This window comes from Diabrotica undecimpunctata, chromosome 7, assembly GCF_040954645.1.
Source record: "Diabrotica undecimpunctata isolate CICGRU chromosome 7, icDiaUnde3, whole genome shotgun sequence".
Taxonomy (NCBI): domain Eukaryota; kingdom Metazoa; phylum Arthropoda; class Insecta; order Coleoptera; family Chrysomelidae; genus Diabrotica; species Diabrotica undecimpunctata.
The window spans coordinates 104,491,069-104,635,247 of record NC_092809.1 but is presented as its reverse complement, the minus strand read 5'-3'; the positions used below and the strand labels follow the sequence as shown (position 1 = coordinate 104,635,247).

At 33.2% G+C, this 144,179-nt stretch overlaps 2 protein-coding genes and 1 pseudogene across 3 annotated transcripts; 2 read left to right on the top strand and 1 right to left on the bottom strand.

The window, feature by feature from the left end:
• The first annotated feature begins 8,601 nt into the window (after nt 1–8,601).
• Nucleotides 8,602–11,170, top strand: LOC140446912 (uncharacterized; annotated as a pseudogene).
• Nucleotides 11,171–12,345: 1,175 nt separating this feature from the next.
• LOC140446910 (uncharacterized) lies at nt 12,346–13,812 on the top strand. 2 transcript variants are annotated; one of them, XM_072539500.1, is made up of 4 exons: nt 12,346–12,509; nt 12,561–12,632; nt 12,690–12,936; nt 13,005–13,812. In XM_072539500.1, the coding sequence occupies exons 1-4, from the start codon at nt 12,497–12,499 to the stop codon at nt 13,009–13,011; spliced, it is 339 nt and encodes a 112-aa protein (XP_072395601.1). In that variant the 5' UTR covers nt 12,346–12,496; the 3' UTR covers nt 13,012–13,812. The 2 variants fall into 2 exon arrangements, with proteins under 2 accessions (XP_072395601.1, XP_072395600.1); XM_072539499.1 differs by having other exon boundaries at nt 12,346–12,632.
• A 39,156-nt stretch (nt 13,813–52,968) lies between these two features.
• On the bottom strand, nt 52,969–106,996 carry LOC140446909 (beta-1,4-mannosyltransferase egh-like). The gene is made up of 4 exons (XM_072539498.1): nt 106,342–106,996; nt 69,908–70,184; nt 66,368–66,567; nt 52,969–53,623 (listed from the first exon to the last, which is right to left on the bottom strand). The coding sequence occupies exons 1-4, from the start codon at nt 106,654–106,656 to the stop codon at nt 53,042–53,044; spliced, it is 1,374 nt and encodes a 457-aa protein (XP_072395599.1). The 5' UTR covers nt 106,657–106,996; the 3' UTR covers nt 52,969–53,041.
• Nucleotides 106,997–144,179: the final 37,183 nt, after the last annotated feature.

The window sequence follows — 144,179 nt, the reverse complement described above, 5'->3', positions numbered from 1 at the left end:
TACAAAATACTCACAAACATCATTAATCGAAGACTACAACCTCTCACGGAAAAAATCATCGGGGAATATCAAGCAGGGTTTAGGCAAAATAGATCTACCATTGACCAACTATTTACAGTTAAACAAATACTAGCCAAAGCATGGGAATATGACATGGACGTTTACAATCTCTTTGTAGATTTTAAACAAGCCTATGATTCAATAGATAGAACAATTCTACCTAATATACTGAAAGAATTTGGCATACCATCAAAATTAATACGACTAGTGCAAATGACAATGACAGAAACAGAAGCACAGGTATGTATTCAGGGACAGATCACTGATGCGTTTACGATAACGCAAGGACTGAAACAAGGCGACGGACTAGCTCCAACGCTCTTTAATCTTGTTCTGGAATATGTAATTAGACGGTTGACGGTGAGCGGAAATAACATACTTACAAACAAGTCTACCCAATTAGCAGCATACGCAGATGACATAAACATAATGAGCAGAACAATGAATGCAGCGGAAGAAACCTACGTTGAGTTGAAACAGAGTGCAGAAGCAGTAGGGCTAGCAATAAATAAAAATAAAACAAAACTACTCATACAAACCAGATCAAATAGACCGGTGCAACAACACTTTATTGACGATATAGAACATGTAAATAGATTCACATACCTAGGAATGGATCTGGTCGCAAGCAATGAAGAAGAACCGGAAATAAATAGAAGGCTTGTGCTGGCAAATAAAGCCTATTTCGCGATGGGCCACATATTCAAATCGCGAGACGTACACCGGAAAACAAAACTCCGGGTCTATAAAACAATAATCAGGCCCATAGTAAGTTATGGTTGCGAAACATGGGTGGTGACACAGAAATCTGCCAATGCATTAGATGTGTTTGAAAGAAAAATATTACGTAGGATCCTGGGCCCAATAAGTGAAAACAACAACTGGCGAATTAGGTACAATAGAGAAATATACGAGCAATATAGCGAACCACCTCTAGCACAACATACTAAACTGCAGAGATTACGATGGGCAGGGCACGTGGTCCGCATGCATGAGAATAGAATCCCCAGAAAATTATTAAATGCAAGAATGCAGGGAAAAAGACCTGTTGGAAGACCTAAAAAGAGATGGGAAGATGAAGTCGATGAGGATGCCAGGAACTGCCTGGGAACGCGTTCATGGAAAAGAACAGCGGTAAATAGAGATGGTTGGAGAAGCCTGTTGAAGGAGGCCAAGGCCCGATTTGGGCTGTAGCGCCATTGGATGGATGGATGGATCTTTTGTTTAAATTATTATCACTTTTGCTAATACAAACCATTTCCAAAAAAGTCCTTTTGAATTTATTACTTTCACTACACAAAATTTTAATGTTATCAAAATCCATAATATGGTCTTTATCGATTATATGCTCTGCCAAAGCACAAGATGGTTTTTTAATTCTGCAATCACTTTTGTGAGAAATAATGCGATTTTAAAGATTTCTTCCGGTCTCACCAACATACTCAGCTTCACACTGAGTACAACTAATGCTGTATTTGTTTTATCTAATTTGTCTATAGGATACTTAGTTTTGGAATATAAAGATGAAATAGTTTTGATTTTCTTTGTTGCTATTTTTATATTGTCAATATCCTTTAGTGTTTGTATTAATTTAGGTGTTAATGATGGTATAAAAGGTAGTGAATGATAATAGATGTTCTGATTGTTGGATACAATGTTCTGAGATTTAGCATGGTGTTGTTATTTATATTAACAATATTAGAAATAAGCATCCTATGTAGCATATCTGGAGGATAAGAGTTTTCAATTAAAATATTTTTTGACAATTGAAGATCTTCTTGTAGATAATCTGGATGAGAAAGCTTTAAAACACGTCCTTTTAATCCTGTTACAAGGTTTATTTTCATCTTATTTGGATGATGAGAGTAATAGCTTATAAATCGTATGGGTTTTCTGAACCATCTGGTTTTCAACATATTGTCTGTATTTCTTACAATTCTCATGTCAAGAAATGGTAGAGAATTATCTACCTCTTCCTCAACTGTAAATTGTATATGTTGATTATGATTGTTGAAAATATTAACTGTTTCATGAATTTTGTGTTTAGGAAGTGCCAAAACTAAATCATCTACATATCTTTTAATAAAAGGAATGAAAAAAGTGCAATTGTTGATACAATCACTGATAACATCATCCATGATATAGCTACTTAGAATGGGTGAAAGACTAGATCTCATAGGAATACCAAAAATTTGTTTATAAAAGACATCTTTTAATAAAAGGAATGAAAAAAGTGCAATTGTTGATACAATCACTGATAACATCATCCATGATATATCTACTTAGAATAGGTGAAAGACTAGATCCCATAGGAATACCAAAAATTTGTTTATAAAAGACACCATTAAATATAAAAATATTAGAATCAAAAACAAAGTGTTTTGAAATGTAATAAGTCAATATTAGCATTATGCGAAATCTCATTCCAATGTTTTTCAACACTACTTATGATTAAATTTAAAGGTACATTGGTAAAAAGAGATGTTACATCAAAACTAACTAAAACATAATTTTGTGTTAATTGGAAATTACTAATGAAAGAACTAAAATCAAATGAATCTTTAATGTAAAAATTGTTGTTTAAATTATAAGCATTAGTTAAGATGTCAGTGAGGAGTTGTGCTATTGAACTCTATTTATTATATTATTATTATTAATTTTATATACAGGATGATATTAAGACAAAAAATTTACACGGACAAAAAACATTAATCAAGCACACTAGTTACAATTATTATTATATAAAATTTGTTTCCCAAAGTATCTCCTATAACAATTTTTTGAGTTTTGATCGTAGAATTTTTCTTCAAAAATATCTCTATATAGAGATTTTAGTAAAATGTCAAATTTTTATCGTTAAAAAATAACGTAGCAATTTATGATAAAAAAATCGGTGTCAAAACTATGTTTACACATTTGCTAAAAGTAATTTTAAAATCGGTGCATTAAAATAAATAAGTTTTTCATATTGAATGACAGTCCTCTCCTAAAACTTACATTTTAACGTAAAATTATGTTTAGCTTATATTTTTTAAAAATATTTAATAATTAAAACAATAATTAAATTAAACATAACACTTACCAGTTTGTTACAAACCGTGCAAAATATACGGTTGTCATCAATGAATTTGAACTCTGTTTTACGATTAATCCACTTTTTCAGAAGATTCGATTAACTTGCACTTTGTTTTGGCATTTTCAAACACTTTTGATAAACACGTAAACTTAACTTTACTGAACCAAAGAATACACCAAACTGAACTAACTGTAACTACCGACAGACCGAAAATTGCATTTTGTCTTTTGCTAATACAAATTTTGGTAGTATGTTATTTGTTAAAGTTTGCGGGAAAAACCATATTGATTTATGATTTATAATTTTATTTAATGCCTTCAACCGGCTTATCGCGTTTTAATTTTCATATTGTCATATTGTCATATTATCCTAATACCATTAAGGGGTATTTTCGAGGGATATTTTTACCTACCTCGCTTAATTGCACTACTTTAGTTCTCAGATATTTCTCTATATTGTGCTATACCTGAAAATATGCCCTTTTAATAAATGCATATGCGCTTATACAATTTATCCAAAATATGCACTTAATATGCATTTTGCAGATTTCATGAGCTTTACTTATTTTATATACTAAAGGATAAGTTGGCTAACGTACATTTAATTTATTAATAATAGGCTTAATAGAAAATATGGAAATGTGAAATATATAGTGAATGATTTCTGGTAGTATAAATAAAAAATACATCAATAGTTGTTTCTACATCTTGTAAACACATTTATTAATCAAAACAATATTTTTACAGCCAAATACAGAATTGTCGAACCATTTTCTTAGTGTCATCTAATAAAGACTTGAAAGAATTCCTTTCCTGACAGTAACAGTTCCTAAATAAAAAACTCCGAAAATAATTCTCCAACAAACCCTCAGTAATCCTAGTTAGTAACTGTTTGAAAAAGTCCGTAAAGGAAACAGTGGATAAAAGAGTTTGGGTGTTATCAGCTATCTAAAATCGTAATGAAGTAGCGACATTGATTAAAAGCCTATTTAAAACTCAATCTTTAATTCAATCGCATTAACAAGACGGCTTCGCATCGAAGACAACTTTTTTAATCAGTTTATTCCGGAGATTACTTCCTTTGATAAGAATTGATGTTAATGGAATCACTATCGATGTTTTAATTTTGGAAGTTTTCGTCGCTTTTTCTATTCCTTTTAATTAAAAAGTTTTTACCGAAGTATTTAGTAGAAAATTACAAAAATGATATATAACTTACCGAATACCTCCACATAAATTTGTAGAGGATACAATATTTGATACATCGTTGGTATAATATTTATTTTCTTATTTATTGAGACAAACAGAAATATATTTCAAATATAAGGGAAATTCAAGAAATATGTTTCAAAGTTCTTTGTAACAATAATAATATTTTAGCGATTTTCAGTTACTAGAATAGTGCAAAATAATAAATATGCAATGATAGCAGCCAACTAATTTTGACTAGATAACTTTGATCGGACCCTGGTCCACAATTTCGAGTAAGGGTCAATACATTCACTTTTAGTTAGATCTAAAATTGTCGACTTTATGTACCTTAAATTTTAACTTTTCACTCCTAAAGGCACCGTCCACTAGCAAGTTAACTTGCGATATTTCTTGCGAAAGAGACTCTCAGACTTGTGTGGACACGTCTTGAGAGTTCATCCGCAAGCGCAAGTTACTTACATAACAAGTATCTGGCCAGTTATGTGTAAACACATGTACGATAGTATCTGGATAATTATTTTAACTTTCGGTATGCATCCGAAATAATTTGCGAGAATTTTATAAAATTAAGATGGCGGATAAAAAGTGTTGGTTAAAACAAGAAACCGTAGACTTAAACGCAATGGGAATTATTTCCGGAGCTCTGGGACATAAAAAGTAAAGATTACCGCAATAGAATAAAAAAAAATAAAATGCTTTAAAAAGTTTATCACTGACATTCAAAACCAGTAATAGTGAAATTTCTCGTAAAGTACACAATTTACGAACACAATTTCATCAAAAACTGTGAAAATCTGAACTAAAACTTAGTGGTTCTGGAACTGATGATATATATAGCAGTAATTGGGAATTTTCCCGTGCATTGATGTTTATTCGATGTAGTCACACCGAATCAAAGACTATTAATAACCTGGTAAGTAAAAATCAAGTACATATGTTGAGAATACTTTTTATTTATTTGTTTAATTATTATTGTTGCTATATTGTCAAGATATTTCTTCTTGTGGGAAAACAAAATATTCTTTAAATTCATCACGTACGTATTTGGCAGATTCAGTATAATGATGAGCTTGTCCTCTTGGTAAGTCCAATAGGTTAAAATATGTCATTCCGATATGTCTACATTCTTCAGACGTTCTTCAGTATCAAAAGAACCTTGTGGTGCATAAGATCCAGTGTGACGTGTCATAAAAAAATTGTGTAATACACATATTGCGGATACTATGATTGTTGCTTTTTCTGGAGATATTTCCACTGGTTTTATTAAAACGCAAAATTTATTGGCTATAATACCGAATGTATTTTCAATAATGCTCCTAGCTCGTGACAAACGATAATTAAATAGGCGATTGGGTGCTGGTTGTCCATGAAACGGATAAAGCTTCAATAAATACGTTTTTAATGCAAAGGAGACATCAGATACAACAACATAATGTATATTTTTAGCACGTCCTGGTAAATGTTTGAGCGGGTGGTAGATTGATTGAGTTGGTTGATAGAGCATGCAATAGTGAGAAATTATTAAATACGCCTCCATCTGAAATTCTTCGATTACAGCCAATATCAACGTATATGAACTTAAATGTTGCATCAACCAATGCTATTATCACTATGCTATTAAATCCTTTATAATTGTAATACCCGCTGTCGCTATTTGCATGTGCTTTCATAGCCATGTGTTTTCCATAGCTTTTGCATATGGATAGCATCCAATACTTTTCAAATAACTTTGAGTGCCTGTGTTATTCTTCATGTTTATGGAACCTTATAATGAATGATAATTACAAATAACATATTATTATTATATTTTTTTTATGTATTTCAGCAAGCAGAAACAGAAAAGTCAGATTCTGAAAATAGTGGTGAATGTAGTTAGTTTGCAAGAGAAACCGATGAAAAAATTTCAATGTTTGCTCACCACAAGAAGGTAATTTATTATATGTTTGTATGTCATACTTACTTTAAGGTATTCATTTTTCAGAACTTCATACAGAACCTTACAACACTCTGGAATTAGGCGGCCAATTGTACACACAGAAATTCGTACACAGGAACAAGTACATCAGAGAATGGTACGAGTCTCCTGAAATTATTAATAACAATAATTATGCACCTTTCTATAAGTATACGTTGGACTGATATTTTGTTATTATTTTCACCTACTTGTTGCCATAAATCTCAGGGTTACACATAAACGTTGTCTTGCAAAAATAGATGAACGCATTTTTGTGTCAGTTTTTGATATAATTGGGCTAACAAGTTTCAAGATATAATTGAAATCATTAATACTCATACGCAGAAAATTATTATATATTATATCCTAAGTTTTGTACGATTCTCGTCTCTTAATTCAGTTAATAAAGTTTCAAAAACCATGTGTGGATCTTCGCAAAATCCAATATTTTACCCAAACATTACTTTTCTTCTTCTCATTTCAACCTGTGATCTTGAACTACTTGCGAAAATTTTCCAAGATTCAGTGTATACACCTCCGACATTTATTCAGCAAAAACTTTACAAACCTCTCTCGATAATAATTGCAGAGAGTAACTTACCTCAATATTTGCGTTATGTCTACACACTTGCAGAAGTTACTTGCTAGTGGACCGGTGCCTTAATTGAACAGCGAACGAGTTAGTTTATCGTTTGTTTGGATAGATATTTCTGTTATCAAGGTGTTTCAGTGAAACTTCTTCATAACGGACAACAACGGGGGAAATAATTGTCCGTTGTATAGGGTTGTCCGTTGTGTAGAGTTATCGCTTAATCAATTGAAATAAAAAAAGAGATTTCGATTTGCTTAATCTTTAATTAAACATTTTCGTACATATTTGCATAAGTAAAACAAAATATTTATAGTAGGTATTACTTCTTAAAAAAATCATCAATTTTGGTTTGTTTTTTGTTTTAAACATTATTTTTCACAATTTTTGCCTCAACATTTAGAGTTACATCAAATACTTTTGGACTTACTCTTGCATCACCTTTATATATAAAAAATAATTCCAAGTCTCCTAATTTTACGTAAGCAGCATTTAAATTACTTACAGTTGTAATAAGTTCTAGTTCATCGTCACTGTCATTGTCGGAAACATTGGACACCTGTTTTTCCATTTTCTTTAAAATCCCTAACACAACTAGCTAAGTTTACTTCAGGATTTTCCGTCAATATCAATCAATCAATCTCTAGGTAGTTCAAAAAATTTTCAACATCACAACTTTCGCAAATGGTTGACAATAGCAAATCATCTTCCAGGTCTTGTAGCTCCAGAGTTTCCACAATTTCTTCTCCAACAAATTTTTCTTCACAATTACTATCCTGTATAAAAAAAACCGCACCTAATGAAACACTTTTCAATTATTTTGGTCAAAACGTCTCTCCATGCTGCCAAAATCCAAATTAAGGCGTTAGCAATCATTATGGACTTTTCCAGTTCAGCCGTTGATAAAGAATATTCTATAGATGATAACATTCTTGTTATCAAAAGCTTTCTTTACGGGGATTTAATGGTTTTAATTATTCCTTGGTCTAACAGCCACTGACAACTAAAAAATTTTGATTGGACAAGTTACAGATCCCAAACAAATATGAATAATAATATATCATTATTCACAGATTCCATACTTCCAGCTGCCAATTTGCACATTGACAAAAGTATCATGTCACATAAACAAAAAAGAGTTCCTTGGTGGAACACCTCACGCCAAATTTCTGTAGAATAACAGTCATTTGTATCGTCTGTAGTTCATTTTCAGATAATGCTTACTCTATCTATGCGCAAATCAAGGTTTTGTGTCAATTTAAATGATATATTTATAATACGTAAAACAAACGTAAATTCATTTATGTGAAACCAATCTAATAGTAAAAAAATTGGATTATACAAATTAAAATTTTATTTAAGGTGAACAAACCTTTTCTTAAAATTTTCTTTTTTTTTGCTACAGGTGCATCGTCGGATTCACTCGCCGACTTTGCATCTATGTTGTATGTAGGATCCAAATCTGAATCGGAATAATCAGAAAAATCATCACCCATGTTCATTTTTCTAAACTCCTCTAACTCACCGGCAGCCTTTTCTGCTTCTAATTCTAAGGCATTCTGCACACGAAGCGTATTATCATAGACGCGTATAAGTTTCGTCATGCAGCGACGATTCCTTTACGCCTTAAAATCCGCAAACGAATCCATTTGCAAGCGGCATGTGATCGTCTTGTTTTAAGATTTTCCATGCTTTTACAGTAGTTGCAAAGATGTCAAGTGATAAAGAGGACTTACTTTTGTTAAATTATCTTCGCCACCGCAAAAAACAGAAACAGAAGAATTTTGGGTGCATCCTTATATCTACAAAAACTACAACAGAAGGTTATTTATTGCCACCAAAGAGTGGTCAGAAGATGACTCTAAATTCCACACATTTTACAGAATGTCTAAAGATACATTTAAAGAATTGGTGTTAATTGTAGGTCTTGCCAATCAAAAGCACAATACTAACATGCGTGAGTGTGTTAGTTCAGAAAAAAGACTTATGATAACACTTAGGTAAGTAAAAGACGTACTATATCTAGGTATATTTCTTAATAAAATATTACATTAATATTTGTAAGAAACTATGTTATTGCATATTTGTCGAAGGAGGAGAAATGTGATCAGTAGTAACTGTGCAGCAATTACTTCTATGAAATGAAGTTGTGGCAACATTATTGGGCGAAGAATCGGGTGTGCCGACTGTATTCATTGAAAATTCACTTTAGATGTGTGATGCTGATTCGTGGTGGTGATAGTCTATTCTTAAAGTATCGTGTATCGGAAAGTGTTGAGTTAGATTATTTTGTTATTATTGTCTGATTAACTGTTCGATTAACGTTAAGGCGGGTACACATATGCGAGCAGAACTGTTTGCGAACCGTTTGTGAACTCTATATTCGTTAATTTGTACGACGGGACGAAACGCTTGCGAGCTGTTCGTTCGTTGCTCGTCAGGAACCACAGCCTGTCGGTTTTTGGGACGAACACAAAGAATGTTCGCAGAACTATAAATTGTGTCTATAAAATGTTTCTGCTAAGTGTGCGATGAGATCATTCGGTTAAACAAAATTGCTGAACGAGAGCGGCTTATTCAAAAGTAACGAGAGAAATTAATAACAGATAATCTAAACAAAATACCGAAATGTTTAGAATAACGAAGTAAATTAATTCTCGGTTTGTTATTAGATACTTAGGGTATTGGATAGCCTGAACATAAACATATTTTCAACGAACTCTTCGCGAACAGCTCACGAGCAGTTCGCAAACAGTTCGGCTCGCATATGTGTACCCACCTTTAGAGTTTGTATTTTGAATGTTCGTAAATTTTTGTCAGATAGGCTTTTTACATTAGGTAGTAAACTTAAAAGAAACATCGTTCGATCAATATCTGGTGATTCCAGGGTATTCCTATCTTTTTTTTTATTTACATATTGTAAAAATGCTTAATCAATAGCGTCACCTTGTCTAATACATTTCTTCTTTTTTCTCTGACTAGAGATAGTTTCCTGAACATGTTTTGATGATTCGATTACTTAACTGTTATTATTTTCTTCAGTATTATTTTCAGCTATGTTTTTGTTTGGCGGTGCTTGAGATGATTCGTCTTTATCTGGCTGCGTCATTACCTCAGTGTCTGATAGCCAAATATTTCCAGTATTTTCTAAATGTTGGACCGGTTTCATATATGGCAATACAAACTGCATAACGTCGTGCAAGTAGTAAGGTTTTTTTGCTTTTGCCGAAGAGCCAGATGGGGATGGTTTTAGGCTCCAGACAAACCCATTGCGAATATTCTTTCATCTTTCTTTAGAATCAACCTTTGCAAAGAGTAAATATTGTTAGAATATGTATACAAGCTAAAATTCAGTTGTTATACATTTTCAGTTTTACGGCTACACATTTGCTGCCCTAGCTTTATATTTTCAAAGAGGTGAACGTACCATTGGATTAATTATAGAAGAAACTACAAATGCCATATGGAATTCGTTAAAAGAACTATATATGGTATTACCAAATAAAGAAAAATAAAAAGATATACAAAGAGATCTTTTAAATTATGGCAATTACCAAACTGTCTGGGAGCGGTCGATGAAAACACATTAGAATTACAAAATAACCAAATTCAGGATCTTCAAATTTTAATTATAAAAATTATTATTCTGTTATTTTACTGGGTTCCTGTGATGCTGATGGTATCTTTACTTCAATAGAATGTGGGTATACTGGACGAAATAGTGACGGTGGCATCTTTTGGGTGTCGACATTAAATTTGGTCGTTGGTGGGAAGACAACAATACTTTCCACCGTCAACTGAACTTCCTTATGAAGAAAGTGACAATAAGTTCCCATACTATTTTGCAGGAGACACCGCATTTCCTCTAAGAAAAAATGTAATGAGACCATACCCTGAAAGAAATATTGATAATGAAAAGCGAATTTTCAATTACAGACTTAGTCGAGGTAGAAAAACTATAGAGTGCACATTTGGAATGATGGCCCAAAAATTTCAGGTTTTTTGACACCTATCAGATGTCGATAATACGAAACTATTATCTCAATAATCCAGTGTGCTTGCTTATTACACAATTTTATTCGAAAAAAGGACGGTGCATTATATACAGTACTTTCAGCGCTTACTACAACACAAAATATCCCACAAAATGTAAGAAATGTGGCAGACATGAATAACTTAAATATCTATATTTTTTACCTCAACATTTACGAAATTACTTAGCAAATTATTTTTTACTAAAAAATGCTGCTTTACCATGGCAATAGAATTATTGTTTATAAAATATGAAAATTAATTTAATCAATATATGTACCTAAATAACAATTAAGTTTTATTTTACCCTACCTAACCACTGTATTTGCTTGGCTACTGCTGACCACGCTTTTTTAGTCACATCTTTTCTGGAGTACTCTTGTCGTGCTCTAACACTAAGCCCCGTATTTATAGTCGGTACTCAAGCCCGTGCTTGAGCATGTGCTCCGCCAAGTCGAACTTACGTCAAAGTCATGCTCAAGTATTTGTTGTGTTCTATAAACGATACTTCGGGTATTCTCGTACAAGGTTGATCTCAAGCACGAAAAATTAGTACAGTAAAAGTAAGTTTCGAATAAATATCGAATAAAAAGAAGATTCTGTCAATTTTATCATAATTGTGACTAAACTTTTAGCGCCAAATTTAGTTTATGCTTTAGCCCGCGCAAAGTTGGTTTATAGTATAGTATACTTACTGAAATTTTGTGTTTGGTATTAATATTTTGTGTTTGAAATTAATATTGGATTAACTATTTTAAGGTATGTAATATATTATAAAAAATATTTATTCTAGAGAATTAATTTCCATTTTGTTACTGTGTCTGAGGCATAATTTTAGATGTTCAATATATGCTTACATGTATATTTGTTTTTGGATATATTTATATGTGTGTAATGCGTTACAATCATTATAATTATATTGTCTGTATAAGCCGTACGCTAAATAAATTGGTTATCTAAATTTTAGATGAGTGGAAATGGCATGAAATATGCACCTTACTCAACAAAGGAAAAAGTTCTCCTAATCCAGCTGGTAACTGAAAACGGTGTGGTAGAGAATAAAAGGACAGACGGTGCTTCGACAATGGAGAAAAAGATGGCTTGGGAGTTAATAACAAGAAATTATAACTGCCAGCCTGAGGTCAACAACATCAGGACCAGCGACCAGCTTCGAAAATTGTGGAACAACCTAAAACAAAGGTAGAATACTTTTATTAGTTTAAGCAAATGCTTAAGTATTGACCAATAATTTTTTTATCATAGGAAACGCAAAGAAACAACAGCACTGCGTCACAGCATGTTAGCTACAGGTGGTGGTCCCCCGATGAAGCCAGAGTGTGATGCAGTGCTGGAGTTAGTTGAAGAGGCTGGTCCCAATATAGACGTCAGCATCGACTGTTCTTTTGATAGCACAGCCGTCTTTGAAAAAGGTAAATGTACTAAATTTGTAACTGTGCTTTACTCATAGTATAATTGTAGGCCAAAAACAGTTCAACCAGCTAGGAAGCTCAATAGCAGGACCATCAGTAGCCTCTGACCCCCCTCACTTCTTTCCCACTACAGAGTTCAAAGAAATGGACTTGTTATGTAAGTATGATGTAATAATTTTGAGCAGTCTTCCTGTACACTTAATAATAGTTTCAGGTAATACTTGTAGTGTGACACCTGCTGTTCATACAGAAGAGGATGATGATGATATGCTTCAAAGTGGTAAGTGTTTTAAATGTAGTTAAAGCCATATGTACTTAACAATAATATCAATTTTAGCAAACACTCCTACTTCTAGTAGGGCACTGGGTGCTATACCACAAATATTGTCTGAAAATAAACAACGGTCCAAGAAAATGAGGGATACCATCAGACAGCAAGACGAGATTCACAGGATGAAAATGAAGATTTTGGAAGAAGATATGCTGAGGGCAAAAGCTTTAAGAGAAGCAGCTGAGAAGGAGAGGCAGAGAGCTACTGATGAAGCTGAATTAGCTTCATTGAAGTTATTAGACTATAAAAAAGGGTAATTATAGATTTTATCATGTTTGACTTGTTACTAGAATTTGGCTATAATTAATTGTATATTTTCAGGCGCTAGAAGATCTTTTTCCTTTGTTGGGTACTCTGCATTTTTAGAGAGAATGTTAGGAATAAGCCACAATATATTTATTTACATATTTTATTTACTGATTTTTTTCAATCTATATGACCAGAGGGCTGTTATCATAGATACAAAATTGTGATTTATTTTCAGAAAATAAATCACAATTTTGTATTTTTGGTAACAATATCTGGTCATAGACATCAAAACATCAGTAACTATAACATATAAATAAACATTGTGGCTTATTCCCAACTGAAGATAGTGTTAACTCAGTCTTACAGTGGCCTTTTCACTTTCGGAGCACTGAATGTCAGAGGAGGGTCTGTTTTAGCAGGTAGGCATTTGACGTAGAATCAGCGACGAGAGGGCGTTTTAAAGTACCTCGGGAACTATCGCCGGGACTACGAAGAATGAATCCTGCACTAAGGTCAGTCAGGCGGCGTACTGGACTGAGATGTCTTTTGAAGATTTCAGACCCCCCCTCTATAAAGACGAAAAAAAATTAAAAAAAAAAATATACTTTGTGTTGTAAAATCATGGTTATTTTCTTTCTATTCTCCTTCCTGTTTATTTTATTTCTAGATAGTATTTAATGTAGATTTAAGGTTCTTAATATTTTAATTTCAGCTGGTAAGATATGGTTTTACCTTTTTATTTGTTGTATAGTCTTTTGTTTTTAGATTATGTATGTTTCTCTTTCAGTTTTTTTAAGTATTGATTGCTACATAGATCATATTTTTATGTTGTTTACTGAAAATTATTAAAATACTGAGTTTGCATAATTTTTAGTAAATTGCTGCCACTGCAATATATACATGTATATATACATATGTATATATATATATATATATATATATATATATATATATATATATATATATATATAATTACATCATTTTTTTGTAATGTTCTAATTGTTTACAGTTTACTCCTGATGAAGCTATAAAATAAAATAATCTATTTTATATTGTATTTAATTATAACTGTATAATTTTTTAAATAAAGAATATTAATATTCTAAATTTGTATAATTTTTATTTGGTAAGGAAAGGTTTTATGAAAGGAATAAACACTTAATTAAAAGGAGGGAAACTCCTTGTACTCAGTAAAGACATACTTGCTTAAGTTGTCTGAGCATAGTGAGTGAAAAACCCTCATTTATTTTAAATTAAAACATAAAAAAATACATTTTTATAAATAAGACAAAAACATACTATATTTAACATAATATAAGTATTCAATAATGTATTCTCAAAATAAACAACTTTGAATTGAACTGAACAAAGATTAGATATAAGAAAGAAATAAAATAAAATATTGAAATTTTATAAATAAAAAATTGGAAAAATAAATCATGAACAAAACGTGTAATCAAGCTAATGATAATCATTCTGACATTTTCAGAAATAAGATAAAACATACTACATCTAACATAATACAAATATTCAATAATGTATTATCAAACTAAACAAATGCCAATTGAAAAAAGCTTGTGTATAAGGAAGCAATGAAATAAACTATTGAAATTTTAAAAATAAAAAATTGGAAGAACAAATCATGAACAAAAAGTGTAATCAAGCTAATTATAATGATGCTAATATTTTGAGAAATAAGATAAAACATACTACAGCTAACATAATGCAAGTATTCAATAATGTATTCTCAAACTAAACAAACAAATGCCAATTGAACAAAGGTTAGATATAAGGAATACAATTAAATATTGAAATTTTAAAAATTAAAAGAACAAATCATGAATAAAAAGTTTTATCAAGCTAATGATGATGCTAACATATATCTACCTATAATAAGATAAGTATTCAATAATGTATTTTAACTCTTATGCAAAATATTGGTGAATAAAATGTCTCCTAAAATTTAAACCTCGTTCCACATCATTAACATTTCTATTTACTGGCACATCAATATTTTCTACAAAATCATCATCATCATTATTATTTTCTTGTAAACCTATATTATAAAGTACTGCTGTAGCACATATTATTGCAAGAGATGTATTTAATTTAGTTTGTAGACCTCGTTGAAGACAAGGAAACCGTCTTTTCCAGGTTCCAAATAGCCTTTCAACAACATTTCTTGTTCTTATATGTGCACTATTATACCTATTTTCTTGATCATTACCTAAAAAGAGATATCCATCAAATAACCTATTTTTTAGCCAATTATCAATAAATACCTGGCTGTAATACTGGAGTAAGTAGATAGTGTCTGCATGCATATCCACTGTCACCTATTAATAATCCTGGAATTTCACCTCTTTCCATTCTAACTCGTAATGCACTTCGATCAAATATCAAGCTGTCATGACTTGATCCGGGATGTCGAACAACAATATCCATAATCTCTCTTCTAGGACCTGAAACAACCTGCAATTTATTTATATAATGAGGGCCTGGATAAGAAAGATCAATCTATACCTGCACATTTAATGAAAAAAAAGCCTTTTCTATTACGAAATACTTCCCCATTATTACCACCTGGATTAGATATCTTGATGTGGGTGCAATCAATACACCCAGAAACATTTGGAAAATAGGCAACCTCATAAAAACTTGTTATATTCCTCCTAAATCCTTGTCCAGTATGGGGAAACCCTACAAAATCATTTAAACGTTGAGCTATTAATATTGATACCTTTTTAATGGTGTTGCTTATTGTCGATTGACTAATACCCCGCAAATCACCAGATACAACCTGAAAATTAGATGTAGCATAAAATCTTAAACAAATTAACAATTGTAATATTGGAGGTATTGGTAAACCACGATTGTCTGCTTTTCGTAGACCTTCAAATACCAGAGGCAGAATGGTATCTGCAACGGTATCTTTGTTGAAACGATACCGTTGACGAAATTCAACATCGCGGTAAAACTCCATGGGATTTTCCATATCACGAATATATCGTTTTGGTATACGTTCCGGCTGATTTCCTTCTTCAATATGATCAATAAACTCTAAAAATTCTTCAACTTCGTCATACATTTTTTATTGTAATGAGAAAAACAAAAAAAATATATTGGAAGCGAATCGGAAAACAAATTTAACAAATATAAACAACAAAAGTTAGGTTAGGATCCCGTGCTCAAGGCAGGTCGATCCGATGCTTGATTACGAGCTGTCATTTCTGCGTACTCAAGCTCGATTTCGTACTTGAGAACGGTTTATAGAACACAAATTTCATTCAAGGTCGACCTCAAGCATCGACCGATACTTGAGCATCGACTATAAATATGGGCCTAAAGCGTACTGCAAGCTACTGACATCGTACGCCTGGCGGCTTGAAGCTTGTCTGCGTTGACGATTCCGCGCCGCTTATACTTTGTGTACAATATTCCATAAAGACACAAGAGAGCAGCGCGAAAGCGTATGCTTTTCGTACGTCGCATCTAATACGCGTCTATGACGAAACGCTTCTGAAGTAAATACCAAACTGAAACAGCTTACACGTGTCACTCTCTTACTGGAAATATAACAGATAGTTGACCTTCAGTGTCCACCTGTGGTACACATGGCCTGAAACTAGACATTATTAACAATTTCACAATCGCAGACAAGGGCACAGCAATTTTTACAAAAATAACCAAAAAACAAATCTGATTTTATGATTTTTGTTAAAAACAAACACAAATAGAGTAATTAAGAAGAAAAAAATATTTTGGCCCAGAAGACCCGGTACAAAATTTACTCTGAATTTACCTGGCAGTTAAATTGTTAAAGTAGCTATTTGCTAATGCTCCAGTTTTTATCTTTGACGGTCTGATAAGACCTAAAACGTTCTGATTTTATAAATATACCATTTAAACCAGGAGTGTTTACTTCCTGTAAGTTTTGTTTAACTAGGTATAGGATACAGCAAACCACTAAGAACTTTCCCTTTATTAAGCAATTCTAAAGAAATTTATAAATATAATCTAATGTAAACATCAAATTAAGTTAGTATTACTAAACTATTTTTATGGATGGTGTTAGAGAGGAGAAGGATCGATTAAATCCGTGTTGCCAACATAAAGACAACCATTACTGATATGTAAGTTAAAACAAAGTTGCAACGTTAATAAAAAGCTTTTTCTGTTCTGCACATACAGCACTTCTAACCCCAGTTACACTGATAAAACCAGATCGAGGATTTAGAAAATCCCCTTGAAATTGGTTAGCAAAATCAGAGGCGCAGTTCAATAGCAATATATTTTAATTGGTCATATTACTATTTTTCAAAGCTGTAGGTGTTTTAATATTCTAGTATTTGTATTCCAAATGTTAACTACAAATATAATAATTATATTACACTTGCGATTTTCAACAGAATCAACAAAATTTTCAAAATAATTCAAAATTAAATTTTTTAAGCCATACTAAAAGCAGGAAAATAGGTCCTAGCGAAGAAGAGAAAACCACTAAAAAAGACTGGATGACACCGGAAATAGTTGAGCTAATTACTTAAAAAAGAAAATACAAAAATAAAGATGAAAATAAATAATAAATGAAAATAATAATAAAAATGAATAATAAATAAAAAACCATCAAGAATAAAATTAAATATGAAATCAGAAAGGCTAAGGAGGAATGGATGAACAAAGAATGCCAGGAACTGGAAGAACTCAGCAATAAACATGACACCTCAAACTTACATAAGAAAATGAAAAAACTTACAGGCAACACCAGACAAAGAAGAACACTCATAACCAGAGATAATAATGGAGGAATACCTACTGAAGAGAGCAAAATAAAGGAAGTATGGGAACAATATATAATCCATCTGTTCCATGACGAGAGGGAAAATGAACAAGATATAGGTGAAGAAGAACAATACCTACAAAGTTTACCCTTAGAAGTAAAGAATGCCCTACAGAATGCAAAACAAGGAAAAGCACCGGGTCCTAATCGAATTCCAGTTGAACTGTTAAAAGTCTTAGATGACGGTAATCTAAAGAGACTCACCCGAATTCTCAACCACATATATATAGAGGGCAACATCCCGGAGGAATGGCTTAAATCGATATTTTTACCTCTACCAAAAAACAACAATCCCAAGTCATGTAATGACTATAGATTGATGAGGATCTAGGATTGATCTAGGACATGAAATACCGTTGGGCAGAGATAACTAGACATGTGAGCTTCCATGTCGCTTAGGTTTGGCCTGGGCACTGTGTGGTAAATTAAACTATGTATTTAAATCTGATCTACCTATATGCCTCAAGAGGAAAATCTTTAACCAATGACCTGTACTCACTTATGGAGCGGAAACATTAACACTCACAAAAAGGTAGTCGATTCGCGTGACTCAGATGGCTATGGAGTGCTAGATGTTAGATGTCTCTCTGAGAGACCGAATCCCAAACGAAGAAATACGTCGTAGAACAAAAACAACAGACGTCATCGAAAAAATCGCGTCGGTAAAATGGAATTGGGCAGGATACGTCGCTCGATTAAAATACAACCGATAGACAAAACGTATTTTAGAGTGGAGATCAAGGCAAGAACCAATACGGAGCAGAAGACGCCCACCCACTAGATGGACTGACGACCTGAAGCGTGTTAGCAATAACTGGAGCAAGCCGCACAAGACAGAGACAGATGGAAAGAGCTGAGGGAGACCTATGTTCAGCAGTGGACGTATACAGGTTGATGATGATGATGATGTGAGGTCTGCATAAAAAATTTATTGTAAAAATGACACGCGCCGTCCGAAAAAGGTTGCTGAGCCCTGCTTTCAAATATATAGTCTAGTCGCCAAATGTGGCTTAGAATATCAATTTGTAAACCCCAAAATAGTTGCAGAAAAGTTTACCAATCCTACCCCCCATTTTTCCCGACAACACTTTTATGAGAAAGAGGTAGAAAAGTTGATTTACCATGAATTTGTACACCGTAGAAAAAATGTTTCAAATAAAAAGTGTAGCTGAGATACTTTTAAACGCAAATGTTTATTAGTACTTTTTATGAAAAATGAACTGTTCTCTCACACACAACGCTTGAAGCGACCAGTGATTTTGATCAATGTTAAATAAAATTTGTATCTACTCGACGGCAAAAATTCTATATCTTTTTTTCAAATAATATCGACAACTATATAAATACCCAATTAATTAATATTTTGGCATACAAAATATTAATTTTCACATCATGGCATTTTCATCTACGTCAACTCAACCTAGTTCTGTACCAGACCAACAACCTCTACAACCTACAAGTTACTCTTCCGTATCCAGACAACCAACTACTAGTGTTTTTCCGTCAAGAAATCAAGCAATCGTATTTGAAGCAATAGACAACATTAAAATTGAAGATTACCTTCACAGTTTAAGCCTAATAATTGGACCAATCAATATCATTTTCTGTCCAAGGCTATCCAACAACAAAATATGCATTTACTTAGCAAATGAAAAATTGGTCGATGATTTTATTGCCAACCACGGAAAAATCAACATTAATCAACAAATCTTATAAGCACGTCAACTAATCTCCTCCAGTTAACGACTAGTACGTTCTAACGTATGTCCGTCCATTCCACACTTAAGCTTGGAATCTGAACTGCAAGCACTTGGTGTCAAACTTTTGTCACCACTATCATTTCTACGGATATGGACTTCAAGTCCTGAATTCCAGCATATATTAAGCTTCTGGCGGCAAACCTACATATATCCTATAACAAACCATACCTTACCTGATTCTTTTGTTATTACTTATGAGAAAACATCATATAGAATATACTTATCTTTAGATAACAAGACTTGCCAAATATGCAAAAACACCAAGCACTTAGCAAAAGACTGTCCAGTAAAGGTATCTATATCAGGCGACACAACTTCTATTCTTTACAATATAGATGTCGGTCAGAACCCTATTGAAAATAATAACAATTAGGTGACTAAAGAAGTGACTAGTACCATCCAACAAAAGCAAACCCAACTACTGAACGAACAAACTGTGCAACATGAAACACCAAGTACAAAACTCCTAACTAATAAAATCGAAACAGATACAGTACCACAAAAACGCACAGTTTCTGAGCGTTCTACACCGTCCCCAACTCCTTCATCAGAACACATCTTTGAATTACCAAAAAAACAAAGAAAAAAGACTAAATTAAACTAAGAAAAGAAACCAAAAAAGACTCTAGAGGAAATGCTGAAACCAACAGAAGAATTATTTAACGACCAAAATCCCAATTATCCCTTAAACTATGAACAACTAATAGATTTCTTCGAAAACTGCACAGGATCTTCGGGCCCACTAAGTATCTCAAAATATTATACCAATGAAATTTCTGAAGTCACAGATCTACTGACAAAAATTTACTCTGAACTAAATCACAGAAAAATTAAAAATAGATGCATCCGAATAAGAAATAAAATTGTTCGACAAATTGATCCAAACTTTCATATCGAGGTAGACAGCGATACCTCTATAGACACATACTAACATAATAATAACATTCAGCAGTTTAATTCAATGGAATCTAAATGGATATTATACCCATTTAGAAATGTTGCAAGTACTAATCTCAAAATACAGACCAATGATTTTATGTCTACAAGAAACTAATTTTAAAAGCAACACTGTACATCAACTTAAAAACTTTAATTGTTTCTTTAAAAATCGACAACATGCTAAAATAGCCAGCGGGGAAGTAGCGATATACATAAAGAACGACATTGATAGTACAGAAATACCATTAGAAACAAACCTCGAGGCAATTGCAGTCAGAATCAAAGACGTAACTATCTTTTCCGTATGCAACATATACATTATCCCCAACCAAGAACTTAACCATAACGAAATATCGGACCTATTGGATCAAATACCCACTCCACGATTAATTGTAGGAGACTTCAACCCCTTTATGGGGTTTAAAAAATTAATTCTTCTCGCTAGAAAAATAAAATCCCTTCTGGAAAAATTTAACCTAAATCTACTTAATGATGGACAAGACACCCGTTTCGACATAAGATCGGGTGAAGGTTCTGCTATTGACTTATCTGTATGCGAACCATCAATAACTCATATACTTTCATGGGATGTATTACATACAGAAGTAAAATGGAACTTAAAAAATGTGGATTGGAAGAAATTTCAAAACCATATCCAACACAACTTGCATGTTATAAAACAAAACAGTAATGTGAATGAAGAAGTAGATTTTATTACAAAACTAATAATAGATTCAGTAGATAAAAATATTGGGAAAATTAACTTCGCCAGTAAATTCCATCCAGTTCCTTGGTGGAACCATGGAAGATCAAAATAACAGCGAAATAAACTTTCCAATATCGATGGATGAATTAGAAACGGTAATGAAAAACTGTAAGAACTCGTGCCCTGGGCCAGATAATATACCCACTATTTTTCTAAAAAACCTCACCTACCCATCTAAAGAATACTTACTTAGCATGTACAAGCATACAAATATAAATCGACTACATGATTCTTAGTTGACTTTATCGATGTACGCCGCTGAGTACAATATGGGAACAAGCGGAGCGACCCGCTATATTTTCCGCCTGGCTAAAAGTTAATTTTCTTGCGTTGTCGCAACTGTTTCGACCTTTCGTCCATCATCATTCGCATGGAAGATGTAGGGATTTAAGCCGCACGCACTTTAAAATTGGATCCTACACGGTATTCGACTACGGAACATAATTTTGAAATATACAAAAATTGTTCGTTTACGACAGACACAAAAAATATAGACGACTATTATTTTCATAAATTTATGTGGTAAAAAAATTAATTTTTAAGTAACTTGTGAATCGATAAGCAAATTTAACTTTTGTTTACTTGTAAAAGATGAACATGTACACAAAACATTAATGATAAGTTTTTATTTATAGATTATTATGAATATTTTTTATAGTGTCAATAAGAATTATACTATCCTTCAGGTATATTATAAATTTTATTGTAATATTTGATATTTTTAATATAAAAAATGAAATTAAAACTGTTTGGGTCGCTAACATGCCACATCATTTACAAAAATTATTTTTTAGGAAGAAACCTATTACTACGACAAAATTATTGTATGAAATTGAGCGATTGGATGAATATGATATTTTACCATTCAAATATTACATCTCACCACCCGATAATGATAGTGTCGATACTGATGACGACTCTGGGGATGAAGATTGTAATGATCCAGATAGGTTAAGTCGATCTCAGTTGCAGGCAACAGCCGAAGTAGATATTGCAGAGACTTCAAAGTGAATCTGAAGGGGAAGAGATTATAGAAGAAGCGAAAGCTGATGATAAAGGAAAAAAAAGAAAAAGGGGGTCAAAAAAGTAAAGAAAGTAAAGAGAAACTGGAGCAAAACCATCAGTGACTTCGAAGTAAAAAATAAAACTGAAAAATTGGATTTGGTTACAACTTATTTATCGCCCATATCATTATCGTCAAATAGTGATCCAGTTGATTTTTTAAACTCTTTTTATCGCCATCCATTGTTGAACATATCGTTAAACATACAGTGATGTATGCACATCAAAATATTGCTAGGCCTAAACTGGGGACAACTAAAATATACATATTTCTAGGCATTCTTTACTTAAGTGAATATGTACGAAGAAGAATGTTTTGGGAAACGATGGAAGATAAGCATAATAATCTAGTTGCAAACTCTATGCGTCATAATCGTTTTGAAGAAATTTTCAGGTACATTCATGTAGCTGACAATAACAATCTACCTAAAAACGACAAAATGTGGAAACTAAGACCTTTGATGGATATGCAAATAATAACAATTTTGTCAGATATGCTCCTATACCACCCAATTTCTCCATTAACGAATCTATGATTCCCTACTTTGGCAAGCATGGTTGTAAGCAATATATAAAGGGAAATCCAATTCGCTTTGGTTAGAAAGCCTGGGTTTTGTGTAGCTATAACTAGCGGATATTGCGTGAATTTGGATATTTATCAAGGAAAAAAAGAAAGAACGAAAGAAACTGATGACAATAACAAATATGGCTATAGGAGATAAATAGGAGAGTCTATTGTACTTACATTTGCACATTTTTTGTCAGAAAATTTTAAAGATCTACGATTTTCTTTATTTTTTGACAACTATTTTAACAGCTTAAAATTAATGGAAAAGTTTCAAGAGATGAATTTTGGAGCCACAGATACTGTTAGATGGAACAGAATGGAAAACTGCCCGCTCACAGCAAAAAATGAAATGAAAAAAATTAAGAGAAAAGCATATGAGAGCCTCCTATATATATATATATATATATATATATATATATATATATATATATATATATATATATATATATATATATATATATATATATATATATATATATATATATATATATATATATATATATATATATATATATATATATATATATATTCACTGCCTTCCCTCGCTTAACCGTTTCCATTTCTCTTTTTTGCCCTATTCTCCATCGTTTAGGCTTCTCTTATTCATAGCGTCGCGTCGTCTACTTCATTCTTCCAGGATTTTCGGGGTCGTCCTCTTTTTCTCCTTCCTATGGGGCTCCATTCGGTTATTCTCTTTGTCCATCTGCTGTCGCTAGTTCTTCTTACACGTTCATACCACACGTCTTTTTTGTTCTATATATGTTAGTATCTCTATTTCTATTGATGTTCTTTGCTTTATTTCGTCATTACTTCTATCCATTCTTGTTACTCTGCAGCATCTTCGCAGGTATTACATCTCTGTTGCTACTATCTTACTGCTGTTTTTCTTGTTTATAATCCAATTTTTAGCCTCATATACTTCGCACTAATGTTTTATAAATCTGTGTTTTTGTCTTCATATTTAGGTGTCTATCCCACCATACTGAGTTAAGTTGTCGGATTGTTGTTCTTGTTTATCCTAATCTTTGTGTAATTTCTTCCTCTGTTGTTGGGTTTTTCGTGATTATAAACCCCAAGTATTTGAATTTATCCTTTTCTTTGATTGTTACGTTGTCATCAATTTGTAGATCTTCTATGCTTTCTTCACTTGTAGATAGGTACTTTGCTTTCGCGAGGTTAATATCTAGGCCTCAGTATATTAATAATATATTCAGCCTCGGTATATTCTTCTTGTAGTTTCTACATCATCTAGCTGAGGTCGTCTTGGTCTTGTGCAATCACATGAGAGCCTCCTAACACAAGATAAAAAAATAATAGCCCTACAGTGGAACGATAATAATATTGTAAATTTATTGTCAAATGAATTTGGAATAGCACCGATTCAAAAAGCACGAAGGTATTCAGCTGCAGCTAAAAAAAAGTTGAAATCACTCAACCCAACGTTATTAAAACATACAATACATTCATGGGAGGTGTCGATTTATTAGACGGACATATCGCTGCATATCGTATTGGACTTAGAGGAAAGAAATGGTGTGTATCCGTTTTGTTCTACATGTTTCATGTTTGTATGAGTAATGCGTGGGTTCTTGCTCGACAATATGGTTACAAACATGATGACTTATATTTTCTTATATTTCTGATAACTTATATTGAAGAATGGTGGTACTGTCATTGTTACAAAAATATGGCCAGCTACCACGTTTTCCTGGACCATCACGTTCTTTTATTACACCATCAAGTCTAAAATTCAGTGGACAGCACCTTACAATATGTAGACAACCTAGACATCGTTGTCAACTGTGTAAAAATAAGACAGATAAAGTATGTCAACGCTGCAATATCCCTCTGCATGACAAATGTTTCAATGAATAAGTATCACAATTAATTTATTTGTTATTTTGTTTACTTTTTAATTCATTATATATAAATGTGTATGTTATGTTTACTTATAATATTTTTTGAAATACTTTGTTATTACAATATTTATTAAAAAATGTATATCTTCTTTTTCCTAAATATTCCTTCTTCTATAAAAATGAGCAAAAACATATGTTTACATGCCGCATTTTCCCAAGGGGTCGATAACTACCCAATTATATATATCTACAATTAATGACGTCATAGTTTTTTAAATATTTTTTTCACATAATTTGAATCATTCAAACGCAACATATATCAAAACTAAACTATATGTAAAAGAAAAAATAGTTCTGGGCATAAATAGGTTAAGATAATCTAAAGCATTTTCTTTTTAATATGCTCTCTAATATGCGCATAAATTTAGTTTAGCATACCTATAATGTCAATACGAAATATTTTGTTACAAATAAATGTCTGGTTGCAGCAGGAAGGAAACCCCATTATGCTTTATTTGTAAGAACTTCCTCCTTTTCTTCTTCTTAGCCTTACAGCATACATGTTTTCTTCTTTTAGGAATTCCATAAATTTATCTCCTCTTGCGTTTCGTGTGCCGAATCCGAAATTTCCAATCTTGTTTTCGGAGACTTCAATCTTTCTTCCAATTTTGGCATTTAAATCTCGTATTATTAATATTTTGAATTCTTTGTTGTTATCTATAGCTTTTTTAAAAAAAGTAAGAAGTATTTAGAAAAAAAAAGTCCAACGAAATCTTCCCCAATAAATGGACTAGACAAAAAGCTACTATTCAGCGGCCAGCTAGATCACCAGACCTTACGCTCTTGGAATTTTTCTGTAGGGTTACAGCATTGCAGACGTCAAAGAGATTGGGACGAGTGTTATAACAGACTGTGTTACCGCCAACAACAACATTTTAGGCATTCATTTTAGTGCGATGAAGAAAATTATAAATAATTTAAAAATTTCACCTTGTATTCTTCTATTATTCACAATAGACACTACATGAAATAGTTTGTTGAAATTAGGCTGTTAAGGAGCTTTTAAAAACATAAAAATATACAGGATGTTTCATTAGAACTAAAGGTTATGGACTATCCTAGACTTACATGAATCACCCAGGAAATTTTATAACTTAATATCGATGCCTAGCTCTGAATATATATTCGAAAATATTTAATTAAATTTTCTGTATCAATATTACCTTTAATATTACTTTTAATATTTTATATTTATAAAACAAATGTCCGATTTTTGTCTTAATTTTAATCTCCACGTTTAAATTTGTTTCTATTCCTCATTTTTCAGATACCTATGGGACGTCCAATTGTCGAATTTTCTTTTGCTTCTTCTTCACGTGCCATCTCCGCGACGGAGGTTGGCAATCATCATGGCTATTCTGATCTTAGATGCTGCTGCTCTGAATAGTTCAATTGATGTGCATCCGTACCATTCCCTCAAGTTACGCAACCATGAGATTCTTCTTCTTCCTACACTTCTCTTGCCCTGGATTTTCCCTTGTATAATCAATTGAAGTAGGTTGTATCTCTCATTACGCATAACATGCCCCAGGTATTGCAGCTTTCGTGTCTTGATGGTTTCCAGTTTCTTTTGCTAAGTATATCTAAATGTGTCCCTATTTACACGTTATTGGAAGTTCTTTACTTGATTATCTATTTAATAACTGAATTATTTACATTCATTAGATTTGGAGGACAAAAGAATGTCTTTTAGACGAGTGCTACTTCGGTTATAAAACTAATCTGTAATGACTGTAAATCCCTTATTCCACTATTTTTTTCTTTTTAATATTAATTTGTTACTTAAACTGTGTATTAGAAATTAATTTTATAACACTTTGGTTTAAATATTAGTGTGATAATGATAACCAATTGTGTTTTTCTAATTTTTACTCAAAATTTAGTTAATTTCCAAATTTAAGTACTCTATTTCTGTTTATCTGATTTTATTTTTCTTTTTTGTTTTCGAATTTCGTCTTGTGACGCAAGTCTCAAAAAAATCTTCAGTTTTTGTATTTCTTATTTTTTGTTATCTTTTTTGTATTTTCTTTTTTCTTTTCTAATCTTCTTTCTGTATTTATTGAATATTCTAATAATTATCTAATTTATACATTTCTTTTTTTTTTTTAATTATATTGCTTTTCATTTATCGGGTTGCGCCATCTGATAGTATACTTCTTTACTATTCTGTGAGACCTCTAGTGTTAGCTAGCACATTTACAACTCTCTGCCTTAGCTAGTCATGCATACCTGCATTTGCATCTACAGACGCATTACATTTACGCATAAATTTTATTATAGTCATTGTACTGCTAATACTAAATATCAGGTTATACCATTGTTTGTTATACTAAAAATGTAAACCAGAACCATTACGTACGGTTTGATAAGGTTTTCTTTTTTAAATTATAACAGAAAGAGGATACTGCTGAGTGTTTGGTCAAATGAATTTAACGTTCACCTGATAGATGGCGCTATAGTTAGGTTAGATCAGACGGTTCTTTATAATTACAGGAGTTGAAATAAAAAAAATAATTTAATAAAAACAGCTTTAAGTAAAAATGTTTTTTATATTACAAAACTATATTTTATTAATAATCAATATTTATTATATTAATTTGTATCTTTATTAACATATAAAAAAATAGTCCTTCTAATTTTGATCGTTGTTGTACATCAGCAAGTAGATGGCGCCACAAGAAAATTTTGCGGCGCCCATTTTAAGTTTTGAATTGCCGTATTCAACTATGTACAAGTGGACATCGAAATTATCATATGCACAAGATTTTACACAAGACAATACATTCTGCTTGAAACAACTTACAGAAAAAATTAAAGCTCAAATCAAGAAAGCGAACTTACGTTTCTTGACTTACAGGAGGCTTATGATACAATTCCTATAAACCAGCTCTGGAAAGTATTACTAGAAATCCACAAGGAAACTAAGTTCCTGTGTTTGGCTGTATACCATATATTAAAAATTTTGAATAAAATCCTTTGTATAAAAAGGTATATAAAAAACCCAGTTGGGCTATGTTAAATTGGCAAAACGTTTTCGGAATAAGTATTCCATCATCAGTACCCTAAAAGTATTTAACCACTTAATTAAAAAGAATTGAAATAATTTAAGTTTTGACTAAGGTTAGTGTAAAATGTGGTTAATACTTACAAGTTAATACATGGATGTAGCCACTAAATATGGGGTTACAAACCCTTTAAAAATTGCTAATTGAAATTTAGTTTACATAATGTCTGTTTTACAATTTAGATGGTAAAGTTACCGTTGGATTGGTAACATGGCGACATATGACTCTGCAATAAGTTGCAAGTCCTGAGACGGTATGTCTACGAGGACTTCAATAAAGCAACTGATTAAAATGACAATCTTGGCAGGTTATGACGGAAGTTGTGACAGAGCAGTCAGTGTAACTATATGTGTCTATTTAAGACAAAAGCCAACGTTATTTAAAAATTGTGAAAATTGAAATAAAATAAAATTATAACAGTATCAACCATCAATGTTATTGTTGTAAATTATGTATGTAAGATAAAGTTATGGTGAGAAAATTATGTGATTAAAGTTAGGCAACCAACTATACAGTGTCAAGTGGTGTGATGAAAAGATTCTAATATAAGGCCCTTTATGTTTTAATAACATCTGGTACCTGGAAAATGGAAACTAGACACAGGTGGACAGTTGGGTTCTTGAAAAGTATAGGAATTAATATGTTTGATATGTGAGAATATTATTCAATGAATGGAATAAAACTATTGTAGTATAAGACAGATGTAAAAATTGACTTATAACTCAATTATATTAGGCCCTGTATGTCAAAAAACAACATTTGGTACCTGGAAAATGTAGAATTTCTTGAGTTGCAAGTTCATAAATGTAATATCTGATTGGGTGTTAACAAACTGAGTGATGTAGTTATATTTTGGGTGTTGACAGGTATCTGAAATGGACAAAAATTGATGGTTGGAAGTGGTTTTATAATGTGCTGGTCATAAAGTACTCAACTTATAACTTGAGAAAAGGCCCTATCTGTTATAAAACAACACTAGGTACATAAGGAAAATAAAAGATTAAGTTATAAGTTGGTAGGTTGAATGAACTATTGGTCTATATTGAATATATTAGTAAACTGAAATTGTTGTTGGTGGCTCTGTTCAGTTTGAGTAAAGAGGATAAAAAAATTAAGGTGTTATTTGAGAGAATTGTGATAAACGGATAGACTACGGAAGGCTGAGGTCCCCAGAGAACCGAAGCCAAACCCTGAGGGAATTGTGTGGAGAAGTAAAATAAGAATTTAATAGTCGGGAAGGGGTGGGGGATGACGGGTGATCTGATCTGAATTTGGAAATGACGAAATAGAGGAATGTAAAGTATTGGTTATAGTGGTTAAGAAATGAAATTTGGTTTGAAAAGTAAAGAGTGTGATAAATGGAGAGTAAAGTGTATTGGAAGAAAAGTTATTAGAATTAACTAAGGAGGATGGTAGACTAATAATGAATATGGATTTTTAATTATAGAAGTAAATTGGGAATGTGGGTTAGGAGAATAGTTGGCGATGGAGAGGGAGAAAATCTCGATTGAATGAAACATGGCGATTAACGCAATTTGGGCTTTTTTGTTTTTCTTTAAGAATTTCAAGATCTTCATATAAATCTAATTTGAGGAAATTTTTTTGGGAGATATTGTGGATAAGTGAAACGTCTTCTGGGATATTGAGGGTGTGGTTGTGTTCTTTGAGATGTTGGGAGAAAGTGGAAGTGTTTTCTCTTTTTATGTGCTCTAGAGAGCGTGAAGAAAGAGATCTGCATGTTCTACCTATGTAGGTGGCATTGCAATCTGAACATTTAAGTCTATATACTCCACTCCGGTTCATATAATCAGTTAAGTCTATATACTCCACTCATACTGTCAACGTATTCAACGTATGTCAGACAACATATTTCTAATTCCAAAGATCCTATCAATTATATGAACCGGAGTGGAGTATATAGACTTAAATGTTCAGATTGCAATGCCACCTACATAGGTAGAACATGCAGATCTCTTTCTTCACGCTCTCTAGAGCACATAAAAAGAGAAAACACTTCCACTTTCTCCCAACATCTCAAAGAACACAACCACACCCTCAATATCCCAGAAGACGTTTCACTTATCCACAATATCTCCCAAAAAAATTTCCTCAAATTAGATTTATATGAAGATCTTGAAATTCTTAAAGAAAAACAAAAAAGCCCAAATTGCGTTAATCGCCATGTTTCATTCAATCGAGATTTTCTCCCTCTCCATCGCCAACTATTCTCCTAACCCACATTCCCAATTTACTTCTATAATTAAAAATCCATATTCATTATTAGTCTACCATCCTCCTTAGTTAATTCTAATAACTTTTCTTCCAATACACTTTACTCTCCATTTATCACACTCTTTACTTTTCAAACCAAATTTCATTTCTTAACCACTATAACCAATACTTTACATTCCTCTATTTCGTCATTTCCAAATTCAGATCAGATCACCCGTCATCCCCCACCCCTTCCCGACTATTAAATTCTTATTTTACTTCTCCACACAATTCCCTCAGGGTTTGGCTTCGGTTCTCTGGGGACCTCAGCCTTCCGTAGTCTATCCGTTTATCACAATTCTCTCAAATAACACCTTAATTTTTTTATCCTCTTTACTCAAACTGAACAGAGCCACCAACAACAATTTCAGTTTACTAATATATTCAATATAGACCAATAGTTCATTCAACCTACCAACTTATAACTTAATCTTTTATTTTCCTTATGTACCTAGTGTTGCTTTATAACAGATAGGGCCTTTTCTCAAGTTATAAGTTGAGTACTTTATGACCAGCACATTATAAAACCACTTCCAACCATCAATTTTTGTCCATTTCAGATACCTGTCAACACCCAAAATATAACTACATCACTCAGTTTGTTAACACCCAATCAGATATTACATTTATGAACTTGCAACTCAAGAAATTCTACATTTTCCAGGTACCAAATGTTGTTTTTTGACATACAGGGCCTAATATAATTGAGTTATAAGTCAATTTTTACATCTGTCTTATACTACAATAGTTTTATTCCATTCATTGAATAATATTCTCACATATCAAACATATTAATTCCTATACTTTTCAAGAACCCAACTGTCCACCTGTGTCTAGTTTCCATTTTCCAGGTACCAGATGTTATTAAAACATAAAGGGCCTTATATTAGAATCTTTTCATCACACCACTTGACACTGTATAGTTGGTTGCCTAACTTTAATCACATAATTTTCTCACCATAACTTTATCTTACATACATAATTTACAACAATAACATTGATGGTTGATACTGTTATAATTTTATTTTATTTCAATTTTCACAATTTTTAAATAACGTTGGCTTTTGTCTTAAATAGACACATATAGTTACACTGACTGCTCTGTCACAACTTCCGTCATAACCTGCCAAGATTGTCATTTTAATCAGTTGCTTTATTGAAGTCCTCGTAGACATACCGTCTCAGGACTTGCAACTTATTGCAGAGTCATATGTCGCCATGTTACCAATCCAACGGTAACTTTACCATCTAAATTGTAAAACAGACATTATGTAAACTAAATTTCAATTAGCAATTTTTAAAGGGTTTGTAACCCCATATTTAGTGGCTACATCCATGTATTAACTTGTAAGTATTAACCACATTTTACACTAACCTTAGTCAAAACTTAAATTATTTCAATTCTTTTTAATTAAGTGGTTAAATACTTTTAGGGTACTGATGATGGAATACTTATTCCGAAAACGTTTTGCCAATTTAACATAGCCCAACTGGGTTTTTTATATACCTTTTTATACAAAGGATTTTATTCAAAATTATTACTAGAAACTAACATTAGCTACAGTCTAATCAATTGATGCATAGCAAATGGTAAAGATGGAATATACGACAAAGAGGAATATAGAAAGTAGAGGTTGGAAATCTAATACAGCAAACACTGTATCTGCCAATAGGATCCGAGATAACGATGCCCTCTCGCCAATACACGTACCTTGGAGTGATTTCGACAGGAAAAGATGATAAAAAAAAAGAAGAGCAAGCTACAAAACTGATAGACTTTGATAGAAGAATAACAGAGATAGAAAGCTGGATGTAGTCGAAATGGACGTAGGAGGTCAGTTGGAGATTCCCGCAGAAAAAGAATTCGCAACGATGAGGTAAGACGACGAATGGGAGCTGAAGGCTCAATAATGACAGATGTGGAAAGGAACCAACTGATTTGGTACGGACACGTCTATAGGATAAAACATACTTCCGAAAAAAATTATGGAATGGGTTCCACCAAACCTCAGAAAATGAGGACGATCCCCTGAAGGGACGAAATAGTTAAGTCAATGAGCATAAGAGACCTTAGAGAGGAGCGGTGGAATGATCGAATGATATGAAAGTTAGGTATCGGACAACGTCACAATACATTTTGAAATAGATTAATAGATTATATAATTATAATATATACATCTCTTGTAAAGCTGGACTACTGTATCTCTATTTCTGAACAATTTTTATAGTATTCCAAACTTTAATGAATTTATAATTTGTTTTCTTTTTATATACCTAATAATCAGTCAATTGGTACAATTATTTTAAGGCTTATATCTTGCAATATACTGTTTTGCAAAATTAGAAACGGAAGACTGATTTATGACAATGACGACAAACATTTAACATTTTTAAAGAAAACAGTTAAGATTTGTTAGATATTATTTTTTGTCATTCTTTCTTTTATAGATTACCTGTTGCATTTGTTATGCTATAACTTTTAATGTTCAATACCGTTCTCCTGAAAGCTATGAATATGTTTACGTGAAAATATTTTTTTTATAAGTATATTAAATTAGTCCGTTTTCAGCTTTATTTTACAATTTCTGCTTTTTCCATTTTCTTTTAACTATTTCTTTCTTTCTTATATTTTGAAAATTGGCGTCAATACAAGAGAGAATGAAGTAAATATCAGATTAAATAGAGCGGCAATCTTAATAAACTTGGGCACGAAGAGAACTATCTCTTAAAATGAATTAGAAAAGCAGCAGGTAAAGACGGGATACCAAATGAATTACTGAAATATTGTGGAGCAGCAATAACAGAATAATTAACAACATTAATTAGTAAAATTATAAAACATAATAAAATACCGGAAGAATGGAGAATGAGCGAACTAATTATACTATTCAAAAAAGAGGATAAAAAACAGCCAGAAAACTACAGAGGTATAACCTTGTTAAAAACTACGCTAAAACTTACAACTAAAATTTTACAAGTGCTAATAAATCAGAGTGTTTGAGGTTTGGATGAGTTTATTAGATGAACAACAGGGTTTTCGTAGTGGAAGATCGTGTACAGATGCACTATTTGTTATAAAGCAAATTACTCAGAAATCACTAGAGTATAATAGACATATTGGTGTCTGATTGACCTAAAGACAGCGCAGCGTTTTACAGAGTAAGACTAAAAGATGAATTCCATCTTATGTATAATAGTGAATTGATATTTATTTAACTGTTGTCTTTTGTCTTTATTCAATTTATAATGTCTTTATTAAAAGGTTCTTATTTTAATTTATTAAAAAGCACGATAAATTATATTAATTTATTTAACTACTCAATAATACATAATTTATTTAAAGGCGAACGTGACAATTAAATCGCGGGCGCGAGTCTTCAGATTTTAACTGACCCTCCATATAAAATTTCTCTTTTATATAAACCTCCGTTAGTTCCGGAATTCCTTATAGCAGACTTGAATTTACTCGAACACTGTTGGTGGTGATGACAAGAATAACGGGAATGCCATCGAGTAAACTAGAAGGCGGTCAACGGCTAAAACTAGTTTTTCAACTGCTTGAAACCCTCGAGATGGATGACTCATCATAATTCGGGTCTAGAGGCTTCTGGTAAACAAACGCCGAAATTTCTACTAGAAAACAGAATTAGTCATATTCAATATTTACAGTTTAGGGTCAGAATTTATCGTAACATTGCCCCCCTCTTAAAAGATGGTTCCTCCTGGAACCTTGTCGGGACTGGAACCGGAACGGTATGCTGGTATCGGCAACTGGACCCTCTTTTACAACTTCCAGTTGTATAAAAATGACAAGGGACAGTTTTCTCTCCGCACCAGTAACTATGCGGATTGCAACAGACTAACACCTGGACTTCGGTGTCTTTAAAGATCTCCTCCACCATATTTCGGATAACCCTCCAATCTAATTGGCGGCACTCCAACTTTGGCATGGCCAACTTTTGCACGTTGGACTCTAGTACGTGCTCTCTCAATTGAAGTAAGGCTTCCCATACATCTCGGTAGGTAGATTGGTCACGGGCAGTGTCTTTTGTTACCAGGTAGAAAAGGTAACGTGATGCATCTTGGAGTTTCAAGGTTTTACCGGGAGCTGGCACCTGGCATTGAAGTTCTGCAACTCGACCAAACTTCCTTCGAAAGACGGATGCCAACCCTGGTGCGTCTTTGATACTGGCCGGGATGGTAAGGGCCAGCGAGTAGTCATCGGGGAGAGCGAGTAGATCTTGCTTTTCTTCAGTGGTAACACCATGTCTCGCTTTACCGGTACCTCCATAGGCACCCATGAATTCCTCAAACGTGAGGTCAGACACATCTTGACTTGGTTTACTTCCACTTCTTCATCTACGTCGTGGTCACCTTCGAAAGACGCCAACCGGTTATGGTGTACTATCATCGGCTTTCCCCTCGGAATCTTGCTTATTCGGTAGATGACATCGTTGATCTTCTCCATAATTAAGTATGGGCCTTCCCAAAACTGCTGCAATTTGGGAGAACAACCTTTTCGCTTCTTGGGATTATACAGCCAGACTTTGTCGTTCTTCTTAAAGCAACCCTTTTCGGCTTGTGTATCGTACCGTTTCTTCATTCTGTCGCTAGCGATCTGAAGGTGGGAACAGACCAACTCATGTACATCGTCCATTCTTCTTCGTTATTCGATCACATAATCTTCACCTGCTACATCTTCTCCAGGTCGACACCCAAACTCTAGATCACAAGGTAGTCGCATTTCGCGTCCGAATAGGACTCTGGCTGGTGTCTGGCCTGTTGATTCGTTAACAGCAGATCTGTAGGCCATTGTGAAGAACGGAAGGTATTGGTCCCAGTCTCGCTGATGATCGGACACCATCTTTGTTAAATACTTGCCAACTGTCCTATTCATTCGTTCTACCATACCATCCAATTGCGGATGATACGCGGTAGTTCTTGTTTTCTTCATGCCTAGTCTATCACATATTCCTTGGAATAGATCGCTTTCGAAGTTCCTGCCTTGGTCACTATGGATCTCTAAAGGCACTCCAAATCGGCTGATATATTCTTGGATCAACTTATATGCAACGGTGGCGGCCTTCTGGTCTGGAAGTGCGTAAATCTCGACCCACTTAGTGAAGTAATCCATTAGTACCAGCATATACTTGCCTCCATTTTCACTTTCTGGAAATGGCCCAGCGATGTCCAAAGCTATTCTTTCAAACGGGCTTCCAACATTATATTGTCTCATAGGAGCTCTCCTTTTTCGGTAAGGCCCGTTACTCGTGGCACAAATAGTACATTTCTTACACCAGTCTTTTACATCGTCGGAACTGTTCATCCAATAAAACCGTTCCCGAATTCGCTGAAGGGTTTTCCTTACACCAAAATGCCCTCCCGATGGACTGTCGTGTAACTGACGAAGTACTTCGACTATTCTGCTCTTTGGGATCACCAACTGTCTTCTCTTCTCTGAACCGTCATCATTTTCCAGGACTCGTTTGAGCAAGCCATCTTCCATGATAAATGAGTCCCACTGGGCCCAATACGTCTTAACTACTGAGCATAGGTTTGATATTTCCTGCCAAGGTGGTCGACGGTTTTCCTCTTTCCATTTTCGCATTTTCTGTATAACTGGATCTCTCTCTTGTTCTTCCCTTGTCTTAGTAGGAGTCCAGTCGTCGTTGACAATCGTCGTTCTTAGCACTGCTGCTTCCTTGGATTCCGTTTTGTTGCAGTGGGAACACTCTGCTGGGCATGGCCTTCTGGAAAGAGAATCAGCGTTTCTGTGGCTAACTCTGGCTCGGTGCTCAATCTTAAAATCGTATTCTTGGAGTCGTTCGATCCATCTGGCTATCTGACCCTCTGGATTCTTAAACTGCATCAACCATTTAAGGGCGGCATGGTCGGTTCGGATTAAAAACTTCCTTCCATAGAGGTATTGATAGAAGTGCTCTACTGATTTCACTACTGCCAGAAGTTCTCTTCTCGTGACGCAATAATTCCGCTCAGGTTTTGAAAGAACTTTACTAAAATATCCGAGGACTCGTTCTTGTCCTTCTTGAATCTGAGACAGCACTCCTCCAATTCCCACATTACTTGCATCCGTATCTAAGATGAACTCTCCTTCTGGCAGTGGATACCCTAAAATTGGTGCTGTTATTAGATGCTTTTTTAAGGTCTCAAAGGCATTTTGGCAGTCTGTATCCCAGCGGTATTCTCTTGCTTCCTCTGTAAGTCGCGTTAATGGCTTAGCGATATCTGCAAACTTCTTAATAAACCTCCGGTAGTAAGTACATAGTCCAAGAAAACTTCTTACTTGATGTTTGTCAGTTGGTTTTGGCCATTCCTTAATGGAATCGATTTTTCCCTTATCCACGGCCACTCCTTCTTTACTGACTATATGACCCAGATAATTGACTTTACCCTGAAATAGCTGGCACTTCTTGGGGTTTAGCATCAATTGGGCAGCTTTAAGTCGATTAAAAACGTTTTCTAAATTCCTCAAATGATCTTCAAATGTCTCCCCCAAGACGATTATGTCATCTAAATAAACCAGGCATGTTTTTTAAGATAACCCTCTCAACACATTTTCCATAAGCCTCTCAAATGTCGCAGGAGCATTACAGAGTCCAAATGGCATAACGTTGAATTGCCACAATCCAGATCCTGTGGTGAAGGCTGTCTTTTCTTTATCTACTGGGTCCATTTCTACCTGCCAGTATCCAGACTTCAAATCCAAAGTAGAAAACAATTTACTTCCAGCCAATGTGTCCAATGTGTCATCGATCCGAGGCAGAGGATAACTATCTTTCTTGGTAACGTTGTTCAGCAAACGGTAATCCACACAGAACCTCGTCGTTCCGTCTTTCTTCTTAACCAGGACCAACGGAGAGACCCATGGGCTCGTAGAAGGTTCTATCACCCCGTCTTTCTTCATTTCCTGAACAATCGTTTCAGCTTCCTCTCTTTTCGCCTGTGGTAATCGTCGAGCTGTTTGACGAATTGGCTTAGCATTACCAGTATCAATTTTATGCTTAACAACCGTAGTTCTTCCCGTCTTTCCTCCTTTCGGTACGAAAATATCACGATACTGAAGAAGAAATTCCCTTAATTTCCTTTTCTCAATCTGATTCAGAGACTGTCCTGCAACTGCAACCATTTGGTCGAATTTGTCGTTGGAATTATCAGATGTTGTCGCCTAACGGATTATGGATGTCACAGATACACAAGTTCCTACTTTTGTCTCTTTCTTTATGGTCACTGGGTAGTCGTTGACATTGATAAGTCTCACAGGAATTTCTTTAGCCGAAGTCACCAATTCCTTTCCAATTATGATTCCACGGCCAACCTCATCGTCGTGATTCCAAGGCTCCATCATAACAGGCCTCCCTTCGTCCACAATTCCCTGTAGCCGCGCTACTATGATCGTTTCGCTTCTCGCAGGCACGACTGTATCTTCTGTAATGGCTGCTTGCACAGTATTGTCATTATGTGGATGGAGAAATACCTCCTCGTTGCCAACTTTGATTATCTTATTCTTAAAATCCAATTGGAATCCATGCATATTCATTACGTCCATTCCTAATATAACATCCTCTTCGATGTCAGCAACTATAACAGTATGGACAAACTTTTCTGCCCCAATTCCCAATTGTACCTGGATTTCTCCATGAATGTTGGCATTTTCACCTGTAGCGGTCTGAAGTCGCAACCTCGTTGGTAACAGTTTCTTACGGCTGTTTATAACTGTCGGGCGTATAATGGTTCTGGTCGCTCCGGTATCCGGTATTTCTCCATCTACATATACGCTATCCTCACGACATTTCAAAGAAGCTATTAGTATGAGAGGGTCTTTGGAAAAGTTCTGGGTCGAAGCTGCCCCCCTAAGGCTGACCCGTTCTAGTTGTCCTGATGGTGAGTTTCTTGATTTTCGTCGTACCTAGGGTGTTTACAGGAGCTTCGTACGTGTCCTGTTTCGCCACAATTCCAGCATCTGATGGTCTTAGTTTTCTTATATGTCATGCTTTTCATCATATTAACGAGCTGGTCAAGTTTGTCTTCATCTCCTTCCTCTTTTACAGTCCTAACTTTACTGTACCCGCCAGAGGCCTGCGTAGCTGACTCGTATTCGAGGGCGGCGGATAAGACATCAACCAGCGTCTTGTGACGAGCTAATCGCAGTGTTCTCTGCATTTCATAATCACGAAGACCATCAATAAACGTTTGAACGGCCAATTTTTCCATCATGTCTTCGGGAGCTGTTGGATAAGCGTATCGTACTAATCTGGCAATATCTACCTCGTATTCTTGAAGAGCCTCATTTTTCTTCTGTCTACGATTTTTAAGCTGTGACTGATATACATGCTCCAAATGTTCGTGGCCATATCGCATATTTAGCCTCTTCTTGAGTTGTTCAAAATCATCGGTCTCCTCTACGGCTATGGTCTGCAGCACATCTAAGGCATCTCCTCGAAGAGCGATAGTCAGGTTTACAGCCTTTTCTTTTTCAGACCATCCATTTGCTCTTGCAGCTGATTCAAACTGTTTCATGTAGTTGTTCCATGATGATTTTTCATCGAAAGTTGGACTTTAACATGAATAGAACCTCCACTTCCTTCAAATTTCGTCCGTATCTCCAACTTACATTTTGTTTCGTCTTCTTTTGTCTCTGCTGTAATTGGATTGTTTCCTCTCTCTGCTGTCCCTGTTTCCTCCAGCTTCTTTTCCATCTCTTTCATCTTTTCTTCGAAGGCCGACATATCGGCAGCAACTTGGATTTTTAACGAAGATATTCTATCGTCGAGGGCAGACATCTCAGAAGTTACTTTAGAGATGTTAGCAGAAACTTTACTTTCCAGAGAGGAAATCTCGTTAGAAACTTTGTTTTCTAATGAGGCGATGTCGCCGGAAACTTTCGAAATATCGCCAGATACTTTGTTCTCCAATGATGCGATGTCACCAGAAACTTTTGAAATATCGCCAGAAACTTTGTTTTCTAATGATGCGATGTCGCCGGAAACTTTGTTCTCTAATGATGCGATGTCACCAGAAACTTTCGAAATCGACGAGAGGACAGCATCTTCAAATATATAAGTCTCTGGATCTAGTCCTTCTTCTAGCAAAGCGTTCTTTAGTCGTTGGACTAACTCAGCCTTTTTTCCGGTAGAAGCTAATTCTCTGTCTTCAAGATGTCTTCTTAAATTAGTCACTGTCAACTCATAAATCGTAGCCATTTTCACAATTTATTTTATATCCCACTTCTGACACCAATGAAATGATATTTATTTAACTGTTGTCTTTTGTCTTCATTCAATTTATAATGTCTTTATTAAAAGGTTCTTATTTTAATTTAATAAAAAGCACGATAACTTATATTAATTTATTTAACTACTCAATAATACATAATTTTCTTAAAGGCGAACGTGACAATTAAATCGCTGGCGCGAGTCTTCAGATTTTAATTGACCCTCCATAAAAAATTTCTCTTTTATATAAACCTCCGTTAGTTCCGGAATTCCTTATAGCAGACTCGAATTTACTAGAACACTATTGGTGGTGGTGACAAGAATAACGGGAATGCCATCGAGTAAACTAGAAGGCGGTCAACGGCTAAAACTAGTTTTTCAACTGCTTGAAACCCTCGAGATGGATGACTCATCATAATTCGGGTCTAGAGGCTTCTGGTAAACAAACGCCGAAATTTCTACAACAAAACAGAATTAGTCATATTCAATATTAACAGTTTAGGGTTAGAATTTATCGTAACAATAGAAAGTTCCCTTAAATATTATAAAAACTGTCAAGAACATCTACCAAAACAACAAAATGGAAGTCAGAAGAGAGGGGCAACTTACAGAATTTATACAAATAGGCAGCGGAATAAGACAAGGGACTGATTGAGTCCCTTGCTCTTCAATTTAATCATGATGAAATCATCAAAATTGTTAACAAAGGAAGAGAATACATAATGGGAAACAAAGAAATAAAAGTAATTAGTTACGCAGACGACGCAATATTGATAACTCAAGATAAAGATAGTCTGCAAAGTCTGATCCACAGATTTAACATAAGAGCAAAAGAAATTAATATGACAATCACATCTCAGAAAACTAAAACAATAGTAGTCAGCAAAGAACCAACCAGATGTAAAATAGAAATTGATGACATTAATATTAAACAAGTAATGGAAATAAAATACCTGGGAATTACACTGTCCAGCTATCTAGACCTGGACAAAGAAGTGAGAGATCAAGTACAAAAAGCAAATAGATTGGTAGGGTGCCTTAGTAACACTATATGGCGAAACAGACAAATTAATACTAAGATAAAGTCAAGAATTCATAAAGCCAGTGTAAGACCAATAATGACATAATGCCCCACAAACAAGACCCGACACAGCCACAACGCAAAGGCTACTGGAAATGGCAGAGATAAGAGCACTGAGAAGAATTACAGGAAATACGCTGAGAGATCGAAAGAGAAGTGAAGACATTAGAAGACAATATAAATCACAGTGTATAAATAAATGGACACAAAATAGAAAAAAAGAATGGAATAACCAAATAAACAGAATGGACGAGACACGTGTCGTCAAAATAGCAAGAGATAAGTCACCAATCGGCAAAAGAAGTATCGGACGAAGGCGCATAAGATAGTGACAACCTGCCGTAGAAGTATTAAATGAACAAGCAGAATTGCTTATAAAGATAAAGAAGAAGAAGGACAGGAATAGAAGACACGACATATTAATACAGCCTAAATGTCTCCTTAGTTCATATTTAATATCTTTATTTACTCGTTTCTTCTCCTCTTTGTTTAATTTAAGTACCTAAGAATGTTTTTAGAAGATACATGAAGACATAAATACACGCATCTGTACAAGCTAAGATATTTGGTGAAATATCTAACAGTAGCACATGTCTATAGTTTTGTTTTACTTTTCGTAGGAATTTCTGCAATGTAGGTATATTAGTTACAAAATTTTCAAGAAGTTATAAAACTCTACTGTATAAATACTCTTTCGTTTGCCAGATTACACAATTTTCTGATAACTAACTTTTACCTGTAATTAATTTTTTAACACTTAATTTATGTTTAGCTAAAAATTTTGATAAAAATATTGTAAATTGTGCAAGACCACAGCACACATTTTAGCATAAATATCTGTTTCCAAATTTTCAAAATGTGTTTTAAACGTGCTATTTAGTTACTATATTAATTAAATTTAATATCTTGAAATATTATTGTGTGAAATCCCAGTTATAACAAATTAAAAATAATAATATAATATATTTTATAATTTTTAAAATATTTTCTTGAAATCTTTCGCCATCTACGTGGTAACTCCTAAACGAACCGAACCGATCCTGAAGGAAACTGTAACGAGGTCTTCAAAGTTATAAACTGTAATGTGCCACGACAACTTACTTGCCCAACATAGCAACAGACGGAAGATCCAACAATCTGCTAGTATTTCTGATATCCTGATACTAAACGTTGCAGGGAGGAGTCATACTTTTAAAAGCGTAGGCGAAAAATTTTATAATTTTAAATGCTAATTTTTTTCGAATCCTGAGAAAACTAATTAATATTTTTAAAAAATTTAAGGGTAGGATGAAATATTACATTATTACCGATGGCCGAACGTCCCTTAGAAGAAACAAAAAGTTTCTTTTGAATGAGATATTTGAAATTAAAAATCACACTTAATTTTTTCTCTTCTTTTTCACCCCTGTAAAATACACATCGTAGAAGTTTTCAGAGACTTTCGGCCCTCGATAATAACTTTCATTCTGCGTTTAAATTTTTCAAAAATATTAATTACTTACTTTTTTCAGGATTCGAAAAAATGAATGCGCTGAAAAAGCATTGGATCGAAATTTTGCGTATACGCTCTTAAAGAAGATGCGGAAAGAAAATTACTTAATGATTAATGATTATTAATTAATTTTTTACTAAAATGACTGTACTTATTTTATTATTAGATTGTATTTTATATAAATTACTCAGTTAAACATTATTTTACGAGTTTTTCAAATATTTTACGCAAAAAATAATCGATAATCCAAATTTGCAGTGAATTGCGAAATAAAAACTCTCGTTATTGGAGCGATATCAATCCATATTGGTTTGGTCAATCCATATCCATGGTCAACACCCTCAAAAACTGACTGTATGGGCAAGTATTTTGGGAAACCGTATTTTTCCACTACTTTTCAATAATGAAGGTAATGTTTCTGCAAGATGGTGGACCGCCTTACTATGCTGCTAAAGGTCGAGAGTTTTTTTTTATTAGAAAAAAAAAGTCGCATCCACCAAAAGGTTATTAGCGACACGGAACAAAATATTAATAACAAAGTTAAACACCTACAGATTGTACAAAATGTTTATGGATCTGAGATAATTCACTATATTGTCACAGGAACAGTTTTAACCTAGAGCCTGTGGTAGAGCGTTTGGGATCTTGTAGCGCTGTCTTTCTTGGTCATATTTACTACAAATTTTTTTTTTTTGTGAAAAGGTAGGAGTGCGTTAATCTGTAACCGTTTCAAAAGATTTAAAACAAACTCATTATATATTTCGATTATATTTTTTTTTAATAAAACTAATAGCCCCATCTATCTGTCAAGTACCTACCTGTAGCCGACTCAAGGATTCTTCTGTAATTCCCAAATATATCCGGTAGATGAGCATATTTTTCAACTTGTCACTCACGCCCAATTTCCAGATTCAGGCGCCATGATAGCGCTTCGCTCTTTTCTGTTAAGACCGTCCAACCGTTAAGACGTGTTTCCAAAGTGGGTCTCAATTCAGAGGTGAGCTAATAAATCCTTTTCTTGTCCATATTTCAGATAGATATTTATTTTTTAGACCCTTATTGGAGAGGCTATAATGCTGATATTATATTTCTAATACTCGTCGCAAGATAGTATTGCTATGGAGATATTCCAGATCATGGCCCAGTAGCAGTATCTTTTTATGGAATCCCTAACCCCTCTTATCTAGGATGGTGGTGATTTGATATAGTACGTAGCTGAATCAATGGTTTATTTGGTGACTGATTAAATAAGAAGAGAAACAGAGCAGATTAAGGTTGTACCAATTTTTATTATACCTACTTTCAAGGCAACAGAAATGATTATGAACTCAAAAAAAATGAAAATATAGTGAAGTGTTCTAATTTAATTTAAAGGTTTATTTTCTTCATTGTTCCTAGTTGATAAATAACTATATTATTTTCAATGTAAACAAATTTCGAAATTTGGGGTTAATATATATATACATTCATTTTCTTTATAACCAATTCTTAATTTAATACGATACAAAGACTTTTTGTTTATGATAATGTTAACATAAAATAATATTTTGGAATCCCTTTGGGATAACGTAACTTTTAATGTTTTCTTTTTGTTCAATACTAAGAAATAATAAAGAATAGTTTTCTTGTAAACTTTCAATAAATCTTAATTTTTTTTTGCTCTTCCCCTTCGAGGATAAACCAGGGGTGGCGTCCAATAATAAATTTAAATTTAATATTATCTAATTGTGCTTGAATTTAAGATACGATATAGTTTCTATATGTTTAAGAAAACCCCGCCCAATTCTCTTCGACAGTGAGCGATTCAGGCCTTGTAATATTAATGTAGCACGGTAGCGTTACAAATCTGGTATGTCCTAGACGTAAACGCGCAACCGCAATTTGTTCACGTCTATTACGCGATGATGGAAACCACTGAGACACCTTATTTTTGAATTTATTTAGATTGGAATTAGTTTGAGACCACTCATTTCGCCACAAACACAACACTTTATTTTTAAAATAAACTTGTAAGTAACTGAAAACGCACTTGTCTATCGGCTCCGACAAATCACTTAAAATTGCCTCTCGGGCAGTCCTGTCAGCTTCTTCATTTCCTGTTATTCCGACGTATGAGCCATAAAAATTGGACGCTTCTTCCATGTTCATGAGCTTGGGAAAGCTGGTATTTTAGCAACTTTTCAAAAGGATGTTTCGGAAAAATGTGTTTTAATGAGTTTAGAGAGCTAAGGGAATCTGTTATGATCAGGGCTTTTGTGAGTGTAAGCTCGTTAAGAAGTTCTGTACGGTCTTTGCGAAAACAAGTGAAATTTTTTGAATTGTACAACTGATTGGTCTTTAAGTTTTTCTCCTGTAGACAAATAATATCTGGAGAATATTCAGATAAAAGAAGCTGTAGCATAGGGAGACGATGGAAAACTCCATCAATGTTCCATTGAAGTATCGAGTTGAATGTTGTTATTAGAGTCAGAGTTAGATGATACTGAACAATTGTTTACAGAAGAGTCACTATCTAAGTCAGAAATCTCTTTCTCTAAATGGTTGAGTAGTTTTTTTTTGAAGTTTTGTAAACTTGCTTTGTGTAGATCTATCATTTGCATATTGATAGCTGCTTTGTTAAAGATGGAGTAAACCAGCCATATCACTTGTAAATACTTTAACGACACCAATAGTGTCGGGAGAGCCTTGGACATTATCAATCAGTAAGGACAATTGGTGGTAATTTAAAACGAATGGTGGGGTATGATTATCAATGAAATTTTCAAGAGTTTCCCGTGTAGATGGGATTTTAGATGAGCGCGTTTTTTTTGGTTTAGAGGGTTTGGGTTTTGCAAAAAAATTTTCTGATGAAATTGCTGAGTCTGAAGGAGGCGTGTCGATCTCACCAATACTGCATTTTATGGAAGAACTTACAAGACAATTTGGAACCGATACAAAAAGTACAAAAGTATTGATATATTAACAGAGTACAAAAAACGTAGAGCTGAAATCAGAAGAATCATAAAAAAAGCAAACAAGAATCATGGCAGAAATACATATCTAGCATAAAGAGTAGTACAGATATATCATCCGTTTGGAAAAAAGTTAAAAAATAACAGGACACCTATCAACAAATTGTAAGTCTGGAGAAAGAAAGAACGTTACTAACTGAGCCACAGGAGATAGTAAATGAACTAGCTGATACCTATCAAAAATTCTCATCCAGACATTTACAGTAACGAATTCCTAACCTACAAACAAGTGGAGGAGGCAGTACCTATTACAATCTCTGACGATTTCAACCCAAACAATACACCCCTTAGTTATGGGGAGTTTCAAGAAGCACTTAATAGCATGAAAGACTTATCAAAGCTCAACCAAAAATCGAAACGAAGGAAAGATAGAACATTCATATGTGCAACACGGAATATACAAGAATGGAATAAAAAGGAGACGCAAGTGATCAAAGAGTTTAAAGAAAGCAACATCGACATACTAGTAACAACAGAAACCAAAAAGAAAGGAAATGGAACGGAAACAATAGAAGACCATATCCACTGCTGGAGCGGAGTTAATAAAGAATGTAGAGCAACGGCAGGAGTGGGAATACTAATCAAAAATAAGTAGAAGAACATTAATAGAATTTAGATACGGCAACATCGAAGAAATATACGAGCATATAAAGGCGAGTATAAAGCAAGCAGCATTCGAAGCCCTTGGGGAAAAAGAACATATAACAAATAAACAGCACTATTATGAAATAAATGAACCAACAAAAGGAATAATTGAAGAAAAAAAGCAACTATACAGAAAATGGCTGACTACAAACAACGATGAAGTTTATAAAGAATGTAGAGAAAAAGATAGAGAAGTGAAAAAACAAATAACACAGCAAAAGAATAAAGAATGGGAAAGAATCTGCTTAAATATGAAAACATATATAGGAGGTACAAGAACTTCGGAGCCATGGAAAGTACTGAGAGGATTGAAACAAAACTTAAAAGAAAAAATTAAATTGGGAAATATACATGACAAAGAATGGAAGGACTATTACAAGGAAATATTAACAGAACAAAGACCACAATTCATTGGAAAAGAAAACAGGCGAAGACGAAGCAGATTCCCACAACAAGAAATAGAAATAACCGATAGGGAAATGAGAACGGCCATAAAAGCAATCAAAAATAAGAAAGCACCGGGACCTGGAGGCATCTCACCTAAGCTTATAAAATACGGATCAAAAAAATTACACTGGATGACACAATGGATATTTCAGAAAGCCATAAATGGAGAACAGCTCCCAAAGGAATGGACGGCGGCATATATGACATCTATATTTAAGAAAGGAGATAGAAAACGATGCGAAAACTACAGAGGAATAAGCGTAATATCATCAATAGGAAGATTATATGGGAAGATACTACGAGAAAAGATAGAGCAAGCGATAAAAGGCAAAATCGGGGAGGATCAGGCAGGCTTCACGGCATGAAGATCATGCATAGACCACATATACACAAAACAGAGTACCTATCCACAAGTGAAGAAGACATAGAAGATCTACAGATTGATGACAACGTAACAATCAAAGGAAAGGATAAATTCAAATACCTGGGGTTTATAATCACGAAAAACACAACAACAGAGGAAGAAATTACACAAAGATTAGGACAAACAAAAACAGCAATCCGACAACTTAACTCAGTATGGTGGGATAGACACCTAAATATGAAGACAAAAACGCAGATTTATAAACATTAGTGCGAAGTATTATGACATACGGGGCTGAAAATTAAATCATAAACAAGAAAAACAGCAGTAAGATAGTAGCAACAGAGATCGAATGCCTGTTAAGATGCTGCAGAGTAGCAAGAATGGATAGGAGAAGTAATGACGAAATAAAGCAAAGAACATCAATAGAAACAGACATACTAACATATATAGAACAAAAAAGACTAAAGTGGTATGAACATATAAGAAGAACTAGCGACAGCAGATGGATAAAGAGAATAACCGAATAGAGCCCCATAGGAAGGAGGAAAAGAGGACGACCCCGAAAATACTGGAGGAACGAAGTAGACGACGCCATGAGAAAGAGAGGACTAAACGATGGAGAATGGAACAACAGAGAGAGATGAAAACGGTTGAGCGAGGGAAGGCAGAGAATACTGTAGAATCCCTAAATATATATATATATATATATATATATATATATATATATATATATATATATATATATAACAAAACACCTCCCTAAGGATTATAATTGGGGCATACAGAACAACTCCGATAAATAGCATACAAGCCGAAATAGGTGAACCCACGCTAAAGCTTCGTAGACAGCTGTTAACTCTAAACTACGCTTCTAACATACATGTAAATAAAAGGATTCCAATAAATAACATTTTAAACATATCTATGATGAATGACTCGTCAAATTTCAATCTTCCATATTTCTGCAGAATCCATCATGCAATGAAACTACTTAACTGGAAGTAATTTCCACACTTCGATACAAAAATATATCTTCATGTCCACCTTGGATTGTAAAAATTTAAATACTTATTTGTAGTCTATTACAATTCCAAAAAAATAGCACTAACCCCAATCTTATCATACAACACTTCAGAGATCTAATTAACTCTCATTCCGATTACACAGTATACTACACAGACGCGTCTAAAACTAAAAATGGAGTCGAGGTGGTAATAATTAACAACACAGAGATTCTCAAACATAGAATTCCAGATACTATAACCCTATTCACAGGAAAACTTTATGCAATCTACCAAGTATTACCACATGCAAATGCGAATAAGGTGAAAAAATATTAACCGTGACAGATTCTATGTCATCACCACAGCTAATCAAGAAAATATACACCCAGCATTCATTAGCTTTACTAATAAAGGAAGAAATAAATAAATTACATACTAAAGATATAAGTATCAAGTTTCTCTGGGTGCCATCAAACGTCGGAATAGCAGCTAATGAAGCAGCCGACCGAAATGCGAAAGAAGCCATAAATGATAACAGTACCCAAATGTCTCTCCAATCTGTTAGTATTAATCTAAAAAGCTACTTTATGAAACATATTTTAGAGATCTGGGACAATAAATGGAAATCCAGACCATCAAAGCTTCAGGAAATAAAAAATAAAATTGGACAATGGCAACCGCCCGATGTATCTAGCCTTTTCACTGCGGCTAGTTATAAAAGTAGTATGGTTTCTGGTACGGCTGTTTCATGCCCGTGCTGATCAAAACGGTTGCCGCAGTCAGTCGATGAAGTACTATGGCGTATAAATACGGTTCGCGCAGTGTATCAATACAGTCTATTCAGGACTGTATTTACAATTTAGTAGAAGTAACAAGTAACTATAAATTTGTTGCTGTTAGATTTTTGAAAAATAAAAAAAATTAAATATACTGAAAAATTATCATGAGGTATTTAATCTATCATTAGTAATTGTAGCAACAAGGTAAAAAACTACAAACAAATGGTACACAGAACATTCAAATGCAAAATATAAATAAAAGTTTTGACTACATTAAAAGGAAAATCTAAAATTTGTTATACAATTGTATTTTTTAAAACATGGCGTAATGCATAGAGGCACATTACAGGCTATGCCTTTTTTTTAGGTCTGTATCAAAGATTTTAATGTCAGTATTAGACCCAGTATAAATGATAAAGTCCAAATTGTAGCCTGTCTCGCAGTTACATAAAACGTGGAATTTAATTCCAAATATGTGCCTTTTAGAGGGTATATACTGTTTAAATGCTAGCCTTTAAAAGACAAAGCTACAAAACAATACTCTTCATCAACATCAGTGTCTTTCCAATTTGTTGCGACACGAGAATTTTGTTCAATATCACTATGTTCCACAACGAATTTGTAAAATTGTTAATTTCAACAACCATTGCTTTCATAAAAGTCAAAGAAAAAAATATTTTGAAACTACTTAAAACACTTGGACTACTTTTAAAATTTTCATTCAAACACTATGATGTATTGTCGTTAAAATTATGAACTGTTGGTTGTAGATCTCCATTTTCCCATTTATATAACGGAATCTTTTCACGTTTACGACGTTTAGCTTGGTTGAAGAGAAGTAGATTCCAAAGTTAAAGCACTATTTTCACTAACCTGTGTTGATGATGGTAGACTTCATTATCATTTTCTTCTCCAGATTCATCACTTTCTTCATCAAATTCTTCAAGAATACACTCATTCTCACTGTCACTTTCCATTAAAATTTCATATAGTTCACTTTCGCTAAGATATTGCGTATACGAGCCGTTTCACTCAGCAATTGTTTTTATTAGTCAATAATGTATAAGAAATTTAAATTTAAGAATCACCCACTTATTTTTGTAAAAAAATACACTACTATTATAGTTTATTTTTATGAACGAGAGAGTAATTAGCATAATTTTAACTGGTAGCTCCGACCACTCCATGGGCGTGCTCAAGATTAATTGAAAAATTACTTTGAATAATTGTAAAAAATAAATGAATTATTTCAGTGTTATAAAGTGTTATGTGTATGTAAACAAAAGTGACCTCTTTTATCACACACTATATTAGAACTGACTGGCCTACATTAAAAAGGGTATTAAAAAATTCACATTTTTTTTAATTTTTAAAAATTACAAAAGAGAAAAAGAGTTTTTAAATCCGTCTAAGGTATGTTAAATAGATCAATAAAAATATTAATATAAAACTTACAGCTACTTGTTACAAATCCAAATCAGATTCAGAAGATGAACTTTCAGAACCAAGATTTATAATAACTGGCTCGATCATTTTATCAGTAATATTGTCCAGCTTCCACATTTTTTCCTCTTCTTTAATAGTGTGATTTACTGCCTTTTCCCAGTTTTCAGGTTTTACATTATTTACGGCCTCCAAAAACAACTGTTTAACATCATGAATTTTAAAAGTGGTATTTTTTCTTGAAACTTCACTCTTTATCTGTGCCCATACCAGTTCAATCGGGTTTAATTCACAATGATATGGTGGGGATCTAAGTACTGTCATTCCACGATTTTTGGCAATTTCATCAATTTCGTATTTTTTAAATTTTTCTTTATGAAGGGCACACAACGAATAAAGTTCCTTTCTTATAGATCCGGGATGGTACGTAATATTTTTTGAACTCAGCCAATTCTGCAAGTCTTTTTTAACCACTTGGTTGTGGGCAGTCCTTCTATAAGTCTGGAGTGATAACTTGCATTATCCATTACTATTACTCAGTTCTTAGTAAGAAGATCTATCATTTGTTCGAACCATTCTTGAAAGACATCAGCGTTCATGTCTTCATGGTTGTCACCGGTACGAGTTGATTCAAAAGTTAATAAACCACCTTCAACAAAACCGTCTGAACTGCCAATGTGTACTATTATCAGCCTGCGTCCCTTTCCTGATAGTGGGTTTAAACCAGTAGATAAGTTATTTATAAAAGCGTGCCTTTGACTTGTAACAGTTTCATCCTGCCAAAATTTATTTGGTGTATGACCCTCGTTGATCCATGTTTCATCAAGATAAAATATTTTTCTTTTTTGGTTTCTCATTTCCTTTATGGTTCTTAGAAAATGTCTTCTCCATATGACAATATCGCTTCTTTCTAATAAAATAGACTTTCTGGGATTCTTTTTCCAGCGGAAGCCTATTTCTTTTAAAAGTTTCCATAACGTACTTCGACTCATTTCTGGGTAATCCTTATCATCTCGAACTGAGACAAGAACTTTATCCAATGTTGGAAATTCTTGTCTAAAGAAGAATTCATGCACTTTCTGTCGAAGTCCTTCTTTAAAATGATATTCTATTTGAAATTTTGGTTTCCCTGGAGCATTACGTGGCATTTGAAAACTACCACATTTCTCTTCTTTAATAACTCTGTAAATCGTAGATTTCCCAACACCAAGTGTACTGCTAACTAACTCAACGGTCTCATCAACACTTTCACATAAACGTTTGTCTGTAAATGATTTAAAACAATTAAATATTAATGTTTTTTCATTAACTGTTAGAGGACCAATTTTTCGGCGTTTACATGGCACTTCCAAATTTCCATAACACTAGTATACACAATAAACTGCACCTTGCAACTGAAGTACCTACTTTTAGTGAACTGTTAAGAATTTTGAATACGCCACTTGGACCTTCCTATATACAAAATGGAAAAACCCACTATCACATTTTCTGTGGAATAAGTTTAGAAGGTAATTATCTAGTCAATTACTGTCGTAGATTCCTGGAATTAAAGAATTAAATGTTTGATTGTTGAAACCCTTACTTCGTGGAATGCACTCATTTCAGATAAAATAAAACGTTTTATTTTATCTAAATAATTAAACTTTATTTTGCAAATAGGCAAAGAATTAAATTTTATTTTGCAAAAAGATAAAATAAAACGTTTTATTTTATCTAAAGAATTAAACTTTATTTTGCAAATAGGTAGGTACTTATTAAACTTTTATTGGTTATATATAACCAATAAAATAAACATCTTACATTTCTTGCAAATTCATTAGTACCTGTTAACCTCCATCACTCCGACACTGGCAACCCTATTTAGGGATTAGTAACTCTCACAACTATTGTATTCTATTCTGCTCCAACCTTTATACCTGGTGGTCATACTCAATTTAAAATTGTTTTCCTATATACTTCTGTAAACTTGTTGACAAATATCTGTTTTTCATTGAGTCACCCGTATCAACAGTTTAGGGATTTGCATACATAATTTATTGTTTTATTACTCTCTCATACATAAAAATACACTATAGTACAGAATGGTGTACAACACTATGATCATAATAAAAATAGACGCTGCACGCAACCCGGAGGAGAGATGCAGAATTCATTTATGGCTTAAAAGAAATAATCTTAACATTATCAAGTCTGTAGTTTACGTCTTCTTTGAATATTCATAAAATATTATTATCCTAAAAGGTTTTTCAAATAATGGTCAAGTAAATTATAAATTCTTTACATTATAGAAACAATCCAAAAAATATGTTTTGACAACAATAAGTCTTTCATTTCGGTCCAACTTATATAATATTAAAATATTTATATCATAAATTTCAGGTAGTAAATAAAAATCTTTTAACAATACCCTACAATAGGTATGACAAGCTGTCTCGAACCGTCTTTGCTATTAGCTAATTAATGCAATAGGTAATAAAATTATTTCAATTTGAATATTTCTTACCTGTTAACCATTCTGGGAAATTTGATAACAATTCTATTGTATTTACTAAAACTCATAATTCGACAGTTTTTTTCCCTATTTTTCAAATAGGTATATCAGCAGCTGTAATTCACACAATTAAATTCTTAAAGAAAATAAATTCAAATACGCTGTTAAAAACTATCGTACCTAAATACGGCGAAAGAGAAAGATTTTACAAGTAAATCCCTGTGGTGCGTGCCTGTGTAAAAAGGTGCGGATTTGTACGGCTCCCGCAGTGAAGCATAAAATTTTTAAATATATTGTAAATTTTGATATAACATGCTTAACTCTTTTCTATAGGCAACATACAATACGTAAGCAGTATCTGATTCATACGGTTTCCGCAGCGAATGCCGAAAAAGGGTACGCGTATTTAGCCGGTTCCCGTTATACGGGCACGAAATTATTTTACGTGTATATCTGGTTCCCGCAGTGAAAAGGCTAGACGAAAGCAAATGATCATTTCCCGTTTACGACTTGGACATACCCAGTTTTCCCATGAATATGTGTTTAAAAAAGAAGAACATCCGATTTGTGATCAGTGCGGTTCACCCCTTACAGTAAAACATGTGTTAGTGGAAAAGTGCGAATTCTGTTTTTAAAAGAATGTAATTTAATAAGTAAAGTGTAATTAATTGTTACCGTTCCGCTAATAACCTTATTAGGTTAAAGCGAGTTTTTTGTAAATAAAAAAAAAAAAAATGAAATAACACTAAATATAAAGTAATAACTTTTCAGTAAAGAAAATATTCATATAAGGATGAAATATATGAGATAAAGGGGCTTTTGTATTTCGAATAATAATATTTTTAATAGATGTTCAACCTCATAAACTAACTCTAACCTAAAAACACTAAACAGTTTTGATACATATTTTTTTATTTTATAAGAAATTACACTGTTTGCAACGTTACTGTCTCTTTAATATTCTTATCGACTATATAAAATTTATTTTTCTTTCCAAATAAACTTTGGTATGACACGCAACTTTGAAGTACCCCTAAAACCGGTAACAAAAGGTAAGATATAGTTGCGATTAAAATGACTTTAAATATACCAAATCTTTCTATGCTAAATGATTTAATAACACCAAATACATTATTATAAGAGCAAACAGAAAGTATGAACGCATTCAAAAGATTTAATATGGTGCATAATGGTATGGGATAAAATAGTGATAATATATAATAAACCATTGATAAAGGAGATGCTAAAACAGCACAAAATGAAAAGAATATAAAAAATTTATTTTTTAGGGGGATTTTCGAAGAACTCAAAATTAAAAATACTCCTTGATTCCAACGTGTTCTTTGTTTTATGCAGTCACTAAAGGTAAACGGTGATTTTTCCCACATCACGCCTTGAATGAAGTTGAATTTGTAGCCTTTCGTGACAGCGATATTTGCGAAGAAGTTATCTTCCACAATAGAACCTTCAATGCCATGATCAAATGTTACATCTTTTTCAACTACATACTAAAATAAAAAGGAATTATTAATTACATTTGTTAATAATCTATAACTTTCTATTCCACAGAGACTCAATTCTAAACATAAATTTTGAATATTCGATACAAAATTTCTATTGACATGCCGGAATCTATAGTCTGTCACTTTTAAAACTTACAATGGGCATACCTCACGAACAAAAGCTGATATCTGAGTCCGGCCCCGATATCTAGCAGATCATATAGCTTTATATCGGTTCTGACAAATTGTTAATTACTAGTAGTTAAAATTAAAAATATATAATAAATATAAAATATAGACTGTTTGCAACTTAAAGGTTAATGTGACAGTGCACTGAAAATCGTAGAATTCTGTGAGTACAAAACTGCATTTAATAACCTTAAAATCAGAAGTTTAAAAGGCAAAATATTTTGTCGATTTCAATTCAACTTGTCGATTATCAACAACAACTTTTTGCTGGTTCTTGCTTCTATAAAGTAATTAGGCTGCAGCACAATTTTATTAAGTGACCAGGTCCGGCTTCAGATCCTCTGTGCCAATGTACGTAAACAGCTACTACTTTACGAAATATACCCACTACGTCACATATATCTTACTCCAATGCATTTAACAGTTTCAAACATATACTTTCATCCATACAAGGAATAAAAGTTTTCGAATATGTAAAAGCTGTTGGATCAGTAGTACAGTCCAAAAATGTTGTTTGGGCATCCAAAATAGCAAACAACCGCATCTGCATCTACCTCTCCTTTAAATATGTAGTTAATCAATTTCTTAGCTCCCACAAATATATAAATATGCTTAAACGCTAATGAGAAATCATTTTTTCCAATTCACCAGACATGGAAAATAAAGTCAGACGACTGGCATTTATATCAAACACTGCTAGAAGAACAAACAAACAAATCTAATTTAACCAATAACGCAAACCAAAATCTTGAAATATTTAATAACATTATTATTTCTGCAGCAACAATCGCAGTGGGAAAAACTAAATCGAGTCAAAGGCTGCCAGTTCCTTGGTGGAATAACGAAATTGCATAATCACTCACTTTGTCTAAACACGCTTTTAACGTTTACAAGAAACATAAAACTATCGAAAACCTTTTAAGGTTTAAAAATCTCAGAGCTCAAAACAGACAATTAATTAAAAAATCAAAACGAGAAAGTTGGAAAAAGTACGTTTCTTCAATAAATCCTTCCACTCCGTTAGACAACATATGGAACAAAGTCCGCAGAATAAAAGGGACAAAATACTTCCGAAGTATAGACACTCTATCATACAATTACCAAACTCATTCAAACAAAGAAGATATTCCAGAATATATATATATATATATATATATATATATATATATATATATATATATATATAACTTAATTCTAGTGATTAAAATTACAGCCTATCCTTTCTAGAGCACAAGAAACTAACGGAGTCTTCAAATATACAAATCATAGAGAGAGGCCATTCAATAAACAAACCAGTAAGTCTTCAGGAATTAGAATTTTGTTTAAGTGCTAAAAATTCGAGTCCAGGACCTGATGATATCCACCCTCTTTTCTAACGAAATCTTCCTCTGAATGCCAAACTAATATTACTTAGTTAATATTTTTGACAATATTTTTATTCACCATGACTTTCCTGATCTATGGTCGCAAGCAATTATAATTCCAATCCTTAAATATAATAAACCAAAAGACGATCTAAATTCCTATCGTCTAATATCACTTACGTGTTGTTCCTGCAAACTTTTAGAAAAAATCCTTAATTATCGTCTTAAATGGCACCTCGAAAACAATAACCTAATAAGTATCAGACAAAATGGATTTCCTACGGGTATATCCACAACAGATAATCTAATAGCACTTGAACTAAGTATACATGAATCCTTTCTGCACAACCAAAAACTTATTATTGCCGTATTTTTTGACATAAGAAAGCGTTTGACACAACATGGAGACATCTTATACTAAAAACACTTCAAGAAGAGGATGTTCAAGGGCATATGTTGTCTTTTAATAAAAATTTTCTAGAAACACGAACTTTTCGAGTTAGAACCAATGGATTTACATCTTCCAGACGAGTACTTCAAAACGGCAGTCCACAAGGATCTATTCTAAGTCTTACTCTCTTTCTAATTGCAATTAATAGTATTATACATAAAATAAAACTACCTGCATTTGCTAGCATATGCAGATGACTTAGTCATTTATCTAAAACCAAACAATGTAACTCTGGGAACACATATACTGCAAACTACCTTACACACAATTGACAGCTGGTCACAAAATACGGGTTTTATATTCTCTAGTGAAAAGACAAGTTATTTAATTTTTAGCAAAAAAAAATTATCCTAATGTTCAATTAACACTAAATGGAGTTGTCCTGAAACTGGGAAAGCCACATAACCAATGTGCAACGTTCTTGCCAATCCAGAATTAATCTATTAAAATGCTGACAAATACCTCTTGGGGGCAGATACAACAACCTTACTTACTCTATACTGATCACTAATACGAAGTAAACTAGACTACGGCTGTTTATGCTACGATACTGCTAACAAAAATTCTTTAAAAAAACTTGACTACATTCAAAATATGTGCTTAAGATTAGTTTTAGGTGCCACAAGAACTAGTCCAGTAAGTAAGCTTACAAGCTCTGGCTAATGAACTGCCCTTATGCCAACGAAGGCAACTCCTATCACTAAATTACGTTGCCAGATTTTCAGCAAACAACAGCAACGTAACCTACTCAACAATACTTTGTAGAACAAATATATCGTCCAATCTTTATAGAAACAATGCAATAAAAAAACTACCATTTCCTGAGCGAATAAAACGTATTGGTCTTAATTTAGAACAGTTCAGTCTTACTATGCCTATTCATGTAAATTTTCCTCCTTGGATGATTAAATCTCCAAAAATAGACACGTCTCTAAAATAACTCCCGAAACATTCCACACATCCTTTCATTAACATCAAACTTATAAAAATGTAATATCGAAATACCCAACAACCCATCAATTCTTCACTGATGCTTCCAAATGTAATGAAGGACATGCTGCAGCCTACAGCTACGAAAACGTCAAGTCTACAATACGAATCACAACAAATTGTTGTATATACCGTAGAACTTACGGCAATTCACCAGGCCATAAAAAAATGTGGTTCTATCAATGAAAGCAAATTTGTCATCATTACCGATTCAATAAGCGCATTACTTGGAATAAAACAGCTATATACAACTCATGCCATACTTCTCAAGATCAAAGAAGAGTTATCTTATCTACAGACTCAACAAAAACATATTTCCTTCATCTGGGTACCTTCCCATATGGGAATAAGTGGTAATGAGGAAGTGGACTCTCTGACAAGCAATGCAATAACCGACCAAAGTATTGCTATCATAAATCAAATGCCTTGGACTGATCACAAAGTAAATATCAAAGCCCACGTGGGATGTACAGAGCGTGGCAAACCACTTGGGATCACACTATCAACAAACTCAAGGAATGTCTAAGTCAAGTAGGAACCAAACCCATCTTACCGAGTAATAGAAAAGACCAAGTCATCATCAACCGACTCCAAATAGGACATACTTTCCTTATATATATATATATATATATATATATATATATATATATATATATATATATATATATATATATATATATATATATATATATATATATATATATATATAAGGTTCTTGAACTCCTAAGTGGAGCATAGAGCTTCAGTGAAAACGCGCCATCGGGTTCTATTTTGCGCTAAGGCCTTTACCTCATTCCAAGACTTTCTTTGGCCTCTTATCTCGTCCATGATGGATCTTCTCCAAGTTTGTACTGGGCGACCTCTTTTTCTTTTCCCTTGGGGATTCCACTCTAGGGCAGTCTTTGCGATACTGCAACTATTTTTTCGGAGTGTGTGACCGATCCAACCCCACTTTCTGGACTTAATTTCATTTTGTACCCTCTTTTGTTCGGTCAGGTGTAGCAGATCGTCGTTTCTGATGGTGTTAGGCCAGAATATATGAACAATTCTTCGTAGACATTTGTTAACAAAGACCTGCAGTTTGTCTGTGGGGTGTTTGTCACTTTCCAGGTTTCACATCCGTAGAGTAGAACAGACATGACATTTGATCGGAATATTCGGATCTTTGTCCTTGTAGTATACTCGCAAGATCTCCAAACAGGGTTGAGCGTGCTGAAAGCTTGTTGAGCTTTTCGTATCCTCATACGAATATCGTCTTCTGTACCTCCGTTTTCTGTTATGACACTTCCAAGATACGTAAAGTTTTCCACATTTTCAATCTGCATATTGTCGATAGTAAATAGCGTGTTGTTCCTTGCATTTATTCTCATGGACTTGGTTTTACTAATATTGATTTTCAAACCTATTTTATTGGCTTCAGTGGAAAGTGTTTCCGATTGGTAAGCCAGATCTTGGAACCTTTGACCTAATAGACAGATATCGTCCGCGTATTCTAGATCGCTTAGGCGTGTGGTTAACGTCCATTGTATCCCTCTTGTGTCGGAGTCTAGTTTGGAGAGAACATAGTCTATAGCTATGTTAAAAAGAAACGGAGAAAGCACGCATCCCTGTCTAACTCCAGTAAGTACGTTGAATTCGTCACTGTTGATCCCATTGTGTGTCACGCTGCATTTCGCATCAGTATATAGTGACTTTTTAAGTCACTATATACTGAAAATATAAAGAAAAAATTAAAAATTCCACATAAACTCTTTATTAATAGAAAATTAATAGAAATGACAATGAGAACTACAAAAATAAGCATAAAGACACAAAGAGGAGAGACAGAGGAATTCATTATAAATAAAGGGATGAAACAAGGAGATGCCTTATCAACAACGCTATTTAATCTAGTATTAGAATATGTACTACGAAATATAAATAAAGGAAATCTCAGAACAAGAGGTGGTCAAATAATTGCATATGCAGACGATATTGCTATTATTGCAAAGAACAGAAAAATAATGAAAGAAATGCTAGAAGAAATAAGAGAGAAAGGGGAGGTAATGGGGCTAAGATTAAATCAAGAAAAGACAAAAATATTAAGATTAGGGAAAAAACCAATAAAAGAAAAAATCAAAATAGGAAGTTCTGAGTTTGAAGAAGTAGAATACTTCAAATACCTAGGAGATACAATAAGTAAATCCGGAGAAAGGAAATCCGAAATAAAAGAAAAAATATTAGCAGCGAATAAAGCTTATTTTGCAAACAAAACATTACTTAAAAGCAAAACACTGACTAAAAAAAGTAAGATGAACATTTATAACACCATAATTAGGCCAATATTATTATATGCAGGAGAAACAATGACGATGGTTAAAAAAGATGAAGAAGACTTAAGAATAGCAGAGAGAAAGATTATGAGAACCATACTAGGACCAATCAGAACAGAGCAAAATGAATATAGAAGCAGAACAAATGCAGAAATTAAGGAAGAACTTAAGGAAGACATCGTAACTAAAATAAAGCAATGCAGAGTTAGATGGTTAGGTCACATTTGGCGAGCAGGCGATGAGGCAGTGACATACGCAATGATAGAATGGAATCCAGGAGGAAAAAAGAGAAGAGGAAGACCGAGATCAAAGTGGCTGCAAGAAGTTGAAGAAGACCTCCAAAGGGCAGGAGTCAGAGAATGGAGAGGAAGAACTAGAGACAGGAAAAAATGGAGATATATTGTCAAGAAGATAAGATAAACAAAAAAGACTGATCCACTTAAGAAATCGGATCTAGAAAGCATTTGCGGTTTAACCCCACACTGGGGTGTATAGCCATTATATATATATATATATATATATATATATATATATATATATATATATATATATATATATATATATATATATATATATATATATATAGTGACTTTATAATAGAAATTATTTTTTGCGGGATGTTTCTTAGCTCTAAAATTTTCCATAGAGCAGCGTGAGACAAGCTTTCCTTTCCCACAAGTATATCTTCAACCAGGAGGCTGCTCCGATGTGTACCAAGTGCAACACTCAGTTGTCAGTGAAACATATAATTGTCGAGTGTCCACTGTACAAAAACGAAAGAATCGCGTGTGCCCTTAGTGACAATTTAAAAAGTGTACTAACGTCAAACTTACAGTCTTTATTAAGTTATCTTAAAATGACTAAACTATATACCAGATTGTAAAAAAAAATATTTTTCTTTTGTCTAACAATATGTATCTTACTGTTTGTGTATGTCTCCCCGCTAATAACCCTTATATAGTTGGTTATGGTTGATGCGGGTATATGTTTGTTTAAATAAAAAAAAGCTGATATCGAAGAATGCTTGAAACCGTTTCTAGGATAGTAAGGGGGAACTAAAATGACATGAAAGAGAACTCACCCCCATCAACCCCCTAGGTCCCACCCACTACAACCAAAAATTGCAATTCTCTACTTGTGATACATCATTAAAAAGACTATAAAAAGAGCTATCCAATGGTATCAATAATAATTATACAGGGTGAAGCAATAATTGTGAAACTTTGCCTTAAATGGAAAATTTAATGAAGTTTTTGTTGATTTTGTTGATGATTCTCTATAATGAATGTTTAATAATTATACAGGGTGTTAGTATCAGCCGGCTTACTCTGACTTTTGTATTGGTAATGCTATCTCCCGGACTATTATTTTTAATGATAAGTGCCCGTCGGAATTTTTTTTTGTTAAATAAAAACTTAATTTGCCGTTTTTGCAAAACAAGTTGAAAACATCTGTTCTTTGGGTTCCGTCAGATCCAATAATTTTTGGTTTATTTGAGAATTTTAAATGTCATTAGTTTTCGTCATGTGTACGATCTATACTGTCATTCAGCTGTAGTTGTCACGATGGTTTAACGTATACCTGAACGCGTGGAGATCATTTTCATACTTGCCTCCCAGAACCAGTGTTATTTACGAACACCTCAAATATTTCATGAAAGGCATCCGGACAAAAATGTAAGTCACTTGTACGTCCGCGATTTAGTTAAAAACTTTAGAGAAACGGGATCAGTGCAAAATAAAAAAATTATTAGATTACTAAATGAAGCATCCCAAATTGAGGTCCTTGGAAATTTTGCAATAGAACCTACTGCATCAACACGTCATGTATCTGCAATGGTAGGACTTCCATATGAGTCGGTTAGAAAGGTGTTGAAATTACATAAGTTTCACTTGTACAAAACACAAATTCTTCAAGAAGTAGGTGATGATGATCCAGACCGACGAATTGAGTTTTGTCAACTCATGACTGAAAGAATTTGCGTTGAACCGAGATTGTTCAAAAATATTCACTGATAAATGTACTTTTATACTAAATGGTAATCTAAATAAACTAAACTGTCGATACTGGGGTGATGCGAACCCGCATCGATTCAGAGAAGGTCACACTCAATATCATGAAAAACTGAACGTTTGGGCAGGAATATTAGGTGATGCCATATTTGACCCCTGGTTCATACCAGGCAAATTAAGTGGCGACATTTATCTCGATATGCTGGAAAACACCATCGAACCTTTAATTGTGCATGAATTAGAGAACCAAAGGGACGATTTGCAGCGCTTCCAACAAGATGGAGCACCTCTTTACTATGCAGCTACGATTAGGCACTGGTTGAATACTAATTATCCGAACAAATGGATTAGAAGGAGAGGTCCTATTGAGTGTCCACCGAGGTCACCAGAGTTACTGCCACCTGACTTTTTTCTATGGAGTTACCTCAAGTCAGTTGTTTATAAAACTTAACTAACGACACTTGGGGAATTGCGAGAAAGAATTAAGCAAGCATGTCGCGCTATTACTAGAACAACATTTGCGAAAGTTTGTGCAGAATTTGAAAATAGGCTGTATTATTGTTTACAAAACAACGAAACCCACTTTAAACATTTACTTAATAGACATTTTTAACAAATTTGTAGTTCAACAAAAACCTCATTCAATTTGCCATTTAAGCCAAAATTTCACAATGCTTTACCCTGTATAATTATTATTTAAACCGAATAACATTTTTATAGTCTTTTGAATGATGTATTACAAGTAGGGGTTTGCAACTTAAACTTTTTTGGTTGTGGTGGTTGGGGCCTAGGGGATTGATGGGGGTGAGTTCTCTTTCATGTCATTTTAGTTCCCCCTTACTATCCTAATAACAGTTTCAAGCATTTTGTGATACCAGCATTTGTTCGTGAGATATAGCCCATTGTAAGTTTTAAAATTGACACACTGTATGTTGTTCGTTTGTGAAAACCTCTATTAGACAGGGTTGGTGACTCAAAAGAGTCTGATATTCGGCAATATTCATCAGATTTTGTGAAAATGCTGAAACAAGTCTATTTCTATTCCAAAGGGGTTATCTTTTAACGACACGTAAAGACATCTGTCATTTATAAACGCTCTTCCTTCCAGTACCAGATACGCTTAATTTTAAATAGGCAATAGACCATGTGTAGATGTGTAGATAGGTATTTCGCTGAAAATTCTGGCATCCATGATTTTTATTTTTATGTGAACTTTGTTCTTTTGAACAAATATCAATTTATTCAAAGTGTTGCCTATGCTTTGCTACCGTCAATTTCAAATTTTTTCCGTCACGTCAAAAACGAACAATGAAAGAAATTTGTAAACAGTTTAGTTATTTGAACTGTTGTTCGTTTAACAGATATAATAAATAAGTATTTTAATGATATTCAGAAAGTAGCTACTTTAAAGAAATCCATTAAATATTATTTTAAAACAATTTTAAATTTTTCGTTTGTCAATTAAATTGTAAAGTTGGTTCCTAAAAACACTGATACGACTATTAGTAAGATTTGACCATTTTGAGCAGTATATTTGATTGGTCCGACATTATATTATATTTACTACGACAGACAAATAATAAAATAACCAAACAAACAACAAACAATTGATTACATATGTTAATTCATAAATTATAATAATTATTAAGGTCTAAATGTTAATATTATTTTGAATTCCTGCATTTTATAAAGAGTATATAAATGATATTTTTTACATAAAATAGGGTTGTTGTTATTATTTTTATTATTATAAGGGAATTAAACAAACGACTTAACTCAACAATACATTAAAGCAAGAATTGTAACCAAATTAAAAGATAACTGGGCACTATCAGCGGCAGCAAAACATTTTAACATAAGCAGAACCACAGTTTTTTTATTAATAAAAAATGGAGGGAACAAGAAACTGTCGAAAGAAAGTGAGGGGCTGGAAGATCAAAACTGTACTAAATTTGGGTATGTTAAAATAAAACTAATATTTTGTAATGTTTTCATCAGCATTGATAATAGCTGGTAGTCTTCGGTTCATCTGCGTGAAAGGAACTATTAAGTTGTCTTCTTCAGAGAGCTCTTCCTAAACCTGTTGTATACCGTGCCACAGCTCTTCAGCATTTTGAGGTATAAAATTATGCCGATACAACCGTTTTATAATAACCCCCCTTTTCTTCTTCTTCTCGTGCCACTCCTAGCGGAGATTGGAAATCGTCATGGCTACTGCGACTTTGTTAGCAGCGCGCCTAAAAAGTTCAATCGAACTACACCCGAACCATTCACGTAGACTACGAAGCCACGATATTTTTCTTCTTCCCACACTTCTTTTGCCCTTAATTTTGCCCTGCATGATATTTCTTAAAAGTTCGTACTTTTCACCTCTCACAATGTGCCCCAAGTATTCCATCTTTCTAGTTTTTATCTCATTTAGAATTTGGCATCTTTTGTCTAAAGTTTGGAGTACTTGCGTGTTAGTGACGCGGTTTATCCATGATATTCTGAGAATGCGCCTATAGCACCACATCTCAAAAGCTTCGATGTTTTTTGTGGTCAACTGTTTTAGTGTCCAAGCCTCTACTCCATACAACAGGGTAGAAAAGACATAACACCGCAGCATTCGTATTCGTAACTTTATGTTGATATCACGATTGCAAAAGAGTTTGCGCATTCTATTAAAGACTGATCTAGCGATTTCTATTCTACATCTAATCTCTTTTGTTTGATCAGTATCGTCTGTGATCCAAGCACCTAGATATTTATAACAGGACACACGCTCAATCGTTGTATTGTCTATTACAAGATTAGCTCTGATGTTCTTTGATTTCGTGATTACCATAAATTTAGTTTTTTTCAAATTAATTTTCAAGCCGTAACTGTTACAGTATATATTGAGACTTTGAACGAGATGTTGTAGTTCTACTAGCGTTTCCGTTAGGAGAACCGTATCGTCAGCATACCTTATATTGTTGATCGTCTCACCATTTATTATCAGACCAAGATCTTCTTCCTCGAGTGCTTGTTCACAAATAGCTTCACTATACAGATTAAATAAAAGTGGCGACAAGATGCATCCCTGCCGGACTCCTCGACGGATTTGAATTTCTTCTGTTAGCCTACCCTCAACCTTCACATTTGCTGTTCAGGTTGCATATAATTCGAATATCTCGGCTGTCTATATTTTTCTTTATTAGAATTTGTCTTAGTGGTTCATGTTGTACTTTGTCAAAGGCCTTTTCGAAATGAATAAAGCAGGTGTATATTTCTTGGTTCATGTCTAAGCATCTCTGTGAGAGAACGTTCATTGCAAACAGAGCCTCCCTTGTACCCAGCCCTTTTCTGAATCCCATCTGAGTGTTACTGATGTCTGCGTCTAATTTCCTATAGATCCTATTATGGATTATTTTCAGGAACAGTTTTAGAGCATGACTCATCAAAGCTATCGTACGATATTCGCTGCATTCCTTTGTATTTGCCTTTTTTGGCAGTAGTATAAAGGTCGAACGGAGCCATTCCCTAGGTATTATTCCAGTTCTATATATTGTGTTAAATAGATCTAGGAGTATTTTAATAGATTCATCGTCCATAAGTTTGAACAGTTCTACGGGAATTTCATCAGGACCGGGGGCCTTACCACTTTTCGCTTGTTTGATTGCATAATCTATTTCTTCTCTGATTATATCAGGCCCTGTATCATCTGTATATTCGTTTGAGATTTCTTGTCTATCTTTGTCATCAAAAAGTTATGATATGTATTCTGTCCATCGATTCATTTTTTGTTATAAATCTGTTATAAGTATACCATCTGTATCTTTGATCTGTCCTGTCTGTGTTGTTCTTCTCCTTCCTGTCATTTCTTTAATCTTTTTGTGTACATTAAAAAAGTCATATTTTCGCTCCAGTTGTTCCAACTCCTGGCATTGCTCACTTAGCCATCTTTCTCTAGCTTCTCTTATTTTCTTTTTATCAGTTTATCTGTTTCTTTGTATCTTATCGGGTTATTTGTTTTGTGTACCCTTCCTTCACACATCAACTGTAGTATTTCCTCATTCATCCATTCTTTATGTTTTCTTTCTTTCGGTGTTAAATTTTCTCTCCCTGCCAGCATTACGGCATGTTTAATATTCTCCCATTTTTGGTCTATGTTATCAGTATTTCTATTCAGTTTCTCTATATTTTGTAAATTTTCTTTGATGTTCACTATTGTTTTCTCTTTTATATGTTGTTCACTCAGTCTTCTCACGTCAATTTGTTTCTGCATGTGTTTTTGAATGATCTTTAGTTTTATTCTTAATGTGACTACTACAGGATTGTGATCCGAGCCTATATCTGCTCCTGGGTAGGTTTTAGCTGAGAGTATAGAGTTGCGGAATCTTTGTCTAACAAGGACAAAGTCAATTTGATTTCTGACTACTCTACCTTTGGTGTCACTCGGAGATTTCCATGTGTACAGTCGTCTGTTAGGTAACTTGAAAAGAGTGTTAGCAACTACTAACTCCTCCGCTTGACAAAATTGTACCATACGGTCTCCTCGTTCGTTTCGTTCTCCTAATCCATAGTCACCCACATAACCCCCCACATATTCTCAATTGGGTTTAAAGCTGAATTATAGTTGGGCAAGGCAAAGGTTTCGATGTTGTTATTCTGGAGCCAGTGGTTTATTATATTTGTAGTGTAAACAGGACAATTATCTTGTTGGAGGATCTCATTACCCTGCCCCAAAAATCTTGATTTTGTAACTGATGGTTTAAAGCAAATAGAAGTCTTGGTTACTTCTGTTCTGGCGTAAGAGCTTGTTTTTTTTTGCTGCAGTTCGGTACCTAAGACGCGATGTTTTAATGCTGCGCCAAGTTTTTGTCTTTCGTACCTGAAACTGTGACATAATTCTTGCAGATTTCGCATCTTTAAAAGGATTCTCTTCTAATCTCTCCAAAGGCGTACGATCTTCATGAGCGGTAGATATTTTTGGTCTTCCAGAACCTTGCTTTCTTTCGAGAGTTTCTTGTTCTCTTTTAATATCTTTTATTAATATTAAAAACTGTTATTCTGCTTACGTTAAAATGGTTCGTTACGGCATATAGTGACCAGCCATCTTCTAATTTTGTTACAATTCTTGCTTTTAGTTCTTTGCTAGCATGTGGAGCCATTTTTTGAAGTTGAACACAATAAGTTATGTGACAAATTTTAGGATTTGGCAGTGACAGTGACAGTATGTAAAAAATAAGTATTTATCCTTCAAAATACACTGCTCAATTTTCTACATAATACGCTTTAAGAGTCGTATTAGTTTTTTTAGGAATCAGCTGTACATTGCTATTGAAAACTTGGAATTATAGTTTTATCGCACAAGAGAGTAAAAAATTATCTTATTGATCAAAGACTAGCAACATAAAGATTTTAGAATCATTTTAGAATCGAACTATGTATATCATCTGGATACACACCTGTATTACAAGAAATGATCCTTTAATAGTAAAAATGGGTCTATGCAGTATTGCTAGTTGAAACTGCAAATTCCCAAAATCATCAGATACCCGAGAAGTATCGATGAGGGTTGTAAGCCAGTTTACGATTTCTTCATCAGCGTAGGTAATTGCTCCTTGTCCAAGTTGGTATTTTCCATTTATGACAAAATTAACAATTCCTGTAAGGGATGAATGCAATTAATGTGAAAATAAAAAAAATGTTATGTATCATGAAAATAATTAAAATTAACATCACCAGGAATCCTAAGATTTCCTACTTGTCGAAACTAAATTCAAATTTTTACCACTGTGCTTTCTACAATTTGCAAAGCAGATATATTGATGAATTAGTCGACAAGGGAATCTATATTACGCATTACATATGCTGTTCATCACGGTAAAAATTTTTAGTGACTTTAGTTTCTGATACTCGAAACCGAGTAAAGAACTAAAACAGAAAGACGGTATTAGATTAATTATTAATTAATAAAAGGTTTAGAAATTCTATCACCTCAAAAAAACATATCCAGGGGCAGATGTCTTCTCAGATCATAGTCTATTGGTTGCAAATATCAACATTCGACTCAAAATAATTCATGAGGCCCCAGATAGATATAAGACTACTAAAAGAAAATGAAATATACTAGCTAAAAGATATAAATACTCAAATAGGCAAAGAAGAACTTTTCTTAGGAACCATTGGTAAACATTCACTCCATCAAAATACCAATGAAAATGAAGAATTACTTATCAACTTTGCCAGTAGAAAAAACATGATCATAAGTTCGACTTTTTTCCCACACCTCGACATATACAAAGCGACATGGATTATGCCTGGAGGAACAACCGCCAACCAAATTGATCATGACTTGATAGACAAACGGGCCGCAACAAGCATACAAGATGTGAAGAGCCGAAGAGGAGCATGCTGCGGATCTGACCATATCCTAGTACAGATAAAATACAGATGCAGAATTCAGAAAAACAGGAAGGAAAGACAGGAACAAAGAACAGAACAGCTAGATATACAAAAATTGAAACAAAATGTCAAACAGAACTATGAGAGAGAAATAACACAAACACTGATAGACACAGGCAGTCTAGGCAATGAAGAACATTGGGAAGAAATCCAAACAAAAGTTGTTGACGCAGCAAGAAGAATCATAGACAAGAAAAAGAAAAATACAAAAAGGGAATGGTTCAATGACGAGTGTAATAAGACCATACAGAAAAGAAATGAAGAACACAAGAAATATATGGAAAGAAGAACCAGAGAAAGAAGGGTAAGTTACCAAGATGCAAGACGGAAGGCCGATAAAATATGCCGAACAGAGAAAAGAAAATACGAAAACGGCAATATACAGAAAATGGAAGAAAATCTTAAAAGCAACAATATAAGACAGGCGTACAGATATCTACGCAATCTAAGAGAAGGATACAAACCCCTAACAAATCTATGCAGAAATCAAGAAGGGCAAATAATCGGTGATCCAAAAGAAATAAAATTAGTCTGGAAAACCTATTTTCTAACTGTTTTGGTCACACAAGAAAGTGAAGAGCATATGGACATGCATCACAATGAGGGAGACGCCGAAAATATAGAACCCAACGATGGAAAAGGTAAAACAGGCAATACAAGCACAAAAGAACAATAAGGCTCCAGGTATTGACAACGTCTCCCTGAGCTTTATAAATTAGGTGGCGATCACCTAGTAGGACAAATGCATATGCTCATGAACAAGATTTGGAATGATGAAAAGATCCCTAATTATTGGAAAACCGGGATTATATGCCCAATCTATAAAAGAGGGAATAAACTGAAATGCGAAAATTATCGCGGCATAACCCTCTTGTGCACGGCGTACAAAATTTTTACTTATCTACTAAACAAACGATTCCAACAACTAACTGAAAATATTGTCAAGGAATATCAAACCGGTTTCCGACAAGAAAGATCTACAACTGACCAACTATTCACAGTAAAACAAATTTTAAACAAATCCTGGAAATACGACATTGACGTCCACAACATATTCATAGATATTCAAACAAGCCTACAACTCAATTAATAGGAACAAGTTATATCAAATATTGCAGAGCTTTAATATCCGCCAAAATACATCCGACTGGTAAAAACAACAATAGATTCATCAATAGCAACTGTCAGAGTCTAAAATAAGCTCCTGGCACCGATAAGGCTGGCACCGACACTATTCAACCTGATTCTTGAATATGTCATAAGACAGCTGAATATAGGAAGAGGTAATCTCCTAACAAATAAATCAATACAGATTGCCATCTATGCCGATGATATCAGCATCATGTCTCGCAGAACAGAAGAGGCGGCAGAAATATATTAACAATTAAAATTAAAAGGCAAAAGAGACCGGACTAGAAATAGATATTCAAAAGACAAAAAAGTTGACACAGGCAAGAGCTAGGGGAAACAGACACACAGTTGAATTAGAGGACGAAATTGAAACGGTAGAAAGTTTCACATATTTAGGAGTTGCATTAAATACGGATGGAACAGAAGAACCAAAAATCCAATGAAGAATAGTAAAGGGAAACAAAGCTTATTTTTCACTCATGTGTTCCGCTCCAAAAACACACACTAGAGATCGAACATCAGGAACTACAAAACTATTATCAGACTAATACTATGTTATGCATGCGAGACATGGGTGATGACAGAAGAGACAAAAGTAAAACTGGAAGTCTTTGAAAGAAAAGTCCTAAGAAAGATATTTGGAAATATCAACGAAAACGGAATATGGAGATCCAGGTACAACCATGAACTCTACCAACAGTTCAAAGAGACAGAATTCATTAAACTTCGGAGACTTCGCTGGGCTGGTAATGTAGTAAGAATGGAGACAAAAAGATTGCCGAAAAGAGCCCTAGATAGTAAAATACAGGGCGCAAGACCAAAAGGAAGGTCACGGAAAAGATGGGAGGATGAAGTGGTAGCGGACGCGCAAAATTTGCTAGACGTGAGAAACTGGAGAAGATCGGCGCGGGACCGACAAGATTGGAGGCATAGTTTGGAGAAGGCCAAGGCCCGATTTGGGCTGTAGCGTCATTGGAGAGAGAGAGAAAAGATATGACACCCATAAAAAAAGTAAAAACAGAGATTAATAAGAATATTGCGAAAATAGTTGAAGACACTACTAGAGACATAGAAGAACAGTGGAACGAAATTAAGACATCTATTACCATAAAATTGGCTTACTTCGGCCACATCATGCGTAATGATAAATACCGACTTCTACAGTTGATTCTACAAGGTAAGATTGAGGGTAAGAGAAGCCCTGAACGTAGACGTATATCCTGGCTGGCCAATCTTAAGAAGTGGACTGGTCTAACGTCAACTGATCTATTTCGAGCGGCTGTGAATAGAAAAAGATGGGTCAATGTGGTCGCCAACATCTCTAGAAGATAGGCACATTTAGAAAAAGTTGATTGATTATTATGGAAATAGCTTATATCCATGACTAATATTTTTTATTAAACACATACCTATAATTGAACTTTCAGTGAGAACTGTTTCTTCGTCTAAATGAACAACCCAGTTTTCATTCTTCAAGATATTAACCTTATCTTCTAAAGCATATTGCAAAGCTCTGGCTTTATATAGAGCACCGGACGAAGTATTATAATCCTTTGGCACAACAATCTCCCTTATTTTGTTTTCTTGAATAATACCTGTAGCACTATCGGTTACTACTTCAAAACAAAAGTTTTCTAATCCAAGTGATTGACATTTTTTTAAATTGCGTTTTACATTTTTCTTTACCTAAAAATTAACACAATATAAACACTATTTTTATCTAAAAATTAAACAGAATGAAATAAAAACTTCCTTTTTTAATTTCCGAAGTGGAAATTGAAACGTCAATAAACGTTTAATTGTGGCTTATTTCCATTTAAATAGTAATTACTTTAAAATGCCACAGGAAAATAGCTTCAGAACAATATTAAAAACTTCGTTTTGTAAAATGGTATAAAAATTTTATTAAAATTTTAAAATTGTTCTGAAGCTATTTTCTTGTGGCATTTTAAATTAATTTATATTTAAATGGGAATAAGCCACAATTAAAGGTTAAAATACGTTTATTGACGTTTATTGTATTTTGAGAACGATTTCCGAAGTGGAAATTGAAACGTCAATAAACGTATTTTAACCTTTAATTGTGGCTTATTCCCATTTAAATATAAATTAAAATTTTAAAATATCCAAAATGGATTTATAAAATTTTCAGAACGTTTTCGATCCTATCATATCATCATGACTGAAAAACACCAAAAAAATACAACCACTTAAAAATGAAAATAAAATAGTACTACCTAAATGAATAAACTTTTGAGATGTTTGTTAAATATCAAGGTTCCAAGTTGTTAAGTTATTTCATACTTACGTTAAATGCACATGTTCCAATGCAAACAAGAAAGAAAATTCACAAAAAGGCAATAAAAGGCTATTTGATTGGTTATGATGAAGAGGAAAGATACATAATTTGGGTTAAGGAAGAAAATAAGGTAATCTTGTTAAGGGATGTTAAGACTTTGTAAAGAACTGAGTGTCAGAAATGAGTTCAATAGCCTCTGCAAGATAATACCTCCCTATATATCCTAGAAAATTCTAAAAATGACAATGATGATATAGCTAATTCTTAATTACAATTAATGTAAAATCGATAATGAAAGAATCTCACAGAATGGCGAAGAAGGTGATGATGAAGAATGTGTAGATGAAGATGAAGTCACAGAAGAAGTAGGAAGATATAACCTAAGACATAGTGATCAAATTAAAAAGCCTTCATACCTCAGCAACGATTATATACTAGTAGCTGAAGATGTAGAGGGGTGTAGAGTTGTGTAATAGAGGCAGCACCTTTTATCGGAACGACTGGTCGGAACTGGTCCTCATAAGACAGCTAACTCTCACTTATGGCTCCACGTGCCACACCATGGGCAACTGCATTGGTCTGCAGGCTAAACTAAGTTAGGGTAGCCAGATATGGCGAAAATTCCACCGAGCGATTGCCGGTATAAGCAATCCCACACTTACTGACCAAAGTTGGAAGCATTTGAAATGTAGGTGTATAGAAGAATCCTGAAGATATCATGGATCGAGCATGTAACAAACAACGAAGTCATGAGAAAAATTAACAAAAGAATGGAAGTATTGGAAACCATCAAGACACGAAAGCTGCAATGCCTGGGGCATGTTATACGTAATGAGAGATACAGCCTACTTCAATTGATTATACAAGGGAAAATCCAGGGCAAGAGAAGTGTAGGAAAAAGAAGAATCTGATGGTTGCGTAACTTGAGGGAATGGTACGGATTCACATCAATTGAACTATTCAGAGCAGCAGCATCTATGATCAGAATAGCCATGATGATTGCCAACCTCCGTCGCGGAGATGGCACGTGAAGAAGAAGCTGAAGATATTCTTTGTTCCATTAAAATACCTGATACTTACGAAGAAGCTTTAAACAGAAAAGAAAGACCAGACTGGATACAAGCTATGGATTTATAAATAAACTATCTTAAAGAGAACAATGAATAAAATTAAATAGGATGTCTTAGGTATCAGCGAAGTTAGAACGAGAGGTAAAACTTTAAAAAGACTGAAATCATTCTGACTGGCATATATTCTATCAGACTGGCCCTGAAATTACACCAGTTGGAGGCATCGGTTTTTTTGTCCATAAAAACCATGCGAACAAGATAATAAACATCCAAAGTATATCATCTAGAGTGACATATCTTATTCTGAAGTTAGAGAGTAGATATCAACTCAAAATTATCCAAGTATACGCTCCAAAAACGGACCATAGAGACGAAGAAATCGAAATATTTTATGACGATATATCTACTGCGCTTAATGACTCTCGTACTTAATTCACAATTTTATGTGGCGATTTCAACGCAAAAATAGGTGTAAAAGAAGCAGAGCTAGAAACATCCTTGGGAAAATTCGGTACCCAGGAAAAAATGACAAGGGAGAAACGCTACTAGGATTCCTACTCCAGAATAATTTATTCAACAAGAACAGCTTCTTTTACAAAAAAAAATGCACGGAAGATGGACCTGGGAAAGTCCAAACGGTAGAACAAGGAACGAAATCGACTACATCATAAGTGACACAAAACAAATAATTAAAGATGTAACAGTACTCAACAAGTTCACCACAAGCAGTGACCACAGAATGATACGTGCGAAAGTCAGTAAGTTATTTTTGGGCTTAGAAATTAAAAGATCTGATAGGGGAGAAATTAATGTTAACCAAAATGCTAGAAAAATCCTGGATCGTTTTAATTTTTCAAAATGTAAACCATTTGTAACACCAATGAAGAAGACTTTCAATAGTGATGTTAAATCAGGGAAAGATACCAAATATGATATTCCTTATAGAGAAGTATTGGGTGCCCTTACGCATTTACTGGTTTGTACCAGACCCGACCTTGCGTTCAGTGTTAGATTTCTCTCAATAACCTTAGAAAAGTTTTCTGATGAAGATGTAGTCTTTAGATACCTTACAGGTACAATTGACCTAGGTGTCACTTCACACCAGGCAAATCTACTCAGTTAAGATATTCTAACGATAGTGATTTTGGTGGTTGTACTGCTACAAGGAGATAAACCATTGGAGTTGAAATAATATATGCTGTTGGAATAATTTCCTGAATAAGTCAGATACAAAGTATGATTGCCACATCCACTATTGAAATTTTGTGGATTACAAGACTTCTTAAATCTGTAATAAATTTTAAGGAAGTGTCAGATTTGGAAATTGATAACCAAACAGTAATTAAGTTAGGAGAACATTTTCAATGTTATCGTAGAATGGAACACATTGAAATTAAAAATTTTTTCATAAGAGAAAAAGTTGTAGAAGGCAAGTTAAACTTAGGACAAATTTCCACTGAAGAATGAGTTGTAGATGTGATGACCAAACCTCTAATGAAAATAAGATTCGATAATCCTTCTTTTAAAGATGGGACTGATATAGATGCAAAAATCGTTTTTCGCAGTGGTAAAGTGCAAGTGAAAATGTTAAAATTTAGTATCAATGGGGTTTTTACATTGTATTTGTATTATTATAATGTCACTGTCAAGTTAGTATAATATATGACAGTTTGTAAGTCAAATAATTTTAATAAAAATATCACTATTGTAGCATTTCGCTTCACCCCGTATATAATAAAATACAGAAAAATATTTTTAATATTTTTGCGAGTCTCTTTATAATAATTATATTGCTCTTTCGATTGATCTTTGTTCCACCTATATATTTGCGCACGAAATAAACAGGAATCTTTTCGCTTATGTTTATGATTGTTGAGGATGAAGTCGCTCCTCGGTGGACCGACTGTCAGAGCAGTAGATTTCGTTGTTTAGTCCCGGATTCTGTCATCGGAAATTCGTTAGTGTAGCAGTAAGAGAGAACAGCTTAGGGTCTGAACGAGAAAACCATGTTCTTGGAGAATTTTTAAAAACCGGCAAGTTTTTATTTAATTCCATGAAATAAAGAAAAAGGTGATTTAATCTCAACATTCTATGTGGTAGTCTTTGTAAAGTGAGATAACCACCGGTTTGTTGCTGTATTCCATGTCAAGTGTTTTTGATCACAGCGTTTCTGAGGGCTAAGTTGGTCTAAATGGTTTTGACTAAAAAAAAACAGCCGAGTTGTTTTGAAGAATAATATAGTTATCATCCAGGATAACATGAGGCTAAGTTTTCCAGTTTTTTTAAATAATTTCAAAAGAAATAATTAGCCAGTAAAGTAATTTGGTTCGTTAAATTTTTCTAAATAAACATTTATCTTTAATATACTAAGATTTACTCTCATTTTAGTTTAAAATTTTATAGATAAATATAAGTTTTATGGATCAGCTAATTGTCAACATTGTAATTAACAGCTCATAGAAATAAGATTATGCCTCGGAACAGGAATGATTTTATTACGGCGACTAACGCGAGAAAGAGGACAACGAATTTATGGAAAACGAGAAATATACTTCGCATCGGTACTTGGAACGTAAAGTCTCTAAACACAAGAGAGCAGAAAATTACAAAAGAGCTTTTAGAAAAAAATATAAACATATGAGCACTACAAGAGACGAAGAAAAAAGGAAAGGTTTAAATTATGCTAGATGACTATCTGATGATTTACAGTGGTGTTGCGAAAGAAACCAGAGCCAAAGAAGGAGTCGCCCTGTTAGTACACACAAAAATTTTCACATCAAGTACAAGAATGTAAATATAACTGAAAGAATAGTAAGTGTAAAAATTAAACTGGATGTCAAACCTCTGAATGTGATAGCAATCTATACACCAGAAAACAACAGATGTACCAATACAAGGGCAAACTTCTACGAACACCTTCAGACTGTAATAAACGAGACCCCAAATGATAAATATATAATAATTATGGGTGATTTTAACGCCTCTCTTGGCAATGATATAGTTCCAGGAATAAACTAGCGATAGTTTATTCCTGGAACTGGAATCAGATGTGAAAACGGAGACCATCTGACTGACCTCTGCAGCATAAACGAGATACGTATTAATATTACATTTTTCCCCCAAAACAGTAGAGGACAAAGATCTATGATAAACTATATTTTGTCGAATAGAGAGTTACAGCCCTCTCAAATCTTGGATGTAAGAGCACTAACAACAGCAGAAATAGGAAGCGATCATATATTAGTACTGTGCAAAATTCGAATGAAAACACATATATGTGACAACAAAACATCAGAATATACCACAAAGACAAAAGTCGAAAGCTTACAGGATGACTCCACAAGATACCCATTCCAAAAAAGAATAACCGAAAAAAGCAGAATCATATATAACACAGAAAGTGATAGAGTTGAAGAAAGCGGGGCAAAAATTAAGCCTAATATCTTAGGCTCGGCCAAGTAACTTCTTGGTGAAAGAAATATAAATAAAAATAAACTGTTCCCAAAGCGAAGACTAAATAATTACAAGACAATTAGAAACGAAACACATGCACTTGTAAGAAAAATAAAAAATGATCACTGAACAACAGGGTTTTCGTAGAGGAAGATCGTGTACAGATGCAATATTCGTTTTAAAGCACATTCCTGAGAAATCACTAGAGTATAATAGACCAGTATTTTTGTGTCTGATTGACCTAAAAAACATTTGACAGAGTGAGACTCAAAGATGTAATCCATCTTCTATATAATAAAGAAGTTCCCCTAAACATTATAAGCACTATCGAAAATATCTATTAAAACAACAAAATGGAAGTCAGAATAGATGGACAACTTACAGAACCTATAGAAATAGGCAGCGAAATATGTCAAGGACATTCATAGAGCCCCATAGTCTTAAATTTGATCATGGATGAAATCATCAAAATCGTTAACAAAGGAAGAGAATAAAGAATGGAAAACAAAGAAATCAAAATACTCTGTTACGCAGACGACGCAATATTGATAGCCCAAGATTAAGATCTGTAGAAGAAAATTAAGATCTGTGGACCAGTCTGCAAAGACTGGTCGACAGATTTAGCATAAGAGCAAAAGAATTTAATAAGACACTTTTATCTCTTTATCTTATAATTATCTTTTTATCTCAGAAAACTAGTAGTCAGCAAAGAACCTACCAGATGTAAAATAGAAACTGATGGTATCAGTATTGAACAAGTAATGGAAATAAAATAGCAGGAAATTACACTGTCTAGCTATAAAGACCTGAAAAAAGAAGTGAGAGATTAAGTACCTACAAAAAGCATATAGACTGGCAGATTGCCTTACTCTATATGGCGAAACAGACACATTAACACTGAGATGAATTCAAGAATTTACAAAGCCAGTGTAAGACCAATAATGACATATGCCTCAGAAACAACACCCGACACAGCCACAACGCAAAGGCTACTGGAAACGGCAGAGATGAGAGTACTTAGAAAAATTAAAGGAAATAATAAGCTGAGAGACCGAAAGAGAAGACATTAGAGGAAAATGTAACGTACATTGTATAAATGAATGGATACAAAATAGAAAAAAAAATGGAATAACTACATAAGCAGAATGTAGGAGATCCGTTTTGTCAAAATAGCAAGAGATAAGTCACCAATCGGCAGAAGAAGTATCGAACGACCGCGCAAAAGGTGGAGTGACAACCAAGTTTTCTTTTAAATAAAATTAAACTTGAAAATTAATTAATATTTCAGAAAAATATGGTATTTCATTTCAACATATGATAGTTAGTATATCCTTTTCTGTCATTTGGTACATAACCATAATTTTAAAGTCTGTTTTGTTATAATTTTCGATGTAATATTTTTTGATTCTGTTTTGTGAGAAAGTCCAATTCAATGTAAGGTTTGTTGATAAATTTAGATATTTTTATTTGTAATAACTGTTTATGCGAAACAGTTATGTTATATGTTATTATTTGTAATAACTGTTTATGCGAAATAAAATTAAATATGTAATGTTTCTCTTGAAACCAGAAGTTTAAAATTATTTCTTTTAACAAGATATTCGCCCTTGAAATTTTTTAGGAGAAAAATCCCTTCTTTCTAACCAATAAAACTATTCTTTCAAACGGCATTCTAATATTAAATAGTTTAGAAATCTTCTTATGTAGTGTTGCCCAGGATATCTCTGTTGGTATTTTTTAATAAAGGAATCCTTATCCACGACTCAGCTCTCCAACCAAAAGACGAGTAGTCATTCGCAAACGTTTCAATTTATTTGCTTACCCTATCTCCAGCCCAATGATTGTTCAGTCCCGTCCTTTCAACCCCCTATAATAATACACATTTGCCTATGTTATCTTTAATAAATATATAATCCACAGAAGCTTTTGGCATAGAAAGCAGGAAAAGAGGACTACCCCGAAAATCCTGGAGGAACGAAGTAGACGACGCCATAAGTAAGAGAGGCCTAAACGATGGAGAATGGGACAACAGAGAGAGATGGAAACGGTTGAGCGAGGGAAGGCAGTGAATACTGTAGAATCCCTGAATATATATATATATATATATATATATATATATATATATATATATATAGAAAAGAAAAGAAATTTAATCTTTGCAGATTAGTTAAATAGTAAACTCTTAAATATTGGGGAAATCTGCAAGAAAGACTCTAATGTGTATCAATTGTTTCGCCGAACGTTTTCGCCAAAGAGAATTAATTTGGCTTCTTTAGGGCTGAAAGAGAATAAATTATAATTAGCTACCATATATATTATCTATTAAAACATTATTGATCTTACCGTAACTTAGAATTGTAGAGTTAGAATATTAAAAAACTTTGCTAGTAACATAGTGGTGTTTTTTGTTACTATGTGCAAAAAAGTTTTTTTAAGGTTTGAAATGTATGGTAGCTTTGAACTTGACACGTAAAGGCTTACCCAAGGTTAATCGAAAAACTCAATGTAACTACGCCTAGTTGTCAGCGCTTGCGTTCTGGCTAAAACAGAACCTCACTTTTAAACTATCTAAAAATCAAAAATTTAGTTATTGCCGACAATTCAAAGAATTACCTCCTTTTAAATGTAGTTACATTGGGTTTTTCGATTAACCTTGGGTAAGCCTTTACGTGTCAAGTTCAAAGCATTTCAAACCTTAAAAAAACTTTTTTGCACATAGTAACAAAAAACACCACTATGTTACTAGCAAAGTTTTTTAATATTCTAACTCTACAATTCTAAGTTACGGTAAGATCAATAATGTTTTAATAGATAATATATGGTAGCTAATTATAATTTATTCTCTTTCAGCCCTGAAGAAGCCCAATTTATTCTCTTTGGCGAAAACGTTCGGCGAAACAATTGATACACATTAGAGTCTTTCTTGCAGATTTCCCCAATATTTAAGAGTTTACTATATATATATATATATATATATATATATATATATATATATATATATATATATATTTATTTACGGTAACAATTGACTTCCCACATGTAAAGTTGTAGGTTCAATTGGCTTCCGCTGGTCAATTGGCATCCGGTATTCGGATGCCAATTGACCTCTTCAAAATAATATCAGAAACGCATAGTGGATGATATTATAAGGCTCTTTACGCGATATGAACCCGGAATCCAATTGGACCGTTTTTTGATTCGTAAATAAATCGTAGTTCGAGGCAAAAAATAAGCAGCGCCACCATCGATTTGTGTATATTGAGTTGAAGCGATATTCATGTCGTTACAGCTTAGCGGTTCAATTGGCATCTACAGGATGTGATACGATTTTGGAAGCCAGTTAGTCACTTAGATTGTCTTAGATTCCAGGTTTATAAAGGTTCGAGTAACATCTGGTCGATTCGCGTTTGAGTTTAATTCTTAGAATGGACATTTTTTGTTTAGTTTTTGGATTTACAATATATTATTGGATTTATCTTACTTTCTTGTTATCTGCAGTCTTTTATTCTTTTTGAAAGGTTTTATAACCTTATTTCTCAGCGCCATGTGTATAATTTTTTGAAGCACATTGCTAAAACGTTGTGTATTAAAAAGCATTTAATGTTAGGGGTTGTAAATGCATTAAAAATGTTGTGAATTTTGAAAATGTGGTTTGGCGCTGTGTTAATAAGATTCTTTCGTTAAGATGCTTAGTTTTTATCTATCTCTGGTTATGCTTTGTCTTTTTTTCTGTGAAAATATTAACTAATATTATAAATGTGAGTGTAAGGTGTTTGTCGGCTTGTTTTTTTTCGCATTCCCTGTTTAACTTTTTAACCGATCATATTGATTATTTTTGCAATTTTGACAGGGACACAAATAAGCACAGATGATACATTTTATTAAAAAAAGTTGTATTTTCAAGGGATACTTCTCGGCAGAAGACGCCATCACAATCGAATCGAGGATAAAAGCTAGTATTTTATATGTAAATGAGAATGCAATCCACTCTTAACTGATCAACATTTAATATGTCATCACAGGTGTTCCGTGTGCAATGCTGCTAGGTCACCTATGTGATCAGTTAAGAGTGGATTGCATTCTCATTTACATTTGAGATTCAGAGGACCTTGTCCCCTTAAGCAGAACGGACAACTTTCCAATGGAGAAGCCAAGCGTCACTGATGAGGTCTGGCGGACCGAAACTGCTGTTTGGCGTTTCACACTTGATGGGTTGTGTTGATCTGCGACCATTGGATCAATAGTATAATTCAATGCCAGTAGGTGTATTACCCCTCGGAGTAGTGGTTTTTGTTGATCCAAACATAATTGGTTGGGTTTCGGTGACCTAAACCGATCAGCAAAGGGCTCTTGTTGTTCCAAGTTGTACATGGGTGACCTGGCAGCATTGCACACGGAACACCGGTGATGACATATTAAATGTTGATCAGTTAAGAATGGATTGCATTCTCATTTACATTTGAGATGCAGAGGACCTTGTCCCCTTAAGCAGAACGGACAACTTTCCAATGGAGAAGCCAAGCGTCACTGATGAGGTCTGGCGGACCGCAACAACTGTTTGGCGTTTCACACTTGATGGGTTGTGTTGTGCTGCGACCATTGGATCAATAGTATAATTCAATGCCGGTAGGGGTATTAGCCCTCGGAGTAGTTGTTTCTGTTGATCTAAATATAATTAATTGGGTTTCGGCGGCCTAAACCGATCAGCAAATGGCTCTTGTTGTTCCAAGCTGTACATGGGTGACCTGGCAGCATTGCACACGGAACACCTGTGATGACATATTAAATGTTGATCAGTTAAGAGTGGATTGCATTCTCATTTACATTTGAGATTCAGAGGACCTTGTCCCCTTAAGCAGAACGGACAACTTTCCAATGGAGAAGCCAAGCGTCACTGATAAGGTCTGGCGGACCGAAACAGCTGTTTGGCGTTTCACACTTGATGGGTTGTGTTGTTCTGCGACCATTGGATCAATAGTATAATTCAATGCCGGTAGGGGTATTAGCCCACGGAGTAGTTGTTTCTGTTGATCCAATCATAATTGGTTGGGTTTCGGTGACCTAAACCGATCAGCAAATGGCTCTTGTTGTTCTTAATATATTTAAATGCTGGTGTTATTCTTTTCTTTTGATCTGTCTGGCTATTTTAGTTAATATATTACCTGTATATGACGTGATCGAGCAATATATTGTATTGGGCTTTTTCTCTTGTGGTGGGAAGATTGATTTAAGGGCTTTCTTGAGTAGTTTTTGCTGTAACATTTTGTTTATTATGTGTTCGTTGTATCCAATATTTATTGCTATAAGTTTAATGATATTCAATTCTACTTCGAAGTTATTATTTGACATTGGGATTTCTGTCAATCTGTGGAACATACTCTAGTAGGCTGCTAATTTATGTTGTGCAGGATGGGATGAAGTACTGTGTATGGTTGTGTCAGTATGTATAGGTTTATGAAATACAGAGAACTCGTGTTTGTTTTCAATTCTTATAATTTTTAAGTCTAGAAAATTTATTGACTGGTTTTGTTTTATTTCTCTTGTAAATTTAATATTACTATGGATTGAATTAACGTATGATAAGATTTGGCCAAATTCATGAAACATAAAATAATGCAATGTCAAAACATGTAGCATGTTATTAATTATTCATACTTTATATGGAGCTGCAGAGATTACCTTTAGATATTTATTTAAAACATCATGATTCTCAATCTTCTAAAGAGTTTGAGAAAGTCCTAACAGAAACCGAGAAAATTTTAGTTCACTCTTTAAAACGCATAGTAATAAGAGGTAAGAGAGGTAGAGGCGTACCTGTTCTGTTTGACAAATTGACCAAAAGTGGAGTTGACACTTTAATTAAATATAGGAATAATTTTTTTACCTCTTACAACGAATACCTATTTGGCATACCGAATACTATTAACTGCATCAGTGGATATCATGTTCTCAGAAAGCATGCTTCTAAGTGTTGAATGATGCAAACAAAATCACTACCCTCACGTCAACTCGCCTCAGAAAACACTTAGCAACAATAATACAAATTTTAAAAATGGAAAAGGGTGAACTAGAACAACTAGCAAAATTTATGGGGCGTACCTCAAAAACTCATAAAAGTTTCCGTAAAACCAAACCGTAAAAGTTTCCAAAATATTATTGCTCGCTCAAAACACTAATATTGACCAATATAAAAATCAAAATTTAAATGAGATTGAAGTCGATAACGAGATATTGGAAGACGCAGAAGAAGCTGATAGTGACGAAGAAAATACTAATCAACCTATTCTTCAACAAAATGAAGTAAACATCCCGTCACAAAATAGAATACAGGAGAAAGGTAAACGTATTTTAGTTCCATGGACAAAAGAGGAAAAAGAACTTACGCAAAAATTCTTTGCACGTCATATTAAGAAGAAAATTCCGCCAAAAAAAATGGAAGTTTTAAATTTGGTAGAAAAGTATCCAAATGTTTTTAAAAACAGGAAATGGGACACAATAAAAGTATTTGTACAAAATAAATATAAATCACAATAATTCATTCAAGTGATTACGAGTTTCAATAAAATATTCTATTACAATCCTATAGTTTTAATGTATTCTTCATTACTTTCTTATTGAATTAAACCTAATTTTATTAACGTTTTAAAACGTCGTCATATTAATATTTTCTCTTGGATTTTGTAAATCCAATGAAATGTTGTAGATAGAATTTGAGGTTGGACAAACATTCATTTTTTCTTAGCTGTTCTAGTTTTAAAATAAAGTTTCTAACTAGTCTATGTTTCTAATGGTAATAGTGGGTTTTGTACAATTGCTAACGTATAGACTTTACCTATTTTACGTTTTTATCGAGGCTATTTTTTTTTAAATAAACCCGGTGTGGTCAATGTTGATTATTTCCATACGACATGTGAGTCCTAAAGTAACGGATAAATTCAATATTTTTGTAACTAAAAATATTTTGAGGAAATCCTCGTACAGGTCGATTTTTGTTTTTTGTTGTGCATTTTTTCAATATAATCTTTTTATACAGGGCGTGTCGTGTAAGAGTGGCCAATACCAACTTTCTTATTTTAAATACAACACCCTGTATATTATTATATCTTTTGATTTCTAAGAATATTCTAGATAAAATTTATATTCAATCTTCTATTCCTATCTTTAACTGTTTTTGAGTAATCGAGGTTGGAAAAGTGACAATTGCTCACAAAATCTAAACAGTTCGATCTAGAGTAAAATGGTTTTTATATTAAGACAAAAGCTTTTTGTATTTACAAAAAGCTTTTGTCTTTATATTGATTCAGGGTATACAGCCAACTATTGGATTTGGTCCATTTTAATTAGTTTTTATATTACTATCTTAGTTTTTAATATGCTATCTAGTGGTATTAAATAAAAATAAAATACGAAAATTGTCGTGGTCGGCCCTAAATTTCAAAATTTGTCATTTTTAATATAATCCTATCATCTCTGGGTTTGATACCACTAGATAGCATATTAAAAAGTAAGATAATAATGTAAAAACCATTTTACTCTAGGTCGAACTGTTTAGATTTTGTGAGGAAAAATACACGAAATGTCACTTTTCCAACCTCGATTACTTAAAAACGGTTAAAGATAAGAATAGAAGATTAAATATAAATTTTACCTAATATTCTAAGAAATTCAAAAATATAATAATACACAGGGTGTTGTATCTAAAATAAGAAAGTTGGTATTGGCCACTGTTACACGACACGCCCTGTATAAAAAGATTCTATTGAAAAAAATGCACAACAAAAAATAAAAACCGACCTACATGAGGATTTCGTCAAAAGATTTTTAGTTACAAAAATATTGAATTTATCCGTTACCTTAGGACCTCACTGTATATAAATCACAATGGATCATTTTATGTACCATTATAGGTATGTGCCATGTATAGCCTTGATAAAGACTTAAAATAAAGTAAAAACATTGGCAAATTTGAAACATTAACTAGGTTTTAATTGTCCCTAACCCACTATTACCATTAGAAGCTATTAAGTGGACACTACTCCTAAAACTTTGTTTACGTTGTAAGCTATGTATCGCCATTTTAAAAAGAGAGACCAAGAAATTTTGTAAATTATATGTTTGCAACTGTGTTTCTTACAAAAACCTTCTGTATGTATATAACTTCTTTATTATTCACTTCTAATGAAGTTAAGAGATAAAATACTGATTCTGAATTTTGTTTAAAAGAAGTGTACCTTTAAACATTTGATTTTCAACTTCTTCAAAGTTACAGTAATTTCAACATCTTTTCAATTCTTGAGTACTTCAATTCCCAAGAGATTTCAGTAATTTTATTTTATTTTTTTCTACGTAGGGCAAACACAACCATGAGATATAATCGAGACTCCATATATTTCAAACTAGGTTGATTTTGATAAAATTGGTTTTTGTTAGGTACAGATAATAATTACCTATGTAGTGCCTTCATAACAGGTAATTCTTATTTTTATGTTACAGCCTTAAAATAAAACATACATTATGTCGAATAAATTTTGATATATTATTTATTAACAAACGGTTAAAGAAAAACAAATATGTGTTAAAATACGACTCTTTTTTAATTATTGCTTTTCATAGTATATGGGCATAATATTTTATCTCTTTTTAATGTAAAAGAATCTGGTTCGTTTTGATTGTGCATCTATTATTATATAATACCACATCAAACCAGATTCAGTGACGTACGAGAAGTATGGGCAGAGGAAAGAAAAATACACACAGTTGTAAGAAGTCAGATACCAAAAAATAAAGGAGAAAGTTATGTGCACTTTGCGTTCGGCAATAATGTGCCTGTTGTCTTAAACATCTTCACTTGCAAAAATTTTTACAGTGAGTGTTATCAAATGGTCGTATACTCTTATAAGTACTTTTGTTTGCTTTCTAAGTATTTTTCATGGACTTTGAATTTGCTAAAATATTGGAAAGTGTCATCGAAAATGCAAATCGAAGAGAAATACGAACAAGAACGAGAAAATACAGCCCATATATCCCATAATGCGACGTAACAGCCCAAGACATGAAGTTACAATCATTGTAACATTTAATTTTAACATTTAATCCTACTATACCAGAATTTCTTTAGTAATACCAAATATTTCATTACAACAGAGCTCTTTTACTCAGGGAATAATCAGACTAGAAGTTGTTAAAAGACGATAAAACATTTTTAAATTACTGAGCTTAAAAAATGTAAAATAAAAGTATTTAGCAAATTAAATCAAATTTGAAGCTGTCATAATTTTAAAAGAAAAATATTCAATCTCGAAAAAAGCAATAACTACCTGCCTACAATTTATGGATAAAGAGTAATATACTCTAACAAGTTAAATTTTTAAACATCCGTTTCGACAACAAAATATTACAATGACTGAACAGATGAATTGACTCAGGTAGAATTCCACCGAAACCTTTAGGTATTATTGTCGACTTGAGTCATAAACCAATGGATGCTAAAGGTCCAAAGCCAATCGATGCCAAAGAAACCGCAACAGCGATTGATGCCAATTGGTACCGCAACAGAATTCGCTGTATATTGTGGCCCGTGAATATTCACGGATGCCAAATGGGAATACTTTTCGTCCAGAAGTCAATTGGTACTACAAAGAAATATATATATATATATATATATATATATATATATATATATATATATATATATATATATATATATATATATATATATTGTGACAATTAGGGTTTATAGAAAATAATTTATAAGTTATATACTACATAATATTAGATATAAAAAAGTATTTGATTATTTTAAATAAGTTATATACTAGAGAATTTAATAAAAATTATTTATGTGAGGGCATTTTTAAGAAATTAGCATATAATAATTGTAAAAAGTTGTATTTTAGTAGTTATGATTTTGTAGATATTTTTAAGTGAGCCATGTGACTAGGCAACACACTATACCCTCCATTCCTAAGTGTCATTTTAAGAATTTTACGAATATAAGTGGGGTTATATTGTTTGAATTGTGTATTTTATTAAATTAGAGTGTTAGTTACTAATTTGAATGTTTATTCTGATCTGAAAAGCCTAAATGTCAACAAAATTATTAATAGAAAAGAATGGAACTCTCTGGATCACCGGAGATGGCCATGTTTGCGAAATGGTTTGTTCCAGAAAATTCAGACATGTATTAAATAGAACATGATATCTTACGAGATGGTTCTAGAATATCCAAAGGATATAAATACCCGTGATTTGGATTCAAGATGGCAGTTTTTTAAGTTTTTAGTCAGAAGTCAGGCCAGTTCATTATGAAAGTTAATAGACACATTTAGTTGGTGAATAGTGAAGTAAATTGTTCAGAATTTTCAAGAAGTCAGTCAGAAAAGTTTAGTAAGAAATATGAAAGTTAGTTGGAGTCAGTGAATCAGGTACAAATAGTCGAATTGTTTGATATAGTGAGTTAAATGAAGATTAAAAATTATGCATATAATTAATGCACATTTATAATTATACACAAATAATTATTGAAGATTATAAAAGTATATTGGAAGAAATTAAATTATATTATGGTTGGAGATTAGTATAAATCAACTTAGAGATTAGTATAAATAAATGCTGTTTGCTGGTTTGGTTGGTGGTGTATAAATGCTGGTGAAGAAAACTATATCTTAAATTGGTAGAAGCTGATAATTGGAAAAAGTAATTTCACAAAAACAAGGATAACTGAAGTACGAAGACATTCAGTGGTGATTAGAATCTATATAGTGGAAAACAGTTCATTTAGGCATTCAGTGAAAGAAAGGTACAAAATTTTGTTAATATAATTTAGTTAATGTCATAACAATTTCAATTTTGAAGATAGTTTGTTTAAATTTTACATTGTCTATAGAATTTAATTAGTTTTATAAGAGTATCAATTTAAAGATAGTTTATTTTAAATTTACATTGACTAGGTTAGATATATATGTGTGTTTCATAATAGTTATAATAAAGATAATTTAAAAAAGTACTTACAAGCTAATTCTTTGAGAACCGCGATAAAAACCCTATATATTATATTATTAAAAATACTCATTGCTCATCATTCAAACAAAAAACACATCATAACAATTTGGCGCCCAACGTGGGGCTCTCTATTTAAAAGAATTAGTTTGGGAAGATAAGTGCTCTCATATAATTAAATTAATTATCAGTAGAAAGAAAAAATTATAGATTTTATTTTTAATTATATTTATACAAGTAAAGTCTCAAAATGTCTCAAGGAAAGAAAGGTACAAGAAGCAAAAAGAATGAAGAAGATGTGGAAGTAGAAACACAACCTATACAAGAGGAGAGTTTAGTTCAAGTTCCACAAGATACTGCAGAAATGAATCCAGAAAGAGAGGAAAATGTCAATATGGCAGCTTTGATGTCATTAATGATGCAGATGAACAAGACAATGGAAGAGAATACGAAAAAAATGGAAGAGAATACGAAAAAAATGGAAGAGAATTCAAAAGAAGTCAAAGCAGACATAAAAAAATAGAACAGAAAATGGAAGAGAATACGAAAAAAATGGAAGAGAATTCAAAAGAAGTCAAAGAGGACATGAAAAAAATGGAACAGAAATTGGAAGAGAATTATAGAAAATTAGAAAAGAAAATAGAAGATAATAATAATAAAATTGTAAAACAAATGGAAAAACAAATGGATAAAAAACTTGAAGCTGCAGAGAAAAAAGTTGCAAATGAAATAAAAAGTATACGGAATGACTACAAGAAAAGGATAGAAAATGAGAGGAGAGAAGTAAAGAGGATTATTCAAGATAATAAGATAGATATAGAACAGAAAATAGAGTTACAGAAATGTAACTTAGAAGTAAAAGACAGGAGAAACGCAGAAGAAAAATTAGACGATATACAACAAAATATCCAAATAAATAGTAATCAAATAAGAAATGTGGAACAGAGAATAGATGATATTTCACAAATGAGAGACATAGGGAGACCTTACTTAAATTTAACAAATGAGACTGGGATTAAATTCTCTGGTAATATAAAAAATTTGCATCCTAGAGTATACATAAATAGTTTAAAACATAAATTAAGATTTGTGAATAATATTAATGATATTAAAGATTATATTAGAATGACATTAAATGACAATGCAGCAACTTGGTTTGCTAGTATTGAAAATGATTTAGATAACTTTCAAACATTTGAAAATAAATTTTTAAATTATTATTGGGGTGAATTAGAGCAAGCAAAGTTTAGAGAAATTCTATATTTTGGAAAGTATAATCAAAATTTAAAATCAAATATGGTAGATTATGCATTGAAATTGATAACAGTTGCAAAATATTTAGAACCACCACTTAGAGAGGATGAAACAGTCTTAAATGTATCTAGACATTTTGATGCTGATGTTGTGCAAACCGTAACTGTACAAAATATTCAAACAATAGATAGTTTTATTAATTTTATTCAAAGAATACAAAGAGGCAATATGACAAATAATAATAACAACAGAAAAAACAACAATAACTTTCAATATAATAAAAATGATAATCAACAATATAGACAATCATATAACAATAATACTAGGTATGGTGATAATTTACAAAATTTTAATAATACTAACACTAATCCAAATAGACAGAACTTTAATAATAATACTAGTTATAATAGACAAAATTTTAATAATAATACTAATTATAATAGACAACATTTTAATAACAGTACTAATAATAATAGACAAGATTTTAATAATAGAAAAAATACAGAGCGACCTAACTATAACAGACAGGTAAATTGTGTTCGAAGGAATAGAAGCTGCGAAGACAGGGAACAAAGTAGTACAAGGCAGGAAAATGTGAGTAGAAGTCATAGTAGGGAAAGACATAGGACATCAGATCCAAGTGGTCAGATACAATCTGACAATTCTAATAATCAAAATTTTGTGCAGTAAACTTTCTGAATTACAAGTTAGGCCATTGCTATTATGAAAAACCTTCTGAATTTATTTCTTTAGATGAAGAGAAAATTATTGAATCTATTAATTTAATTTATATAAATGCTTTGGCCAAAAATAAAATGATTAAGATTATGATAGATACTGGTTCAGAAAGTACTTTAGTCTCGGAGAATTTTATTTTTAATACATTAAAATTATCAGATATAATAAAGGTTCCAAAAATTAAAATTGTTGGTGCAAATAATAAGAAGTTGGGTGAAATTGATAAACTAGCCAATTTTAAAATTAATATTCTTAATAAAGAAATTAATATGCAAGGATTTATTGTCAAGGATTTATGTGTTGATATATTAATGGGAAATGATGAATTGGAAAAGAAGAAAGTAAAGATAGATTTTGAAGAAAAAATGGTAACTTTGGAAGGGCAAATAATTAAATTTATGCAGAAAGATGAGGTGGAAGAAGGAATAAGAGTTGATAGGATATTATTAAAAGAAAATAATGATGTTTATGAAGAAGAAATGTATTTTGATGATAGGGAAATGTCTTAAAAGAATGTAAAGAATAATTATTGTAGTGAATATTTAAGGAATGGAAATTTTAAGCAGATGGATGCCTACGAGGCGGAGTGTGTAAAATTGGAAGCAAGGAATAATGAGTACATATTGAAGAATAATGTGATTTGTAAAGAAGAAGATATGATGAAAGTTTTAAATTGCCCTAAAGAATATAAATCAATAGTCATTTCCATATTGCAGCAACACAAGGGACTTGTCAATAAAGAAAATAGAATTGCACAAAATTATATCCATAGTATAAAAGTTAAAGAAGAAAAAGATTTTAAAACAAAATCATACCCAATACCATATAAATACAGAGAAGAAGTAAACAAAACAATTAATAATATGTTAGAGGATGGGATCATTGAGAAGGCAGACACACGTTTTATTAACCCCATAATAGTAGTACGAAAAAGATCAGGTGAAATCAGGTTATGTTTGGATGCAAGGAATATTAACAAGATTACTGAAAAGCAATTTGAAGCACCAATGAGTATAGATGGAATATTAGGAAGAATTACAGGAATGTCATTTTTCACTAAAATCGATTTACAGCATAGTTTCTGGTTAATACCTCTAGAAAGAAAAAGTAGACAGTATACAGGATTTCAGATAGATGGAGTAGTATATCAATTCAAAGTAGTACCATTTGGACTTCAATCATCTTGCAGTGCTCTATGTAGATGTCTTCATGATATTTTGGATCAATATGAACATTTTGTAATTCACTACATTGATGATATATTAATTTTTTCTAAAACTGATTAAGATCATGAGAAACACCTAAAAATTATAATCAACAGATTAGACAAAGTTGGACTAAAAATAAATCAAGAAAAATGTACATTTTTTCAAAAAGAAGTCATATATCTAGGTTATAAACTTAACACTAAGGGAATCGAAATGGATCCAGAACGTACACAAGTCATTCAGGAATATAAAACACCACACAATTTAAGAACTTTAAGAGGATTTATTGGAATAATTAATTATTATAAAAGGATGATACCAGATCTAAGTATAAAAGAACTTCCATTACTAGAACTACTGAGAAAAGGTGTAAAATGGAGATGGGATCAGAGAAGAGAACTAGCATTCCAAGAGATTAAGAACATTTTTCTGTCAAATTTGAAAATATACTATCCTGACTACACACAGCCATTCATATTAAGAACAGATGCATCCATAGAGAGATTATCAGGGGTATTATTACAAATACATGATGGGGTCGAATACCCAATACAATTCATTTCAAGAATCACAAAGCCACATGAAAAGGGTTACTCAGTTTCAGAATTAGAACTAGCAAGTATAATACACTGTGTCACAAAATTAAGATTTTATTTGTTGGGTAATGAATTTACAATAGAAACAGATCACCAAGCTTTAACGTCTATATTAAATAACAAATATGGAAACAGTAGAATACATCGGTGGAGTCTAATACTTAGTGAATATAATCAGGATATGTTAGAACAAGTAATGCAGAAAGTGAATAACCGAATTAGGAGGAAAGCTGAAAAATATATCAGAAGACAAAATCGAAATATAAAAAAACCAATCACATTTCAAAAAGGAGACCTAGTGTTAATTCGTTCACTTAGAAAAAGTAATGTTAAAGAAAACCGTTGTAAGAAATTACAACCAATGTTTGAAGGTCCATATACAATTGAAAATCAGAATGGACTAAATAGTTATGTATTAATAGATGCAGAGAACAGACTAAGAAGCATATTTCATATCAACGACATTTTTCAATATCATGAAGAGATTGAATAATGATTTCTATACCTTTAACACAAATATAATAACACTAATAACTTACTGATATATCCATTTTATTCAATAGACTTGATTTGTTAAATGGTAGATGGTAGATTTCATTATTTTGAATCAATTTGACATCATACTTGTTGAATTTTGTATATATGGAAATTAATTTGTACCCTAAAAATCATAATTTGGGGTTAGACACAAAATTGATACTATAATTGCTATAAAAATGTCTTTCTAATATAATAAAGTGGAAAAACTTACCAATTTATATTGATGAAAGTTATTTTGAATGGAAATAATTCCTAGATTTTGTCTATAAATAAATAGAACACAATATAGATTATATTTTTAATTAAGGTTATATTTTATTCTCTGGTATAATATCCATTGCTCCATTTGACATGACAGTTTGACCTTAGAATAGCCGAACTGTGCTCCGTTGTTCTCTGTTTTGACATAGACAGCGAACAGGGATGTATTTAACACATTTTAAATAATAAAAAAAAATTGAATTATTGATTTATTAAATTTAATAAGGTATGAGAAAATTAATATTTAAAAAAATAATAAGTAAATTATTTATTTTAAATATTATTTTTGGGGTATTGTGACAATTAGGGTTTATAGAAAATAATTTATAAGTTATATACTACATAATATTAGATATAAAAAAGTATTTGATTATTTTAAATAAGTTATATACTAGAGAATTTAATAAAAAATATTTATGTGAGGGCATTTTTAAGAAATTAGCATATAATAATTGTAAAAAGTTGTATTTTAGTAGTTATGATTTTGTAGATATTTTTAAGTGAGCCATGTGACTAGGCAACACACTATACCCTCCATTCCTAAGTGTCATTTTAAGAATTTTACGAATATAAGTGGGGTTATATTGTTTGAATTGTGTATTTTATTAAATTAGAGTGTTAGTTACTAATTTGAATGTTTATTCTGATCTGAAAAGCCTAAATGTCAACAAAATTATTAATAGAAAAGAATGGAACTCTCTGGATCACCGGAGATGGCCATGTTTGCGAAATGGTTTGTTCCAGAAAATTCAGACATGTATTAAATAGAACATGATATCTTACGAGATGGTTCTAGAATATCCAAAGGATATAAATACCCGTGATTTGGATTCAAGATGGCAGTTTTTTAAGTTTTTAGTCAGAAGTCAGGCCAGTTCATTATGAAAGTTAATAGACACATTTAGTTGGTGAATAGTGAAGTAAATTGTTCAGAATTTTCAAGAAGTCAGTCAGAAAAGTTTAGTAAGAAATATGAAAGTTAGTTGGAGTCAGTGAATCAGGTACAAATAGTCGAATTGTTTGATATAGTGAGTTAAATGAAGATTAAAAATTATGCATATAATTAATGCACATTTATAATTATACACAAATAATTATTGAAGATTATAAAAGTATATTGGAAGAAATTAAATTATATTATGGTTGGAGATTAGTATAAATCAACTTATAATAATTGGATATTGGTATATTGAAAAGAAGAATAAAAATAAATGCTGTTTGCTGGTTTGGTTGGTGGTGTATAAATGCTGGTGAAGAAAACTATATCTTAAATTGGTAGAAGCTGATAATTGGAAAAAGTAATTTCACAAAAACAAGGATAACTGAAGTACGAAGACATTCAGTGGTGATTAGAATCTATATAGTGGAAAACAGTTCATTTAGGCATTCAGTGAAAGAAAGGTACAAAATTTTGTTAATATAATTTAGTTAATGTCATAACAATTTCAATTTTGAAGATAGTTTATTTAAATTTTACATTGTCTATAGAATTTAATTAGTTTTATAAGAGTATCAATTTAAAGATAGTTTATTTTAAATTTACATTGACTAGGTTAGATATATATGTGTGTTTCATAATAGTTATAATAAAGATAATTTAAAAAAGTACTTACAAGCTAATTCTTTGAGAACCGCGATAAAAACCCTATATATTATATTATTAAAAATACTCATTGCTCATCATTCAAACAAAAAACACATCATAACAATATATATATATATATATATATATATATATATATATATATATATATATATATATATATATATATATATATATATATATATATATATATCAAAATTTTCCGTTAAGATCTTATAAATATCCAAATTTTAAGGTAAAAATGAACAAAATAGCAACAGAAAATCACTTTTCATTATTTAATAGATCATGAATAATAGCAAGCTGAAGAAGATCTGAATAAATTGGATATTTCTGTAAAGATTTACAAAAAGATGTTACCACATAATTGGATGCAGTCAGATGTAGAAATTAGTAGTGCAACAAACTTTATTGCTAATCTGTTTAAATAATTTATTTCCAATACAACTGATTTAAATGAAGACGAAATTATTCCCACGTCGAAAACATATCACACAATGACACTAATTATCAACGGTAAGATATGAACCGGGATTATAGTGTTTTTGACAATTACTTATGAACATTTTAATCACGTTTTGTATAATGTGTCAGTTTGTGGGTTTGTTTACGGTACCCCAAAGTACCTTTTTTATGAAAATGCATCCAGTTAATTATTTATATAACAAAACTGTCAAAATGACAATATATGAAAAATTCCGTTAAGATCTCATATATATTAAAATTTGAAATTTGGTTAAGTAAATGGATAAAATAGCAACAGAAAATCTCATTTTGTTGCAGTTTTTATGAATAATACGACTTTTGATCCAAAATACAACAACAATGATGATAATTTTGATGAAAAATGTGAAACATTCAATTTTTTAGATAATGCTCCCCTCGATGTCTGGGAAACTGATTTTAATCAACGATGGAACTATAAATCTAATTAATATAATATAACTCAATGGTTACTGGCAAAAGCCATTGTACGACAACACTTGCCCCTTACCAACCCGACCTGAGGCAGCGTGGTAAGGTATGCCTCGCGACCCCTTATGAATCATTGAAATAAGGGAGGCTGCACCGTAATTGGAAACGGTTGATAAAGCTGCACATGATGATGATGATGATATAAGTTTTTGGCTCTTCTGAATGGTTCGACCGATATTGGGCCGACTACAGTCAATTGAGGTAGACGGTATTTATCGTTTTTTAATATGGGCCTAGATATTCAAGTTTTTTTGTTTGGTTGTGCTCACGATTTCTCCCTCTTTTCCATTTTGTGGATTACCTCGGTAATGTGGGTACAACCATATATGTCGATTGCTTCTAGTTTTTCTCATGAGCGTCTCTTTCAATGTCGAAAACTCCGCACCATCGAGTAAGATCAGAAAAATTTAGCATTTAACTAGTTGTATAAGAACCAAAAAGAGGAAAACTAACAAAAAACGTAAAATGGATACCCCATTATCTCCTCCCTCTCCGCAAAAATCAAGTGCAGAAACACAAATTGAAAAACCAATCAAAAAACCAAAACCACCGCCTCCGGTTGTAGTAGAAGATTTTCAAAGTGCTGCTGCCCTGAGCAAGCTCCTGACTGAGGCTGGTATTACCTTCAACTATGAAAATATAAATACAATATAAATAGAATTTACAGCATAACAGACATACTTAGTACGAGAGTTGAAATCGAGCCATTAAGAAGATCCAGACAGGTCCCACAATGTAAAATATGTCAGGCTTACGGACATATGTGGAAATACTGTAAAAAGAATCCAAAATGTGTAAAATGTATTGGTAAACACCTTACTAAAGATTGCCAAAAACCACCGAAAGATAAATTAAAATGTGTTCATTGTGGAGAAAAGCATCCTGCAAACTACCGCGGATGTTATGTAGCTAAAAAATTACAAACAATGAGAAACGAGAGAACAAACAAATACAATATTATAAAAGCGCCCCATAGAGTTATTGAAAGCAAAAACTAAAAACGGCAGAAGTCAGTAAAAATAGAAGTTACAGCGATGTAATAAAGAATGCAAGGAGACATGCATCATCGCAACAAGAAAAAGAAACTGATATTACAATAAAAATGATATTAAAAAAGCTCACCAAGATTGATGACAAAATAACTCAAATCGATATCAGAGTTACCCGACTAGAGCACAGCGCTAAAGGAGTTATTCCGAAAATCAGAATTGGCTAAGGACCTCCGAATAATAGCGTGGAACGCAAATGGACTGTTACAACATCAGATCGAGTTGCAAGTAGTACTAGATATTGAGAAAATTGATGTGTCCCGTTTCTGAAACACACTTCACTAAGCAGTCATATATAAAATTTAGGGGATATAGAGTATATTTTACTGTACACACAGATAATGCAGCTAAAGGAGGAAGCGCTATCATAATTAAAGATAAGATAAAGATAAAGATAATTAAAATAGGATACATAACATCCGCGGTAGTTTGAAGGATGCTTTTCTCCACAATGAACACATTTTGGTTTATCTTCCGGTGGGTTTTGGCAATCTTCGGTTAGGTGTTTACCAATACATTTTACACATCTTGGCTTCTTCTTCTCCTTCTTCAGTGCCTTATCCGGTCCGGATGTTGGCGATCATCAAGGCTATCATGGTTTTGTTGACTGCTCTGCGAAACAGCTCCGCTGAGGTCATCCCAAACCATTGTCGGAGATTTTTCAACCATGGCTTCTTAAAAATTAAAATATGTAACTGAGCACATACAAGCTACAACAGTCTATCTGAAGATGAAAACACATATCGTAAATATAAGTTCAATATATTGTCCTCCTACACACTCCCTTAAAAGGGAACAATATAAAGAGTTTATGAATACTTTAGGAAAAAGATACATCACCGGTGATGACTTTAATGCAAAGAATACCTATTGGGGCTTTAGGGTAACTACAACTAAAGGAAAAGAACTATTGTCAGCTGTTAAGGTGAAGTAATCACTACTGGTAGACCAACATACTGGCCTACCTATAGGAACAAAATTGCAGACCTGATTATTTACAAAAAATATCCCAGCTAACTATCTGGGCATCAATGACGGCTGTGACATAAACTCTCATCACTCACCGATAATTTTAACTATAAGTCATTAAAAAAGGGTTCAATCCAATATTGACTAATAAAACAACTGACTGGGAGAGCTTTGCAATAAAGCTTGAACACAAAATTCCCACAATAACTTCTAGAACAAAAGGGAACAACTATCCAAAAGAAATCAGAGAACTCATAGTATAAAAAAGAAAGTTAAGAAAAGAATGATAGCAATACATAGCTCCTAGTCTAAATAATGCTACACAAAAACTAAAAGGGGAGATATAGAATATAAAAAATTCAACAATTAACTCTTTTTTAAGTAATTTAACAGCTGACCAGAACACAGATTATTCGTTATGGAAGGCAACAAAAAGAATGAAGAGACCAATTATTCATTCTCCTCCTATCAAGTTGGAAAACGGCAACTGGGCTAGAAGTAACGAAGAGAAAGCAAAACGATTTGTAGATCGTTTAGGAAGCACGTTTAAACCCAACGACAATGATGGTGAAGAACTGAGATGGGAAGAACCACTCCAAACTAAAGAAAGAATAACGTTGACATCATGTAGAGAAGTATCAACAGAGATAAAAGAGAACATAAATCCTAAGAAAGCTCTAGGATATGATCTCATAAGAGGAAAACTATTAAAAAATCTACCAAGAAAAGCCGTAGTTAAGCTGACACACCTAATAAATGCTGCTTTTAGATTTAAATATGTTCCCAGACACTGGAAAGTAGCCGAAGTCATTACGATCGCCAAACCAGGTAAATCTCCTAATGAAGTGACATCCTATCGACCAATATCACTCCTTCCGGTGATGTCTAAACTATTTAAAAAACTTTTATTGAAAAGATTAAAATTATTAATAGAAAGAAAAAATCTTATACCAAATCATCAATTTGGGTTTATAAATCGACATTTCACTATAGATCAAGTTCACAGAATAACCAATATAATAGAAAAAACATTAGAGGAAAAGAAAGTCTGCCCTACAATCTTCTTGGACGTAGCACAGGCGTTTGATAAAGTCTGACATGATGGTTTAAACTATAAACTAAGAACGTTCATGCCTAAACAGTACTCAGAAATCTTGAAATCATACATTGCGAATAGATATTTCAGAGTAGAATAAGAAGAAGTGTACACCGACTTAAGGGAAATCAAAGCTGGGATATACTTATTGTATATGTGTGACATTCCAGAGCTAAAACAAAACACTATTGCCACCTTCGCGGATGATACAGCTATACTAGCGATAGGAGACTCTAGTGAAGAAGTGACTGATTAGATGCAATTATCAATAAATATAATACATAACTGGACCAGAAAATGGCTAATGAAATCAGAAGAGACTAAATCTGCACACATTAACTTTACAAATAAAAAAATAGAAAATTTTCCAGTTAGAATAAATGATACCCAAGTTCCTTATGCAACATCAGCAAAATACTTGGGCATCACCCTAGACACGAAGCTGTGCTAGAAAGTCTATGTCAAAAAGACAAGAGGGGAGATTGATGTTAGATATAAGAAATTATATTGGCTGATTGGAAAAAATTCAACATTTCAACATTCAACAATTCAACAGTGATGATAACGCGTCAAAAGGCAAGAAGAGAAGAAGAGAAAAAGGAGAAGATAGAGGGTCAACTTGACCTTTTCTGCAGAGCAAAAAAAACTGCCAGAACCCCAAGCAAAAGAAAACCAAAGGAAGAAGATTCAGAGGATTTGGACGATGTTATAAGCATGTTCAAGAAGATGATGGGAGAACTGAAAGAAATCAGGAATGAAAATAAGGAATATAGAGCAGAGATGATAGCGCTGAAAAAAGAAAATATAAAGATAAATCAAGAATTGGAAGAAACAAAAAACAAATTAACCCAGGTTGAAAACAAAGTAGAAAGAATTAAAAAACGGATGAAAAGAAATAACATAGTAATTACGGGTCTACCAATAAACGCAACAGATGAAACACTCTTAAAAAATAACGTAAAAGATTTTATACAAAAGCACCTAAAAGAGGATGTCCAAATAGAATCTGCAAGGAAGTTAAAGAACAATATATGTCTGGTACAAATGAAGGATTATGGCGTAAAAATTAAGGTAATGAAAGAAAAAAGCAAACTCAGATTTCTTACTGGAGAAAAGATCTTCATCAACGATGACCTGACCGAAAAAGAAAGACACATGAGGCAGGAAATCGTAAATAAAAGCAAGGAATTAAGAGCTGAAGGTAGAAATGTAAAGATAGGATACAAAAAACTAACTGTGGATGGTATAAATTGGGTATGGGCCGGAAATGATACTTTCAAACGAGAAAATTCTGGAAATATGGACCCAAAAAATGGCATATAGTAGTGGAAAAAGGAAAAGATGGCCCATTATGCCAACGGACCATAGCGATGAACAGGAAAATGAGTTTGAACATAAATAGCAAAATAAAAAATAAGAATATGTACATAACTATTGCGACATGGAATGTTCGAGGAGTATACGAGGAGGGAGCGTTAATTAACCTAATAGAAGAACTAAAAAAATATAAAATACACATCTTAGCAATACAGGAAACACATTTAACTGGAAACAGCGTTGAAAAGTTTAGCCCATACACGTTTTATACAAGTGGAGGCAATAATAGGAATTTTGGAGTGGATTTTCTGGTACATGAAGACGTGGAGCAGGTAAAACGATTCGTAGTAAAATCTGACAGAATGTGTGCAATTAGAATTAAAGGAAAAGAGAACATGATATCGTTGATAAATATACATGCTCCAACAGAAGAAAAAGAAGAGGAAGTGAAAGATGAATTCTATGAAGAATGAGAGTCATTGTGTGAAGAAATGCCCAGACAAGATACTAAAATTATTATAGGCGACGCCAATGCAAAGATCGGAAGAGAAGATATATATAAAAACATAACAGGGGGTGAAAGTAAACATTTGAATACAAATGATAATGGACAGAGATTAATCACATTCGCAATTGAAAACAGGATGAAGACAATGAGTACCCATTTTAGGAGAAAAAATATATATAAAGGAACGTGGAAAATTCCGGAGTCAAATGGAACTAATCAAATAGATCACATCTTAATACAAGAGAAGTTTGCGAATTTAATAACAAATGTGAAAACGTACAGAGGGGCTAACGTAGACTCAGATCATTTTTTGGTTAGAATTAATATGAGAGAAGCAATAATTAAAAAGCATAAACGGAAAAAGAAAGTGCAACGTAAATTTAACTTTAAAAAACTGCAAAAATTTGAGGTAGAGCAGGACTATCAAAAGGATATACAAGAAACCAAACAAGATAGTAATACTGTGAGTAACATACAACAAAAGTTCTTGAAAATAACAAACACTATAAAGGAAGCTACGTCGAAGAACATACCAAGAACAAAAATATTTAGAAAAAACCACTGGTTCAATGACGAATGCAGAAAAGAGTTAAAAGATCAGATTTGAGATTAAAAAGTTTACGTTCGCAAAAACAAGACGACCTAGAAAGGTATGCCGTACAACGAAAAAAAGTAAAGAGAATCCTAAGGGAGCAGACACGAAAGTATATGGATAATAAAATTAAACGCATTGAAGAAAATTACAAGAAAAATGAAATAAAATTTTTTTATAAAGAAGTAAAATACATTAAAACTGGGTACCAGGGAAGAACGATGAATGTAAAAGATAAGCAAGGAAACCTGATAGTGGATGAAGACCAAATATGTGAAAGGTGGAAAGAATATTTCGAAGAGATACTAAATGACGAAGTGACTACTGAAGAAAATTGTTATGTTCCTAGACCTCAAATAGTAATAGAAGAAATACCAAAGCCCACAAGAGAAGAAATTGAAGAAATAATAAAATATATGAAAAACCAAAAAAGTGTCGGGGAGAGCGACAGTGTGGCAGAGAACATAAAATATGGAGGAGAGGTCTTAATAAACAAACTTGGTGAGCTAATACTAGAAGAATGGGATGCCGAAGAAATGCCTCAAGAATGGAATAAGTCGATTATAATTCCTATACACAGAAAGGGAGATAAAACTGAATGCGCAAACTATAGAGGAATATCTTTATTAGAAGTAATATATAAAGTACTTGCCATACTAATTAAAAAACGATTAGAAATATATATAGAGAAGAATCTAGGAGAATACTAGGGAGGATTTCGGAAACGAAGATCAACAACCGCTCAAATTTTTATGCTAAAACAAATCCTGATCATTTGCTATGAATACAACATTTCAGCACAAGTACTTTTCATTGATTACAAAGCTGCCTACGATACAATAGACAGGAACAAGTTAATAGAAACACTAAAAGAATTCCAAGTGCCAGAAAAAATAATAAGATTGGTAAAAATGACAATTAGACAAACCAATTGTGTTGTGAGATGCAACGGTACAATCTCAGAAGAATTCGAAGTGAAAAAAGGTATTCGCCAAGGAGACCCGTTGTCTACATTGCTATTTAATATAGTTCTAAAAAAAATTGTAAGGATTAGTGGGATAAATAGGTCCGGAACTATTTTATACAAGGAGCACCAATGCTTAGCATACGCTGATGATGTGGTTCTCATTGCAAGAAATGGAAAAGAACTATCAAATATAACAAAAAGTTTTATTGGGGAAAGCTCTAAAATGGGACTGAAAGTTAATATTAATAAATCGAAGTACATGGAGATCTCGAGCAAAAAAGGAATAAGCAACAGGGGATCCTTTAAATTGGAGGTGGAGAATGGATCAGTTGTAGAATTCGAGAAGGTGGATGAATATATGTACTTAGGTACTCTTATTGATCAGAAATGTAAGGAAGAAACTAAAATCAACCTAAGACTGACCAAGAGCAACAGGTGTGCTGGAGTCATGAGCAAAATAATTAAGGCCAAAGATATATCTCGTAATACAAAAATAAGAGTATACAAAACTATAATTAGACCCACAATGCTATACGCTGCCGAGACATGGACTATGAACAAAATCGTACAGAATACATTGGAAGCATGGGAAAGAAAGATACTTCGCAGAATATTTGGTGGAAAAGTAGTAGAGGGAGAATGAAGTAGACGAACCAATGCAGAAGTGTATCATTTGTATGCTCACCCTACAATAACAAAAGTGGTGAAAAAACGTAGACTAGTACGGCTCGGCCATCTAGAAAGAATGCAAGGTAATAGACTAGTCAAGAATATTGCTTGGAGAGTACCTGAGGCCAAAAAAAGAGAGGAAGACCAAGAAAGAAATTGAGAGATGTAGTGATGGAAGATGTCAGAGATATGGGAATCAGAGATTGGAAGCTGTTAGCTAATAATAGAAAACGATGGAAATTATCCATCCAGCAATGGGCCTAAAAGGCCTGTTAACGCTGTACATATCAATAAATTATCCATTTACAAGCAAGTACTGAGGCCAGTATGGGTATAATAGTGCCAACTCTGAGGCTGTACCAAAGCTAGTAATCCACATATTATCCAGAGATTTCAAAACAAAGTATTGAGAAACGTTGTTGGTGCTCCTTGGTATATCCGTAACAGTAACCACCACCAGGACCTGGGTATTGAAACTGTGATCGAAATAATCAAGTGAATAGCAGCAAGTCACGAGCAGAGGCTGCATAGTCATGTGAATGTCGAGGCAATCCAGCTTCTTGACAACACTGAACTAAAGAAAAGACTCATAAGGATAAAACCATTTGAGTTAGTGCTGTGAGGTTATTGCATGTTAGTTGAAGTGCATTGGTTGATAGATAAAATAAGAGTAAGCCATAGGGTAAGCCCTTAGATTTAAGTATTTGCTGTTTATTAAGTTAGGTCAGAAAATAACTGATAATTGGTCATTTGTGACCAGATCGCAGTATACAAACACCGCACAGGTGCACAAAAAAAACTAGTTGTAATTTTAGAGAAAGAGAAAAATTCTTGCTTATTAGGAGCTTTTTCATATTGTTAAATGCTGCTTTAGCTTGTTCTATTCTTCCTTAATTTCTGTGGTCTGTTCTAATTTTGCATTTACGTTAGTGTCAAAATATACGTAAGATTCTACATGGACAATTAGTATGTTGTTTATTCGTAACTATCGAGCAGGTTGCTGTTTTTTTGCTTATCACCATCCATTTTATCTTTTCGTTGAGGCTTAGGCCGTAATCTTTACTGACTGCATTAAGACCTAATAACCTCCAAAGCATGATATCTTATGTTATTAACAGACGGATGCTGAGAATTGCATGTATACAAAAAGTTACCAATGGTGGGGTACTTTTGCGCATGAGTAAACAAAAAGAACTACTTAGCATAATTAAAGAGAGAAAAATACAATACTTGGGTCATGTGCTGAGAGCTGAAAGATATGAATTACTCCAAATTAGATTGGAAGTAAAGTGCAGGGCAAAGAATAGTTGAAAGACGCCAGAACTCGTGGCTGAAAGAACTGAGGAGATGGTTTGACCGTCCATCCACAGAAATCTTTCGTATAGTAGTTTCCAAAGCTACAATTGCCATTTGGATCGCCAACCTTCGAAAGGAGGCGGCACAACAGGAAGAAGAACCTTCAAAGACTTTTATGTACACGCATTTCGCTCCATAAAAGATAGTGAATCTCTGACCGTTATTTCAGTATTAGTTTAAGAGTTATATTGTATAGAAAAATATATGTATCTTATGTAAAATTATTCTTAAAATGTAAATCCGGTTAACAGCATTGACAAGCACATTTTAAGGCTACACCTATCGATAAGATAAGGAACGTTGTTTAAACTTTATGAGTAAAGCTTATTCATTGTTTGGTATTAGTCAACCAGATATTGTTTTCGGTTGGTTAACATATTGTTGGTTTTTTCCTCTTTATTATATTGAAAGTTGATATTTATTACAAGGTGTTTGGTTTAGATAATCACCAAAAAACTTACTAAAATTAATTTATTGATGATAATCAGATCAATAAAAAAATACAAAAAAAGGAGATAAAACAACCCAATAAAATTTATTTTAAAAAAAGATTCTACATTAAAAAAATTTTAAAATGTTTACCATTCAGCTTATAGATTATCACTATATTATCGAAAACATAATATGTTATACGTATTAAGCTCGTATTGAGTTAGAAAATTCAAAGTGTATTAATGTAAGAAAGGAAAGATAGACAGAAATCAGCTGCGTTTCCCAGACGTTGACAGAAGCCAACGAAAACGAGGGTTTCGCAATTATCAACTTAACATAATCATATACAGTTCCTGGTCAATTGATTCTTCTTCTTCTCATTGCGCCGTCTTCTTTCGAAGGTTGGCGATCCAGATGGCAATTGTAGTTTTGGAAACTGCTGCGCGAAAGATCTCTGCGGATAAGCGGTCAAACCATCTCCTCATGTCTTTCAGCCACGAGTTCTGGCGTCTTCCTACTGATCTTTTGCCCTGTACTTTTCCTTTCAGTATAACTTGAAGTAATTCATATCTTTTGTCTCTTAACACATGACCCAAGTATTGCATTTTCCGCTCTTTGATTATTCTTAGTAATTCTTTTTGTTTACACATGCGAGAAAGTACCTCAACATTAGTAACTCTTTGTACCCATGGAATCCTCAACATTCGTCTGTATATATACATCTCAAAGGCATCTATTCTTTTTTCTCTTTCAGAGTCTATTGTCCAACTGTCACAGCCATACAGTAAGACAGAAAAAACGTAACATCTGATCATTCGGATTCTAAGCTGTAGGCTAAGGTCTGATCTTGTAAAAAATGTTTTCATGCTCATGAATGTTTTCCTTGCTTGTTCGATTCTTGATAAGATTTCTTCTTTTGTATTACACTGACTATTGATATTTGTTCCCAAATATTTTATGGAATTTACCTGTTCTATTATTTGACCCTTGGCGTACACCTGTTTATTGGTGTCTTTGAAAATACTAAAGTTTTAGTTTTGGAAACGTTTAGATGTAAACCGAACATTTCGCTGTGGTGAACTACCGCATTTATTATATTTTGTAGTTCTTGTGCGTTGCTTGCTATTAAGACGGTATCATCAGCATATCTGATGTTATCTATGCTGATTCCGTTAATCTTAATTCCGCCTTGGACCTCATCAATTGATTATACTGACCAAAATTTCACTTTTTTTTATTTTAATCGTATTTTGAAAGTATGTTCACTTGCATACTAAGGTGGTAAATAGGTTGCATAACCATTGGGTACATAGTTACGTAGAAAATGGAATACATTTTTCTTAGAATTGTCAAAAATTTACAGATTTGTGGTTATTTTGTTTAAAATTTTTATCAGTAAGTATTGACATTATTACATAATAGTGTTACTTTTGATTTTGTTTAATTCTTAATCATAAAACATGACGATTACTCTTGGATTGGAATTTTTAGATAATCAAATCTAAATATCTTAAGATAGAAAGTTGAGAAAATCTCGTCCACTACTGCTCTAGTAGAGATTACAGCATTTAGTCAGAGAGTTGTAACGTCAGTTCGGAAGGGTCGATGTGGCAAAAAACCTTCAGTCACCCCCAGGGCGCAACGAATTTTAAAAAATTTTGCTGTAACACACAGAAGGATCCCATAGAGATTTCAGAAATAAGTTGGAAGAAGCAGAATGCTCATTATAGGTGGCCACCGTACGCCGAAATTTGTATGACATGGGCTTCAAATGTCACAGACCTGCTAAGAAGCCAAAACTATCACCACAAATGCTCAAATAACGCTTAGCTTGGGCCAAGACTAATCTATTGATGATTGGCGTAAGGTAAATTATTACAAATCATTTTATTTTACCACTTTATAATTGTCATTCACATTCACAGATTTGCTTCAGCGATGAAGCCACATTTCAAATTATGGTTGACAAGGCCCAGTTTGTCCGAAGACGTCAAGAGGAAAAATATGAAAAGGGGTGTGTAATTATTACAATTAAACATCCCATCTCAGTAATGATATGGTCGCTGATTAGTGGCAAATGTATGGGACGTTTGCATGTCGTAGAGGGAACCATAAGACAAGACCAATATAAAAGAGTTTTGCAGAAAAGATTGGTTCCACAAGTGAATGAATGGTTTGGTAACAGCCTTAAGATATTTATGCAGGATGGAGCACTTTCTCATATGGCTAAAAGTCTTAAAAAGTTTTTGTTAGAACAAGATCATGGAACGGCCACTCGTCAGACATGAACTCCATTGAAAATGTCTGGGAGTATCTAAAAACAGAATTAGCCAAAGAAATAATCACCAACAAGTTTCAGTTGATAAAAAGAATCATTTTCCATTGGAATCACACCGAAAATTTAAAAGAAATCGCAGGAAAATGCATTAACAGGATGCCTAAGAGAGTGGGTGCACTGCTTAAAGCCAAGGGTGGCTTAACAAAATATTAATCTTATACTTAATTGTAATGTTATACTTACTTATAGCTAACATAGTTATAATTATAATTGATTATAAAACACAGAAAACGAGAATTTGCTAGAAGTGGAGCCATTATCAAGAGGGATATGATTCCGTACGAGTTCGCGGTCTCAATCTGCCTACTCCCCTCACTTGTGACGTACCAGTATAGTGTTCTGTAGAAATACAAGAACCATCAAACGGCACTCAGTCTCAATCTGCCTACTCCTCAGTGTCGAGTGACGACCGTCACACTCTGTCTAGCTGCTTTTATACTCTCAGTATGCCAGCGGTTGCCATGTTGCTGGCATTCGTTTAGCGTCATCGCGCGTGATTAAGCTGTTAAGCCGTTTTTAATTTCGATGGCTTCACGAATGATTCTCGATTTTAAGGAGCGGATGGGAGCGATGGTTTTTGTTTTTTCCAAATCTATTTTGTGGGTGGTCTGAATATAAATTGTCTGTAAATACGGTTATGGATTCGTTGGTTTGTCTGTCCTATGTATGTACGTTTGCAGCTGGAACAAGGTGTCTCGTAGACACCATGGTCTTCATTGGGGATTTGGTCTTTTATGGATCTGACGAGAATGGCCAACTTAGAGTAAGTATTGAAGATAGTTTTAATGTTAAGAGGGTTAAGAGTTCTACTGATCTTGCAAATGACACCTTTAATAAAAGCTAGACAGATTTTGGGTTGATCCGGCGGAAAGGTTTCTTTTTTGGATGGAATGGGGCTTGGATGTTTTTGAATGCTCCTATTGATTTGGATTTTGTGGTAGCCGTTTTGTAAGAGTGTTTGCCTTATTGAATTGATTTCGGATGATCTGTAATTTTCGTCGCTTAGTCTTACGGGACGGGAAACAAGAGTATTGATAACTGAATTGAGTTGGTTAGGGTGATGATGTGACTAGACATTGAGATAACGGTTTGTATGAGTGGGTATTCGGTACACGGAATGGGAAAAACTGTGAGGTGGGTTTTTATGAATAAGAACATCAAGGAATGGCAAAGACGCTTCAGACTCAACTTCCATCATAAATTGAATACTGGGATTTATTCAATTCAGTTGGGAGAGAAAGAGATCTAATGTGTCTTTACCATGAGGTCAAATGACAAAGGTATCATCAACGTATCGTAACCAGCAGGTGGGCTTGAGATTTGATGAGGACAGGGCTGCTGTTTCGAAATTTTCCATGTAGATATTAGCTATTACGGGAGAGAGGGAGATTCCATTGAAGTACCTTTGATTTGACGATAGAAATGATTTTGGAATGAAAACTAGACCATATATACACAGAAACTCCTAAATATTATATAAACATATGTTATTGGAAAATAAACTTTTAAGTTATTAGTCAAAGTTAATACTAAACAAATTTTAATCTAAACTTACCAGTTCAGGATAATCTCCTCTTGTCACAACTCTAAAACACAAAAACGGTGCTTGCAAAAGGTCTCCATTTAACGTCAACTTCTCTCGAAATTGATTAAAATACAAAAGCCCTGTTATTACAAAAAGCAACTGAGGAAATCCCAGTAATGGTAAAACACTTAATATGTACAAAACTGTGGATGGTATATAACCATACTCTTTCCAAGGATCGATGTTTGTACTGGGTTGCGTTATAAACACGTAAGTAAAAGCAAACAACGCAAAAAAGGCACAGCAATGAACAATGTGTTTAATTTGTGACGATAATATTTCCATATTTTAGTTTGTGTCTATTTCAATTTTTATCAGTATTAAGATTACTCTCTTTTCATTACTACACTTTTTAATGCAAAGATTTACATATAACATGTAAATAATTCGAAATCAAATCAAAAAACGGAAACTGATTTGAGGTAAGTTTAATATAAAGATAACATGCCTAAAAATACCTTTTATAGATCAATAAAATTTAAACAAAAGTACTACACAAGCTAAATTAAACACGGATTTTACAATATTAGTCAACGTTTAGTTTTTCACTTCTATCGATACATTATTCGACAGAGTTTTTATGTACATATTTAACAAACCTATGTCAACCATGAAGCGACTGAGGTGTGTCAGTTATTTAAAAAATGATAAAAAGATAATAAGTACAATAAAAATCACAATGACGTAAAAATATATTTATTTTCTTAATACACTGCTGCACAAAAAAGAAACGCCATCATCTTTTTGCTTAAGATTTTAGCATTCATATGAAACTTATGCGACTGAATGAAACTTAACCACCAAAAATTATTAAAGGATCGTTGTGGATGTTATTTAGAATCCTTTATTGAACTTTTACAATACTTTTATTTTCTTGAGCTCCATAACAACCCTTAGCAACAACCCCTTGATAACCATGGTCATCATTCAATCTTCGCTTATCCACTGCTGGACATAGATCTCCCTCATAATTTTCCATCTATTTCGATCTTGTGCCTCTTGCATCCAATTCCTATGAGAAGGTTTTAGATCGTCAGTCCAACGTGTTGGTGGACGACCTCGGCTTCGGTAGGCATCATCTCTTGGTCTCCATTCTAGTGTCCGCTTTGTCCATCTATTATCTGTCATTCGAGCCACGTGACCTGCCCAGTTCTATTTCAGTGTTGCTACTCTCTCTACTGCATTAGCCACTCCTGTTCTTTGTCGTAGCTGGAGATTTGGGAACTTGTCTCGTAGTGAAACGCCCAACATAGCACGCTCCATCGCCCTTTGACACACACGGATCTTTTGAACTGTTCTCCTTGTCATGGTCAACGTTTCCGCACCGTAAGTTAACACAGGCAAAACACACTGATTAAACGTTTTTCTTTTAAGGCCTATTGGTATATCAGACGATTTGAAAATATGTTTCAGCTTGCCGAAGGCTGTCCAAGTCAGTCTTATACGACAGAGAAGCTCAACAGTTTAGTTATCTTTTCCTATGCGAATCTCATGACCTAGGTATTTATAGGCCATTAAATGGTCTATGGATCTTGTTCCTACGCATATATCTTCGCCGACTACAAGATTTGTCATCATCTGGGTTTTAGATATATTTATTTTCAGTCCCCCTTCTAGCGAGGAAAGGTAGAGCTGATTTAAATGTTCTTTGGCCTCATCTATCCTATCAGCTATTAGTACAATATCATCTGCAAACCTTAGATGGCTAAGCTTTTCTCCGTTTATGTTTATGCCCTTGTCGGTCAGTTTTGCCCTTTTACATATATATTCCAAAAGCGTAGTGAACAGTTTCGGCGATATGGTGTCCCCCTGGCGTATTCCACATTGTATCGGGAATTTCTGGGTTTGATGATCACCCACTCTAACACTGGCTGTTGCGTTTTGGTATATGTGTTTAATTATATTTATATACCGATAGTCAATTCGGCATTCTGTCAAGGCTTTCATCATTTTTTGTTGATTTACGGTGTCGAATGCCTTTTCATAGTCGACAAATATTAAAGCTAGTGGATTATTATATTCAGTGCATTTTCTATAAGACTTTTTATTACCAGTAGGTGATAGTTTGTTCCATAGCCTTTTCTAAAACCCGCCTGCTCTATGGGCTGATAAAATTCCAATTTATTTTCTAGTCGTTTCGTAATTATTTTTGTAAATAGTTTATAAATATGTGAAAGTAAACTTATGGGCCTGTACTTCCTGAGGTCGGTAGCATCCCCTTTTTTATGAAGTATGATAATTTCTGCGTTATACTACTGGGTTGGTGTTATTGCTTCCTGCAAACATCTAGTAAATAGTTTGGCAAGGACCTGCCATAATCTTTTTCCAGCCACTTTCAAGGCATCTGCCACTAGTTCATCGCCCACGGGGACTTTTTTTTCATTTCTTGTACTGACCTTCGAACTTCATTGGGTGTTACGTCCGGTAAAATTTTAGATCCCTGATTGATTATCTTTGGTAATGATCCACTCCGGTTACATTGCTGTTCTTTGTATAGTTGTCTATAAAAACTCTCTATCGTGTTTATAATTTGAACTCTGTCCTCAATGATTTGCCCCTGTTCATTTCTTAATTTGTGGACGTTTTTTCTTCCAATGGACATGCTCTGTCTGAGTACTTTTAAGCTTTTGTTTTCTTCTATTACTCTAGGTATTTCCATCGTATTGTATCGTCTCAGATCTTTTCTAACTCCCTTTTTAATTTTCCTATTCAAAATTCTTAGTTCATTTTGGTTATGATCCTGATTTTCCCTGAGTTTTCTTCTTTCCTCTAGAAGCTGTTTTGTGTTGTGGCTTAATTTTTTGTTATTGTTTTCAGGACGAGGACAGTATTTCTTTTCAGCTTCTTTCAATATTTGAGTAATATTATTGTTCATTTCATTGATTCTGATATTCTCTAAGTTGTGTGTATCCAAACTAGTCTTAATATTTTCTTCGTAAAGTGTTATATCTTCTGGGAACAGCCACCTTCCACTTTTCTTTTTGAGGATCATTTTTGTTCTTTCAACTTCAGTTTTAAAAGTGGTTTTTGCTCTAATTAGTCTATGGTCGCTCCCTGTTGAAAATTTATTCAATACTGTTACATCCTGAACAATATCTTTCCGATTTGATATTATGAAATCAACCTCATTTTTTGTTCTTTGGTTCGGACTCTTCCATGTCCACTTACGTTGGGGTTTCTTTCCGAAGAATGATTTCATCACAAAGAGATTTTCCTGATGTAAGAAGTCAAGAAGCCTGTTACCTCTCTCATTTCTCTCACCAAATCCAAAGTTTCCCATAGCAGATTCTGCATCATCTTGTTTGAATCCCAATTTGGCGTTAAAATCTCCAATTATCTGTGTAATGTGTAATGTGTTGTTGAAGTTTGTATAGCTGCTCTGATATCTTCATAAAATTGATCAACTTCCTCATCCGGGTGGCTCGTAGTTGGTGCGTAAGCCTGTATAATTTTAAGTTTGTATCTTGGGTTTAATTTAAAAATAAGATAAATGACTCTGGTACATATACTTTTTATTGTGATTATGTTTGGTGCCCATTTTTTATGGATTAAAAAACCCACTCCTCCAACAGATGAATCTTACCATGAATCTTAATAGAGACAACCACTGGTAGTAATTCTTAAATCTACACCCCCTTCGAACAAGGTTGTAACTCATTTTTAGCGATTTTACAGGAGAGGCAAAAATGAAAACATGTATTTTTAATAATTTGTAGCGAAATCATTAAACTCTTTTACACCAATGCGAAACGATATTTAAAACATAATGAGGGATTACTTTTAGATGTGTGGTTTGTAATTTTATTAATTATTAAAAATCTTGAGTTTGATTGAGATACAACCTTGAGATTAAACATGGCTCTTCGCAGAAAAGATTGTAACTCACTTAACAACCATTTTACACCCTCGGTGTTAATTATTTTTTCCGTTTTACCGTTGAAAGGTTGCATGTTTTAAGTTATTAGCAATGTAAATAAGAGAAAATTAGTTTTTGTGGTATATTTAAATAAAATATCAACTCGTAGTTTTCACAATTTTAATTGGAACTTATAAATTTTACAAAAAACAACAATAGTCTACCACTACGAACAAAATAATCACTATGAACCACAAATCACCAGTGGTCTGTGCTATGAACAAAATAAAATATTTATCTCAAATTTTTATTCATAAATTTTCAAAATAACTGTCAAACTTAGTGTGAATTTTGGGATTCTCCTCGAAAAATATTAATTTTTGGATGTTTTCTGAAGATATTAAGATTGTGCTAACTAATTATTAATCTTCTCGAGATTTGGCATGTCAATGTCAATGTGAAATAAAAGTAAGCTCTAAGTGAAATAAAAATGTTTTCAACAGGGATCGGACCAGAATCAAGTGATTTTCAGTACCCTACAGTGCAACTGTAATGCAGAACGAGCCTACAAACCTAATACATCCGTATTACTAAGTAAGTCAAACAAATACTCAAGATACACCATTGTCCCCTCAAATCAACCAATAGTCAACCAAATGATAATTACCAACAATATCAGGTACAACCAGTAGTTGTCCAGCAAACCAACTTTTCTAATTCTACATCAAACTCTCAAGCTAACTTGAACTTAAAAAACAATCCAGAAACACATAATGAATATGATTCGATGTTAGATGAAGAACATGAAGACTCTCAAAATAATAAACACCCATAGCAAACAATAAGATCAAAAAGAAAAAGTCCTGAACGTCAAGATTCAAAAGAAGAAGAAGCTCCAATTACACTCTCAAATAGGTTTTAGCAACTTCCACAGGAAAACTCAGTAAATGATCCGAATAACAATCCACCATTCTCAAAACCCCCTCCAATTTTTATATATGGCGTGAATGACTATAGTAAAATGATAGATAATTTAGCTCAAGCAGTAGAAGTAGAAACTTATTTTACTAAAGTCTTAACAAACAACACAATAAAAATTTTACCAAAGACACCTGAATCCTACAGAAAACTAATACATCACGTACGAGAGGAAAATATCGTCCACCATACATACCAACCTAAGGAAGACAGAGCATACAGAGCAGTTATTCATGATCCACATTACTCCTTTACGACAGAAGAAATAAAAGCGGAAATCCAGAAAGAGGGTCATAAGGTAAGGAATGTTAAAAATGTCAGACACAGATTGAGCCGTGAACCATTACCATTATTTTTTGTGGACCTAGTGCCTTAAGCGAACAACAAAGAAGTATTTGAACAAAAGTATATACAACATTGTAAAATAAGTGTAGAACCATCGAGAATTAAAAGAAATATACCACAATGTACACGATGTCAAGAATATGGTCACACTAAAACGTACTGTGCAAAACCATATAATTGCGTAAAATGCGCTGGATCACACAACACAAAGGACTGCAATAAACCAAAAAACACGCCAGCAACTTGCACTAACTGCAACGGAGACCATTCTTCTAATTACAGAGGATGTTTTGTTTATCGTGACCTACTTAATGTCAGATAGCATGACAAATCAAAACAAATCACCACTCAAAATTTAGTCAACAATCCCAATGTAAATATACCTACCCAACATCATGCTCACAATTTCAACAGAATCAGTTATAGAGATGCTACCATTGGAAACATAAATGCAGATAACAAAAATAACAACAATGAATTAGCAGATAAACTATTAAATTTCCTAAACGAATTCAAAAATATGTTCTCTCAACTCTAAAACCAAAATGGCATGATTTTAACTATGTTAACTACAGTCATTACCAAAATAACAAAATAGTTTTCAAGTCACTACGAATTGCGTCGTGCAATGCTAATGGCATTTCAAACCATATATTAGAAATATCACTGTTTTAAAAATAGACATTCTATTAATATCTGTAAGCCATGCCACACAAAGAACAGTTATTAAGATACCTTACTATACTGTGTATTATTCAAACCATCCAGACGGAGGAGCACATGCAGGTTCTGCCGTTATTATTAAATCAAAAATCAAACACTATGCAGTCCAACCTTATATTATGGAAAAAATTCAAGCAGCAATCATTAAAATAAAAAAAAACACCTCCCTCAGTGTATTATCAATCTACAGCCCACCTAGATATCCAATTTCAAGCGAAGAGTATTATGATTTTATACAAACTCTTGGATCCAAATTCATAGTAGCAGAAGACTGGAATGCCAAACACACCACATGGGGTTTCAGATTAATCACGCCTAAAGGTCGAGCATTAATGAATATCATCAATTAAAATAACTTAAGATATTTATCTATGGGAGAACCCACATACTGGCCTACGGATGCCAACAAAATTCCAGATTTGATAGATTTTACTGTAACAAAAGAAGAACACCACCACCCAAACTCACAACTAAGGAAACAAACTGGGATGTTTTCCAAAATTCTGTAAATACAAAAATTAGACTAGATATTAGGATAAAAGAAAACCAAGATGTAGAGAAAGCAGTAAATTATTTAACAACAGTTTTACAAACAACAGGATGGGAGGCAATACCACAGCGCCAAAGAAGTGTGCAAGAAAACCATAATATCCTCCCCATATAACAAAACTGGTAGCAGAAAAAGAAGAGCTCGACTCATACGGCAACAAACGAGAAATCCACTAAATAAAACGTACCTTCACAGGATAAGTCATATACTAAATAAAGCATTACATAAAGAAAAAAACGACTCTTTCCAGTTGTATGTTTCGAACCTCTCACATGAACACCATTATATGGAAAGCTACAAAAAAATTAAACGACCGACAATAACAAATTCACCTTTAAGAAAAACAGATAGGACCTGGGCCCGCACAAATGCAGAAAAAACAACAGTATTCGGAGAGCATCTTGCAACTGTATTCGCAGCCTCAGATACTAATATCGATGAAGGTGATGATATAATAATATACCTCGAAACTCCATGTCAACTATCTCTTTCTCTGAAAACATTTACTCCGACAGAGGTTCGACAACAAACAAAAATTCTAAATCCTAAGAAAGCTCCTGGCTATGATTATCTCCTAACAGGAGAATTACTTCAGAAGCTACCGAGAAAAGCAGTGGTGTTATTAACAATAATATACAACAGCATACTACGTCTTCGATACTTTCCAATACAATGGAAATTTGCTCAAGTTACTATGATTCTGAAACCTGGTAAGCCCGCAACGCAAGCAAATTAATATTGCAATATAAGCCACTCCCAATAATGTCGAAAGTATTAGAAAGCTACAATTACATAATATCGAGCAAGTTGTTCCCATAAACGAAATTATACCACAACACCAATTCGGATTTAGACGTGAACGCTCAACCATCCAACAATGCCACAGAATAGTAAATATAATTAAAACAACTCTCGAAGAGAAAAAGTTTTGCGCTGGAGTGTCTCTAGATATAAAACAGGCATTTAATAGAGTATGGCATGAATGTCTCCTCTACAAACTGAAATTACACCTAACAGACCAACTATACTTTATACTAAAATCATATCTTACTGACCGTTACTTCAAAGTTACAATTGAAGACAGCTACTTAAATTACGTACCAAATATCTGGCGTACCTCAGGGTAGCGTTTTGGGCTCATTTCTGTATCTGATATTTACAGCAGACGTTCCAATCAGCAATGAAACCTTCTTGCTACATTTCCGATGACACAGGAATCTTGGCAGTGGATGTCGACCCTAAAGTAGCATCACAAAAAGTACAAAATCATTTAGATCAATTACAAAACTGGATTAAGCGATGGAAGTTCAGTGTTAATGCTAGCAAATCAGTACAAATTAGTTTTACAACAAGAAAACCTACGTATGCACAAGTTTATATTAATAATACTCCCATTCCTATAAAACCAGTTGTCAAATACTTGGGATTGCACCTGGATAAAAAATTCTAAAATTGCTGCATATATACCAATCATTAATCCGAAGTAAACTGGATTATGGTGCAATATGCTATTTAATTGCGAGTAATTATATTCTTAAAAAACTAGACATTATACAAAACACATATTTAAGATTTATTCTGGGTGCTTACCGAACTAGTCCTGTTTCAAGTTTTCAGGTTATCCTAGATGAATCTCCCCTATCAATACTCTTCCAACCCTAATAACACAAACTATATACTTCTATAACAAAATATATCCATATATTCATTGCTATCAACAAATTAAATATCCACCCCTTAAAGAACGTTTAACGAGATATGGTTTTGACATGGAGCAGCTGACACATTCTTATCCTACACAACGAACTATACCTCCCTGGACTATCAATTTTTCCATTATTGATATGTCCCTCACGGCCTATCCAAAGAGTACCACAAATCCCATAATCATTAACAAATTATATCAAGAACGGATATCAGAATACACTGGTTATAACAAGATTTTTACTGATGCGTCAAGAACTGAAAACGGACATGCAGCGGCCTTTATTCTAGGAAAGTCTGAATATGCAGTTCGCATCCCTCAATTCTGCAGCATTTTCAGGGGAGAAGCAATCGCCATTTTAAAAGCATTAGACATGTGTAAGAGTCAAGCAAGCTCAAACTTTCTTATCATTACTGACACTTTATCTGTTCTTCAGAGCTTAAGGCAAATATATCCAGTACATGCTATCCTGCAACAAATACAATAAGCACCTTATCACTTACAAAACAGACACGTCAACGTTAAATTTCTCTGGGTGCTATCACATACAAATATCGAAGAAAATGAAAAAGTAGATAAATTAGCAAAGAAAGCTGCTACTGACCACCAAACTGAAATAATGACTACAATTCCATTCAGTGATATCCAGCTCATTATTAAACAGCACTGTATAAAAAATTGGCAACAAATGTGGAATTCTACTACGGCTAACCTTAAAAACGTTAAAACTAGGATTGGCACTAAACTACAATTTCCAGAAAACAGAAGGCAACAGGTGATTATCAACCGACTAAGAATTGGACATACAGCGTTAATTCACCAGCATCTCATGACAAAAGAACTACCACCTGAATGTTCCTATTGTGAATGTCCAATAACTGTTCAACATATCTTGATTGAATGTCCTCTTTATTCCTACGAAAGAGCCATCAACAACGTACCAGAAGAAGCAAAGAAACTTAAAGATATTTTAAACTGTAATGTATCAAATACAATCAAATTCCTTAAGGACATAACGTTTGTTACACAAAATTTATATTATATGTATCATTTTGTAATTTGGTAATTTATTATTTGTAATTTAATACGCAATTTGTAATTAGTATATTTAATAACAACTGTACAATATATAAAATACGCTAATAATCTTTAATGGTTGATGCGGAAATTCTAAATAATATTAAAAAAACTTACATGGACAACGCACATTAAAACTAAACGAAAACAACTAGATCTTAAACTAAAAAATATGATCTGGCTATTTAACAAAAGGTCTCAGTTATCTATTGAAAATCAACTGCTTCTGTACAAAGCTATACTTATATCGATGGCGTCACGACAAAAAGGCATAAGCGCCAAAATTTATAAATTTATGTTTTGGTATCAAAATAAAATACATTTTACGTCTTATCGACTATTAAAATGACGCAGCTGTAAAAAATTCCAACTCGACTAAAACAAGCTTTGAATTTTCTAACCGCCAAACGAGTTTCTTATAAGATGAGACACCGAAATCAGTAAGCGCAAGATCCGTAGTGGAAGGTGGTGCTTACGACTTGGGTCTGAAAACGTGGTTATATCAATAAGGTAAACAATAATTTGAAATATTATTAATATTTAATGTTTTGTTAAGCGTTTAGTTAGATTATTTATCTTGAGAAATCATAATATAGGTACCATAAGAATGTACAATTTTACCGACTGTCGGTTAGGCCTTTTCAGGAAAAATTTTTTCGTTTATCTAACCGCCATTGGGCCATTTAAAATACACTATGACTTAGATTTGCTATAGAAAACTTACTACTTAACCGACTTAAATAAGGTTTGAACCTAAATAAAGTATATATTGACTTTGTTGTATAGTTTTCTTTTTTTTTAATTTTAAAGTTATATTTTGCTAGTAATATTATTTTAAAAAACTAACATTTGAATGGCGCTTACTTCTTTTTTTTAATGGTTTTTAGAATGGTTTCTCGGGGGCACAAAATAATGAATCTTGCATTGCAATCCATTGGGGAAGATCAGGAAAGCAATGTGCAGGAATCCAGCGGAAATAATAAAAACCATGGTTCATTTTCCACTGAAAATGAGGTCCTCATTGAAGCGCTAAAGCATGATGTTCTTTTAGAGCCTGTACTTAAAGACCATGAACAAGAACTCCAAATGCCTAGTTCTATTCTAGATGATGATGCCATTGTGGATTTCAGTTTTCCTCTAAGTCCAAATTTGAATATTGACAGCCGTTTATTTTCGAATATTGATGAAACTGCCGAAGAAGAGACTGATTTATTAACCTGTGATAAGAAGCTTGTACCTTACTCAGATAGTGATGATACTGATGATAGTAGTAATAATGCCGCAATAGTATTTAGTTCATTAGTTGATGATAAGATAGGTTGTAATGATTTTATACAACAAAATGATTCTTTAAACTCCGAATCAGATTCATCATCCTTGACAGTATTTTTTAAAAATGAGACTGAAATTGACAGCATTAGTTCTAGCTCATCACCTGGTTCAATTTTCTGTTATATCGGTCCTTCGTTTCTATTAGTTTTTTTTTGTTATTGATAAATGTTATTTTCTGTTATCAAATTTTGATTTGTATTTTATTTCTATTAGTTTTATAATACAACTTACTTAGTTATCAATGTAGAAAAAATGGTACGTTTGAATAGTTTTTGTTGTTTTTTACTTAATATAACTTGATAATTATAATATATTAACTTTATTTTTGTATTTTTTTACACAAATATAACTCTAAGGAACTCATAAATATATTATTGTGTATTGTTTAATTTGTATTATTTTTACTTAATTGTTATGCTTTAAAATGAAAAGATTTATTCTCCATTTTTGTTATAATTCCGTAAAATTAAAAGGCGTACAAGTTCCTAAGCGACATTTTTTGATCAAAATACTTTTTTCCAAATATGGTAACCGCCTTTCAAAAAGGCTTAAACACCACAGAACCTAACATTAAAGGCGTAAGCACCAAAATGTTAAATATCTCATGTTTATAATAATTGTTTTATAACTAACATATGGTAAGTCAAAATGCCTCAGTTCGATAATAATAAAATGCCAAAAAAATGTAAAAAAAGAAATATTAAGCGATATTAAACGTTTTTTGTGTCTCCTGAAAAAAACTGTCAATGGCGCTTATGCCTTTCTGTCGTGACACCGTCGATATCAGTTTGGGCATATGGAATAAAACTATGGGGCTGTAGTAAACCTTCAAATACGAAGATACTTTAAACATTCCAATCCAAAATACTCCGTATAAGTAAAGTTCCATGGTATGTATCTATCCAAACACTTCACAATGATCTGGACATCCCATTAATTAAGGACATAATAAAGAATCACTCAATCAAATATAAAAATCACCACTGATCACAACAACGAACTGATAAATAACTTATTCACCCAACCACTTGCCGAAAGAAGATTGAAGAGGGTATGGCCAGAAGACCTACCGCAATAATACTTCCGAGAACCGTCACTGGACGGTAACTAACTTACTTCTCGGATTTGTTGACCTGGTTGAGTCGTGAATGCCAATCCTAATTTTTTTTCATTTTATTCAAGATGCCTTTTTAATTGTTGCTATTGTGTGTCCTCTTACGACCAGAAGTACATAGAGTTTCTTCTATATTAGTAACACTATATTTGATTTGTATATTTAGGTTTGTTTTTACCCCATCTATTTCTAGTAGATTCTTTTCTTTAAGTCCATTCGAATAGCTACTTCCTACAAAAAAACTATTTGTATATCTACCTAAATAGCACAGAATAACAACAGAAGCAGAAATGAACAATTCGTAACAAAAGGAAATTGTGATCGTCAATTAAAAAGGAAAAAGTAAATAGCAATGTTAATTATAAAAACTGACATCTTACGTTCTGAACTGGAAGGTACATATTCGGACACGTCAGCAGAGAAAGTTTCTCTATCACCAGTATACTCTTCATCACTACCATTCGGGTCTAGAAATTTGCTACAATCAGGTAGTTTCTTTTAAATTTGATCAAATCATTGCCATGTTAAAGAAGGATTTCATCAAATACTACATTATGATGTTGTTACGATAAGACTACTAAAGAGAATTGAAATATTATAAAAATAATACCTCAATCAACCATGGGACCTTCCGTCAACCATGGGACCATCGTCTATGATTCGCCTAGCTCAGTCTCTCAAGTGTGAATTAGTCTTGTTTTAAACTACGAATTAAACAATGAATCCTTAGCTGGTAGCAAATAAAACAATTATTTAACTAATCATGTTTATTTAACACATAAAACATAATATTTAAATAGCAAAAACAACCCTGCCTAATGCTTTACATTAAATAAATTTAAATTATACTTGTGGCATCGATGGGCTGCTCGCTTCTTAATATGTGTGGCCTGCAGATTATATGGGTAGGTCCTGTTGCCAGCTCCAAAGCATGTGAGTAGGTCTTGAAGATAGCTGTTTAGGCCCACATTACTCCATAAAGTATTTGCAATAAAATGTTTCAAATATCCCATAAAATCTTCAATAAATATTCTATAAACTAGAATATTAAATAGCCTGTATTAGAGAAACATCGTAGGGGGTTAACTTTCTTGCCACTTATTTTACCAAAATTACAATTAAAAAAATATCAAATGGCAAGGATAAAATGAAATAAAATTACTATTTAAATGAGCTGAATTCTGTGAGATTCCTACATGCACAAAATTGAAAACGTGGCTTTAAAAGAAGTGAGGTTACGAATATTGAAAATGCTGTCAGAATTATAGAATATAGATTACAACGAAAGTACTCACCCCAAGAGATTCTTCTTCTTCTTCGCGTGCCATCTTCTCTAAGAAGGTTGGCAACCATCATGGCAATTCGCACTTTCGACGCCGCTGCTCTAAAGAGCTCAGCAGAAGTGTAGTTTAACCAAGCTCTAAAATTATTTAACCAGGAGATGCGTCTTCTTCCGCGACTCCTTCTACCCTTTATTCTTCCTTGCATTATTAACTGCAACAAGTTCTAACGCTCGCCCCTCATGACATGTCCAAGATATTGCAGTTTTCTGACTTTAGTTGTATTTAAAACCTTTATATCTTTTCCCATTCCTCTCAACACCTCGACATTCGTGACTCTATCCACCCAACTTATTCTTAATATCCTTCTGTAGGCCCATAACTCGGAGGTTTTAAATCTGTCCGAAACATCTTTCTTTATTTAAAGTCATCATCATCATCATTATTTAAAGTCCAAGCCTCCAACCATAAAATAATACGGAGAACACGTAGCATCTCAGAAGTCTTATCTTTAAAGAAATTGAAATGTCCCTCATGCAGAGTACTTTTTTCAGTTTGTTGAGAGAATTTCTTACCTGTCCTATTCTTGCCTTAATCTCTTCTGTGTACTCATTATTTTCGTTAAATATTGTACCCAGATATTTATATTTTTCAACTTTTTTAATTTGTACTCCATGTATTGTTATGTTTTATTGACGCTGTTGGGCTTTTGTAATTACCATTAATTGTGTCTTTTTTGTGTTTAGGGACAGTCCGTTTTCTTCACTGACTTTTACCACTCTGTCAACCATTTGTTGTAAATCCTCAAGACATTCCGCTAATAAAATAGTGTCTTCGGCAAACCGTATATTATTGATTGGTCGGCCATTTACTTTTATTCCTAGTTAGTTCTTCCAGTGCTTCCTGGATTATTTCCTCTGAATACAAATTAAACAAAGTAGTAGACAGGACACAGCCTTACCTGACGCCCATCTCAATCTGTATTTCATTTGAAAAGACGTTGTTCTCTTTTACCACAGCTATCTGATTATAATAGATAGCGCTAATGATCCTGATGTCTCTCATATCTAAGTTTTTCTTTTCAACTAATTCGATGTCCTGCTCAAGTTTGTTGTGTGTTCTCCGGTGTATTATATTTTTTAAAAATATTTTGAACGTATGACTCATTAAACTTATTATCCGGTGGTCTTGGCATTCTCTTGCATTTGGTTTTTTTGGTAGTGTTATAAATGTTGACATCAGCCAATCTCTGGGAATGATTCCTGTACTGTATATTGTATTGAATTAGTCGACCAATATTCCAATTTGCTGTTCTTCTATTAACCGTATTATGCCTACAGGTATTTCGTCAGGACCTGTTGCCTTGTTGTTCTTTGTTCGCTTTATCGCCTCTAATATCTCATCTTGAGAGATTCTGCAGACCATAAAATAAAGCTTATAATAATTCCTACCTTCTTTTATAAATTTTAGTTACTGACAAAGAAGAATATTCCCACTACGAAAGGTGATTGACAGAAAGTAAGTGGGAGATTATATTGAAGTATAGCACATATGTCATAGGATGTATGCATATGATGGAATTAGCTCTTCTGTCAATATAGAACAGAATATTTACTAGCCGACAGAAAGAGAGAGGGCGAATATTTATTCTACGGGACAGAAAGGGAGAGAAAGAGGGCGCCAACTACATTTTGAAGAAAAAATAGTAAAAAAAACTGAAGGTAGAGGAATTAATAAAGAAATTAAAATAAAATAATTATTTAAATATAAATTAATAAAGATGTGACGTTTATAACGTTCATCAGGAAAATATAGGATAAGAACTAACAAAAAACTCGAAGAACTTTACCCAGACGCCAACATCATAAAAGAAATAAAGTCCAAAAAACTCCAATGGACAGGACACCTCAGAAGACATTCTGACGAACGAACAGTAAGACTGGTGTGGAAGGAAGTCCCAACTGGAAGGAGACCACGCGGACGCCCTCGTCTCCGCTGGCGAGATAATATAGCAGGAGACCTAAGCACTATGGGCGTGGAGAACTAGATGGAGGTTGCTCAAGACAGAAAACAGTGGAGGCATGTTGTTGAGTCGGCTAAAACCCACGAAGGGTTGTAACGCCACGGAGTAAGTAAGTAAGTTTATAACGTTACAATGTATTTGCAAGTAAAGGGTATTCTGTGACATAAAAATCTTTTGCAACAATTTCTAAGTTTTCCATCTCGCCAGAAAATAAATTTTGTTCCATCTCTATAATAATATATAAAATACGTATTTTTACTTACAAAAGTATGGCAATGATAATTACTCACCAGGATCAGCGTCTATTTCACTATTTTCAAAGCTATTTCTAATATACGCGTATTACGATTCATTATAAAAATATATCCCGATATTGAAACACTTTTTTAGTCAAAAATATCAATGAAACTAAATAATGTACAAGCTAAATTACGGATTACGGATAAAAAACCGTAAATGGGATATACTGTAATTAGTCGAACACAAACAAAGCAGCAACTCATATAGTATATCGGATTCACCGGTAAACTATTCATACAAGATTGACTTACGGGATACACCGTATCTTTGATTACTTTATAAATTTAACATACGTGCAACAAAGCTGTAACTCCTTTAAAAACCCTATTAATCGTCAAATATATAGAAAATAAATATTTGACATAGGGAGTACTAGCGTTACAGCCCTTTTCACGCTAAAATGACACGTAAGTTAAAGTAGAATTTTTTTCAACGGAGTATTAGCGAAACTATGGAAAATTAAACTATGCCATATATATTGACGTGTGTTCAATTTTTTACTGAATTCGCCTGTGTTGAAATCTGAAAATAGATCTAACTTGAGTTACAACCTTGTTCGATGGGGGTGTCGAAATATTAATTGTTCTGAACGAACGTAGAATCGTTTTATTTTCATCCGATTTACATTGTTGTTTAGCTTGCAATGAAGATGCGTTCCTACCAATTATCGAATGTGAAAAGTGGTACTTTTCAGAAGACGAAGATAACTCTTTTTTTAGAGTCTCCTAAATCAGCGTCGTGACATATGGAAAAATTTTTGTATTTTATATATATATATATATATATATATATATATATATATATATATATATATATACATATATATATATATATATATATATATATATATATATATATATATTTAGGGATTCTACAGTATTCACTGCCTTCCCTCGCTCAACCGTTTCCATCTCTCTCCATCGTTTAGTCCTCTCTTACTCATGGCGTCGTCTACTTCGTTCCTCCAGGATTTTCGGGGTCGTCCTCATTTCCTCCTTCCTATGGAGCTCCATTCGGTTATTCTCTTTATCCATCTGCTGTTGCTAGTTCTTCTTACATGTCCATACCACTTTAGTCTTTTTTGTTCTATATATGTTAGTATGTCTGTTTCTATTGATGTTCTTTGCTTTATTTCGTCATTACTTCTCCTATCCATTCTTGTTACTCTGCAGCATCTTCGCAGGCATTCCATCTCTGTTGCTACTATCTTACTGCTGTTTTTCTTGTTTATGATCCAATTTTCAGCCCCATATGTCATAATACTTCGCACTAATGTTTTATAAATCTGCGTTTTTGTCTTCATATTTAGGTGTCTATCCCACCATACTGAGTTAAGTTGTCGGATTGCTGTTCTTGTTTGTCCTAATCTTTGTGTAATTTCTTCCTCTGTTGTTGCCTTTTTCGTGATTATAAACCCCAGGTATTTGAATTTATCCTTTCCTTTGATTGTTACGTTGTCATCAATCTGTAGATCTTCTATGTCTTCTTCACTTGTAGATAGGTACTCTGTTTTCGCGAGGTTAATATCTAGGCCAGCCTTGGTATATTCTTCTTGTAGTTTCTTCATCATGTAGCTGAGGTCGTCTTGTCTTGTGCAATCACTACTTGATCGTCTGCAAAACTTAATGTATATAGGTATTCGTTCCGTACCGGTACTCCCATGCCTTCGCATTTTCTTTTCCATGTAGTCAAGGCTTTCTCTAAGTATATTTTGAATAGGGTTGGAGATGTGGAACAACCCTGCAGGAGCCCTTTTGTTGTGGTGAAGTCTCCTATGATTCTTGTTCCCATTTTAATGGACACTTTATTTTCTTTATACAGAGCTTTTGTAGCTTCTATGAGTTCCGTCTGTATTTCTAATTTGTACATTGCCTCCCATAGTTCTGACCTTGGTACAGAGTCATACGCCTTTCTCAGGTCCACAAATGCCAAGTGTATATGTAACAGTTGTTCCAGTGTGTATATGTGGTCTATGCATGATCTTCCTGCCGTGAAGCCTGCCTGATCCTTTCCGATTTTGCCTTTTATCGCTTGCTCTATCTTTTCTCGCAGTATCTTCCCATATAATCTTCCTATTGATGATATTACGCTTATTCCTCTGTAGTTTTCTCATTGTTTTCTATCTCCTTTCTTAAATATAGATGTCATATATGCCGCCGCCCATTCCTTTGGAAGCTGTTCTCCATTTATGGCTTTCTGAAATATCCATTGTATCATCCGGTGTAATTTTTTTGATCCGTATTTTATAAGCTCAGGTGAGATGCCTCTAGGTCCCGATGCTTTCTTATTTTTGGTTGCTTTTATGGCCGTTCTCATTTCCCTATCTGTTATTTCTATTTCTTGTTGTGGGAATCTGCTTCGTCTTCGCCTGTTTTCTTTTCCAATGAATTGTGGTCTTTGTTCTGTTAATAGTTCCTTGTAGTAGTCCTTCCATTCTTTGTCCTGTATATTTCCCAATTTAATTTTTTCTTTTGAGTTTTGTTTCAATCCTCTCAGTACTTTCCATGACTCCGCAGTTCTTGTACCTCCTATATATGTTTCAATATTTAAGCAGATTCTTTCCCATTCTTCATTCTTTTGCTCTGTTATTTGTTTTTTTACTTCTCTATCTTTTTCTCTATATTCTTTATAAACTTCATCGTTGTTTGTAGTCAGCCATTTTCTGTATGGTTGCTTTTTTTCTTGAATTATTCTTTTTGTTGGTTCATTTATTTCATAATAGTGCTGTTTATTTGTTATATGCTCTTTTTCCCCAAGGGCTTTGAATGCTGCTTGCTTTATACTCGCCTTTATATGCTCGTATATTTCTTCGATGTTGCCGTATATAAATTCTATTAATTTTTGGTCTAGACGTTATTGGTATAGTTCTCTTATTGATTGTTCTTGGAGTAGTTCTATATTGTATTGTTTTTCTCTTATAGTGTTCAACGGTTCTTCTGTGGAGGGGGTCTTGTTATGTTTCCAATTAATGCTCATTTTTGCTGTCAGTAGTCTATGGTCCGTTCCACATTCTGCTCCTCTTTTGACTGGCACATCTTTGATCTTTATTGTGGTATCTTGTTTGATTATTTTTTATATTTTTTATATTTGTATTTTTTATATTTAGTGTTTAATCCTTGTTAGATTGATAAAAAAATTAAACTGCTTACCGTTTTTTTCTTTCCAAAAACTCACATTCGTTACTTTGGGTTTTGTGTTAATAAACGATTTGTTTTGGTCCAATGTTTCAAAATTGCGAATGTGGCATTTTTGACAGTTCATATGGGTCTAATTTTAACACATTCATATTCTTAATTGAAAAGGATGAAAATTAAAATAATTTTAATGTTCCTACAATGTTTATTACAAATCCTTTATTTAAAAATTGAAGTTGTAGGATAAAATGACAAACTTATGTTTAAATAATTTATTAAAAGTATTTATAAAAGTATGTATTGCTTGAAAATTAATGTAATTAGAAAACATAAAAAATAAAAATAATCACAATACATTAATTGTGGAACTTTACGTCCTGTAAATACCTCAAGTACTCAGTCATGACCCTCAATTGTTGTAAAATAATGGCAAATTATAGTTTAATTTAAAATGTAAAATTTTTGAACATTTTGAATTAAACGTTATCATTGTCTTCAGTTGCGTCAGGTTCTGGAAGACAATCTCTTGCAGTACTAGATGTTGGTAAAGATTGATAATATTTATTGGTGGTATGGCCTAGGTATTAAGTTTTGTTCACATAGTGACAAGAGGTTTTTTTTTCACATCCGTGATTTAGCCTTTCTTCGTATGCTTTAACGGGGTTTATACTATTTTGTTTGCCTCTTTTTTGTTGGTTTTAAGAGATAAAAAGTTTCTGTCAATGCTAGTCTTCATGAAAAGTTTCTTCATAAAGTGCCTCATCAAAAGAAGTTCTTGGAATCAATAATTCATACAATTGTGAACACATACATTTTGTTCTTGACAGCAATGTTTAGTATTTTCGACAGTTTGCAGACTATCCCCAACAATTATAGAGGTATAAATTTACTAAGCACCGCACTTAAGCTTACCACAAAAGTCCTAACCAACAAAATCAATAAAATAACAACTTTATCAGATGAACAACAAAAATTCAGATCAGGAGGATCCTGCGTAGATTCCGTATTTGTACTAAGACAAATCACAGAAAAGGCCATCGAGTACAATAAACCAGCATATCTATGTTTTATAGACCTGACAAAGGCTTTCGATCGCATCTAAGTTGAAGACGTCTTACACCTACTGTATAAAAGAAACATACCAATCAATATTATACAAACTATTGAACACATCTACTTCCATAATTGTATGCATGCAAAGATAAACCAGTATATATCAGTACAAAGTGGAGTCAGACAGAGTAACCCGTTAAGCCAACTTCTCCTTAATATAATAATGAACGAAATAATACATGCAGTACGTAAAGGTCATGGTTACATAATGAAGAACAAAGAAATTCAAATATTATGTTATTCAGACGACGCGGCATTAATCGTAGTGACAGAAGAGAAGCTGCAAAGGTTAACACATATCTTTAATACAACAGCCAAGAAATACAATAAAATAATATCAGCAGAAAAAACCAAATGTATGACAACATCTAAATACCCACTACAATGTAAAATCGAAATAGATGAAAAAATAATAAAGCAGGAAGCAAGGTTTAGATATCTGGGAATAGATATAACTAGTTACGGAGTTGTTCAAGAAGAAGTACGACAACAAAGCTTAAAAGCAAGTAAAGTGGCAGGATCTCTTAATGACACAAGCTGAAAGAACAAACACCTAAGACAAGATACAAAAACAAGAATCTATAAAGCAGCAATTAGACCTATATTAACATACACGGCGGAGACAAGACCTGACACATCTAAAGCAAGACGACTACTAGAAACAACAGATATGAAAATACTCCGACGAATATCAGGGAAACGTCTGTTGGATAGGGAGAAAAGTGAAAACATAAGAAGAGCATGCAATATAGAAGACATAAATGGATTGGTGACAAAAAGGAGACAGAAGTGAAATAAACACATTAGTAGAATGGCAGAGGATAGGATAGTACGAATAGCACGAGGTGTCACCAAATGGACGAACAAGTATTGACAGAAAAGATTGTGTGATAATTTAAACAATTTACGAGGCAAATATTAAAGAAGAAACAGTCTTTAAAGCCTACATACAAGAAATTAGAAGAAGAAGAAGAAGAAGACAGTTTGAAGATTATAATTAATTAACTGTATCACAACACTGAAAATAATGAATGTGACACATTCGTCATTTTACGTTGTAGAAATATGCCTATAGTTATATTTTATACAAAACACAAATATCGAATATTCCATTTTCGTCAGTATGCAGAATATTCGATATCTTGACCAAAACAAAACGACAATATAACCAGATGTTACTTCTGCTTTACTACCGCTCCCAGCTAAAAGACATGACCAAGTAGTTATTAACAGACTGCGGCTAGGTCATACAAAATTTACACATGGATACATCATCTCCAAGGACCCTCAGCCGATTTGCCACACCTGTCAAATACCATTTTCAGTGCAACATATTTATAATGATAGACTGTCCAGTGTACTCAACAGCAAGATCGACAGCAAAACTAAAACACAATTTGAAAGAAACTCTAAAAGAAGACATCAGCAATACAATAAATTTTATCAAAAATTGTAAACTGTATAACAAACTGTAACATAACATAAAATGTTTGTATTTTCCAAAACTGTTATGTAAATTTTAATAATATACTAAATGTAACTTTTCTAAAATAAAGATATACCACCCGCTAATAACCCTAGGGGTTGATGCGGTAAAAAAAAACGACAATATGTTTATATTAGATAGTTTAAACAGAATATTTTCTGCGTTCCTTATATCAAGCTACAATTTCGATATTTTGCTACAAAATCCGGTCTATATAGACATTTGAAATAACAAAAATTGCCGGAAAGCCAAATTTTGGTGGAGAGCTAGGGTATACAATAACAAATAAAGTTTTAAAAGTCCCCATCGATCCCATGTGTGCAACAAAAGTTATTCGCGATCAAAGGTCAAAATTTGAGATTTTTTAGATTTTTTCGAAAACATTAAGTTAAAAAAAAAAAATTTAAACCAAAGTTGTAGATCTTAAAATTCTCTACAAAAATAGTCCTTACGATTTTTTTCGTAAGAGTTGCCATTCCTGAGATATCGCGATTATAAGAGTCACATTATACATGATATGCACACGTTTCTACACCATCTGTGAGGTAGTGTACTCGGCGCGTTTTTTTACCGTGGTTTCTCCTGTAGGCATACTCCACTAACTGTTTTGGCAATTTTAGAACGATTTAAGGAAACAATACCGGTCAAGTTCTAGATAATACCTTATTATTGATATTGCTATTGATGATTAAGGTAACTATTGTTTTGATTTCCTTAGATATTTTAATCAGATTCATATTCTTGAACTTGAAAGTCTACTTCAACAGTCAAGTCTTCTTCGATTTCATCTTATTTCTCTCTCTCTCTCTTGCTCAAAAATTGATAAAATGTGACAGAGTCATTATTCTCTTCATTAAAATCACAGGAGTCTTCCTATGTTGTACTAAACTGGGCATTTGAGCAAGACTGACCTTGGCAATTGGTACACGCTAAAGAACAGAGCAACCCGACTTTTTTACATGCACATTTGGCACTACAACTTTTTTGTAATTGCAAAAAATAGTGTTAAGGTGTTTTTCTGGAGCAGGTTAGAGTAAGGTTTTTATCGGTTCCACAGTATTATCTATTAATTTCCAACCCCAGTCTTCTGGATTCAATTCATTGCCTAGCCATGTTTGAACTTGATAATATACTCCATATAAATGTTGAAAAGCAGATGCTGATGCTGGAGGAAGACATGATAGTTGTACTTGTTTCTTGTTTCGCGTATTTTTTACAAAAGTTAAGTATCGGTATTTATCAAGCCAACTAATTTTTTTAGCTCCACAAACCGCAAGAAGAAAGTGAATTGCTTCCGTAATTATTGTTTGCGGTGTGGAATCAAGTTCTGTAAAAACTTTACAGCAGTCAGTCAAATCTTTTTTTTTTTCGAATAATTTAAGTACTGACGTTTTGCCCCTTCTATACATTGCTGACGTAGTGTCGCAGCCGGTTATCGCACGTAAAATAAAATGTGCTTTTGGCATTTGGGATAAGCAGATAAACTTTTCGAAGAATATATCTCTGTTCGCTGTTGAGCCCTTCCAGGTTTCAGAAAATAAATAACTTTATCTACTGGAGTCATTGCAGTAAGCAGTACTAACAAATCAACATCTTCACCAACTACAATTGTTGTGTTTGTAGCCTTAAATTTTTCAATTGCTGTCTCAATTATAAGAACATCTGCGTCATTTTTAGCTTGTTTTACTTCAATGTTCACAGCCGTTAATTTGTCAGTTAACATGTAAATGAAACGAGATTTATTATTAATGTTAGCGAAAAATTGTTGTTGATTCGTTGGAACTGTTATATTTTTATCTGTAGCCATTGTTAAGAATTGTTCAATACTGTAGCCATTATTAAGAATAGACAATCTGTTCTTTTTTAAAAAATGGTATAGCCAAATGTTTTTCAAGGCCAGGTGGATAGAGGAAATTCAGTTTGGGACTGATTATCTTTTGAAGAAATATTTTCAGAATAGTATAATATATAAAAGAGACACAAATAGGCATTTATACTTGTCTTAAGTGCCTGATATGTATATACTTGGCTTATATGTGCATATAATGTATAATGTAACTTTTAAAATCGCGATACTTCAGGAATGGTAATTCTTAGGAAAACAATTGCAGGGACTATTTTTGTAGAGAATGTTAAGATCTACAACTTTGGTTTAAGGTTTTTTTTTTTTAAATCTTACCGTTTTCGAGAGAAATCCAAAAAATCTCAAATTTTGACCTTTGACTCCGAATAACTTTTGTTGTACACATGGGATCGATGGGGACTTTAAAAATTTTATTTGTTATGGTAAACTCTAGCTCTCCACCAAAATTTGGCTTTCCGGCAATTTTTCTTATTTGCCAACTATGTTGATGTCTAAGCTGACCGGATTATACAAGGTGTATCACGTCTAATGCAAGGGTAAGGTATCGAATCTGAGAAACCCGATTTTTTACATTTGATAGTTGGAAGTGGTAGGGACGATACACAGACTTATTATGCTGTCCGGTTTTTAGTTCCTTATTAATATCCTTTTGTGATATCAATGAGCCAATTTCAAAGCACTGCAAAAGATTTTCTTCAGTTTTTATCATTAACAATACTTTGTATACAACAACAACTTTGTATACAAGCTGAATTAAATTGTGTTGTTACATTTGTTTTTTGTTTTAAATTTATGCCCCCTGTCAGAGTTAATGTGTTATCGAAAAGCTTAATGCTTCCTTATGTTTTCATGGAGTTGGAGCAAATATTTTATATTCTCTAGCGTCCTTTTAATACTCTATCATGTTTACCTGAGACAATATTGTAAAATAATAAACTAAAAAATTAATGGAACAGAAAAAGGTACCGCCAACTTAGAAGTCATCAACAAACAATTGATGGAACGATATTACATTGTATAACCTTAGCAGTTGTGAAAGAGTCTTCTTCTTCTTTTTCAGCCTGTATTCGTTTACTGCTGGACATAGGCCTCTTCCATTTGCTTCCATTGACTTCTACTTTAGGCAATTCTCATTTCCCGCGACTTGTTTGATATCATCTGCCCACCTCTTCTGTGGTCTGCCTATTCCTCGCCTGCTCTCTCTTGGTCTCCAGTTTGTTAATCTCTGTGTACATTTTTCGGGATTATCTCAGGCTACATGTCCGACCCATTGCCACTTGAACCTCGCTATACGTTCTGCGACATCAATTATCTGATCAATTTGTCCTTTAACGAATAGTCATATTTCATATTTCGAATATTCATATTTCGAATCCTGTCTCTCAAACTAATCCCTAGCATTGCCCTCTTCATCGTTCTTTGGGTTGCACTGAGCTGCTCTAAGGTTTTCTTTGTAAAGGCCATGGTCTCCAGTCTATATGTAGTTACAAGCAACATACATTTGTCATAAACTCTACGTTTTATATCTTTATTCTTCAAGATAAAACTTAACTTGCCGAAAGCTACCCAAGACAATTGTATGCGTCGTTTTATTTCGGCTATTTGGTTTTCTTTGCCGATTTTAATGGTATGTCCATTATGTAAATTACTCATTATTTTTGTTTTCTGAAGGTTCATTTAAAGACTTTAAGTTCTATTTTATTTGACTGCTGATTTAATTCCTTGAGCATTTGCTCCAGTTCCTTAATATCTGTACTAAATAATACTATGTCTTCCGCAAAACTCAAATGACTCAAACGTACACCATCAATGTTTAGACCTTTTTTCTCCCAGTCGAGCTGTTTAAATACATTGTCCAATGCTAAGGTAAAAAGCTTTGGTGAAATAGTATTACCTTGTCTAATACCTTTGCCAAGACGCATTTTGTCAGTTTTTTTGTCTTTATTGATTTTGATGTAAAATATGGACTGTTCATAAAATGTTTTTAATAAGTGTAGTGTACCGTAAGTCTATTCGAGCACCTCTCAGGGCTGACAAAAAGTACCAAGTTTCAGTAATATCGAAAGCCTTGTGAAAGTCAATAAATGCCATATGTAGAGGTACATTATATTCTGTGGTTTTTTCTACCAGTGTTCTGATTGTTTGTAAGTTATTGTTAGTACCAAACCCTTTTCTAAATACCGCCTGTTCAACTAGTTGATATAAATCAAGTTTTTGTGTTATACGGTTGGATATTATTCTTGTTAGCAATTTGTATAAGTGTGACATCAAACTTATAGGTCTGTAGTTTTCAATATTAGTAGTGTTTCCTTTATTGTGTTAAGATATTATTTTGGAGTTCTTCCACATTCTTTTTTTTGTTAGATACTTATTCAACAAAACTTCCACATCTACAACAATAGTGCCGCCCATTTTTAACATTTCAGACGTTATACGATCCTCACCAGGAGCGTTTTTATTTTTCATTTGCTGTAAGGCATGTCTAATTTCCGAATAAGTTATTTTAGGGAGAGTTTCCGAGCCGACGTTTAGAATTGTTTTATGGTCTGTTTCGGGGTTCTGTATAGTAGATGTATACAGATTCTCATAGAACGTTTGAATTTCCTTGACTATTTGAGTTTTTCCGTCATCGTATTCCCCTGTTGCTTTTTGATTTTAGTTATCTTTGATTTTCTTTAAGTTAAATTTGATTTCAAAACTCTCATGTTTCTATTGTTTTCGATGGTTTGCAATATTTGTTTTGTTTGATAGGCTTACAAGTCTGACCTTATGCTCTTTTTAACTTTATTATTGATAGCATTAGACTCTAGCGATTCTCTCGACGTTCTTCTTCTTTTTTCCATTAAATCCAGTGTTGTTTGTTTCAATTTCGTTTTTCTCAGATTTCTATTTTTACCACAGATCTTTTTTGCAGTTGATGTTATGTCATTCGTTAATTTTTGTGTTACTTTATTTATATTTTTCGTGTTGAATACTAGTAGAGGTCCTAGTTTCTTTTTTAGTCCACTTTGATATTCCTCTGGATTCATTTCGAGTGCTTCTATGTTTGGTAATTTATCCTGTGTTAATTATTTTCTTCTATCGAATTTCGTATTTACTTCTATTCGCACCCTAACTAAACGATGATCACTACCAGTGTTGCCAGAATTTAATAGAGTAAAATCTTTAGCAATGTTTTTGAAGTTAGATAGTATAAAGTGTAAGAGAGTACCTAGTAGAATAAACCTCATCTGGAATTGACCATATATTGGTAATTGTAGTGTGAACTGAAGAATAGTAAATAACATAAGATTCGCTGATGACACCGTTATAATGGCAGACACCCTGGAATCGCTACAAGAATTGGTAAATAGAATTAACGATTATTGCATTAGATACGGACTAAAAATAAATAAGAGAAAAACTAAATTCATGATTGTCTCAAAAACGCAACATGGAAATGAAAGATTAATGATAGAGCAAACCCAAATAGAAAAAGTAGAGACATATAAATATCTGGGAACCTGGGTTGATGACAAAAATGACCAAAGCAAAGAAATCAAAGTCCGAATTGAAACTGCAAGGCAAGCATTTGTGAAAATGAAGACAATGCTTACCAACAGAGACCTTCAGTTGCACCTCAGATTAAGGGCTCTAAGATGTTACATATTTTCTATCTTACTATACGGAATGGAAGCTTGGACATTGAAGAAACAACACATAAGGAAAATAGAAAGGTTCGAAATGTGGTGTTACAGAAGAATATTAAAAATTCCGTGGGTTCAAAGGATTACCAATGCTGAGGTACTACGACGTCTAAATAAAGAGTTAGAAATTATGAACAGCATAAAAAGAAGAAAACTAGAATATTTGGGTCACATAACCAGAGGAGAAAAATATGAGCTGCTGAGAATTATTATGCAAGGAAGGATCCAAGGAAGAAGAAGCATAGGAAGAAGACGCATCTCCTGGCTGAAGAACCTTAGAGAATGGTTTAACTGTAGTTCACTACAACTTTTCAGAGCAGCAGCTAACAAAGTGACCATAGCCGTTATGATATCCAACCTCCGATAGGAGATGGAACTTTAAGAAAAAGAAGGTGTGAACTGCAGTAGTAAGATATTTAATTTCTTAAATTAACTTTTTTAAAACTTTTAACATTGAATTTAAAACACAAAAAATTAACTTGTGAAAGCACACGAAAACTATTTCAGAACAGACTAGACCAGAGACTTAATAGTGCCTATATTAACTACGACACAAATCGCACATGCCGAACAAAACTGTTGTAAATCAAAAATACTAAATTTTACAGGAGCAGCAAAAGAAAATTTTACGGTACTTTATTTGGAGTTAACACCTAATAGAAAATTTAAATTTATTTCTTTGCAAATTAAAGTCAATATTAATTATATATAAGCCCTATTAACGTCCATGATGAAAATCATGTTTTGTGTAAATTTTAATTAAATTAATGATTTTTTTTTGAGATGATACGGTTTTTCTCAGAAATTTTTTAATTAAAACGCCTTTGTAGGTCTACTTTTCTGCGTATCTAATGCACAAATATACGTAAATAGTTCCAGTATTATTTTTTTTTTTTATTAATTAAGAATATAATTTCAATCATGAAATAATAGAAGTTAAAGTTTATCATTAACAATAAAACACACTTTTAATGAGTAACAAAGGTCAAAATAGAAACGGTGAACAAAAAAAAATGCCAGAAGTAATTTTTAATCAAAATAAAAAATATTACAGTAAATAGTTATAAAAAGCTCCATAATACTTTGGAATATATGCCTTCTGTACATGATACTATAACAAACAAGATATGCTCACTTGCCGTTCTAATTTTAATCGACTTTGCGCATGGCGTCATAGCGAGACAAAGCCAGCGAGACTTGTGTGTATCTTATTTTAACGATGCATCATATGGCAACGTTTTTCCATTACTGTAATGAACAACTTCGAAACTTAAACTGTTAACGGTAAGTATACCTCGATGCCAGATCTTCCACTAAGAAGCCATAACTAGTTACTTTCTGTGAAACCGTGGTTTGAAAATTAATAAGTAATTTGTAAAATTAATTAAAGAAATATATGAATCTACGATTTGTTTGTGTGTATTAGAAACAAAATAAATATTGCTACAAAACATAAATTAAATATAAAAGTCCGGTAAAATGTAAAGAATTTGAACCATAAAGGAAAAGCGGATCATAGTTGAGACTTTATAAATATCATTTAAGTAGACATTTATTTTACAATCTTTGTGATTTTTCTCTTGCGGATATTGTAATTATCTTTAATATTTTTATTTAGAATTCGTATGTTAAAATACATTTTACATCTAAAAAAAGTAATTTTACATCTTCGCTAACATTTACATTTTTTAAATAATTTGTTTGTTATTTTTAATGTGTCGCCATTATAACCATGAAAAATATGTTCCAGTTCACAATATTTAGTCACAAATTCCAGTGTTGGTTTGAGTAAACCACCTTCAGAAATGTGGTTTACCCAAGTAAACGATTTATCGTTATCGTCCGGAATATATCCAAGTATTTCTTTTTTTTTGTAACTTAAATGCAATCAAACCGGCTAAATTTTTTAATCCATCCCATTCCAGGTCTTTTATATTCGAATTAATAAAATCTTGATGACTGTCAATTAAATCTTCAGGGTTAATTTCTGTATCACCACTAGGAGAGTTTAGCGAGGAAAAGATCTCTTCAGTGACAATGTCATAATTAATTATACTATTAGTAGCAATATTCCATTGTTTGTCAGGCAATCTCAATAGTTTTTCTTTTAAACAATAGTCAGCTTCTGTAAAATGTTTTGATCATATTCTCGCGGTTTCTACATTAAATTTGTTTCGCTGAAACACTTGAAGGCCCATACTTTACGCATTTGTTTGTCTCTAGGAAACACAAAAAACGACACTTCGAAAAAGTTTTACTTTTTTTATTATAATTGTTTAAACAACCCACCAGTGCAAAATACAATATGGCAACCATATAATTAGTCTTCTTTATAAAGTAGCTACAGGTAGTCGAGAGGAAGTTGCGTACGGTAAATAAATTAGGTGATATTAACACAGTAAACTGAATGTTTTCACCACAAAATTTATATAATAATATAATATACAAAGTCTTTATTACACCAATGAATAAACAAAAATATCATTTACTACGTTTTGAAGCACACAGGATAGCAACAGATAGAGCATTTAACTTATTTATTTAAATAAGTTAAATGTATTAGTCATAATTAAAGTTGTCTCGTGCTTACGTCACAGGTGTGCGAGAGAGATGCAAGAACATGCGCGTTGACTTATCTTGTTAGTATCATGCCTTCTGTATTAAAAACTTAAGGTCATTTTTTTTTTTACTAATTGTACTAGTAGCATTATTATTTTTGCTCCCGAAAACAAGACAATAATAACTCCAACCTAAACCAAAAAGTTATTCAAAATAATAAAAATAAATGTTAATAATATGTTTTTACACGATTTTCAAATGATCAAAATGGTTACCACAATAAATTTTGTAAAATAAAAAGTAAGAATAATTGAAGGGCTTATAATAAACGGGATTCGAGTGCCAATTTATTTGATTTGAGAAATACCATAAAGCTAAAATATTTTTAATTTTTAAAATTGTCTTTAAATCACAACAGTTATATATCACATTATAATATATGGATCACTAGGATCTTTCAATCCAAATAAACTATTACCTAGCTGTCCAAATCTGCACTTAACTTAGTACATACACAAATTGTAGTTGCACTCCTTTTATTCTAATCCCTTCAGTTAGTATCAAATGTAACTAGGTAGTACTTACCTTCGGTAAAAACTGTAAGAAATCAAAATATCACTCTTTTACTAAACGGTAATAACTCGTAAAAGTACTCTATTGAACACATATACCAAACACATTTGTTTACAAATTTTCGTGCAAAAGTGTAGTAACTCGAAATATTATTTTATTGACCGGAACCATACCACTATTAAACAATACTTAATTTCGATAAATTCCAGATGATTCACTTTTGTCGGGAAAATATATCAATGAATATCATAATCGTCCATGCAAAATATGAGTATCATGAAATACTGCACTTTTGTTCGAATTTACGCAACAATTACTGAACGTAATTACGGTTTTGTTGGTTAGTAAATTCGATATCATGTATCATAATTTCCGTAAATAAGTGCAGTTTGAAAAAATTTTGAGTTATGACACTTTTGTTCGGGATGTGCGAAATAGACTTTATTTCCACACAGTAGGATTGGATAAATTTCTTACAGAGGAGCAACAAATGTTGCTAGGCTACTGGTAGCGAACAATTTCTAATTTCGTAAGATCTACCGAGGTAACTTTCTCCGAGTAAATTACAAAGAAATAGCTGATATAAAGCATTCAAAAGCTGTTTTTAAAACCATTGAAAACTGGTGGCTAAAAAATCACCGTTAGCAATCATTCCAAAGTGGGTTTTAGCTACCTAATAGAAATTTCGAAGAAATTTATCCTGACTCCTGAAAGGTGAGGCAGCGATAATTTGAAAGTAATCACGTAGTCAGTGCCACTTTGTATTCCAGCTTAGCTGGTCGCGTCTTGGTTAGAGTTTTTAACTCTCGCATATTAGTCAGTGTCAGTTTAGTATTCGATCAAAGGGGTCGACGCATTTCTGGTTTAAGAGTTTTAGACTCTTGCATATTGATTATATCTAGGTATTGTTATATAGCCTATAGTTTAAAGGCTAGATGTTTCACAAACGCTCATTAATAATCAAGTATATTAATACTTAAGAAAACGTAAAGAAAATCTTCTTCTATTTTCAATATAATATTTAATACTAAAAATTGTATTCTTTTTTCTTTAACGTATTTTTTTTTATACGTAAATATTAAAGGAGAAAATCCTAGAAAGGAAACGAAAATAAGATGAGAAAACAAAAAAGTTAAACATATACAATCATACAACAAAAGGGCAAAAAGATATTAGACTTTTTGCAACATTATTGTATCTTTCATATCTTTATTTACAATATAAAATTGATCTTTCCTTCCAAATACACATCGGATTGCTATAATCGATTGAAGTATACCCGAAAGTGGCAGCAGTAAGAATGATCCAATTGAAAGCACAGTGACTTTGAGTATACCATATCTTTTTAAGTTAAATGATTTTAGGACACCAAATATGAAAGTATAAATAAAAACAGAGGCTGCTAATGCTCTTAAAAATTTTAAAATAGGATAGGTTGGAAGAGGAAAAAATGGTAACACTATACACTGCATTAGTAATAAAGGTGCTGATAAAACTAAAGAACATGAAAAGTAAAACATTAACTTGTCTTTCGGTGGGATGGTCGAAGACTTAAGAAGTAAAAGTAATCCTTGGCTCCAACGTGTTCTTTGCTTTATAAGGTCACTAAGAGTATATGCTGATTTTTCCAACATTAAGCCTCGAATGAAGTTAAATTTATAGCCTTTTTTGACAGCCGCTTTAGCGAAGAAGTTATTGAAATTAGAATTAAACAGCATTGTATAAAACTAGTATAAAAACTAGTATAGAAATAATAAAAATACGTGTGCATTAATAGATCATGCAATTAATAAAAATCATTTATTTAATTTCAATGAAACTAATATATTAAGACGTGAAAACCAATTAAATAAAAGAGAATTCTTAGAAATGGTATGCATAAATAAATATCAATGCGTTAATAAAAAAACTGATATTGATAAACTAAGCAATATCTATAATTACATTCTATCTTACGAAAATTAATACTATAATTTTCTAATATTAGATTTTCTGACTATAAATACTATAATTTCAAAAAATTTAAATATTCATATTATATAATCAAAAACTAGTTATCAACAACAAAAAATATAATAAACAGAACTGAGTGTCTTTCTGACATAAATCAAACATCAACATAATCAATGTTATAATGAATTTGTACAAAATTAAATAAAATTAAAATATTGTACTTATATAACTACATAATTTTAATAAGTTAAGTTTTAATGTTTTGTGAATTTGAAAATTTAATGGATTAACCTCATGTTGTAAGTTTTTATACTAGTTTTATACAATGCTATTTAATTATAATTTCATTGTATTTACTGATACCATAGTTTAGCATATCCTGAAGAAGCAAATAAATTTTGCGAAAGCTTGATAAAGAACAAAGAGTTTCACTTTCCTGCCCTATAAATGACTGCAACCTCAAGATAAAACTTTATTTTACATAACGTGTCAGTCAATAATACCTAACTACTTATATATATATATATATATATATATATATATATATATATATATATATATATATATATACGTTTGCTGGATGTCATTATTCCACAATTACCTTTCCCTTTACCCTTCATCAAAAAATTTGTAGACGATCCTATATGATCTGTTTCTACTTCACAAATTCAAAATACCTTGAACATTTTCAATAACTTTAACAAAAATATCCAATTTACTTTAGAGATTGAAAATGATTGTTCGATATCATTTCTGGACACCAAACTAATAAGAACTGAACAAAACAAAATATTGATAGATTGGTATCAAAAGCCAACACAGACATTTTTGACGGTCCCACTGATATCGGAGCAGTAGAAACAATCTAATATAAAAAACAACCATTAATAAAACAGTTAACACCTTCTGTGACCAGTTTATTTAAACAATTTACTAACATCAAAATTGTCCAATATAATTTATTAGAAAACTGACAACTGTTTTCTAAAGTAAAAGACAAGACACCAACTGCAAATAAAATTAATGTTATCTACAAACTGCCTTGTTTGAATTGCCAGAGCTGTTATGTTGGCCAATCTTCTCAATGGCTAAAACAAAGGGTTACACAACACAAAAGTGACTGCACAAAGAAGAAGAATACATGTGCGGCAGTTGACCATTACTTAAAAACTGGGCATCAATTTGACTACTCAAATGCCAGGGTTCTACAGCAAGAGAACAATTACAAAAAAGATTGTTTTTAGAAATGTGTCAGATCAATAAAGAAAAATATGCAGTAAATTATAAGACACACACGGGACAGTTGAGCAATATCTACTGTAACATTCTTAGTATGTTCAAATAATTTTTGTTTACAATTATATTTTAAATCACCCTGTATATTTTTAATGTGTAATTTTATTGTGTTTTAATTGTTTTTTAGTTGTTTTTATTATTTTTTTGCTAACAAAATTTTTTTTTTAATTTAATTACTAGTGACTAGGTGCTTTAACCAATATTGTTAGTACTGTTTTGAATATATTATATACAACAATGTTAAATATTTTAACTCTAAATTTGTAAGTAAATTATTGTTTATTTTCACCTGATATTTATATATATTTTAACCATATTTCAGTTGTCTCCTGATGAAGCTGACAAAATCAGCGAAATATAGAGTAAAATAGAACAAAGAGATTTTTTTTTAAATAACAGACCGAATACCCGACACACCAATTTAATAAATTGTTATATATGTATGTATATATATATATATATATATATATATATATATATATATATATATATATATATATATATATATATATATATATATATATAAGTAATGGATTCGACCGTTACTTAATAAAAGTTTAGTTTATCTAACAATAAAACACTGAAAGCTTCTGTTTTCAACACTTCCGCAATATTTCCAGAATAATATAAAAAGAGTTTCTATGTACGTACTTCACCGTCTAGATTATAATCATTCAATAGGTTTGTTCAACGAATATACGAGGTAAACCTAATTCTTTACTATTGGTTATCAGGTTGACTGCGTTCCCAAAATATGAAAACCACGGAACTGTGCATTGCCGATCCCTCGGGACCGGTAGCTTGGCGCGAACACGATGCGTTACCGACCGTCGGGGACAGGTAATGACATAATTAGTTTTTATATTTTTGTAATTCTATAATATAAATTATACTAGTTTTAAGATAAAAACATTTAAAAACTTATCATTGTTATCCGTTTTTTAATCAGGTTTCCTGTTAGAAATGTTTTAAAGTGTCAAAACAGCCTACTACATTAGAGTTAGATTAAAAGCTCAAAAGATAAACACATCCCTGGTTGTGCAGGACATTCATTAGAATAACTTGTTACTTTTGCCACCATATTACTTGCCTGTTTGCTTAAATGTGTTTCTCTTAATTTATGATAGCATCCTTGGCATTATCTTCTTCTTTTCTTTCCAGATCCTGACGGTTTAAAGAACTCTTTTGTATGTACTAGAACTCTTTTGAAAGTGTTGATGTATTCGTAGGAAACTGAAGTAGCAAGTAACTCCCATGACAATTTTCTTCTAAATTCCATTATAGATAATTTTGTGGAACAATTAATCTTGTTATAAACAATCCAGGCATTTACAATAGCTGTTCCAAGCAAAAATTCAAAAGCTAGTTTGCAGTACCATTTAAATTTAAAACTTTTTCTTAAAACGGAATGATAAGAACTCTTCTGATGACTAAAGTCTACTTCTTTTTTTGCTTGATTGTAGTCATTGCCAGTTTCGCTGTCCCGTTGGTTCTAAGGTAGTTGTATGGGTTGCATAAATACTTAACATCAGGACTGGCCGTTTTCTATTTATTCTATATTACGTAAGGATTTGTTTTAAGTACCCCGAATTTCTCCCTTGTTAAATTTAAAATTTAAAACAAACCAATATTAACAAAGACATGTCTTTGAATTTTTAAAAGTAAGCTGCTATTTTGTTGTTCCATCCATTCTCGAGTCCAAGTGGTCGTTAAGTTGAACTCATTTTTCACAGAAATCTGTGCTGTTTTTATTGGTGGTCGTCTGGAGCGTAAATGGTTACCGTTGGCAGCATCTATATCTTGATGCATTGGCAGGATCTCGTTACTAAGTATCTTTTTGTACTCACTAGTGAGGGAGTGTATGCGCCGTAATTTGGGTGGTGGAATGTGGCTCAGTACTGGGAGCCATTGCGTAGGGGTGGATTTGATAACACCAGCAATCATTCTCATTATACTGTTCAATTGGGCATCTACTTTGTGTATATGTGGGCTGTTAAGCTAGGCTGAAGAGCAGTATTCTGCGGTTGAGAAAACAAGGCCCAGGGCAAATGATCGCAAGGTGGAAGCCGATACTCCCCATGTTGTGCCGCACAGCTTCTGGATGATGTTGTTTCTGGATTTAAGTTTTTCCGCTGTGTTTGACAGATGTTTCTTGAAAGATGGGGTTCTGTCAAGAGTCACCCCAAGGTACTTTGGTGTTTTATTGTAAGCGAATGTGGTGTTTTCGAATTGGATGTTCAGTGTTCTTCCTGCAAGCTTATTATTTAGATAAAAACTGGAAACCTCTGTTTTGGTTAGCATATGGCTGGAGCCTCCATTTACGGAAATACTTTCCCACTGTGTGTAAGTCTGCCGTAAGGATTTCTTCCGTTTGTTTAAATGACTTACACCTTGTTGCAAGGACCCAGTCGTCGGCATAACCAAACTTCCTTGATCTGGTTGTTTCTGGTATATCACCGATGTACAGGCTAAAGAGAAGAGGAGCTAGGACAGATCCATGAGGCAGTCCATTCTTCAGTTTTCTTGGGGTGCTGATGTCGGTTCCCATGACTACTTGAATCGTTTGGTCGGCTAGCATGCTGTTGATTATTCGAGCGGTGGATTTACAGGAGATTGTACGGAGGAGCTTGTATATCATGCCTTCTCTCCAGACTGTATCGTAGGCCGCTGTTAGATCTATGAAAGCGGCTGCAGTTTTAAGTTTTCTCTGGAACCCTGTCTCAATAAATGTGGTAAGTGAAAGAACCTGATCTGCGCAGCTTCTCTTCGGTCGGAAACCTGCCTGATCAACCGGTATTGATTCAAGTAGCTTTGGACTAATTCTGTTATAGATAAGTCGTTCTAGTAGCTTAAATGTTGTCGATAGTAGGACTACTGATCTGTAGTTCTTAGAGTTGTTATCATTTGGCTTCCCTGGTTTTAATATGGCAATAATCTTTGAGCGTTTGAGTTCCTGTGGTATGGTACCGGTCTTCATAATATCTGTAAAAAAGTGGGTCATCTATTCTCTCGCATATTTGCCGCTGTTAATTTAGAATTCGGGATGAATATTGTCAAAACCTGGGGCTTTACCTGGCTTTACATCCTTGAGAACTATAGTGACTTCTTCGCAAGTGAAAGGGCGAGAGTATTCGGTTTCTGCAGATTGGAATTTTAAAATTTTGAGCTCTCGTTTAACCTTGATTGTGTGTGGCTTGTCTTTCGGGGCCATAGATGTCGATACCAGATTGATGCAATAGTGTTTTGGTTAATTGTTCTTTTATTCCTTGTTATGGGAGTTCCGCTTCCTAATTTTCTTAGTAGTGTCCATGCTTGCCTACTTGATGTTTGAAAATTAAGACTTTCTACAGTTTCCGTCCATTTTTGTTGTCTCGCTGCATCTAGGCTATGGAGCAGTTCATCGGCTAATTCTTGATCGCCGCTTTCAAGGAAATTTTTGGTACAGTTCTTCGTTGTTATGGGACCAACCAGGAATGTATTCTTTTCAGTAGCCTCTTGGTATGTGATTTTTGGCCGTGCTTATTACGGCTCCAACGAATCTTTTGTAATTTATTATGGTAGGGGGTATCCAGCCTAGAGTCTTGTCCAGTTCCGCAGAAAAGCTACCCCAAATGGCTTTCTTTAGATTCCAACGTGGGCGAGGCATGGATGTGATTATAGGAGTCTGGGTTCCTGCCTCTAAGATCACTGCGCGGTGTTGGCTGTGTGTAAAGTCGTCCATTACTTTTCGAGAGACTGCTAGAGGTTGCCCGTTTTTATTAGTATGGACAAAACACAGATCAGGATTGTACTCCTTCTTCCATGCTGCTGACATGAATGTAGGTCGGTCTTTAGCGTCAAACTTTAATGATAGGTGTTCGTCCTCCGCCCATTTTACTAGTGCATTCCCATTGCTGTTGCATTGTTTATATTTCCACTGCTCCTGGTGACTGTTGTAGTCCCCCACGTATATTAACGGGTGCGGATGTGTGTCGATAACTTGAGCTGGCCAGGATATAGCTGGTGGTTTGTAGGTGTTAGTAACGGTGATGCTTCCAATTTTTACAACAACATTGTGAATTTCATCATCAGTACTCATGAAAACAAGGACGGCGTTTTCTTTAATGTATGTTGCCGTGCCGTATGATCGATGGTACGTAGCACCCAGTAGTTCGAAACCAGGTATTTTTCCCCTTTTTCGCAGTTGTTCTTCCGTTTCGCAGTGTGTTTCCTGTAGTGCAACCAGGTCGATGTCGTTATCTTTTAGAAATTTTAATAAGTACTGGCTGTTTGAATAGCATATGCTTTCTACATTTAAGTGACAAATTCGGATCATAGGTCCGAGTTTTATAGTCGTTGGGTCCTGAGAAGGGCCATTTGTATTATTGTTAATTTGCCTTCTGATAACGTTTAATGGCATTGTTTACAATGTGTCTCTGGTCAGGAGATCCTGAGATTATCTGACCGCCAGTATTTAATAGTTCATTTAGCGTTATCCAGGGTGCACGTTTAGTATTCTACTACAGACGCGAACTAGCTCTACACCCCAAAATTTTTACATACCGCACTTTAAAACGAAGACCGTTCTCAGGGAACCGGTAACGCAGTCAACCTGTTAGAGAGCGCGTCCTCAGGTGGCAGTTATGGGAATTCTCGACCCGGTTTATGGGTGGGTATGAGGTAAATAAAATACTTCCTGTGGATTAATAGGTTCTTGTCAACCCGCCTGACCAGCGTAACAAGTTTAGGTTAAAACAACCCCATATGAAGTGTCAAATATCCAAAACCAATTCCCCCAGGCTAGTAGAGATGGTGTCTCAGAATCTTGCACTGAAACTTAAGACCGCCCCGTGGATCCTCGGAGTACAGCCATTTGATAAAA

What these genes read in the sequence shown, in the direction of transcription:
- LOC140446910 (XM_072539499.1), top strand. Translation starts at nt 12,497, where the DNA reads ATGGACTTGTTATGTAAGTATGATGTAATAATTTTGAGCAGTCTTCCT. An exon ending in TGATGATATGCTTCAAAGTG is followed by an intron (nt 12,633 to 12,689) that starts GTAAGTGTTTTA and finishes TATCAATTTTAG; the next exon opens with CAAACACTCCTACTTCTAGT.
- LOC140446909 (XM_072539498.1), bottom strand. Translation starts at nt 106,656, where the DNA reads ATGGAAATATTATCGTCACAAATTAAACACATTGTTCATTGCTGTGCC. An exon ending in CACTGAAAGTTCAATTATAG is followed by an intron (nt 66,568 to 69,907) that starts GTATGTGTTTAA and finishes CATCCCTTACAG; the next exon opens with GAATTGTTAATTTTGTCATA. An exon ending in GATCATTTCTTGTAATACAG is followed by an intron (nt 53,624 to 66,367) that starts GTGTGTATCCAG and finishes TTTTTATTTTAG; the next exon opens with TATGTAGTTGAAAAAGATGT.